The sequence below is a fragment of the Idiotropiscis lumnitzeri genome, chromosome 17 (assembly GCF_059441095.1).
Source record: "Idiotropiscis lumnitzeri isolate Australia: NSW breed Sydney's pygmy pipehorse chromosome 17, RoL_Ilum_1.0, whole genome shotgun sequence".
Lineage (NCBI taxonomy): Eukaryota > Metazoa > Chordata > Actinopteri > Syngnathiformes > Syngnathidae > Idiotropiscis > Idiotropiscis lumnitzeri.
The window spans coordinates 144,424-288,602 of NC_142407.1; positions in this window are offsets into that span (position 1 = coordinate 144,424).

Genomic DNA, 144,179 nt, shown 5'->3' on the forward strand with positions numbered 1-144,179 from the left:
TTTTCCGATTGTTCGATCGCATTTTTGACCCCCGAAACATGCACAAAAACTCACCAAACTTGGCAGTCTCATCGGGCATGACGAAAAATTTGATATTTTAACGTCTAATATGAACAGGAATTGAGTTATGAATTTTTGAAAGTCTGACTTTTGCCCTTTTTTGCATGTTTACAGGGGTCATTCTTTTGCACCCTGATCTAAAGGCTTCATCTGATTGCCTTAAAATTCTGTCTGTAGCATCTGAAGACCTGGCACAAACACTGGGGCTAAAATTTTTTATTTCCGAAATACTATATGACGGGGGCGGGGCATCAAAGTTTTCACTTAAGATTTCCTTCGCCGCAATGGACAAAATGCTTAATAACTCTCCTGCACATGCTGCTAAAAATCCAAAACTTCACATGTACATAAAGAGTCTGTACCTGAAGACATCTATATGTTTATATTCAGTTATACACCTTGCGCCAATCAATATCATTTTTTACATTTTGACGTACTGCACGGTGCCCTTTTAACGAATCTGATTGAAAATTGGCTAGAAAAGACTCAAGACATTGATCTTACTCTATCCCTATTTTTGTGACTTTCCTTCGAAGGGCGTGGCTATTACGGTGCCGCAGAGTCTGATTATTCTCCGTGGCAACAAAAGTTCCTGCAAAATGATTCAGATGATCCATCTTCTCGAAATTTTTCACATTTGAGGATATTCAGGCCCTGAAGACGGCTGCCAACTTATTTTTGATCGCAGTGGTCGCGCCACCAACTGGTTAAAACAAATACAAATTATTTTCGTTTATTTTTTTCTCCGGGCAGGTTAACAAAATCTACCTTACATTTGCTCGGATGAGTGTTTAGGCCTTGAGGATGTCACAATACGTAAGTCTTTCGCCTTCTTCAGAGTGTCACATGATGGTGTCTTGTGGCCCGTCTTTATCAGCTGATGTTCCATGAGGGCGTGACTTACCTGTCACAAGAATGAAGGCAAGTCACGCCCCCCGCTGTCCGTTCACTCCGCCAAAATGCTCCTCCAGGTGGTAGAGAGGATGAAGGCTCCCTTGTCTCTGTTCATGGTTTTTATGCCTCGCTTGCAGATCTCAATGGCCTCTCTGATCCAGCGCTGTTGTTTGTTCTCTTCGGTGCGGATGACCCTGCCCTTCTCCCGGTCCATGATGTGGTTTTCCCTTTTGCAGTGGTCAGTGATTGCTGATTTGTAATGTTCATGTTGTGCTTGTTCTTTTACTGCTCTGATTTTTCATTTTTTTGACAGGTAAGTCACACCCTCATGGAACATCAGCTGATAAAGACGGGTCTCAAGACACCATCATGCGACACTCTGAAGAAGGCGAAAGACTCGCCGAAACATGTCAGGTAAAAAATTAACCTAAAACATAATTGTCTGCTTTTAATGAATCAGTCAAATATCAATAATAAGAAGACAAAATGAACCTAATACAAATAAATGAATGCTTAATAACTCCCCTGCACATGCTCCTAAAAATCCAAACCTTCACCTGTAAATAAAACGTCCCGACCTGAAGACATCTTAATGTTATTATTTTGTTATACACACAGTGCCGCCAAGTGGAATCAAAAATTTGTTTTTATTTTAATTTTCACGTACTGCACGGTGCCCTTTTGACGAATCCGACTGAAAATTAGTCAGAAAAGACTCAAGACAATGATCTTACTCTCTGCCGAATTTTGTGACGTTTTGGCAAAAGGCGTGGCTATTAAGGTGCTGAAAAGTCCGATTGTACTCTGTGGTAACAAAAGCTCCGGCAACATGACTCAGATGATCCTATCTTCTCGAAGTTGTACACATTTGAGGATACTTCAGCCCTGAAGACATCTACCAACTTATTTTACATCGTAGTAGTAGCGCCACCAACTGGTAAAAGCTAATACAAGTTATTTTCTTGGATGTTTTTCTCCGTGCAACTCAACAAGGTCGCCCTCATATATGCTCGGATGACTGTTTCGGCCATGAGGATGTCACAATACGAAATTCCTGATTTTTCGTGAAAAGTTGTGGGAGTGGCATTGCACTGTTCGGCAATAAAACAAAGCTGATTATGAGGTTCTAAATATGAACGACAACTCGTAAAACTTTACACACACATCAGGCCGAGCAAATTTATCAATATTTTATACGTTAGTTGTGCAGCTTTTTTGAAATGGCTCGCCATGGCCCTCGAGAAATGTTAAAAAAAAGCAGCTCTGGTTGAGTGTTTCACCTCGCTTTTTGTAAATTTTATGGAGCACAGTGAACCCTCGGTTATCGCGGTTAATGGGGACCGAGACCACCCGCGAAAACTGAAAATCCGCGAAGTAGCGGCGCACCTTCAAAAATGCTTAAAAAAAATATACAATATATATAATAAATATATATATATATTTATATATATATATATATATATATATATATTATATATATATATATATATATATATATATATATATATATATATATATATATACGGGGAGAGAGAGAGTGAAATTCATGTTATAACAAAAAAACCAAATTATTATTAAAACGTATTATTTTTTTATTCCCCAGCCATTCTTTTAGTATTTATTTAATTACTCCGACTTTTACCTGCTGGTACGCCGTCCGGTGTGCCCTGTGAAATGAAAGGTGGCATTCTTTATTTATTTATTCATTTATTCATTCATAACTGACAGCCTCGCGCTCCGCTCGTGCCCGGGCAGAAGAGGTGCTCCAATTTGGCTTAACTGTGACACACGCCCGCCCTCCTCCCCCGGAGCTTCCATTCGGTTAAACTTAGGGGCCGCTTGGCACCGCCCGTGCCCGGGGAAGGTGCTCCTCTTCGGCTTACTGTGACGCGAGCATGCCCTCCTCCTCCGGAGCTTCCATTCGGTTAAACTTAGGGGCCGCTTGGAACCGCCCGTGCCCGGGGAAGGTGCTCCTCTACAGCTTAACTGCCACGCACGCCGGCCGGAGCTCTGGTACGGTCCGAACCGCGCGAAACGTCGCCACCGATCGTGTCCGAGGGAACGTGCTCTTCTTCGTCCACTCTCCTCTTCGCCCACGCTCTTCTTCGGCGCACGGCGGCCGTCTAACCGCTCCAGCGCCCCGTCGTGCCGCTCGGCGAAACTACAATGCCCCCGAATATTTTTTAGACCCGCGAAGCACTGAACCCGCGAAAGGTGAACCGCGAAGTAGCGAGGGTTCACTGTATGTATAAGACCAAGACCTACAAAAAAGTCTCTTGGAGCAATGAGCTAGGTTTTACAGGAAGTCGGCCATTTTGAATTTACTTAAAAGGGGGCGGGTCACCACAATGGACTTTGTGTAGAAATTATTATTAGGGCCTGAGCAGCGACCGCTGCGAAGTCCCTATTGTTTTTGTAGAAATTATTATTATTATTATTTTTCCGATTGTTCGATCGCATTTTTGACCCCCGAAACATGCACAAAAACTCACCAAACTTGGCAGTCTCATCGGGCATGGCGAAAAATTTGATATTTTAACGTCTAATATGAACAGGAAGTGAGTTATGAATTTTTGAAAGTCCGACTTTTGCCCTTTTTTGCATGTTTACAGGGGTCATTCTTTTGCACCCTGATCCTAAAGGCTTCATCTGATTGCCTTAAAATTCTGTCTGTAGCATCTGAAGACCTGGGACAAACACTGGGGCTAAAATTTTTTGTTTCCGAAATACTATATGACGGGGGCGGGGCTTCAAAGTTTTCACTTAAGATTTCCTTCGCCGCAATGGACAAAATGCTTAATAACTCTCCTGCACATGCTGCTAAAAATCCAAAACTTCACATGTACATAAAGAGTCTGTACCTGAAGACATCTATATGTTTATATTCAGTTATACACCTTGCGCCAATCAATATCATTTTTTACATTTTGACGTACTGCATGGTGCCCTTTTAACGAATCCGATTGAAAATTGGCTAGAAAAGACTCAAGACATTGATCTTACTCTATCCCTATTTTTATGACTTTCCTTCAAAGGGCGTGGCTATTACGGTGCCGCAGAGTCTGATTATTCTCCGTGGCAACAAAAGTTCCTGCAAAATGATTCAGATGATCCATCTTCTGGAAATCTTTCACATTTGAGGATATTCAGGCCCTGAAGACGGCTGCCAACTTATTTTTGATCGCAGTGGTAGCGCCACCAACTGGTTAAAACAAATACAAATTATTTTCGTTGATGTTTTTCTCCGGGCAGGTGAACAAAATCTACCTTATATTTGCTCGGATGAGTGTTTAGGCCTTGAGCATGTCACAATACAAAAGTCTTTCGCCTTCTTCAGAGTGTCACATGATGCTGTCTTGTGACCCGTCTTTATCAGCTGATGTTCCATGAGGGCGTGACTTACCTGTCACAAGAATGAAGGCAAGTCACGCCCCCCGCTGTCCGTTCACTCCGCCAAGATGCTGGTCCAGGTGGTAGAGAGGATGAAGGCTCCCTTGTCTCTGTTCATGGTTTTTATGCCTCGCTTGCAGATCTCAATGGCCTCTCTGATCCAGCGCTGTTGTTTGTTCTCTTCTGTGCGGATGACCCTGCCCTTCTCCCGGTCCATGATGTGGTTTTCCCTTTTGCAGTGGTCAGTGATTGCTGATTTGTAATGTTCATGTTGTGCTTGTTCTTTTACTGCTCTGATTTTTTCATTTTTTTGACAGGTAAGTCACACCCTCATGGAACATCAGCTGATAAAGACGGGTCTCAAGACACCATCATGCGACACTCTGAAGAAGGCGAAAGACTCGCCGAAACATGTCAGGTAAAAAATTAACCTAAAACATAATTGTCTGCTTTTAATGAATCAGTCAAATATCAATAATAAGAAGACAAAATGAACCTAATACAAATAAATGAATGCTTAATAACTCCCCTGCACATGCTCCTAAAAATCCAAACCTTCACCTGTAAATAAAACGTCCCGACCTGAAGACATCTTAATGTTATTATTTTGTTATACACACAGTGCCGCCAAGTGGAATAAAATTTTTTTTTTTATTTTAATTTTCACGTACTGCACGGTGCCCTTTTGACGAATCCGACTGAAAATTAGTCAGAAAAGACTCAAGACAATGATCTTACTCTCTGCCGAATTTTGTGACGTTTTGGCAAAAGGCGTGGCTATTAAGGTGCTGAAAAGTACGATTGTACTCTGTGGCAACAAAAGCTCCGGCAACATGACTCAGATGATCCTATCTTCTCGAAGTTGTACACATTTGAGGATACTTCAGCCCTGAAGACATCTACCAACTTATTTTACATTGTAGTAGTAGCGCCACCAACTGGTAAAAGCTAATACAAGTTATTTTCTTGGATGTTTTTCTCCGTGCAACTCAACAAGGTCGCCCTCATATATGCTCGGATGACTGTTTCGGCCATGAGGATGTCACAATACGAAATTTGTGATTTTTCGTGAAAAGTTGTGGGAGTGGCATTGCACTGTTCGGCAATAAAACAAAGCTGAATATGAGGTTCTAAATATGAACGACAACTCGTAAAACTTTACACACACATCAGGCCGAGCAAATTTATCAATATTTTATACGTTAGTTGTGCAGCTTTTTTGAAATGGCTCGCCATGGCCCTCGAGAAATGTTAAAAAAAAGCAGCTCTGGTTGAGTGTTTCACCTCGCTTTTTGTAAATTTTATGGAGTACAGTGAACCCTCGGTTATCGCGGTTAATGGGGACCGAGACCACCCGCGAAAACTGAAAATCCGCGAAGTAGCGGCGCACCTTCAAAAATGCTTAAAAAAAATATACAATATATACAATAAATATATAAATATATATATATATATATATATATATATATATATATATATATATATATATATACGGGGAGAGAGAGAGTGAAATTCATGTTATAACAAAAAAACCAAATTATTATTAAAACGTATTATTTTTTTATTCCCCAGCCATTCTTTTTGTATTTATTTAATTACTCCGACTTTTACCTGCTGGTACGCCGTCCGGTGTGCCCTGTGAAATGAAAGGTGGCATTCTTTATTTATTTATTCATTTATTCATTCATAACTGACAGCCTCGCGCTCCGCTCGTGCCCGGGCAGAAGAGGTGCTCCAATTTGGCTTAACTGTGACACACGCCCGTCCTCCTCCCCCGGAGATTCCATTCGGTTAAACTTAGGGGCCGCTTGGCACCGCCCGTGCCCGGGGAAGGTGCTCCTCTTCGGCTTACTGTGACGCGAGCATGCCCTCCTCCTCCGGAGCTTCCATTCGGTTAAACTTAGGGGCCGCTTGGAACCGCCCGTGCCCGGGGACGGTGCTCCTCTTCGGCTTACTGTGACGCGAGCATGCCCTCCTCCTCCGGAGCTTCCATTCGGTTAAACTTAGGGGCCGCTTGGCACCGCCCGTGCCCGGGGAAGGTGCTCCTCTACGGCTTAACTGCCACGCACGCTGGCCGGAGCTCTGGTACGGTCCGAACCGCGCGAAACGTCGCCACCGATCGTGTCCGGGGGAACGTGCTCTTCTTCGTCCACTCTCCTCTTCGCCCACGCTCTTCTTCGGCGCACGCCGGCCGTCTAACCGCTCCAGCGCCCCGTCGTGCCGCTCGGCGAAACTACAATGCCCCCGAATATTTTTTAGACCCGCGAAGCACTGAACCCGCGAAAGGTGAACCGCGAAGTAGCGAGGGTTCACTGTATGTATAAGACCAAGACCTACAAAAAAGTCTCTTGGAGCAATGAGCTAGGTTTTACAGGAAGTCGGCCATTTTGAATTTACTTAAAAGGGGGCGGGTCACCACAATGGACTTTGTGTAGAAATTATTATTGGGGCCCGAGCAGCGACCGCGGCGAGGTCCCTATTGTTTTTGTAGAAAATATTATTACTTTTATTATTATTATTATTATTATTATTAGGGCCTGAGCAGCGACCGCTGCGAAGTCCCTATTGTTTTTGTAGAAATTATTATTATTATTATTTTTCCGATTGTTCGATCGCATTTTTGACCCCCGAAACATGCACAAAAACTCACCAAACTTGGCAGTCTCATCGGGCATGGCGAAAAATTTGATATTTTAACGTCTAATATGAACAGGAAGTGAGTTATGAATTTTTGAAAGTCCGACTTTTGCCCTTTTTTGCATGTTTACAGGGGTCATTCTTTTGCACCCTGATCCTAAAGGCTTCATCTGATTGCCTTAAAATTCTGTCTGTAGCATCTGAAGACCTGGGACAAACACTGGGGCTAAAATTGTTTGTTTCCGAAATACTATATGACGGGGGCGGGGCATCAAAGTTTTCACTTAAGATTTCCTTCGCCGCAATGGACAAAATGCTTAATAACTCTCCTGCACATGCTGCTAAAAATCCAAAACTTCACATGTACATAAAGAGTCTGTACCTGAAGACATCTATATGTTTATATTCAGTTATACACCTTGCGCCAATCAATATCATTTTTTACATTTTGACGTACTGCACGGTGCCCTTTTAACGAATCTGATTGAAAATTGGCTAGAAAAGACTCAAGACATTGATCTTACTCTATCCCTATTTTTACGACTTTCCTTCAAAGGGCGTGGCTATTACGGTGCCGCAGAGTCTGATTATTCTCCGTGGCAACAAAAGTTCCTGCAAAATGATTCAGATGATCCATCTTCTGGAAATCTTTCACATTTGAGGATATTCAGGCCCTGAAGACGGCTGCCAACTTATTTTTGATCGCAGTGGTAGTGCCACCAACTGGTTAAAACAAATACAAATAATTTTCGTTGATGTTTTTCTCCGGGCAGGTGAACATAATCTACCTTATATTTGCTCGGATGAGTGTTTAGGCCTTGAGCATGTCACAATACGAAAGTCTTTCGCCTTCTTCAGAGTGTCACATGATGCTGTCTTGTGACCCGTCTTTATCAGCTGATGTTCCATGAGGGCGTGACTTACCTGTCACAAGAATGAAGGCAAGTCACGCCCCCCGCAGTCCGTTCACTCCGCCAAGATGCTGCTCCAGGTGGTAGAGAGGATGAAGGCTCCCTTGTCTCTGTTCATGGTTTTTATGCCTCGCTTGCAGATCTCAATGGCCTCTCTGATCCAGCGCTGTTGTTTGTTCTCTTCTGTGCGGATGACCCTGCCCTTCTCCCGGTCCATGATGTGGTTTTCCCTTTTGCAGTGGTCAAGTGATTGCTGATTTGTAATGTTCATGTTGTGCTTGTTCTTTTACTGCTCTGATTTTTTCATTTTTTTGACAGGTAAGTCACACCCTCATGGAACATCAGCTCAAGACACCATCATGCGACACTCTGAAGAAGGCAAAAGACTCGCCGAAACATGTCAGGTAAAAAATTAACCTAAAACATAATTGTCTGCTTTTAATGAATCAGTCAAATATCAATAATAAGAAGACAAAATGAACCTAATACAAATAAATGAATGCTTAATAACTCCCCTGCACATGCTCCTAAAAATCCAAACCTTCACCTGTAAATAAAACGTCCCGACCTGAAGACATCTTAATGTTATTATTTTGTTATACACACAGTGCCGCCAAGTGGAATCAAAAATTTGTTTTTATTTTAATTTTCACATACTGCACGGTGCCCTTTTGACGAATCCGACTGAAAATGAGTCAGAAAAGATTCAAGACAATGATCTTACTCTCTGCCGAATTTTGTGACGTTTTGGCAAAAGGCGTGGCTATTAAGGTGCTGAAAAGTCCGATTGTACTCTGTGGCAACAAAAGCTCCGGCAACATGACTCAGATGATCCTATCTTCTCGAAGTTGTACACATTTGAGGATACTTCAGCCCTGAAGACATCTACCAACTTATTTTACATCGTAGTAGTAGCGCCACCAACTGGTAAAAGCTAATACAAGTTATTTTCTTGGATGTTTTTCTCCGTGCAACTCAACAAGGTCGCCCTCATATATGCTCGGATGACTGTTTCGGCCATGAGGATGTCACAATACGAAATTCGTCCTTTTTCATGAAAAGTTGTGGGAGTGGCATTGCACTGTTCGGCAATAAAACAAAGCTGATTATGAGGTTCTAAATATGAACGACAACTCGTAAAACTTTACACACACATCAGGCCGAGCAAATTTATCAATATTTTATACGTTAGTTGTGCAGCTTTTTTTAAATGGCTCGCCATGGCCCTCGAGAAATGTTAAAAAAAAAGCAGCTCTGGTTGAGTGTTTCACCTCGCTTTTTGTAAATTTTATGGAGTACAGTGAACCCTCGGTTATCGCGGTTAACGGGGACCGAGACCACCCGCGAAAACTGAAAATCCGCGAAGTAGCGGCGCACCTTCAAAAATGCTTAAAAAAAATAAACAATATATATAATAAATATATATATATATATATATATATATATATATATATATACGGGGAGAGAGAGAGTGAAATTCATGTTATAACAAAAAAACTAAATTATTATTAAAACGTATTATTTTTTTATTCCCCAGCCATTCTTTTAGTATTTATTTAATTACTCCGACTTTTACCTGCTGGTACGCCGTCCGGTGTGCCCTGTGAAATGAAAGGTGGCATTCTTTATTTATTTATTCATTCATAACTGACAGCCTCGCGCTCCGCTCGTGCCCGGGCAGAAGAGGTGCTCCAATTTGGCTTAACTGTGACACACGCCCGCCCTCCTCCCCCGGAGCTTCCATTCGGTTAAACTTAGGGGCCGCTTGGCACCGCCCGTGCCCGGGGAAGGTGCTCCTCTTCGGCTTACTGTGACGCGAGCATGCCCTCCTCCTCCGGAGCTTCCATTCGGTTAAACTTAGGGGCCGCTTGGAACCGCCCGTGCCCGGGGAAGGTGCTCCTCTACGGCTTAACTGCCACGCACGCCGGCCGGAGCTCTGGTACGGTCCGAACCGCGCGAAACGTCGCCACCGATCGTGTCCGGGGGAACGTGCTCTTCTTCGTCCACTCTCCTCTTCGCCCACGCTCTTCTTCGGCGCACGCCGGCCGTCTAACCGCTCCAGCGCCCCGTCGTGCCGCTCGGCGAAACTACAATGCCCCCGAATATTTTTTAGACCCGCGAAGCACTGAACCCGCGAAAGGTGAACCGCGAAGTAGCGAGGGTTCACTGTATGTATAAGACCAAGACCTACAAAAAAGTCTCTTGGAGCAATGAGCTAGGTTTTACAGGAAGTCGGCCATTTTGAATTTACTTAAAAGGGGGCGGGTCACCACAATGGACTTTGTGTAGAAATTATTATTGGGGCCCGAGCAGCGACCGCGGCGAGGTCCCTATTGTTTTTGTAGAAAACATTATTACTTTTATTATTATTATTATTATTATTATTAGGGCCTGAGCAGCGACCGCTGCGAAGTCCCTATTGTTTTTGTAGAAATTATTATTATTATTATTTTTCCGATTGTTCGATCGCATTTTTGACCCCCGAAACATGCACAAAAACTCACCAAACTTGGCAGTCTCATCGGGCATGGCGAAAAATTTGATATTTTCACGTCTAATATGAACAGGAAGTGAGTTATGAATTTTTGAAAGTCCGACTTTTGCCCTTTTTTGCATGTTTACAGGGGTCATTCTTTTGCACCCTGATCCTAAAGGCTTCATCTGATTGCCTTAAAATTCTGTCTGTAGCATCTGAAGACCTGGGACAAACACTGGGGCTAAAATTTTTTGTTTCCGAAATACTATATGACGGGGGCGGGGCTTCAAAGTTTTCACTTAAGATTTCCTTCGCCGCAATGGACAAAATGCTTAATAACTCTCCTGCACATGCTGCTAAAAATCCAAAACTTCACATGTACATAAAGAGTCTGTACCTGAAGACATCTATATGTTTATATTCAGTTATACACCTTGCGCCAATCAATATCATTTTTTACATTTTGACGTACTGCATGGTGCCCTTTTAACGAATCCGATTGAAAATTGGCTAGAAAAGACTCAAGACATTGATCTTACTCTATCCCTATTTTTATGACTTTCCTTCAAAGGGCGTGGCTATTACGGTGCCGCAGAGTCTGATTATTCTCCGTGGCAACAAAAGTTCCTGCAAAATGATTCAGATGATCCATCTTCTGGAAATCTTTCACATTTGAGGATATTCAGGCCCTGAAGACGGCTGCCAACTTATTTTTGATCGCAGTGGTAGCGCCACCAACTGGTTAAAACAAATACAAATTATTTTCGTTGATGTTTTTCTCCGGGCAGGTGAACAAAATCTACCTTATATTTGCTCGGATGAGTGTTTAGGCCTTGAGCATGTCACAATACAAAAGTCTTTCGCCTTCTTCAGAGTGTCACATGATGGTGTCTTGTGACCCGTCTTTATCAGCTGATGTTCCATGAGGGCGTGACTTACCTGTCACAAGAATGAAGGCAAGTCACGCCCCCCGCTGTCCGTTCACTCCGCCAAGATGCTGGTCCAGGTGGTAGAGAGGATGAAGGCTCCCTTGTCTCTGTTCATGGTTTTTATGCCTCGCTTGCAGATCTCAATGGCCTCTCTGATCCAGCGCTGTTGTTTGTTCTCTTCTGTGCGGATGACCCTGCCCTTCTCCCGGTCCATGATGTGGTTTTCCCTTTTGCAGTGGTCAGTGATTGCTGATTTGTAATGTTCATGTTGTGCTTGTTCTTTTACTGCTCTGATTTTTTCATTTTTTTGACAGGTAAGTCACACCCTCATGGAACATCAGCTGATAAAGACGGGTCTCAAGACACCATCATGCGACACTCTGAAGAAGGCAAAAGACTCGCCGAAACATGTCAGGTAAAAAATTAACCTAAAACATAATTGTCTGCTTTTAATGAATCAGTCAAATATCAATAATAAGAAGACAAAATGAACCTAATACAAATAAATGAATGCTTAATAACTCCCCTGCACATGCTCCTAAAAATCCAAACCTTCACCTGTAAATAAAACGTCCCGACCTGAAGACATCTTAATGTTATTATTTTGTTATACACACAGTGCCGCCAAGTGGAATCAAAAATTTTTTTTTATTTTAATTTTCACGTACTGCACGGTGCCCTTTTGACGAATCCGACTGAAAATTAGTCAGAAAAGACTCAAGACAATGATCTTACTCTCTGCCGAATTTTGTGACGTTTTGGCAAAAGGCGTGGCTATTAAGGTGCTGAAAAGTCCGATTGTACTCTGTGGCAACAAAAGCTCCAGCAACATGACTCAGATGATCCTATCTTCTCGAAGTTGTACACATTTGAGGATACTTCAGCCCTGAAGACATCTACCAACTTATTTTACATTGTAGTAGTAGCGCCACCAACTGGTAAAAGCTAATACAAGTTATTTTCTTGGATGTTTTTCTCCGTGCAACTCAACAAGGTCGCCCTCATATATGCTCGGATGACTGTTTCGGCCATGAGGATGTCACAATACGAAATTTGTGATTTTTCGTGAAAAGTTGTGGGAGTGGCATTGCACTGTTCGGCAATAAAACAAAGCTGAATATGAGGTTCTAAATATGAACGACAACTCGTAAAACTTTACACACACATGAGGCCGAGCAAATTTATCAATATTTTATACGTTAGTTGTGCAGCTTTTTTGAAATGGCTCGCCATGGCCCTCGAGAAATGTAAAAAAAAAGCAGCTCTGGTTGAGTGTTTCACCTCGCTTTTTGTAAATTTTATGGAGTACAGTGAACCCTCGGTTATCGCGGTTAATGGGGACCGAGACCACCCGCGAAAACTGAAAATCCGCGAAGTAGCGGCGCACCTTCAAAAATGCTTAAAAAAAATATACAATATATACAATAAATATATAATATATATATATATATATATATATATATATATATATATATATATATATATATATATATATACGGGGAGAGAGAGAGTGAAATTCATGTTATAACAAAAAAAACTAATTATTATTAAAACGTATTATTTTTTTATTCCCCAGCCATTCTTTTTGTATTTATTTAATTACTCCGACTTTTACCTGCTGGTACGCCGTCCGGTGTGCCCTGTGAAATGAAAGGTGGCATTCTTTATTTATTTATTCATTTATTCATTCATAACTGACAGCCTCGCGCTCCGCTCGTGCCCGGGCAGAAGAGGTGCTCCAATTTGGCTTAACTGTGACACACGCCCGTCCTCCTCCCCCGGAGATTCCATTCGGTTAAACTTAGGGGCCGCTTGGCACCGCCCGTGCCCGGGGAAGGTGCTCCTCTTCGGCTTACTGTGACGCGAGCATGCCCTCCTCCTCCGGAGCTTCCATTCGGTTAAACTTAGGGGCCGCTTGGAACCGCCCGTGCCCGGGGACGGTGCTCCTCTTCGGCTTACTGTGACGCGAGCATGCCCTCCTCCTCCGGAGCTTCCATTCGGTTAAACTTAGGGGCCGCTTGGCACCGCCCGTGCCCGGGGAAGGTGCTCCTCTACGGCTTAACTGCCACGCATGCTGGCCGGAGCTCTGGTACGGTCCGAACCGCGCGAAACGTCGCCACCGATCGTGTCCGGGGGAACGTGCTCTTCTTCGTCCACTCTCCTCTTCGCCCACGCTCTTCTTCGGCGCACGCCGGCCGTCTAACCGCTCCAGCGCCCCGTCGTGCCGCTCGGCGAAACTACAATGCCCCCGAATATTTTTTAGACCCGCGAAGCACTGAACCCGCGAAAGGTGAACCGCGAAGTAGCGAGGGTTCACTGTATGTATAAGACCAAGACCTACAAAAAAGTCTCTTGGAGCAATGAGCTAGGTTTTACAGGAAGTCGGCCATTTTGAATTTACTTAAAAGGGGGCGGGTCACCACAATGGACTTTGTGTAGAAATTATTATTGGGGCCCGAGCAGCGACCGCGGCGAGGTCCCTATTGTTTTTGTAGAAAATATTATTACTTTTATTATTATTATTATTATTATTATTAGGGCCTGAGCAGCGACCGCTGCGAAGTCCCTATTGTTTTTGTAGAAATTATTATTATTATTATTTTTCCGATTGTTCGATCGCATTTTTGACCCCCGAAACATGCACAAAAACTCACCAAACTTGGCAGTCTCATCGGGCATGGCGAAAAATTTGATATTTTAACGTCTAATATGAACAGGAAGTGAGTTATGAATTTTTGAAAGTCCGACTTTTGCCCTTTTTTGCATGTTTACAGGGGTCATTCTTTTGCACCCTGATCCTAAAGGCTTCATCTGATTGACTTAAAATTCTGTCTGTAGCATCTGAAGACCTGGGACAAACACTGGGGCTAAAATTTTTTGTTTCCGAAATACTATATGACGGGGGCGAGGCATCAAAGTTTTCACTTAAGATTTCCTTCGCCGCAATGGACAAAATGCTTAATAACTCTCCTGCACATGCTGCTAAAAATCCAAAACTTCACATGTACATAAAGAGTCTGTACCTGAAGACATCTATATGTTTATATTCAGTTATACACCTTGCGCCAATCAATATCATTTTTTACATTTTGACGTACTGCACGGTGCCCTTTTAACGAATCTGATTGAAAATTGGCTAGAAAAGACTCAAGACATTGATCTTACTCTATCCCTATTTTTACGACTTTCCTTCAAAGGGCGTGGCTATTACGGTGCCGCAGAGTCTGATTATTCTCCGTGGCAACAAAAGTTCCTGCAAAATGATTCAGATGATCCATCTTCTGGAAATCTTTCACATTTGAGGATATTCAGGCCCTGAAGACGGCTGCCAACTTATTTTTGATCGCAGTGGTAGTGCCACCAACTGGTTAAAACAAATACAAATTATTTTCGTTGATGTTTTTCTCCGGGCAGGTGAACATAATCTACCTTATATTTGCTCGGATGAGTGTTTAGGCCTTGAGCATGTCACAATACGAAAGTCTTTCGCCTTCTTCAGAGTGTCACATGATGCTGTCTTGTGACCCGTCTTTATCAGCTGATGTTCCATGAGGGCGTGACTTACCTGTCACAAGAATGAAGGCAAGTCACGCCCCCCGCTGTCCGTTCACTCCGCCAAGATGCTGCTCCAGGTGGTAGAGAGGATGAAGGCTCCCTTGTCTCTGTTCATGGTTTTTATGCCTCGCTTGCAGATCTCAATGGCCTCTCTGATCCAGCGCTGTTGTTTGTTCTCTTCTGTGCGGATGACCCTGCCCTTCTCCCGGTCCATGATGTGGTTTTCCCTTTTGCAGTGGTCAGTGATTGCTGATTTGTAATGTTCATGTTGTGCTTGTTCTTTTACTGCTCTGATTTTTTCATTTTTTTGACAGGTAAGTCACACCCTCATGGAACATCAGCTCAAGACACCATCATGCGACACTCTGAAGAAGGCAAAAGACTCGCCGAAACATGTCAGGTAAAAAATTAACCTAAAACATAATTGTCTGCTTTTAATGAATCAGTCAAATATCAATAATAAGAAGACAAAATGAACCTAATACAAATAAATGAATGCTTAATAACTCCCCTGCACATGCTCCTAAAAATCCAAACCTTCACCTGTAAATAAAACGTCCCGACCTGAAGACATCTTAATGTTATTATTTTGTTATACACACAGCGCCGCCAAGTGGAATCAAAAATTTGTTTTTATTTTAATTTTCACGTACTGCACGGTGCCCTTTTGACGAATCCGACTGAAAATTAGTCAGAAAAGACTCAAGACAATGATCTTACTCTCTGCCGAATTTTGTGACGTTTTGGCAAAAGGCGTGGCTATTAAGGTGCTGAAAAGTCCGATTGTACTCTGTGGCAACAAAAGCTCCGGCAACATGACTCAGATGATCCTATCTTCTCGAAGTTGTACACATTTGAGGATACTTCAGCCCTGAAGACATCTACCGACTTATTTTTCATCGTAGTAGTAGCGCCACCAACTGGTAAAAGCTAATACAAGTTATTTTCTTGGATGTTTTTCTCCGTGCAACTCAACAAGGTCGCCCTCATATATGCTCGGATGACTGTTTCGGCCATGAGGATGTCACAATACGAAATTAGTCCTTTTTCGTGAAAAGTTGTGGGAGTGGCATTGCACTGTTCGGCAATAAAACAACGCTGATTATGAGGTTCTAAATATGAACGACAACTCGTGAAACTTTACACACACATCAGGCCGAGCAAAATTTATCAATATTTTATACGTTAGTTGTGCAGCTTTTTTGAAATGGCTCGCCATGGCCCTCGAGAAATGTTCAAAAAAGCAGCCCTGATTGAGTGTTTCACCTCGCTTTTTGTAAATTTTATGGAGTACAGTGAACCCTCGGTTATCGCGGTTAATGGGGACCGAGACCACCCGCGAAAACTGAAAATCCGCGAAGTAGCGGCGCACCTTCAAAAATGCTTAAAAAAAATATACAATATATATAATAATATATATATATATATATATATATATATATATATATATATATATATATATATACGGGGAGAGAGAGAGTGAAATTCATTTTATAACAAAAAAACCAAATTATTATTAAAACGTATTATTTTTTTATTCCCCAGCCATTCTTTTTGTATTTATTTAATTACTCCGACTTTTACCTGCTGGTACGCCGTCCGGTGTGCCCTGTGAAATGAAAGGTGGCATTCTTTATTTATTTATTCATTTATTCATTCATAACTGACAGCCTCGCGCTCCGCTCGTGCCCGGGCGGAAGAGGTGCTCCAATTCGGCTTAACTGTGACACACGCCCGCCCTCCTCCCCCGGAACTTCCATTCGGTTAAACTTAGGGGCCGCTTGGCACCGCCCGTGCCCGGGGAAGGTGCTCCTCTTCGGCTTACTGTGACGCGAGCATGCCCTCCTCCTCCGGAGCTTCCATTCAGTTAAACTTAGGGGCCGCTTGGAACCGCCCGTGCCCGGGGAAGGTGCTCCTCTTCGGCTTACTGTGACGCGAGCATGCCCTCCTCCTCCGGAGCTTCCATTCGGTTAAACTTAGGGGCCGCTTGGAACCGCCCGTGCCCGGGGAAGGTGCTCCTCTTCGGCTTACTGTGACGCGAGCATGCCCTCCTCCTCCGGAGCTTCCATTCGGTTAAACTTAGGGGCCGCTTGGCACCGCCCGTGCCCGGGGAAGGTGCTCCTCTACGGCTTAACTGCCACGCACGCCGGCCGGAGCTCTGGTACGGTCCGAACCGCGCGAAACGTCGCCACCGATCGTGTCCGGGAGAACGTGCTCTTCTTCGTCCACTCTCCTCTTCGCCCACGCTCTTCTTCGGCGCACGCCGGCCGTCTAACCGCTCCAGCGCCCCGTCGTGCCGCTCGGCGAAACTACAATGCCCCCGAATATTTTTTAGACCCGCGAAGCACTGAACCCGCGAAAGGTGAACCGCGAAGTAGCGAGGGTTCACTGTATGTATAAGACCAAGACCTACAAAAAAGTCTCTTGGAGCAATGAGCTAGGTTTTACAGGAAGTCGGCCATTTTGAATTTACTTAAAAGGGGGCGGGTCACCACAATGGACTTTGTGTAGAAATTATTATTGGGGCCCGAGCAGCGACCGCGGCGAGGTCCCTATTGTTTTTGTAGAAAATATTATTACTTTTATTATTATTATTATTATTATTATTAGGGCCTGAGCAGCGACCGCTGCGAAGTCCCTATTGTTTTTGTAGAAATTATTATTATTATTATTTTTCCGATTGTTCGATCGCATTTTTGACCCCCGAAACATGCACAAAAACTCACCAAACTTGGCAGTCTCATCGGGCATGACGAAAAATTTGATATTTTAACGTCTAATATGAACAGGAATTGAGTTATGAATTTTTGAAAGTCTGACTTTTGCCCTTTTTTGCATGTTTACAGGGGTCATTCTTTTGCACCCTGATCTAAAGGCTTCATCTGATTGCCTTAAAATTCTGTCTGTAGCATCTGAAGACCTGGCACAAACACTGGGGCTAAAATTTTTTGTTTCCGAAATACTATATGACGGGGGCGGGGCATCAAAGTTTTCACTTAAGATTTCCTTCGCCGCAATGGACAAAATGCTTAATAACTCTCCTGCACATGCTGCTAAAAATCCAAAACTTCACATGTACATAAAGAGTCTGTACCTGAAGACATCTATATGTTTATATTCAGTTATACACCTTGCGCCAATCAATATCATTTTTTACATTTTGACGTACTGCACGGTGCCCTTTTAACGAATCTGATTGAAAATTGGCTAGAAAAGACTCAAGACATTGATCTTACTCTATCCCTATTTTTGTGACTTTCCTTCGAAGGGCGTGGCTATTACGGTGCCGCAGAGTCTGATTATTCTCCGTGGCAACAAAAGTTCCTGCAAAATGATTCAGATGATCCATCTTCTCGAAATTTTTCACATTTGAGGATATTCAGGCCCTGAAGACGGCTGCCAACTTATTTTTGATCGCAGTGGTCGCGCCACCAACTGGTTAAAACAAATACAAATTATTTTCGTTGATTTTTTTCTCCGGGCAGGTTAACAAAATCTACCTTACATTTGCTCGGATGAGTGTTTAGGCCTTGAGGATGTCACAATACGTAAGTCTTTCGCCTTCTTCAGAGTGTCACATGATGGTGTCTTGTGGCCCGTCTTTATCAGCTGATGTTCCATGAGGGCGTGACTTACCTGTCACAAGAATGAAAGGCAAGTCACGCCCCCCGCTGTCCGTTCACTCCGCCAAAATGCTCCTCCAGGTGGTAGAGAGGATGAAGGCTCCCTTGTCTCTGTTCATGGTTTTTATGCCTCGCTTGCAGATCTCAATGGCCTCTCTGATCCAGCGCTGTTGTTTGTTCTCTTCGGTGCGGATGACCCTGCCCTTCTCCCGGTCCATGATGTGGTTTTCCCTTTTGCAGTGGTCAGTGATTGCTGATTTGTAATGTTCATGTTGTGCTTGTTCTTTTACTGCTCTGATTTTTCATTTTTTTGACAGGTAAGTCACACCCTCATGGAACATCAGCTGATAAAGACGGGTCTCAAGACACCATCATGCGACACTCTGAAGAAGGCGAAAGACTCGCCGAAACATGTCAGGTAAAAAATTAACCTAAAACATAATTGTCTGCTTTTAATGAATCAGTCAAATATCAATAATAAGAAGACAAAATGAACCTAATACAAATAAATGAATGCTTAATAACTCCCCTGCACATGCTCCTAAAAATCCAAACCTTCACCTGTAAATAAAACGTCCCGACCTGAAGACATCTTAATGTTATTATTTTGTTATACACACAGTGCCGCCAAGTGGAATCAAAAATTTGTTTTTATTTTAATTTTCACGTACTGCACGGTGCCCTTTTGACGAATCCGACTGAAAATTAGTCAGAAAAGACTCAAGACAATGATCTTACTCTCTGCCGAATTTTGTGACGTTTTGGCAAAAGGCGTGGCTATTAAGGTGCTGAAAAGTCCGATTGTACTCTGTGGTAACAAAAGCTCCGGCAACATGACTCAGATGATCCTATCTTCTCGAAGTTGTACACATTTGAGGATACTTCAGCCCTGAAGACATCTACCAACTTATTTTACATCGTAGTAGTAGCGCCACCAACTGGTAAAAGCTAATACAAGTTATTTTCTTGGATGTTTTTCTCCGTGCAACTCAACAAGGTCGCCCTCATATATGCTCGGATGACTGTTTCGGCCATGAGGATGTCACAATACGAAATTCCTGATTTTTCGTGAAAAGTTGTGGGAGTGGCATTGCACTGTTCGGCAATAAAACAAAGCTGATTATGAGGTTCTAAATATGAACGACAACTCGTAAAACTTTACACACACATCAGGCCGAGCAAATTTATCAATATTTTATACGTTAGTTGTGCAGCTTTTTTGAAATGGCTCGCCATGGCCCTCGAGAAATGTTAAAAAAAAGCAGCTCTGGTTGAGTGTTTCACCTCGCTTTTTGTAAATTTTATGGAGCACAGTGAACCCTCGGTTATCGCGGTTAATGGGGACCGAGACCATCCGCGAAAACTGAAAATCCGCGAAGTAGCGGCGCACCTTCAAAAATGCTTAAAAAAAATATACAAAATATATAATAAATATATAAATATATATATATATATATATATATATATATATATATATATATATATATACGGGGAGAGAGAGAGTGAAATTCATGTTATAACAAAAAAACCAAATTATTATTAAAACGTATTGTTTTTTTATTCCCCAGCCATTCTTTTTGTATTTATTTAATTACTCCGACTTTTACCTGCTGGTACGCCGTCCGGTGTGCCCTGTGAAATGAAAGGTGGCATTCTTTATTTATTTATTCATTTATTCATTCATAACTGACAGCCTCGCGCTCCGCTCGTGCCCGGGCAGAAGAGGTGCTCCAATTTGGCTTAACTGTGACACACGCCCGTCCTCCTCCCCCGGAGCTTCCATTCGGTTAAACTTAGGGGCCGCTTGGCACCGCCCGTGCCCGGGGAAGGTGCTCCTCTTCGGCTTACTGTGACGCGAGCATGCCCTCCTCCTCCGGAGCTTCCATTCGGTTAAACTTAGGGGCCGCTTGGAACCGCCCGTGCCCGGGGAAGGTGCTCCTCTTCGGCTTACTGTGACGCGAGCATGCCCTCCTCCTCCGGAGCTTCCATTCGGTTAAACGTAGGGGCCGCTTGGCACCGCCCGTGCCCGGGGAAGGTGCTCCTCTACGGCTTAACTGCCACGCACGCTGGCCGGAGCTCTGGTACGGTCCGAACCGCGCGAAACGTCGCCACCGATCGTGTCCGGGGGAACGTGCTCTTCTTCGTCCACTCTCCTCTTCGCCCACGCTCTTCTTCGGCGCACGCCGGCCGTCTAACCGCTCCAGCGCCCCGTCGTGCCGCTCGGCGAAACTACAATGCCCCCGAATATTTTTTAGACCCGCGAAGCACTGAACCCGCGAAAGGTGAACCGCAAAGTAGCGAGGGTTCACTGTATGTATAAGACCAAGACCTACAAAAAAGTCTCTTGGAGCAATGAGCTAGGTTTTACAGGAAGTCGGCCATTTTGAATTTACTTAAAAGGGGGCGGGTCACCACAATGGACTTTGTGTAGAAATTATTATTGGGGCCCGAGCAGCGACCGCGGCGAGGTCCCTATTGTTTTTGTAGAAGATATTATTACTTTTATTATTATTATTATTATTATTATTAGGGCCTGAGCAGCGACCGCTGCGAAGTCCCTATTGTTTTTGTAGAAATTATTATTATTATTATTTTTCCGATTGTTCGATCGCATTTTTGACCCCCGAAACATGCACAAAAACTCACCAAACTTGGCAGTCTCATCGGGCATGGCGAAAAATTTGATATTTTAACGTCTAATATGAACAGGAAGTGAGTTATGAATTTTTGAAAGTCCGACTTTTGCCCTTTTTTGCATGTTTACAGGGGTCATTCTTTTGCACCCTGATCCTAAAGGCTTCATCTGATTGCCTTAAAATTCTGTCTGTAGCATCTGAAGACCTGGCACAAACACTGGGGCTAAAATTTTTTGTTTCCAAAATACTATATGACGGGGGCGGGGCATCAAAGTTGTCACTTAAGATATCCTTCGCCGCAATGGACAAAATGCTTAATAACTCTCCTGCACATGCTGCTAAAAATCCAAAACTTCACATGTACATAAAGAGTCTGTACCTGAAGACATCTATATGTTTATATTCAGTTATACACCTTGCGCCAATCAATATCATTTTTTACATTTTGACGTACTGCACGGTGCCCTTTTAACGAATCTGATTGAAAATTGGCTAGAAAAGACTCAAGACATTGATCTTACTCTATCCCTATTTTTGTGACTTTCCTTCGAAGGGCGTGGCTATTACGGTGCCGCAGAGTCTGATTATTCTCCGTGGCAACAAAAGTTCCTGCAAAATGATTCAGATGATCCATCTTCTCGAAATTTTTCACATTTGAGGATATTCAGGCCCTGAAGACGGCTGCCAACTTATTTTTGATCGCAGTGGTAGCGCCACCAACTGGTTAAAACAAATACAAATTATTTTCGTTGATTTTTTTCTCCGGGCAGGTTAACAAAATCTACCTTACATTTGCTCGGATGAGTGTTTAGGCCTTGAGGATGTCACAATACGAAAGTCTTTCGCCTTCTTCAGAGTGTCACATGATGGTGTCTTGTGGCCCGTCTTTATCAGCTGATGTTCCATGAGGGCGTGACTTACCTGTCACAAGAATGAAGGCAAGTCACGCCCCCCGCTGTCCGTTCACTCCGCCAAAATGCTGCTCCAGGTGGTAGAGAGGATGAAGGCTCCCTTGTCTCTGTTCATGGTTTTTATGCCTCGCTTGCAGATCTCAATGGCCTCTCTGATCCAGCGCTGTTGTTTGTTCTCTTCGGTGCGGATGACCCTGCCCTTCTCCCGGTCCATGATGTGGTTTTCCCTTTTGCAGTGGTCAGTGATTGCTGATTTGTAATGTTCATGTTGTGCTTGTTCTTTTACTGCTCTGATTTTTTCATTTTTTTGACAGGTAAGTCACACCCTCATGGAACATCAGCTCAAGACACCATCATGCGACACTCTGAAGAAGGCAAAAGACTCGCCGAAACATGTCAGGTAAAAAATTAACCTAAAACATAATTGTCTGCTTTTAATGAATCAGTCAAATATCAATAATAAGAAGACAAAATGAACCTAATACAAATAAATGAATGCTTAATAACTCCCCTGCACATGCTCCTAAAAATCCAAACCTTCACCTGTAAATAAAACGTCCCGACCTGAAGACATCTTAATGTTATTATTTTGTTATACACACAGCGCCGCCAAGTGGAATCAAAAATTTGTTTTTATTTTAATTTTCACGTACTGCACGGTGCCCTTTTGACGAATCCGACTGAAAATTAGTCAGAAAAGACTCAAGACAATGATCTTACTCTCTGCCGAATTTTGTGACGTTTTGGCAAAAGGCGTGGCTATTAAGGTGCTGAAAAGTCCGATTGTACTCTGTGGCAACAAAAGCTCCGGCAACATGACTCAGATGATCCTATCTTCTCGAAGTTGTACACATTTGAGGATACTTCAGCCCTGAAGACATCTACCGACTTATTTTTCATCGTAGTAGTAGCGCCACCAACTGGTAAAAGCTAATACAAGTTATTTTCTTGGATGTTTTTCTCCGTGCAACTCAACAAGGTCGCCCTCATATATGCTCGGATGACTGTTTCGGCCATGAGGATGTCACAATACGAAATTAGTCCTTTTTCGTGAAAAGTTGTGGGAGTGGCATTGCACTGTTCGGCAATAAAACAACGCTGATTATGAGGTTCTAAATATGAACGACAACTCGTGAAACTTTACACACACATCAGGCCGAGCAAATTTATCAATATTTTATACGTTAGTTGTGCAGCTTTTTTGAAATGGCTCGCCATGGCCCTCGAGAAATGTTCAAAAAAGCAGCCCTGATTGAGTGTTTCACCTCGCTTTTTGTAAATTTTATGGAGTACAGTGAACCCTCGGTTATCGCGGTTAATGGGGACCGAGACCACCCGCGAAAACTGAAAATCCGCGAAGTAGCGGCGCACCTTCAAAAATGCTTAAAAAAAATATACAATATATATAATAATATATATATATATATATATATATATATATATATACGGGGAGAGAGAGAGTGAAATTCATTTTATAACAAAAAAACCAAATTATTATTAAAACGTATTATTTTTTTATTCCCCAGCCATTCTTTTTGTATTTATTTAATTACTCCGACTTTTACCTGCTGGTACGCCGTCCGGTGTGCCCTGTGAAATGAAAGGTGGCATTCTTTATTTATTTATTCATTTATTCATTCATAACTGACAGCCTCGCGCTCCGCTCGTGCCCGGGCGGAAGAGGTGCTCCAATTCGGCTTAACTGTGACACACGCCCGCCCTCCTCCCCCGGAACTTCCATTCGGTTAAACTTAGGGGCCGCTTGGCACCGCCCGTGCCCGGGGAAGGTGCTCCTCTTCGGCTTACTGTGACGCGAGCATGCCCTCCTCCTCCGGAGCTTCCATTCAGTTAAACTTAGGGGCCGCTTGGAACCGCCCGTGCCCGGGGAAGGTGCTCCTCTTCGGCTTACTGTGACGCGAGCATGCCCTCCTCCTCCGGAGCTTCCATTCGGTTAAACTTAGGGGCCGCTTGGAACCGCCCGTGCCCGGGGAAGGTGCTCCTCTTCGGCTTACTGTGACGCGAGCATGCCCTCCTCCTCCGGAGCTTCCATTCGGTTAAACTTAGGGGCCGCTTGGCACCGCCCGTGCCCGGGGAAGGTGCTCCTCTACGGCTTAACTGCCACGCACGCCGGCCGGAGCTCTGGTACGGTCCGAACCGCGCGAAACGTCGCCACCGATCGTGTCCGGGAGAACGTGCTCTTCTTCGTCCACTCTCCTCTTCGCCCACGCTCTTCTTCGGCGCACGCCGGCCGTCTAACCGCTCCAGCGCCCCGTCGTGCCGCTCGGCGAAACTACAATGCCCCCGAATATTTTTTAGACCCGCGAAGCACTGAACCCGCGAAAGGTGAACCGCGAAGTAGCGAGGGTTCACTGTATGTATAAGACCAAGACCTACAAAAAAGTCTCTTGGAGCAATGAGCTAGGTTTTACAGGAAGTCGGCCATTTTGAATTTACTTAAAAGGGGGCGGGTCACCACAATGGACTTTGTGTAGAAATTATTATTGGGGCCCGAGCAGCGACCGCGGCGAGGTCCCTATTGTTTTTGTAGAAAATATTATTACTTTTATTATTATTATTATTATTATTATTAGGGCCTGAGCAGCGACCGCTGCGAAGTCCCTATTGTTTTTGTAGAAATTATTATTATTATTATTTTTCCGATTGTTCGATCGCATTTTTGACCCCCGAAACATGCACAAAAACTCACCAAACTTGGCAGTCTCATCGGGCATGACGAAAAATTTGATATTTTAACGTCTAATATGAACAGGAATTGAGTTATGAATTTTTGAAAGTCTGACTTTTGCCCTTTTTTGCATGTTTACAGGGGTCATTCTTTTGCACCCTGATCTAAAGGCTTCATCTGATTGCCTTAAAATTCTGTCTGTAGCATCTGAAGACCTGGCACAAACACTGGGGCTAAAATTTTTTGTTTCCGAAATACTATATGACGGGGGCGGGGCATCAAAGTTTTCACTTAAGATTTCCTTCGCCGCAATGGACAAAATGCTTAATAACTCTCCTGCACATGCTGCTAAAAATCCAAAACTTCACATGTACATAAAGAGTCTGTACCTGAAGACATCTATATGTTTATATTCAGTTATACACCTTGCGCCAATCAATATCATTTTTTACATTTTGACGTACTGCACGGTGCCCTTTTAACGAATCTGATTGAAAATTGGCTAGAAAAGACTCAAGACATTGATCTTACTCTATCCCTATTTTTGTGACTTTCCTTCGAAGGGCGTGGCTATTACGGTGCCGCAGAGTCTGATTATTCTCCGTGGCAACAAAAGTTCCTGCAAAATGATTCAGATGATCCATCTTCTCGAAATTTTTCACATTTGAGGATATTCAGGCCCTGAAGACGGCTGCCAACTTATTTTTGATCGCAGTGGTCGCGCCACCAACTGGTTAAAACAAATACAAATTATTTTCGTTGATTTTTTTCTCCGGGCAGGTTAACAAAATCTACCTTACATTTGCTCGGATGAGTGTTTAGGCCTTGAGGATGTCACAATACGAAAGTCTTTCGCCTTCTTCAGAGTGTCACATGATGGTGTCTTGTGGCCCGTCTTTATCAGCTGATGTTCCATGAGGGCGTGACTTACCTGTCACAAGAATGAAGGCAAGTCACGCCCCCCGCTGTCCGTTCACTCCGCCAAAATGCTGCTCCAGGTGGTAGAGAGGATGAAGGCTCCCTTGTCTCTGTTCATGGTTTTTATGCCTCGCTTGCAGATCTCAATGGCCTCTCTGATCCAGCGCTGTTGTTTGTTCTCTTCGGTGCGGATGACCCTGCCCTTCTCCCGGTCCATGATGTGGTTTTCCCTTTTGCAGTGGTCAGTGATTGCTGATTTGTAATGTTCATGTTGTGCTTGTTCTTTGACTGCTCTGATTTTTCATTTTTTTGACAGGTAAGTCACACCCTCATGGAACATCAGCTGATAAAGACGGGTCTCAAGACACCATCATGCGACACTCTGAAGAAGGCGAAAGACTCGCCGAAACATGTCAGGTAAAAAATTTACCTAAAACATAATTGTCTGCTTTTAATGAATCAGTCAAATATCAATAATAAGAAGACAAAATGAACCTAATACAAATAAACGAATGCTTAATAACTCCCCTGCACATGCTCCTAAAAATCCAAACCTTCACCTGTAAATAAAACGTCCCGACCTGAAGACATCTTAATGTTATTATTTTGTTATACACACAGTGCCGCCAAGTGGAATCAAAAATTTGTTTTTATTTTAATTTTCACGTACTGCACGGTGCCCTTTTGACGAATCCGACTGAAAATTAGTCAGAAAAGACTCAAGACAATGATCTTACTCTCTGCCGAATTTTGTGACGTTTTGGCAAAAGGCGTGGCTATTAAGGTGCTGAAAAGTCCGATTGTACTCTGTGGCAACAAAAGCTCCGGCAACATGACTCAGATGATCCTATCTTCTCGAAGTTGTACACATTTGAGGATACCTCAGCCCTGAAGACATCTACCAACTTATTTTACATCGTAGTAGTAGCGCCACCAACTGGTAAAAGCTAATACAAGTTATTTTCTTGGATGTTTTTCTCCGTGCAACTCAACAAGGTCGCCCTCATATATGCTCGGATGACTGTTTCGGCCATGAGGATGTCACAATACGAAATTCGTGATTTTTCGTGAAAAGTTGTGGGAGTGGCATTGCACTGTTCGGCAATAAAACAAAGCTGATTATGAGGTTCTAAATATGAACGACAACTCGTAAAACTTTACACACACATCAGGCCGAGCAAATTTATCAATATTTTATACGTTAGTTGTGCAGCTTTTTTGAAATGGCTCGCCATGGCCCTCGAGAAATGTTAAAAAAAAGCAGCTCTGGTTGAATGTTTCACCTCGCTTTTTGTAAATTTTATGGAGTACAGTGAACTCTCTGTTATCGCGGTTAATGGGGACCGAGACCATCCGCGAAAACTGAAAATCCGCGAAGTAGCGGCGCACCTTCAAAAATGCTTAAAAAAAATATACAATATATATAATAAATATATAAATATATATATATATATATATATATATATATACGGGGAGAGAGAGAGTGAAATTCATGTTATAACAAAAAAAACAAATTATTATTAAAACGTATTATTTTTTTATTCCCCAGCCATTCTTTTTGTATTTATTTAATTACTCCGACTTTTACCTGCTGGTACGCCGTCCGGTGTGCCCTGTGAAATGAAAGGTGGCATTCTTTATTTATTTATTCATTTATTCATTCATAACTGACAGCCTCGCGCTCCGCTCGTGCCCGGGCAGAAGAGGTGCTCCAATTTGGCTTAACTGTGACACACGCCCGTCCTCCTCCCCCGGAGCTTCCATTCGGTTAAACTTAGGGGCCGCTTGGCACCGCCCGTGCCCGGGGAAGGTGCTCCTCTTCGGCTTACTGTGACGCGAGCATGCCCTCCTCCTCCGGAGCTTCCATTCGGTTAAACTTAGGGGCCGCTTGGAACCGCCCGTGCCCGGGGAAGGTGCTCCTCTTCGGCTTACTGTGACGCGAGCATGCCCTCCTCCTCCGGAGCTTCCATTCGGTTAAACGTAGGGGCCGCTTGGCACCGCCCGTGCCCGGGGAAGGTGCTCCTCTACGGCTTAACTGCCACGCACGCTGGCCGGAGCTCTGGTACGGTCCGAACCGCGCGAAACGTCGCCACCGATCGTGTCCGGGGGAACGTGCTCTTCTTCGTCCACTCTCCTCTTCGCCCACGCTCTTCTTCGGCGCACGCCGGCCGTCTAACCGCTCCAGCGCCCCGTCGTGCCGCTCGGCGAAACTACAATGCCCCCGAATATTTTTTAGACCCGCGAAGCACTGAACCCGCGAAAGGTGAACCGCGAAGTAGCGAGGGTTCACTGTATGTATAAGACCAAGACCTACAAAAAAGTCTCTTGGAGCAATGAGCTAGGTTTTACAGGAAGTCGGCCATTTTGAATTTACTGAAAAGGGGGCGGGTCACCACAATGGACTTTGTGTAGAAATTATTATTGGGGCCCGAGCAGCGACCGCGGCGAGGTCCCTATTGTTTTTGTAGAAGATATTATTACTTTTATTATTATTATTATTATTATTATTAGGGTCTGAGCAGCGACCGCTGCGAAGTCCCTATTGTTTTTGTAGAAATTATTATTATTATTATTTTTCCGATTGTTCGATCGCATTTTTGACCCCCGAAACATGCACAAAAACTCACCAAACTTGGCAGTCTCATCGGGCATGGCGAAAAATTTGATATTTTAACGTCTAATATGAACAGGAAGTGAGTTATGAATTTTTGAAAGTCCGACTTTTGCCCTTTTTTGCATGTTTACAGGGGTCATTCTTTTGCACCCTGATCCTAAAGGCTTCATCTGATTGCCTTAAAATTCTGTCTGTAGCATCTGAAGACCTGGCACAAACACTGGGGCTAAAATTTTTTGTTTCCGAAATACTATATGACGGGGGCGAGGCATCAAAGTTTTCACTTAAGATTTCCTTCGCCGCAATGGACAAAATGCTTAATAACTCTCCTGCACATGCTGCTAAAAATCCAAAACTTCACATGTTCATAAAGAGTCTGTACCTGAAGACTTCTATATATTTATATTCATTTATACACCTTGCGCCAATCAATATCATTTTTTACATTTTGACGTACTGCACGGTGCCCTTTTAACGAATCTGATTGAAAATTGGCTAGAAAAGACTCAAGACATTGATCTTACTCTATCCCTATTTTTGTGACTTTCCTTCGAAGGGCGTGGCTATTACGGTGCCGCAGAGTCTGATTATTCTCCGTGGCAACAAAAGTTCCTGCAAAATGATTCAGATGATCCATCTTCTCGAAATTTTTCACATTTGAGGATATTCAGGCCCTGAAGACGGCTGCCAACTTATTTTTGATCGCAGTGGTAGCGCCACCAACTGGTTAAAACAAATACAAATTATTTTCGTTGATTTTTTTCTCCGGGCAGGTTAACAAAATCTACCTTACATTTGCTCGGATGAGTGTTTAGGCCTTGAGGATGTCACAATACGAAAATCTTTCGCCTTCTTCAGAGTGTCACATGATGGTGTCTTGTGGCCCGTCTTTATCAGCTGATGTTCCATGAGGGCGTGACTTACCTGTCACAAGAATGAAGGCAAGTCACGCCCCCCGCTGTCCGTTCACTCCGCCAAAATGCTGCTCCAGGTGGTAGAGAGGATGAAGGCTCCCTTGTCTCTGTTCATGGTTTTTATGCCTCGCTTGCAGATCTCAATGGCCTCTCTGATCCAGCGCTGTTGTTTGTTCTCTTCGGTGCGGATGACCCTGCCCTTCTCCCGGTCCATGATGTGGTTTTCCCTTTTGCAGTGGTCAGTGATTGCTGATTTGTAATGTTCATGTTGTGCTTGTTCTTTGACTGCTCTGATTTTTCATTTTTTTGACAGGTAAGTCACACCCTCATGGAACATCAGCTGATAAAGACGGGTCTCAAGACACCATCATGCGACACTCTGAAGAAGGCGAAAGACTCGCCGAAACATGTCAGGTAAAATATTAACCTAAAACATAATTGTCTGCTTTTAATGAATCAGTCAAATATCAATAATAAGAAGACAAAATGAACCTAATACAAATAAATGAATGCTTAATAACTCCCCTGCACATGCTCCTAAAAATCCAAACCTTCACCTGTAAATAAAACGTCCCGACCTGAAGACATCTTAATGTTATTATTTTGTTATACACACAGTGCCGCCAAGTGGAATCAAAAATTTGTTTTTATTTTAATTTTCACGTACTGCACGGTGCCCTTTTGACGAATCCGACTGAAAATTAGTCAGAAAAGACTCAAGACAATGATCTTACTCTCTGCCGAATTTTGTGACGTTTTGGCAAAAGGCGTGGATATTAAGGTGCTGAAAAGTCCGATTGTACTCTGTGGCAACAAAAGCTCCGGCAACATGACTCAGATGATCCTATCTTCTCGAAGTTGTACACATTTGAGGATACTTCAGCCCTGAAGACATCTACCAACTTATTTTACATCGTAGTAGTAGCGCCACCAACTGGTAAAAGCTAATACAAGTTATTTTCTTGGATGTTTTTCTCCGTGCAACTCAACAAGGTCGCCCTCATATATGCTCGGATGACTGTTTCGGCCATGAGGATGTCACAATACGAAATTCGTGATTTTTCGTGAAAAGTTGTGGGAGTGGCATTGCACTGTTCGGCAATAAAACAAAGCTGATTATGAGGTTCTAAATATGAACGTCAACTCGTAAAACTTTACACACACATCAGGCCGAGCAAATTTATCAATATTTTATACGTTAGTTGTGCAGCTTTTTTGAAATGGCTCGCCATGGCCCTCGAGAAATGTTAAAAAAAAGCAGCTCTGGTTGAGTGTTTCACCTCGCTTTTTGTAAATTTTATGGAGTACAGTGAACCCTCGGTTATCGCCGTTAATGGGGACCGAGACCATCCGCGAAAACTGAAAATCCGCGAAGTAGCGGCGCACCTTCAAAAATGCTTAAAAAAAATATACAATATATATAATAAATATATATATATATATATATATATATATATATATATATATACGGGGAGAGAGAGAGTGAAATTCATGTTATAACAAAAAAAACAAATTATTATTAAAACGTATTATTTTTTTATTCCCCAGCCATTCTTTTTGTATTTATTTAATTACTCCGACTTTTACCTGCTGGTACGCCGTCCGGTGTGCCCTGTGAAATGAAAGGTGGCATTCTTTATTTATTTATTCATTTATTCATTCATAACTGACAGCCTCGCGCTCCGCTCGTGCCCGGGCAGAAGAGGTGCTCCAATTTGGCTTAACTGTGACACACGCCCGTCCTCCTCCCCCGGAGCTTCCATTCGGTTAAACTTAGGGGCCGCTTGGCACCGCCCGTGCCCGGGGAAGGTGCTCCTCTTCGGCTTACTGTGACGCGAGCATGCCCTCCTCCTCCGGAGCTTCCATTCGGTTAAACTTAGGGGCCGCTTGGAACCGCCCGTGCCCGGGGAAGGTGCTCCTCTTCGGCTTAGTGTGACGCGAGCATGCCCTCCTCCTCCGGAGCTTCCATTCGGTTAAACTTAGGGGCCGCTTGGCACCGCCCGTGCCCGGGGAAGGTGCTCCTCTACGACTTAACTGCCACGCACGCTGGCCGGAGCTCTGGTACGGTCCGAACCGCGCGAAACGTCGCCACCGATCGTGTCCGGGGGAACGTGCTCTTCTTCGTCCACTCTCCTCTTCGCCCACGCTCTTCTTCGGCGCACGCCGGCCGTCTAGCCGCTCCAGCGCCCCGTCGTGCCGCTCGGCGAAACTACAATGCCCCCGAATATTTTTTAGACCCGCGAAGCACTGAACCCGCGAAAGGTGAACCGCGAAGTAGCGAGGGTTCACTGTATGTATAAGACCAAGACCTACAAAAAAGTCTCTTGGAGCAATGAGCTAGGTTTTACAGGAAGTCGGCCATTTTGAATTTACTTAAAAGGGGGCGGGTCACCACAATGGACTTTGTGTAGAAATTATTATTGGGGCCCGAGCAGCGACCGCGGCGAGGTCCCTATTGTTTTTGTAGAAAATATTATTACTTTTATTATTATTATTATTATTATTATTAGGGCCTGAGCAGCGACCGCTGCGAAGTCCCTATTGTTTTTGTAGAAATTATTATTATTATTATTTTTCCGATTGTTCGATCGCATTTTTGACCCCCGAAACATGCACAAAAACTCACCAAACTTGGCAGTCTCATCGGGCATGGCGAAAAATTTGATATTTTAACGTCTAATATGAACAGGAAGTGAGTTATGAATTTTTGAAAGTCCGACTTTTTGTCATGACCCGTGTCTGCCACGTCAGTGTTTTTGTTGTTATTTTCTTCCCTCCTTCCTGCCATGTGCCTTTTGTTATTGTTTTCATCACCTCCCTGCCATGTGCCTTTGTTATTGTTTTCGTTCTCACCAGCTACGCACCTGTTCCTAGTCATCATCACGCACCTGTTCCTAGTCATCATCACGCACCTGCTTCCCATCTGCTCCCCTAAGTACCCGGACTATTTAAACCTTCCAGACCGACAACGCAGTGTCGGGTCATTACCCTGTTTGCCTCCTGTTGCCACGTCACCTCGGACTCTCACGACTTGCGCTTCGCTCCCGTTGTTGCACTTGTCTTCGTTCCCTGTCCGCCTGGCTCGTTCCCGTCTCGTGTTTGGTCCTTGTCATCGTCCAGTTAGTCTCGTTCAGTTGCCTGTGTTGTTTCTTTGCCCACGCCCCGTTGTTCGTCCCCACCAAGCTCCACAATAAATCTCCTTAAAGCTTCACCTACCCCTGCTTCCTCGCTTCTTGGGTCCACCTCCTCATCGCCGCAAGGCGACACCTGACAGAATGACCCGACCAAGAAAGAAGGACCCAGCGAGGGGCTCGCGGCGGCGTCATGGACACCGCCGCACGGACCCCCCCCACCAACCCGCCGATCAGCTCAGCGCCACGTCTGCCACGCTCCCCGCTTCCCCAGATTACGAGGACTTGTTCGAAAAGACCGCCTACCTTTTGGACTCCCGCCGCGCTGAGCTGGGGGCACGACTGGCCCAGATAGCGGAGCAGGTGGCCTCGATCGCGGAGAAGGGCGCCGCCGCGGTACCACCCCGGGAGGCTATCATGGAGCTGACAGCTCAGATGGCGGAGCTGGAGGTCAAGATGGTGGAGAGCAGGAGGCTGGCACAGCTGGCCGACCGACAGCTGGCTGAAAGGGGTCCCGCCTCCACGTCATCTGCCGCAACCCACGTCACCTCCACGCCAGCTGCAGCAACCCACGTCACCTCCACGCCAGCTGCAGCAACCCACGTCGCCTCCACGTCAGAAGCAGCAACCCACGTCGCCTCCACGTCAGCTGCAGCAACCCATGCAGCCCCCACGTCAGCTGCACCGACCGTGCAGCCTCCGGTGCCTGCCCCTCACCAGCCTGCCGACCAGCCCCGTACCTCGTCTTCGTTTCACGGTAACGCCCTCGACTTCCCTCCCAACCTTCCTCCCCACTGTACCATTGATTCCGATTCCGACGACAATTTTGATCACCAGGCCAATTCACCCACTCACGCTTTAGTTGATAATGATTTAGCAGAAGTTTTTGAGCACTACGCCCCGCACGTTTTTGTCGACTCGGATCACGAGTACGATGCCGACTACATTTACGCCTTGTTAGACGCTCAGCGCACCCCGGACACAGTTAGTACCAGTCACCTTCTTCCCCCCGAACCATTCCTGACACCCTTTTCGTTCGAGTCTTTCAAGACCACCTCCCACTCCACCTCGCGCGCTTCACGTCCAAAATCTCGGAAGTCACGGTCACGTCGCACACCTCGTTCACCATCGGTTTTAGCACCTGCTCACGTTCCCCTGGCACCCCCTAGCTCACGTTCACCAGCCCCAGTAACCTCGGTCCCTCGTGTTCCCCATTCCCCTAATTCCCTATGGCGGCAGGCTGATAGGGATCAGGGCCCCCGGTTCGGCTGTGCCCGGTCCGACTGCTGCGCCCGGCCCTCTGTCGCCCCCCCGCCAGCTGCTGAGCCCTGCCCCAGCTCCTCTCCAGCCGCAGCGTCCCATCCCGGCTCCTTGCCAGCTGCTGAACCCTGTTCCGGCTCCCCCCCAGCGGTCGAGTCCCGTCCGGGCCCCCCGTCAGCTGCTGAGCACCGTCTCAGCTCCCCGCTAGCTGCTGAGCCCCGCTCCGGCTCCTCCCCAGCTGCCGAGCCCCTTCCCGGCTCGCTGCCAGCTGCTGAACCCCGTTCCGGCTCCCCGCCAGTTGATACGCCCTGTCCCGGTTCACCCCGAGCTGCGGGGGCCCGTTCTGGCCTCCCGAGAGCTGCTGACCCCCGCTCCGGCGCCTCGCCAGCGTTTCAAATCCCTGGTCCGGCGGACCCAGCCCTGCGTCCGCCACCAGTCCCTGTTCCGGCGGAGCACGCCCTGCGTCCGCCACCAGTCCCTGTTCCGGCGGAGCACGCCCTGCGTCCGCCACCAGTCCCTGCTCTGGCGGAGCACGTTCTGTGTCCGCCACAAGTCCCTGTTCTGGCGGAGCATGCCCTGCGTCCGCCACCAGTCCCTGTTCCGGCGGAGCACTCCATGCGTCCGCCCCAAGTCCCTGTTCCGGCGGAGCACGCCATGCCTCCGCCACAAGTCCCTGTTCCGGCGGAGCACTCCATGCGTCCGCTCCAAGTCCCTGTTCCGGCGGAGCACGCCATGCCTCCGCCACCAGTCCCTGTTCTGGCGGAGCACGTCCTGCGTCCGTCACCAGTCCCTGTTCCGGCGGAGCACGCCATGCGTCCGCCACAAGTCTCTATCCCGGCGGAGCACGTTCTGCGTCCGCCCCCAGTCCCTGTTCCGGCGGAGCAGGCCCCGCGTCCGCCACAAGTCCCAGTTCTGGCGGAGCACGCCCTGCGTCCGTCACAAGTCCCTGTTGCAGCGGGGCACGCCCTGCGTCCGCTACCAGTCCCGGTCCCCGCTGCGCCCGGCCCGCCGCAGCTCCAAATCCCTGCTTCGGCGGTGCCAGACGGCCCGCCGCCAACCCAATTCCCTGTCCCGGCGGCGCCCGAGGACACGCCATTGCTTCCCGTCACTGCCTCGGCGGTGCTCGACGATCCGCCGTCGCCCCAAGCTCCTTTTTCGGCGGAACTTGACGATTCGCCGGCGCTCCACGTTCCTGTCCCGGCGGGGTGCGATGACCTGCCGCCGCTCCACGTTCCTGTCTCAGCGGGGTTGGAGGACCAGCCGCCGTGCCACGTTCCGGTCTCGGCGGGGTTCGAGGACCAGCCGCCGCGCCACGTTCCGGTCTCGGCGGGGTTCGAGGACCAGCCGCCGCTCCACGTTCCTGTCTCGGCGGGGTTCGAGGACCAGCCGCCGCTCCACGTTACTGTCCCGGCGGGGTTCGATGACCTGCCGCCACTCCACGTTCCTGTCTCAGCGGGGTTGGAGGACCAGCCGCCGTGCCACGTTCCGGTCTCGGCGGGGTTCGAGGACCAGCCGCCGCTCCACGTTCCTGTCTCGGCGGGGTTCGAGGACCAGCCGCCGCTCCACGTTCCTGTCTCGGCGGGGTTCGAGGACCAGCCGCCGCTCCACGTTCCTGTCCCACGGGCACTCGACGATCATCCGCCGCTCCAAGTTCCCGTCCCGCCGGCGTTCGACGACCAGCCACAGCTCCACGTACCTGCTTCGGCGGGGCTCGACGACCTGCCGCCGCTCCACGTTCCTGTCTCGGCGGGGTTCGACGACCAGCCGCCGCTCCACGTTCCTGACTCGGCGGGGCTGGACGACCAGCCGCCGCTCCACGTTCCGGTCTCGGGTGCGCCCGGACGTCCGCCTGAGTGTTCACGGGTGGACTTGTTGATCGGGCCTCCCGGACGCCCGCCTGAATGGCCCCGTCGGGACTCGCTGGTCTGGCCCCCTGGACATCCGCCAGACTGGCCTAGTTCGCGGGCCTTGGTCCCGCCTCCCGGACGTCCGCCCGAATGGCCCCGTCGGGACTCGCTGGTCTGGCCCCCTGGACATCCGCCAGACCAGCCTAGTTCGCGGGCCTTGGTCCCGCCTCCCGGACGTCCGCCCGAATGGCCCCGTCGGGGCTCGCTGGTCTGGCCCCCTGGACATCCGCCAGACCGGCCTAGTTCGCGGGCCTTGGTCCCACCTACCGGCCCCCTTCCGCCCACCCTCGTTCTTGGACTTGGTTTCATTTTTGACTGTTTTCGTTTGGGACGTCTGGAAGCCGTCCCTTGAGGGGGGGGTACTGTCATGACCCGTGTCTGCCACGTCAGTGTTTTTGTTGTTATTTTCTTCCCTCCTTCCTGCCATGTGCCTTTTGTTATTGTTTTCATCACCTCCCTGCCATGTGCCTTTGTTATTGTTTTCGTTCTCACCAGCTACGCACCTGTTCCTAGTCATCATCACGCACCTGTTCCTAGTCATCATCACGCACCTGCTTCCCATCTGCTCCCCTAAGTACCCGGACTATTTAAACCTTCCAGACCGACAACGCAGTGTCGGGTCATTACCCTGTTTGCCTCCTGTTGCCACGTCACCTCGGACTCTCACGACTTGCGCTTCGCTCCCGTTGTTGCACTTGTCTTCGTTCCCTGTCCGCCTGGCTCGTTCCCGTCTCGTGTTTGGTCCTTGTCATCGTCCAGTTAGTCTCGTTCAGTTGCCTGTGTTGTTTCTTTGCCCACGCCCCGTTGTTCGTCCCCACCAAGCTCCACAATAAATCTCCTTAAAGCTTCACCTACCCCTGCTTCCTCGCTTCTTGGGTCCACCTCCTCATCGCCGCAAGGCGACACCTGACACTTTTGCCCTTTTTTGCATGTTTACAGGGGTCATTCTTTTGCACCCTGACCCTAAAGGCTTCATCTGATTGCCTTAAAATTCTGTCTGTAGCATCTGAAGACCTGGCACAAACACTGGGGCTAAAATTTTTTGTTTCCGAAATACTATATGACGGGGGCGGGGCATCAAAGTTTTCACTTAAGATTTCCTTCGCCGCAATGGACAAAATGCTTAACTCTCCTGCACATGCTGCTAAAAATCCAAAACTTCACATGTACATAAAGAGTCTGTACCTGAAGACATCTATATGTTTATATTCAGTTATACACCTTGCGCCAATCAATATCATTTTTTACATTTTGACGTACTGCACGGTGCCCTTTTAACGAATCTGATTGAAAATTGGCTAGAAAAGACTCAAGACATTGATCTTACTCTATCCCTATTTTTGTGACTTTCCTTCGAAGGGCGTGGCTATTACGGTGCCGCAGAGTCTGATTATTCTCCGTGGCAACAAAAGTTCCTGCAAAATGATTCAGATGATCCATCTTCTCGAAATTTTTCACATTTGAGGATATTCAGGCCCTGAAGACGGCTGCCAACTTATTTTTGATCGCAGTGGTAGCGCCACCAACTGGTTAAAACAAATACAAATCATTTTCGTTGATTTTTTTCTCCGGGCAGGTTAACAAAATCTACCTTACATTTGCTCGGATGAGTGTTTAGGCCTTGAGGATGTCACAATACGAAAGTCTTTCGCCTTCTTCAGAGTGTCACATGATGGTGTCTTGTGGCCCGTCTTTATCAGCTGATGTTCCATGAGGGCGTGACTTACCTGTCACAAGAATGAAGGCAAGTCACGCCCCCCGCTGTCCGTTCACTCCGCCAAAATGCTGCTCCAGGTGGTAGAGAGGATGAAGGCTCCCTTGTCTCTGTTCATGGTTTTTATGCCTCGCTTGCAGATCTCAATGGCCTCTCTGATCCAGCGCTGTTGTTTGTTCTCTTCGGTGCGGATGACCCTGCCCTTCTCCCGGTCCATGATGTGGTTTTCCCTTTTGCAGTGGTCAGTGATTGCTGATTTGTAATGTTCATGTTGTGCTTGTTCTTTTACTGCTCTGATTTTTCATTTTTTTGACAGGTAAGTCACACCCTCATGGAACATCAGCTGATAAAGACGGGTCTCAAGACACCATCATGCGACACTCTGAAGTAGGCGAAAGACTCGCCGAAACATGTCAGGTAAAAAATTAACCTAAAACATAATTGTCTGCTTTTAATGAATCAGTCAAATATCAATAATAAGAAGACAAAATGAACCTAATACAAATAAATGAATGCTTAATAACTCCCCTGCACATGCTCCTAAAAATCCAAACCTTCACCTGTAAATAAAACGTCCCGACCTGAAGACATCTTAATGTTATTATTTTGTTATACACACAGTGCCGCCAAGTGGAATCAAAAATTTGTTTTTATTTTAATTGTCACGTACTGCACGGTGCCCTTTTGACGAATCCGACTGAAAATTAGTCAGAAAAGACTCAAGACAATGATCTTACTCTCTGCCGAATTTTGTGACGTTTTGGCAAAAGGCGTGGCTATTAAGGTGCTGAAAAGTCCGATTGTACTCTGTGGCAACAAAAGCTCCGGCAACATGACTCAGATCATCCTATCTTCTCGAAGTTGTACACATTTGAGGATACTTCAGCCCTGAAGACATCTACCAACTTATTTTATATCGTAGTAGTAGCGCCACCAACTGGTAAAAGCTAATACAAGTTATTTTCTTGGATGTTTTTCTCCGTGCAACTCAACAAGGTCGCCCTCATATATGCTCGGATGACTGTTTCGGCCATGAGGATGTCACAATACGAAATTCGTGATTTTTCGTGAAAAGTTGTGGGAGTGGCATTGCACTGTTCGGCAATAAAACAAAGCTGATTATGAGGTTCTAAATATGAACGACAACTCGTAAAACTTTACACACACATCAGGCCGAGCAAATTTATCAATATTTTATACGTTAGTTGTGCAGCTTTTTTGAAATGGCTCGCCATGGCCCTCGAGAAATGTTAAAAAAAAGCAGCTCTGGTTGAGTGTTTCACCTCGCTTTTTGTAAATTTTATGGAGTACAGTGAACCCTCGGTTATCGCGGTTAATGGGGACCGAGACCACCCGCGAAAACTGAAAATCCGCGAAGTAGCGGCGCACCTTCAAAAATGCTTAAAAAAAATATACAATATATATAATAAATATATATATATATATATATATATATATATATATATATATATATATATATATATATATATACGGGGAGAGAGAGAGAGTGAAATTCATGTTATAACAAAAAAACCAAATTATTATTAAAACGTATTATTTTTTTATTCCCCAGCCATTCTTTTTGTATTTATTTAATTACTCCGACTTTTACCTGCTGGTACGCCGTCCGGTGTGCCCTGTGAAATGAAAGGTGGCATTCTTTATTTATTTATTCATTTATTCATTCATAACTGACAGCCTCGCGCTCCGCTCGTGCCCGGGCAGAAGAGGTGCTCCAATTTGGCTTAACTGTGACACACGCCCGTCCTCCTCCCCCGGAGCTTCCATTCGGTTAAACTTAGGGGCCGCTTGGCACCGCCCGTGCCCGGGGAAGGTGCTCCTCTTCGGCTTACTGTGACGCGAGCATGCCCTCCTCCTCCGGAGCTTCCATTCGGTTAAACTTAGGGGCCGCTTGGAACCGCCCGTGCCCGGGGAAGGTGCTCCTCTTCGGCTTACTGTGACGCGAGCATGCCCTCCTCCTCCGGAGCTTCCATTCGGTTAAACTTAGGGGCCGCTTGGCACCGCCCGTGCCCGGGGAAGGTGCTCCTCTACGGCTTAACTGCCACGCACGCTGGCCGGAGCTCTGGTACGGTCCGAACCGCGCGAAACGTCGCCACCGATCGTGTCCGGGGGAACGTGCTCTTCTTCGTCCACTCTCCTCTTCGCCCACGCTCTTCTTCGGCGCACGCCGGCCGTCTAACCGCTCCAGCGCCCCGTCGTGCCGCTCGGCGAAACTACAATGCCCCCGAATATTTTTTAGACCCGCGAAGCACTGAACCTGCGAAAGGTGAACCGCGAAGTAGCGAGGGTTCACTGTATGTATAAGACCAAGACCTACAAAAAAGTCTCTTGGAGCAATGAGCTAGGTTTTACAGGAAGTCGGCCATTTTGAATTTACTTAAAAGGGGGCGGGTCACCACAATGGACTTTGTGTAGAAATTATTATTGGGGCCCGAGCAGCGACCGCGGCGAGGTCCCTATTGTTTTTGTAGAAAATATTATTACTTTTATTATTATTATTATTATTATTATTAGGGCCTGAGCAGCGACCGCTGCGAAGTCCCTATTGTTTTTGTAGAAATTATTATTATTATTATTTTTCCGATTGTTCGATCGCATTTTTGACCCCCGAAACATGCACAAAAACTCACCAAACCTGGCAGTCTCATCGGGCATGGCGAAAAATTTGATATTTTAACGTCTAATATGAACAGGAAGTGAGTTATGAATTTTTGAAAGTCCGACTTTTGCCCTTTTTTGCATGTTTACAGGGGTCATTCTTTTGCACCCTGATCCTAAAGGCTTCATCTGATTGCCTTAAAATTCTGTCTGTAGCATCTGAAGACCTGGGACAAACACTGGGGCTAAAATTTTTTGTTTCCGAAATACTATATGACGGGGGCGGGGCATCAAAGTTTTCACTTAAGATTTCCTTCGCCGCAATGGACAAAATGCTTAATAACTCTCCTGCACATGCTGCTAAAAATCCAAAACTTCACATGTACATAAAGAGTCTGTACCTGAAGACATCTATATGTTTATATTCAGTTATACACCTTGCGCCAATCAATATCATTTTTTACATTTTGACGTACTGCACGGTGCCCTTTTAACGAATCTGATTGAAAATTGGCTAGAAAAGACTCAAGACATTGATCTTACTCTATCCCTATTTTTGTGACTTTCCTTCGAAGGGCGTGGCTATTACGGTGCCGCAGAGTCTGATTATTCTCCGTGGCAACAAAAGTTCCTGCAAAATGATTCAGATGATCCATCTTCTCGAAATTTTTCACATTTGAGGATATTCAGGCCCTGAAGACGGCTGCCAACTTATTTTTGATCGCAGTGGTAGCGCCACCAACTGGTTAAAACAAATATAAATTATTTTCGTTGATGTTTTTCTCCGGGCATGTTAACAAAATCTACCTTATATTTGCTCGGATGAGTGTTTAGGCCTTGAGCATGTCACAATACGAAAGTCTTTCGCCTTCTTCAGAGTGTCACATGATGGTGTCTTGTGACCCGCCTTTATCAGCTGATGTTCCATGAGGGCGTGACTTACCTGTCACAAGAATGAAGGCAAGTCACGCCCCCCGCTGTCCGTTCACTCCGCCAAGATGCTGGTCCAGGTGGTAGAGAGGATGAAGGCTCCCTTGTCTCTGTTCATGGTTTTTATGCCTCGCTTGCAGATCTCAATGGCCTCTCTGATCCAGCGCTGTTGTTTGTTCTCTTCTGTGCGGATGACCCTGCCCTTCTCCCGGTCCATGATGTGGTTTTCCCTTTTGCAGTGGTCAGTGATTGCTGATTTGTAATGTTCATGTTGTGCTTGTTCTTTTACTGCTCTGATTTTTTTCATTTTTTTGACAGGTAAGTCACACCCTCATGGAACATCAGCTCAAGACACCATCATGCGACACTCTGAAGTAGGCGAAAGACTCGCCGAAACATGTCAGGTAAAAAATTAACCTAAAACATAATTGTCTGCTTTTAATGAATCAGTCAAATATCAATAATAAGAAGACAAAATGAACCTAATACAAATAAATGAATGCTTAATAACTCCCCTGCACATGCTCCTAAAAATCCAAACCTTCACCTGTAAATAAAACGTCCCGACCTGAAGACATCTTAATGTTATTATTTTGTTATACACACAGTGCCGCCAAGTGGAATCAAAAATTTGTTTTTATTTTAATTTTCACGTACTGCACGGTGCCCTTTCGACGAATCCGACTGAAAATTTGTCAGAAAAGACTCAAGACAATGATCTTACTCTCTGCCGAATTTTGTGACGTTTTGGCAAAAGGCGTGGCTATTACGGTGCTGAAAAGTCCGATTGTACTCTGTGGCAACAAAAGCTCCAGCAACATGACTCAGATGATCCTATCTTCTCGAAGTTGCACACATTTGAGGATACTTCAGCCCTGAAGACATCTACCAACTTATTTTTCATCGTAGTAGTAGCGCCCCCAACTGGTAAAAGCTAATACAAGTTATTTTCTTGGATGTTTTTCTCCGTGCAACTCAACAATGTCGCCCTCATATATGCTCGGATGACTGTTTCGGCCATGAGGATGTCACAATACGAAATTCGTCCTTTTTCATGAAAAGTTGTGGGAGTGGCATTGCACTGTTCGGCAATAAAACAAAGCTGATTATGAGGTTCTAAATATGAACGACAACTCGTGAAACTTTACACACACATCAGGCCGAGCAAATTTATCAATATTTTATACGTTAGTTGTGCAGCTTTTTTGAAATGGCTCGCCATGGCCCTCGAGAAATGTTCAAAAAAGCAGCCCTGGTTGAGTGTTTCACCTCGCTTTTTGTAAATTTTATGGAGTACAGTGAACCCTCGGTTATCGCGGTTAATGGGGACCGAGACCACCCGCGAAAACTGAAAATCCGCGAAGTAGCGGCGCACCTTCAAAAATGCTTAAAAAAAATATATAATAAATATATATATATATATATATATATATATATACGGGGGGAGAGAGAGAGAGAGAGAGTGAAATTCATGTTATAACAAAAAAAACAAATTATTATTAAAACTTATTATTTTTTTATTCCCCAACCATTCTTTTTGTATTTATTTAATTACTCCGACTTTTACCTGCTGGTACGCCGTCCGGTGTGCCCTGTGAAATGAAAGGTGGCATTCTTTATTTATTTATTCATTTATTCATTCATAACTGACAGCCTCGCGCTCCGCTTGTGCCCGGCAGAAGAGGTGCTCCAATTCGGCTTAACTGTGACACACGCCCGCCCTCCTCCCCCGGAGCTTCCATTCGGTTAAACTTAGGGGCCGCTTGGCACCGCCCGTGCCCGGGGAAGGTGCTCCTCTTCGGCTTACTGTGACGCGAGCATGCCCTCCTCCTCCGGAGCTTCCATTCGGTTAAACTTAGGGGCCGCTTGGAACCGCCCGTGCCCGGGGAAGGTGCTCCTCTTCGGCTTACTGTGACGCGAGCATGCCCTCCTCCTCCGGAGCTTCCATTCGGTTAAACTCAGGGGCCGCTTGGAACCGCCCGTGCCCGGGGAAGGTGCTCCTCTACGGCTTAACTGCCACGCACGCCGGCCGGAGCTCTGGTACGGTCCGAACCGCGCGAAACGTCGCCACCGATCGTGTCCGGGGGAACGTGCTCTTCTTCGTCCACTCTCCTCTTCGCCCACGCTCTTCTTCGGCGCACGCCGGCCGTCTAACCGCTCCAGCGCCCCGTCGTGCCGCTCGGCGAAACTACAATGCCCCCGAATATTTTTTAGACCCGCGAAGCACTGAACCCGCGAAAGGTGAACCTCGAAGTAGCGAGGGTTCACTGTATGTATAAGACCAAGACCTACAAAAAAGTCTCTTGGAGCAATGAGCTAGGTTTTACAGGAAGTCGGCCATTTTGAATTTACTTAAAAGGGGGCGGGTCTCCACAATGGACTTTGTGTAGAAATTATTATTGGGGCCCGAGCAGCGACCGCGGCGAGGTCCCTATTGTTTTTGTAGAAAATATTATTACTTTTATTATTATTATTATTATTATTATTATTATTATTAGGGCCTGAGCAGCGACCGCTGCGAAGTCCCTATTGTTTTTGTAGAAATTATTATTATTATTATTTTTCCGATTGTTCGATCGCATTTTTGACCCCCGAAACATGCACAAAAACTCACCAAACTTGGCAGTCTCATCGGGCATGGCGAAAAATTTGATATTTTTTAACGTCTAATATGAACAGGAAGTGAGTTATGAATTTTTGAAAGTCCGACTTTTGCCCTTTTTTGCATGTTTACAGGGGTCATTCTTTTGCACCCTGATCCTAAAGGCTTCATCTGATTGCCTTAAAATTCTGTCTGTAGCATCTTAAGACCTGGGACAAACACTGGGACTAAAATTTTTTGTTTCCGAAATACTATATGACGGGGGCGGGGCTTCGAAGTTTTCACTTAAGATTTCCTTCGCCGCAATGGACAAAATGCTTAATAACTCTCCTGCCCGTGCTGCTAAAAATCCAAAACTTCACATGTACATAAAGAGTCGGTACCTGAAGACATCTATATGTTTATATTCAGTTATACACCTTGCGCCAATCAATATAAATGTTTACATTTTGACGTACTGCACGGTGCCCTTTTAACGAATCCGACTGAAAATTGGCTAGAAAAGACTCAAGACATTGATCTTACTCTATCCCTATTTTTATGACTTTCCTTCAAAGGGCGTGGCTATTACGGTGCCGCAGAGTCTGATTATTCTCCGTGGCAACAAAAGTTCCTGCAAAATGATTCAGATGATCCATCTTCTGGAAATCTTTCACATTTGATGATATTCAGGCCCTGAAGACGGCTGCCAACTTATTTTTGATCGCAGTGGTAGCGCCACCAACTGGTTAAAACAAATACAAATTATTTTCGTTGATGTTTTTCTCCGGGCAGGTTAACAAAATCTACCTTATATTTGCTCGGATGAGTGTTTAGGCCTTGAGCATGTCACAATACGAAAGTCTTTCGCCTTCTTCAGAGTGTCACATGATGGTGTCTTGTGACCCGTCTTTATCAGCTGATGTTCCATGAGGGCGTGACTTACCTGTCACAAGAATGAAGGCAAGTCACGCCCCCCGCTGTCCGTTCACTCCGCCAAGATGCTGGTCCAGGTGGTAGAGAGGATGAAGGCTCCCTTGTCTCTGTTCATGGTTTTTATGCCTCGCTTGCAGATCTCAATGGCCTCTCTGATCCAGCGCTGTTGTTTGTTCTCTTCTGTGCGGATGACCCTGCCCTTCTCCCGGTCCATGATGTGGTTTTCCCTTTTGCAGTGGTCAGTGATTGCTGATTTGTAATGTTCATGTTGTGCTTGTTCTTTTACTGCTCTGATTTTTTCATTTTTTTGACAGGTAAGTCACACCCTCATGGAACATCAGCTCAAGACACCATCATGCGACACTCTGAAGAAGGCGAAAGACTCGCCGAAACATGTCAGGTAAAAAATTAACCTAAAACATAATTGTCTGCTTTTAATGAATCAGTCAAATATCAATAATAAGAAGACAAAATGAACCTAATACAAATAAATGAATGCTTAATAACTCCCCTGCACATGCTCCTAAAAATCCAAACCTTCACCTGTAAATAAAACGTCCCGACCTGAAGACATCTTAATGTTATTATTTTGTTATACACACAGTGCCGCCAAGTGGAATCAAAAATTTGTTTTTATTTTAATTTTCACGTACTGCATGGTGCCCTTTTGACGAATCCGACTGAAAATTAGTCAGAAAAGACTTAAGACAATGATCTTACTCTCTGCCGAATTTTGTGACGTTTTGGCAAAAGGCGTGGCTATTAAGGTGCTGAAAAGTCCGATTGTACTCTGTGGCAACAAAAGCTCCGGCAACATGACTCAGATGATCCTATCTTCTCGAAGTTGTACACATTTGAGGATACTTCAGCCCTGAAGACATCTACCAACTTATTTTACATCGTAGTAGTAGCGCCACCAACTGGTAAAAGCTAATACAAGTTATTTTCTTGGATGTTTTTCTCCGTGCAACTCAACAAGGTCGCCCTCATATATGCTCGGATGACTGTTTCGGCCATGAGGATGTCACAATACGAAATTCGTGATTTTTCGTGAAAAGTTGTGGGAGTGGCATTGCACTGTTCAGCAATAAAACAAAGCTGATTATGAGGTTCTAAATATGAACGACAACTCGTAAAACTTTACACACACATCAGGCCGAGCAAATTTATCAATATTTTATACGTTAGTTGTGCAGCTTTTTTGAAATGGCTCGCCATGGCCCTCGAGAAATGTTAAAAAAAAAGCAGCTCTGGTTGAGTGTTTCACCTCGCTTTTTGTAAATTTTATGGAGTACAGTGAACCCTCGGTTATCGCGGTTAATGGGGACCGAGACCACCCGCGAAAACTGAAAATCCGCGAAGTAGCGGCGCACCTTCAAAAATGCTTAAAAAAAATATACAATATATATAATAAATATATAAATATATATATATATATATATATATATATATATATATATATATACGGGGAGAGAGAGAGTGAAATTCATGTTATAACAAAAAAAACAAATTATTATTAAAACGTATTATTTTTTTATTCCCCAGCCATTCTTTTTGTATTTATTTAATTACTCCGACTTTTACCTGCTGGTACGCCGTCCGGTGTGCCCTGTGAAATGAAAGGTGGCATTCTTTATTTATTTATTCATTTATACATTCATAACTGACAGCCTCGCGCTCCGCTCGTGCCCGGGCAGAAGAGGTGCTCCAATTTGGCTTAACTGTGACACACGCCCGTCCTCCTCCCCCGGAGCTTCCATTCGGTTAAACTTAGTGGCCGCTTGGCACCGCCCGTGCCCGGGGAAGGTGCTCCTCTTCGGCTTACTGTGACGCGAGCATGCCCTCCTCCTCCGGAGCTTCCATTCGGTTAAACTTAGGGGCCGCTTGGAACCGCCCGTGCCCGGGGAAGGTGCTCCTCTTCGGCTTACTGTGACGCGAGCATGCCCTCCTCCTCCGGAGCTTTCATTCGGTTAAACTTAGGGGCCGCTTGGCACTGCCCGTGCCCGGGGAAGGTGCTCCTCTACGGCTTAACTGCCACGCACGCTGGCCGGAGCTCTGGTACGGTCCGAACCGCGCGAAACGTCGCCACCGATCGTGTCCGGGGGAACGTGCTCTTCTTCGTCCACTCTCCTCTTCGCCCACGCTCTTCTTCGGCGCACGCCGGCCGTCTAACCGCTCCAGCGCCCCGTCGTGCCGCTCGGCGAAACTACAATGCGCCCGAATATTTTTTAGACCCGCGAAGCACTGAACCCGCGAAAGGTGAACCGCGAAGTAGCGAGGGTTCACTGTATGTATAAGACCAAGACCTACAAAAAAGTCTCTTGGAGCAATGAGCTAGGTTTTACAGGAAGTCGGCCATTTTGAATTTACTTAAAAGGGGGCGGGTCACCACAATGGACTTTGTGTAGAAATTATTATTGGGGCCCGAGCAGCGACCGCGGCGAGGTCCCTATTGTTTTTGTAGAAAATATTATTACTTTTATTATTATTATTATTATTATTATTAGGGCCTGAGCAGCGACCGCTGCGAAGTCCCTATTGTTTTTGTTGAAATTATTATTATTATTATTTTTCCGATTGTTCGATCGCATTTTTGACCCCTGAAACATGCACAAAAACTCACCAAACTTGGCAGTCTCATCGGGCATGGCGAAAAATTTGATATTTTAACGTCTAATATGAACAGGAAGTGAGTTATGAATTTTTGAAAGTCCGACTTTTGCCCTTTTTTGCATGTTTACAGGGGTCATTCTTTTGCACCCTGATCCTAAAGGCTTCATCTGATTGCCTTAAAATTCTGTTTGTAGCATCTGAAGACCTGGCACAAACACTGGGGCTAAAATTTTTTGTTTCCGAAATACTATATGACGGGGGCGGGGCATCAAAGTTTTCACTTAAGATTTCCTTCGCCGCAATGGACAAAATGCTTAATAACTCTCCTGCACATGCTGCTAAAAATCCAAAACTTCACATGTACATAAAGAGTCTGTACCTGAAGACATCTATATGTTTATATTCAGTTATACACCTTGCGCCAATCAATATCATTTTTTACATTTTGACGTACTGCACGGTGCCCTTTTAACGAATCTGATTGAAAATTGGCTAGAAAAGACTCAAGACATTGATCTTACTCTATCCCTATTTTTGTGACTTTCCTTCGAAGGGCGTGGCTATTACGGTGCCGCAGAGTCTGATTATTCTCCGTGGCAACAAAAGTTCCTGCAAAATGATTCAGATGATCCATCTTCTCGAAATTTTTCACATTTGAGGATATTCAGGCCCTGAAGACGGCTGCCAACTTATTTTTGATCGCAGTGGTAGCGCCACCAACTGGTTAAAACAAATACAAATCATTTTCGTTGATTTTTTTCTCCGGGCAGGTTAACAAAATCTACCTTACATTTGCTCGGATGAGTGTTTAGGCCTTGAGGATGTCACAATACGAAAGTCTTTCGCCTTCTTCAGAGTGTCACATGATGGTGTCTTGTGGCCCGTCTTTATCAGCTGATGTTCCATGAGGGCGTGACTTACCTGTCACAAGAATGAAGGCAAGTCACGCCCCCCGCTGTCCGTTCACTCCGCCAAAATGCTGCTCCAGGTGGTAGAGAGGATGAAGGCTCCCTTGTCTCTGTTCATGGTTTTTATGCCTCGCTTGCAGATCTCAATGGCCTCTCTGATCCAGCGCTGTTGTTTGTTCTCTTCGGTGCGGATGACCCTGCCCTTCTCCCGGTCCATGATGTGGTTTTCCCTTTTGCAGTGGTCAGTGATTGCTGATTTGTAATGTTCATGTTGTGCTTGTTCTTTTACTGCTCTGATTTTTCATTTTTTTGACAGGTAAGTCACACCCTCATGGAACATCAGCTGATAAAGACGGGTCTCAAGACACCATCATGCGACACTCTGAAGAAGGCGAAAGACTCGCCGAAACATGTCAGGTAAAAAATTAACCTAAAACATAATTGTCTGCTTTTAATGAATCAGTCAAATATCAATAATAAGAAGACAAAATGAACCTAATACAAATAAATGAATGCTTAATAACTCCCCTGCACATGCTCCTAAAAATCCAAACCTTCACCTGTAAATAAAACGTCCCGACCTGAAGACATCTTAATGTTATTATTTTGTTATACACACAGTGCCGCCAAGTGGAATCAAAAATTTGTTTTTATTTTAATTTTCACGTACTGCACGGTGCCCTTTTGACGAATCCGACTGAAAATTAGTCAGAAAAGACTCAAGACAATGATCTTACTCTCTGCCGAATTTTGTGACGTTTTGGCAAAAGGCGTGGCTATTAAGGTGCTGAAAAGTCCGATTGTACTCTGTGGCAACAAAAGCTCCGGCAACATGACTCAGATCATCCTATCTTCTCGAAGTTGTACACATTTGAGGATACTTCATCCCTGAAGACATCTACCAACTTATTTTATATCGTAGTAGTAGCGCCACCAACTGGTAAAAGCTAATACAAGTTATTTTCTTGGATGTTTTTCTCCGTGCAACTCAACAAGGTCGCCCTCATATATGCTCGGATGACTGTTTCGGCCATGAGGATGTCACAATACGAAATTCGTGATTTTTCGTGAAAAGTTGTGGGAGTGGCATTGCACTGTTCAGCAATAAAACAAAGCTGATTATGAGGTTCTAAATATGAACGACAACTCGTAAAACTTTACACACACATCAGGCCGAGCAAATTTATCAATATTTTATACGTTAGTTGTGCAGCTTTTTTGAAATGGCTCGCCATGGCCCTCGAGAAATGTTAAAAAAAAGCAGCTCTGGTTGAGTGTTTCACCTCGCTTTTTGTAAATTTTATGGGGTACAGTGAACCCTCGGTTATCGCGGTTAATGGGGACCGAGACCACCCGCGAAAACTGAAAATCCGCGAAGTAGCGGCGCACCTTCAAAAATGCTTAAAAAAAAATATACAATATATATAATAAATATATATATATATATATATATATATATATATATATATATATATACGGGGAGAGAGAGAGTGAAATTCATGTTATAACAAAAAAACCAAATTATTATTAAAACGTATTATTTTTTTATTCCCCAGCCATTCTTTTTGTATTTATTTAATTACTCCGACTTTTACCTGCTGGTACGCCGTCCGGTGTGCCCTGTGAAATGAAAGGTGGCATTCTTTATTTATTTATTCATTTATACATTCATAACTGACAGCCTCGCGCTCCGCTCGTGCCCGGGCAGAAGAGGTGCTCCAATTTGGCTTAACTGTGACACACGCCCGTCCTCCTCCCCCGGAGCTTCCATTCGGTTAAACTTAGGGGCCGCTTGGCACCGCCCGTGCCCGGGGAAGGTGCTCCTCTTCGGCTTACTGTGACGCGAGCATGCCCTCCTCCTCCGGAGCTTCCATTCGGTTAAACTTAGGGGCCGCTTGGAACCGCCCGTGCCCGGGGAAGGTGCTCCTCTTCGGCTTACTGTGACGCGAGCATGCCCTCCTCCTCCGGAGCTTCCATTCGGTTAAACTTAGGGGCCGCTTGGCACTGCCCGTGCCCGGGGAAGGTGCTCCTCTACGGCTTAACTGCCACGCACGCTGGCCGGAGCTCTGGTACGGTCCGAACCGCGCGAAACGTCGCCACCGATCGTGTCCGGGGGAACGTGCTCTTCTTCGTCCACTCTCCTCTTCGCCCACGCTCTTCTTCGGCGCACGCCGGCCGTCTAACCGCTCCAGCGCCCCGTCGTGCCGCTCGGCGAAACTACAATGCGCCCGAATATTTTTTCGACCCGCGAAGCACTGAACCCGCGAAAGGTGAACCGCGAAGTAGCGAGGGTTCACTGTATGTATAAGACCAAGACCTACAAAAAAGTCTCTTGGAGCAATGAGCTAGGTTTTACAGGAAGTCGGCCATTTTGAATTTACTTAAAAGGGGGCGGGTCACCACAATGGACTTTGTGTAGAAATTATTATTGGGGCCCGAGCAGCGACCGCGGCGAGGTCCCTATTGTTTTTGTAGAAAATATTATTACTTTTATTATTATTATTATTATTATTATTAGGGCCTGAGCAGCGACCGCTGCGAAGTCCCTATTGTTTTTGTTGAAATTATTATTATTATTATTTTTCCGATTGTTCGATCGCATTTTTGACCCCTGAAACATGCACAAAAACTCACCAAACTTGGCAGTCTCATCGGGCATGGCGAAAAATTTGATATTTTAACGTCTAATATGAACAGGAAGTGAGTTATGAATTTTTGAAAGTCCGACTTTTGCCCTTTTTTGCATGTTTACAGGGGTCATTCTTTTGCACCCTGATCCTAAAGGCTTCATCTGATTGCCTTAAAATTCTGTCTGTAGCATCTGAAGACCTGGCACAAACACTGGGGCTAAAGTTTTTTGTTTCCGAAATACTATATGACGGGGGCGGGGCATCAAAGTTTTCACTTAAGATTTCCTTCGCCGCAATGGACAAAATGCTTAATAACTCTCCTGCACATGCTGCTAAAAATCCAAAACTTCACATGTACATAAAGAGTCTGTACCTGAAGACATCTATATGTTTATATTCAGTTATACACCTTGCGCCAATCAATATCATTTTTTACATTTTGACGTACTGCACGGTGCCCTTTTAACGAATCTGATTGAAAATTGGCTAGAAAAGACTCAAGACATTGATCTTACTCTATCCCTATTTTTGTGACTTTCCTTCGAAGGGCGTGGCTATTACGGTGCCGCAGAGTCTGATTATTCTCCGTGGCAACAAAAGTTCCTGCAAAATGATTCAGATGATCCATCTTCTCGAAATTTTTCACATTTGAGGATATTCAGGCCCTGAAGACGGCTGCCAACTTATTTTTGATCGCAGTGGTAGCGCCACCAACTGGTTAAAACAAATACAAATCATTTTCGTTGATTTTTTTCTCCGGGCAGGTTAACAAAATCTACCTTACATTTGCTCGGATGAGTGTTTAGGCCTTGAGGATGTCACAATACGAAAGTCTTTCGCCTTCTTCAGAGTGTCACATGATGGTGTCTTGTGGCCCGTCTTTATCAGCTGATGTTCCATGAGGGCGTGACTTACCTGTCACAAGAATGAAGGCAAGTCACGCCCCCCGCTGTCCGTTCACTCCGCCAAAATGCTGCTCCAGGTGGTAGAGAGGATGAAGGCTCCCTTGTCTCTGTTCATGGTTTTTATGCCTCGCTTGCAGATCTCAATGGCCTCTCTGATCCAGCGCTGTTGTTTGTTCTCTTCGGTGCGGATGACCCTGCCCTTCTCCCGGTCCATGATGTGGTTTTCCCTTTTGCAGTGGTCAGTGATTGCTGATTTGTAATGTTCATGTTGTGCTTGTTCTTTTACTGCTCTGATTTTTCATTTTTTTGACAGGTAAGTCACACCCTCATGGAACATCAGCTGATAAAGACGGGTCTCAAGACACCATCATGCGACACTCTGAAGAAGGCGAAAGACTCGCCGAAACATGTCAGGTAAAAAATTAACCTAAAACATAATTGTCTGCTTTTAATGAATCAGTCAAATATCAATAATAAGAAGACAAAATGAACCTAATACAAATAAATGAATGCTTAATAACTCCCCTGCACATGCTCCTAAAAATCCAAACCTTCACCTGTAAATAAAACGTCCCGACCTGAAGACATCTTAATGTTATTATTTTGTTATACACACAGTGCCGCCAAGTGGAATCAAAAATTTGTTTTTATTTTAATTGTCACGTACTGCACGGTGCCCTTTCGACGAATCCGACTGAAAATTAGTCAGAAAAGACTCAAGACAATGATCTTACTCTCTGCCGAATTTTGTGACGTTTTGGCAAAAGGCGTGGCTATTACGGTGCTGAAAAGTCCGATTGTACTCTGTGGCAACAAAAGCTCCAGCAACATGACTCAGATGATCCTATCTTCTCGAAGTTGCACACATTTGAGGATACTTCAGCCCTGAAGACATCTACCAACTTATTTTTCATCGTAGTAGTAGCGCCCCCAACTGGTAAAAGCTAATACAAGTTATTTTCTTGGATGTTTTTCTCCGTGCAACTCAACAATGTCGCCCTCATATATGCTCGGATGACTGTTTCGGCCATGAGGATGTCACAATACGAAATTCGTCCTTTTTCATGAAAAGTTGTGGGAGTGGCATTGCACTGTTCGGCAATAAAACAAAGCTGATTATGAGGTTCTAAATATGAACGACAACTCGTGAAACTTTACACACACATCAGGCCGAGCAAATTTATCAATATTTTATACGTTAGTTGTGCAGCTTTTTTGAAATGGCTCGCCATGGCCCTCGAGAAATGTTCAAAAAAGCAGCCCTGGTTGAGTGTTTCACCTCGCTTTTTGTAAATTTTATGGAGTACAGTGAACCCTCGGTTATCGCGGTTAATGGGGACCGAGACCACCCGCGAAAACTGAAAATCCGCGAAGTAGCGGCGCACCTTCAAAAATGCTTAAAAAAAATATATAATAAATATATAAATATATATATATATATATATATATATATATATATATATATATATATATATATATATATATACGGGGGGAGAGAGAGAGAGAGAGAGTGAAATTCATGTTATAACAAAAAAAACAAATTATTATTAAAACTTATTATTTTTTTATTCCCCAACCATTCTTTTTGTATTTATTTAATTACTCCGACTTTTACCTGCTGGTACGCCGTCCGGTGTGCCCTGTGAAATGAAAGGTGGCATTCTTTATTTATTTATTCATTTATTCATTCATAACTGACAGCCTCGCGCTCCGCTTGTGCCCGGCAGAAGAGGTGCTCCAATTCGGCTTAACTGTGACACACGCCCGCCCTCCTCCCCCGGAGCTTCCATTCGGTTAAACTTAGGGGCCGCTTGGCACCGCCCGTGCCCGGGGAAGGTGCTCCTCTTCGGCTTACTGTGACGCGAGCATGCCCTCCTCCTCCGGAGCTTCCATTCGGTTAAACTTAGGGGCCGCTTGGAACCGCCCGTGCCCGGGGAAGGTGCTCCTCTTCGGCTTACTGTGACGCGAGCATGCCCTCCTCCTCCGGAGCTTCCATTCGGTTAAACTCAGGGGCCGCTTGGAACCGCCCGTGCCCGGGGAAGGTGCTCCTCTACGGCTTAACTGCCACGCACGCCGGCCGGAGCTCTGGTACGGTCCGAACCGCGCGAAACGTCGCCACCGATCGTGTCCGGGGGAACGTGCTCTTCTTCGTCCACTCTCCTCTTCGCCCACGCTCTTCTTCGGCGCACGCCGGCCGTCTAACCGCTCCAGCGCCCCGTCGTGCCGCTCGGCGAAACTACAATGCCCCCGAATATTTTTTAGACCCGCGAAGCACTGAACCCGCGAAAGGTGAACCTCGAAGTAGCGAGGGTTCACTGTATGTATAAGACCAAGACCTACAAAAAAGTCTCTTGGAGCAATGAGCTAGGTTTTACAGGAAGTCGGCCATTTTGAATTTACTTAAAAGGGGGCGGGTCTCCACAATGGACTTTGTGTAGAAATTATTATTGGGGCCCGAGCAGCGACCGCGGCGAGGTCCCTATTGTTTTTGTAGAAAATATTATTACTTTTATTATTATTATTATTATTATTATTATTATTATTAGGGCCTGAGCAGCGACCGCTGCGAAGTCCCTATTGTTTTTGTAGAAATTATTATTATTATTATTTTTCCGATTGTTCGATCGCATTTTTGACCCCCGAAACATGCACAAAAACTCACCAAACTTGGCAGTCTCATCGGGCATGGCGAAAAATTTGATATTTTTTAACGTCTAATATGAACAGGAAGTGAGTTATGAATTTTTGAAAGTCCGACTTTTGCCCTTTTTTGCATGTTTACAGGGGTCATTCTTTTGCACCCTGATCCTAAAGGCTTCATCTGATTGCCTTAAAATTCTGTCTGTAGCATCTTAAGACCTGGGACAAACACTGGGACTAAAATTTTTTGTTTCCGAAATACTATATGACGGGGGCGGGGCTTCGAAGTTTTCACTTAAGATTTCCTTCGCCGCAATGGACAAAATGCTTAATAACTCTCCTGCCCGTGCTGCTAAAAATCCAAAACTTCACATGTACATAAAGAGTCGGTACCTGAAGACATCTATATGTTTATATTCAGTTATACACCTTGCGCCAATCAATATAAATGTTTACATTTTGACGTACTGCATGGTGCCCTTTTAACGAATCCGACTGAAAATTGGCTAGAAAAGACTCAAGACATTGATCTTACTCTATCCCTATTTTTATGACTTTCCTTCAAAGGGCGTGGCTATTACGGTGCCGCAGAGTCTGATTATTCTCCGTGGCAACAAAAGTTCCTGCAAAATGATTCAGATGATCCATCTTCTGGAAATCTTTCACATTTGATGATATTCAGGCCCTGAAGACGGCTGCCAACTTATTTTTGATCGCAGTGGTAGCGCCACCAACTGGTTAAAACAAATACAAATTATTTTCGTTGATGTTTTTCTCCGGGCAGGTTAACAAAATCTACCTTATATTTGCTCGGATGAGTGTTTAGGCCTTGAGCATGTCACAATACGAAAGTCTTTCGCCTTCTTCAGAGTGTCACATGATGGTGTCTTGTGACCCGTCTTTATCAGCTGATGTTCCATGAGGGCGTGACTTACCTGTCACAAGAATGAAGGCAAGTCACGCCCCCCGCTGTCCGTTCACTCCGCCAAGATGCTGGTCCAGGTGGTAGAGAGGATGAAGGCTCCCTTGTCTCTGTTCATGGTTTTTATGCCTCGCTTGCAGATCTCAATGGCCTCTCTGATCCAGCGCTGTTGTTTGTTCTCTTCTGTGCGGATGACCCTGCCCTTCTCCCGGTCCATGATGTGGTTTTCCCTTTTGCAGTGGTCAGTGATTGCTGATTTGTAATGTTCATGTTGTGCTTGTTCTTTTACTGCTCTGATTTTTTCATTTTTTTGACAGGTAAGTCACACCCTCATGGAACATCAGCTCAAGACACCATCATGCGACACTCTGAAGAAGGCGAAAGACTCGCCGAAACATGTCAGGTAAAAAATTAACCTAAAACATAATTGTCTGCTTTTAATGAATCAGTCAAATATCAATAATAAGAAGACAAAATGAACCTAATACAAATAAATGAATGCTTAATAACTCCCCTGCACATGCTCCTAAAAATCCAAACCTTCACCTGTAAATAAAACGTCCCGACCTGAAGACATCTTAATGTTATTATTTTGTTATACACACAGTGCCGCCAAGTGGAATCAAAAATTTGTTTTTATTTTAATTTTCACGTACTGCATGGTGCCCTTTTGACGAATCCGACTGAAAATTAGTCAGAAAAGACTTAAGACAATGATCTTACTCTCTGCCGAATTTTGTGACGTTTTGGCAAAAGGCGTGGCTATTAAGGTGCTGAAAAGTCCGATTGTACTCTGTGGCAACAAAAGCTCCGGCAACATGACTCAGATGATCCTATCTTCTCGAAGTTGTACACATTTGAGGATACTTCAGCCCTGAAGACATCTACCAACTTATTTTACATCGTAGTAGTAGCGCCACCAACTGGTAAAAGCTAATACAAGTTATTTTCTTGGATGTTTTTCTCCGTGCAACTCAACAAGGTCGCCCTCATATATGCTCGGATGACTGTTTCGGCCATGAGGATGTCACAATACGAAATTCGTGATTTTTCGTGAAAAGTTGTGGGAGTGGCATTGCACTGTTCAGCAATAAAACAAAGCTGATTATGAGGTTCTAAATATGAACGACAACTCGTAAAACTTTACACACACATCAGGCCGAGCAAATTTATCAATATTTTATACGTTAGTTGTGCAGCTTTTTTGAAATGGCTCGCCATGGCCCTCGAGAAATGTTAAAAAAAAAGCAGCTCTGGTTGAGTGTTTCACCTCGCTTTTTGTAAATTTTATGGAGTACAGTGAACCCTCGGTTATCGCGGTTAATGGGGACCGAGACCACCCGCGAAAACTGAAAATCCGCGAAGTAGCGGCGCACCTTCAAAAATGCTTAAAAAAAATATACAATATATATAATAAATATATAAATATATATATATATATATATATATATATATATATATATATATATATACGGGGAGAGAGAGAGTGAAATTCATGTTATAACAAAAAAAACAAATTATTATTAAAACGTATTATTTTTTTATTCCCCAGCCATTCTTTTTGTATTTATTTAATTACTCCGACTTTTACCTGCTGGTACGCCGTCCGGTGTGCCCTGTGAAATGAAAGGTGGCATTCTTTATTTATTTATTCATTTATACATTCATAACTGACAGCCTCGCGCTCCGCTCGTGCCCGGGCAGAAGAGGTGCTCCAATTTGGCTTAACTGTGACACACGCCCGTCCTCCTCCCCCGGAGCTTCCATTCGGTTAAACTTAGGGGCCGCTTGGCACCGCCCGTGCCCGGGGAAGGTGCTCCTCTTCGGCTTACTGTGACGCGAGCATGCCCTCCTCCTCCGGAGCTTCCATTCGGTTAAACTTAGGGGCCGCTTGGAACCGCCCGTGCCCGGGGAAGGTGCTCCTCTTCGGCTTACTGTGACGCGAGCATGCCCTCCTCCTCCGGAGCTTTCATTCGGTTAAACTTAGGGGCCGCTTGGCACTGCCCGTGCCCGGGGAAGGTGCTCCTCTACGGCTTAACTGCCACGCACGCTGGCCGGAGCTCTGGTACGGTCCGAACCGCGCGAAACGTCGCCACCGATCGTGTCCGGGGGAACGTGCTCTTCTTCGTCCACTCTCCTCTTCGCCCACGCTCTTCTTCGGCGCACGCCGGCCGTCTAACCGCTCCCGCGCCCCGTCGTGCCGCTCGGCGAAACTACAATGCGCCCGAATATTTTTTAGACCCGCGAAGCACTGAACCCGCGAAAGGTGAACCGCGAAGTAGCGAGGGTTCACTGTATGTATAAGACCAAGACCTACAAAAAAGTCTCTTGGAGCAATGAGCTAGGTTTTACAGGAAGTCGGCCATTTTGAATTTACTTAAAAGGGGGCGGGTCACCACAATGGACTTTGTGTAGAAATTATTATTGGGGCCCGAGCAGCGACCGCGGCGAGGTCCCTATTGTTTTTGTAGAAAATATTATTACTTTTATTATTATTATTATTATTATTATTAGGGCCTGAGCAGCGACCGCTGCGAAGTCCCTATTGTTTTTGTTGAAATTATTATTATTATTATTTTTCCGATTGTTCGATCGCATTTTTGACCCCTGAAACATGCACAAAAACTCACCAAACTTGGCAGTCTCATCGGGCATGGCGAAAAATTTGATATTTTAACGTCTAATATGAACAGGAAGTGAGTTATGAATTTTTGAAAGTCCGACTTTTGCCCTTTTTTGCATGTTTACAGGGGTCATTCTTTTGCACCCTGATCCTAAAGGCTTCATCTGATTGCCTTAAAATTCTGTCTGTAGCATCTGAAGACCTGGCACAAACACTGGGGCTAAAATTTTTTGTTTCCGAAATACTATATGACGGGGGCGGGGCATCAAAGTTTTCACTTAAGATTTCCTTCGCCGCAATGGACAAAATGCTTAATAACTCTCCTGCACATGCTGCTAAAAATCCAAAACTTCACATGTACATAAAGAGTCTGTACCTGAAGACATCTATATGTTTATATTCAGTTATACACCTTGCGCCAATCAATATCATTTTTTACATTTTGACGTACTGCACGGTGCCCTTTTAACGAATCTGATTGAAAATTGGCTAGAAAAGACTCAAGACATTGATCTTACTCTATCCCTATTTTTGTGACTTTCCTTCGAAGGGCGTGGCTATTACGGTGCCGCAGAGTCTGATTATTCTCCGTGGCAACAAAAGTTCCTGCAAAATGATTCAGATGATCCATCTTCTCGAAATTTTTCACATTTGAGGATATTCAGGCCCTGAAGACGGCTGCCAACTTATTTTTGATCGCAGTGGTAGCGCCACCAACTGGTTAAAACAAATACAAATCATTTTCGTTGATTTTTTTCTCCGGGCAGGTTAACAAAATCTACCTTACATTTGCTCGGATGAGTGTTTAGGCCTTGAGGATGTCACAATACGAAAGTCTTTCGCCTTCTTCAGAGTGTCACATGATGGTGTCTTGTGGCCCGTCTTTATCAGCTGATGTTCCATGAGGGCGTGACTTACCTGTCACAAGAATGAAGGCAAGTCACGCCCCCCGCTGTCCGTTCACTCCGCCAAAATGCTGCTCCAGGTGGTAGAGAGGATGAAGGCTCCCTTGTCTCTGTTCATGGTTTTTATGCCTCGCTTGCAGATCTCAATGGCCTCTCTGATCCAGCGCTGTTGTTTGTTCTCTTCGGTGCGGATGACCCTGCCCTTCTCCCGGTCCATGATGTGGTTTTCCCTTTTGCAGTGGTCAGTGATTGCTGATTTGTAATGTTCATGTTGTGCTTGTTCTTTTACTGCTCTGATTTTTCATTTTTTTGACAGGTAAGTCACACCCTCATGGAACATCAGCTGATAAAGACGGGTCTCAAGACACCATCATGCGACACTCTGAAGAAGGCGAAAGACTCGCCGAAACATGTCAGGTAAAAAATTAACCTAAAACATAATTGTCTGCTTTTAATGAATCAGTCAAATATCAATAATAAGAAGACAAAATGAACCTAATACAAATAAATGAATGCTTAATAACTCCCCTGCACATGCTCCTAAAAATCCAAACCTTCACCTGTAAATAAAACGTCCCGACCTGAAGACATCTTAATGTTATTATTTTGTTATACACACAGTGCCGCCAAGTGGAATCAAAAATTTGTTTTTATTTTAATTTTCACGTACTGCACGGTGCCCTTTTGACGAATCCGACTGAAAATTAGTCAGAAAAGACTCAAGACAATGATCTTACTCTCTGCCGAATTTTGTGACGTTTTGGCAAAAGGCGTGGCTATTAAGGTGCTGAAAAGTCCGATTGTACTCTGTGGCAACAAAAGCTCCGGCAACATGACTCAGATCATCCTATCTTCTCGAAGTTGTACACATTTGAGGATACTTCAGCCCTGAAGACATCTACCAACTTATTTTATATCGTAGTAGTAGCGCCACCAACTGGTAAAAGCTAATACAAGTTATTTTCTTGGATGTTTTTCTCCGTGCAACTCAACAAGGTCGCCCTCATATATGCTCGGATGACTGTTTCGGCCATGAGGATGTCACAATACGAAATTCGTGATTTTTCGTGAAAAGTTGTGGGAGTGGCATTGCACTGTTCGGCAATAAAACAAAGCTGATTATGAGGTTCTAAATATGAACGACAACTCGTAAAACTTTACACACACATCAAGCCGAGCAAATTTATCAATATTTTATACGTTAGTTGTGCAGCTTTTTTGAAATGGCTCGCCATGGCCCTCGAGAAATGTTAAAAAAAAGCAGCTCTGGTTGAGTGTTTCACCTCGCTTTTTGTAAATTTTATGGAGTACAGTGAACCCTCGGTTATCGCGGTTAATGGGGACCGAGACCACCCGCGAAAACTGAAAATCCGCGAAGTAGCGGCGCACCTTCAAAAATGCTTAAAAAAAATATACAATATATATAATAAATATATATATATATATATATATATATATATATATATATATATATATATACGGGGAGAGAGAGAGTGAAATTCATGTTATAACAAAAAAAACAAATTATTATTAAAACGTATTATTTTTTTATTCCCCAGCCATTCTTTTTGTATTTATTTAATTACTCCGACTTTTACCTGCTGGTACGCCGTCCGGTGTGCCCTGTGAAATGAAAGGTGGCATTCTTTATTTATTTATTCATTTATACATTCATAACTGACAGCCTCGCGCTCCGCTCGTGCCCGGGCAGAAGAGGTGCTCCAATTTGGCTTAACTGTGACACACGCCCGTCCTCCTCCCCCGGAGCTTCCATTCGGTTAAACTTAGGGGCCGCTTGGCACCGCCCGTGCCCGGGGAAGGTGCTCCTCTTCGGCTTACTGTGACGCGAGCATGCCCTCCTCCTCCGGAGCTTCCATTCGGTTAAACTTAGGGGCCGCTTGGAACCGCCCGTGCCCGGGGAAGGTGCTCCTCTTCGGCTTACTGTGACGCGAGCATGCCCTCCTCCTCCGGAGCTTCCATTCGGTTAAACTTAGGGGCCGCTTGGCACTGCCCGTGCCCGGGGAAGGTGCTCCTCTACGGCTTAACTGCCACGCACGCTGGCCGGAGCTCTGGTACGGTCCGAACCGCGCGAAACGTCGCCACCGATCGTGTCCGGGGGAACGTGCTCTTCTTCGTCCACTCTCCTCTTCGCCCACGCTCTTCTTCGGCGCACGCCGGCCGTCTAACCGCTCCAGCGCCCCGTCGTGCCGCTCGGCGAAACTACAATGCGCCCGAATATTTTTTCGACCCGCGAAGCACTGAACCCGCGAAAGGTGAACCGCGAAGTAGCGAGGGTTCACTGTATGTATAAGACCAAGACCTACAAAAAAGTCTCTTGGAGCAATGAGCTAGGTTTTACAGGAAGTCGGCCATTTTGAATTTACTTAAAAGGGGGCGGGTCACCACAATGGACTTTGTGTAGAAATTATTATTGGGGCCCGAGCAGCGACCGCGGCGAGGTCCCTATTGTTTTTGTAGAAAATATTATTACTTTTATTATTATTATTATTATTATTATTAGGGCCTGAGCAGCGACCGCTGCGAAGTCCCTATTGTTTTTGTTGAAATTATTATTATTATTATTTTTCCGATTGTTCGATCGCATTTTTGACCCCTGAAACATGCACAAAAACTCACCAAACTTGGCAGTCTCATCGGGCATGGCGAAAAATTTGATATTTTAACGTCTAATATGAACAGGAAGTGAGTTATGAATTTTTGAAAGTCCGACTTTTGCCCTTTTTTGCATGTTTACAGGGGTCATTCTTTTGCACCCTGATCCTAAAGGCTTCATCTGATTGCCTTAAAATTCTGTCTGTAGCATCTGAAGACCTGGCACAAACACTGGGGCTAAAGTTTTTTGTTTCCGAAATACTATATGACGGGGGCGGGGCATCAAAGTTTTCACTTAAGATTTCCTTCGCCGCAATGGACAAAATGCTTAATAACTCTCCTGCACATGCTGCTAAAAATCCAAAACTTCACATGTACATAAAGAGTCTGTACCTGAAGACATCTATATGTTTATATTCAGTTATACACCTTGCGCCAATCAATATCATTTTTTACATTTTGACGTACTGCACGGTGCCCTTTTAACGAATCTGATTGAAAATTGGCTAGAAAAGACTCAAGACATTGATCTTACTCTATCCCTATTTTTGTGACTTTCCTTCGAAGGGCGTGGCTATTACGGTGCCGCAGAGTCTGATTATTCTCCGTGGCAACAAAAGTTCCTGCAAAATGATTCAGATGATCCATCTTCTCGAAATTTTTCACATTTGAGGATATTCAGGCCCTGAAGACGGCTGCCAACTTATTTTTGATCGCAGTGGTAGCGCCACCAACTGGTTAAAACAAATACAAATCATTTTCGTTGATTTTTTTCTCCGGGCAGGTTAACAAAATCTACCTTACATTTGCTCGGATGAGTGTTTAGGCCTTGAGGATGTCACAATACGAAAGTCTTTCGCCTTCTTCAGAGTGTCACATGATGGTGTCTTGTGGCCCGTCTTTATCAGCTGATGTTCCATGAGGGCGTGACTTACCTGTCACAAGAATGAAGGCAAGTCACGCCCCCCGCTGTCCGTTCACTCCGCCAAAATGCTGCTCCAGGTGGTAGAGAGGATGAAGGCTCCCTTGTCTCTGTTCATGGTTTTTATGCCTCGCTTGCAGATCTCAATGGCCTCTCTGATCCAGCGCTGTTGTTTGTTCTCTTCGGTGCGGATGACCCTGCCCTTCTCCCGGTCCATGATGTGGTTTTCCCTTTTGCAGTGGTCAGTGATTGCTGATTTGTAATGTTCATGTTGTGCTTGTTCTTTTACTGCTCTGATTTTTCATTTTTTTGACAGGTAAGTCACACCCTCATGGAACATCAGCTGATAAAGACGGGTCTCAAGACACCATCATGCGACACTCTGAAGTAGGCGAAAGACTCGCCGAAACATGTCAGGTAAAAAATTAACCTAAAACATAATTGTCTGCTTTTAATGAATCAGTCAAATATCAATAATAAGAAGACAAAATGAACCTAATACAAATAAATGAATGCTTAATAACTCCCCTGCACATGCTCCTAAAAATCCAAACCTTCACCTGTAAATAAAACGTCCCGACCTGAAGACATCTTAATGTTATTATTTTGTTATACACACAGTGCCGCCAAGTGGAATCAAAAATTTGTTTTTATTTTAATTGTCACGTACTGCACGGTGCCCTTTTGACGAATCCGACTGAAAATTAGTCAGAAAAGACTCAAGACAATGATCTTACTCTCTGCCGAATTTTGTGACGTTTTGGCAAAAGGCGTGGCTATTAAGGTGCTGAAAAGTCCGATTGTACTCTGTGGCAACAAAAGCTCCGGCAACATGACTCAGATCATCCTATCTTCTCGAAGTTGTACACATTTGAGGATACTTCAGCCCTGAAGACATCTACCAACTTATTTTATATCGTAGTAGTAGCGCCACCAACTGGTAAAAGCTAATACAAGTTATTTTCTTGGATGTTTTTCTCCGTGCAACTCAACAAGGTCGCCCTCATATATGCTCGGATGACTGTTTCGGCCATGAGGATGTCACAATACGAAATTCGTGATTTTTCGTGAAAAGTTGTGGGAGTGGCATTGCACTGTTCGGCAATAAAACAAAGCTGATTATGAGGTTCTAAATATGAACGACAACTCGTAAAACTTTACACACACATCAGGCCGAGCAAATTTATCAATATTTTATACGTTAGTTGTGCAGCTTTTTTGAAATGGCTCGCCATGGCCCTCGAGAAATGTTAAAAAAAAGCAGCTCTGGTTGAGTGTTTCACCTCGCTTTTTGTAAATTTTATGGAGTACAGTGAACCCTCGGTTATCGCGGTTAATGGGGACCGAGACCACCCGCGAAAACTGAAAATCCGCGAAGTAGCGGCGCACCTTCAAAAATGCTTAAAAAAAATATACAATATATATAATAAATATATATATATATATATATATATATATATATATATATATATATATATATATATATATATATATATATATATATATATATATATATATATATATATATATATATATATATATATATATATATATATATATATATACGGGGAGAGAGAGAGTGAAATTCATGTTATAACAAAAAAACCAAATTATTATTAAAACGTATTATTTTTTTATTCCCCAGCCATTCTTTTTGTATTTATTTAATTACTCCGACTTTTACCTGCTGGTACGCCGTCCGGTGTGCCCTGTGAAATGAAAGGTGGCATTCTTTATTTATTTATTCATTTATTCATTCATAACTGACAGCCTCGCGCTCCGCTCGTGCCCGGGCAGAAGAGGTGCTCCAATTTGGCTTAACTGTGACACACGCCCGTCCTCCTCCCCCGGAGCTTCCATTCGGTTAAACTTAGGGGCCGCTTGGCACCGCCCGTGCCCGGGGAAGGTGCTCCTCTTCGGCTTACTGTGACGCGAGCATGCCCTCCTCCTCCGGAGCTTCCATTCGGTTAAACTTAGGGGCCGCTTGGAACCGCCCGTGCCCGGGGAAGGTGCTCCTCTTCGGCTTACTGTGACGCGAGCATGCCCTCCTCCTCCGGAGCTTCCATTCGGTTAAACTTAGGGGCCGCTTGGCACCGCCCGTGCCCGGGGAAGGTGCTCCTCTACGGCTTAACTGCCACGCACGCTGGCCGGAGCTCTGGTACGGTCCGAACCGCGCGAAACGTCGCCACCGATCGTGTCCGGGGGAACGTGCTCTTCTTCGTCCACTCTCCTCTTCGCCCACGCTCTTCTTCGGCGCACGCCGGCCGTCTAACCGCTCCAGCGCCCCGTCGTGCCGCTCGGCGAAACTACAATGCCCCCGAATATTTTTTAGACCCGCGAAGCACTGAACCTGCGAAAGGTGAACCGCGAAGTAGCGAGGGTTCACTGTATGTATAAGACCAAGACCTACAAAAAAGTCTCTTGGAGCAATGAGCTAGGTTTTACAGGAAGTCGGCCATTTTGAATTTACTTAAAAGGGGGCGGGTCACCACAATGGACTTTGTGTAGAAATTATTATTGGGGCCCGAGCAGCGACCGCGGCGAGGTCCCTATTGTTTTTGTAGAAAATATTATTACTTTTATTATTATTATTATTATTATTATTAGGGCCTGAGCAGCGACCGCTGCGAAGTCCCTATTGTTTTTGTAGAAATTATTATTATTATTATTTTTCCGATTGTTCGATCGCATTTTTGACCCCCGAAACATGCACAAAAACTCACCAAACCTGGCAGTCTCATCGGGCATGGCGAAAAATTTGATATTTTAACGTCTAATATGAACAGGAAGTGAGTTATGAATTTTTGAAAGTCCGACTTTTGCCCTTTTTTGCATGTTTACAGGGGTCATTCTTTTGCACCCTGATCCTAAAGGCTTCATCTGATTGCCTTAAAATTCTGTCTGTAGCATCTGAAGACCTGGGACAAACACTGGGGCTAAAATTTTTTGTTTCCGAAATACTATATGACGGGGGCGGGGCATCAAAGTTTTCACTTAAGATTTCCTTCGCCGCAATGGACAAAATGCTTAATAACTCTCCTGCACATGCTGCTAAAAATCCAAAACTTCACATGTACATAAAGAGTCTGTACCTGAAGACATCTATATGTTTATATTCAGTTATACACCTTGCGCCAATCAATATCATTTTTTACATTTTGACGTACTGCACGGTGCCCTTTTAACGAATCTGATTGAAAATTGGCTAGAAAAGACTCAAGACATTGATCTTACTCTATCCCTATTTTTGTGACTTTCCTTCGAAGGGCGTGGCTATTACGGTGCCGCAGAGTCTGATTATTCTCCGTGGCAACAAAAGTTCCTGCAAAATGATTCAGATGATCCATCTTCTCGAAATTTTTCACATTTGAGGATATTCAGGCCCTGAAGACGGCTGCCAACTTATTTTTGATCGCAGTGGTAGCGCCACCAACTGGTTAAAACAAATATAAATTATTTTCGTTGATGTTTTTCTCCGGGCATGTTAACAAAATCTACCTTATATTTGCTCGGATGAGTGTTTAGGCCTTGAGCATGTCACAATACGAAAGTCTTTCGCCTTCTTCAGAGTGTCACATGATGGTGTCTTGTGACCCGCCTTTATCAGCTGATGTTCCATGAGGGCGTGACTTACCTGTCACAAGAATGAAGGCAAGTCACGCCCCCCGCTGTCCGTTCACTCCGCCAAGATGCTGGTCCAGGTGGTAGAGAGGATGAAGGCTCCCTTGTCTCTGTTCATGGTTTTTATGCCTCGCTTGCAGATCTCAATGGCCTCTCTGATCCAGCGCTGTTGTTTGTTCTCTTCTGTGCGGATGACCCTGCCCTTCTCCCGGTCCATGATGTGGTTTTCCCTTTTGCAGTGGTCAGTGATTGCTGATTTGTAATGTTCATGTTGTGCTTGTTCTTTTACTGCTCTGATTTTTTTCATTTTTTTGACAGGTAAGTCACACCCTCATGGAACATCAGCTCAAGACACCATCATGCGACACTCTGAAGTAGGCGAAAGACTCGCCGAAACATGTCAGGTAAAAAATTAACCTAAAACATAATTGTCTGCTTTTAATGAATCAGTCAAATATCAATAATAAGAAGACAAAATGAACCTAATACAAATAAATGAATGCTTAATAACTCCCCTGCGCATGCTCCTAAAAATCCAAACCTTCACCTGTAAATAAAACGTCCCGACCTGAAGACATCTTAATGTTATTATTTTGTTATACACACAGTGCCGCCAAGTGGAATCAAAAATTTGTTTTTATTTTAATTGTCACGTACTGCACGGTGCCCTTTCGACGAATCCGACTGAAAATTAGTCAGAAAAGACTCAAGACAATGATCTTACTCTCTGCCGAATTTTGTGACGTTTTGGCAAAAGGCGTGGCTATTACGGTGCTGAAAAGTCCGATTGTACTCTGTGGCAACAAAAGCTCCAGCAACATGACTCAGATGATCCTATCTTCTCGAAGTTGCACACATTTGAGGATACTTCAGCCCTGAAGACATCTACCAACTTATTTTTCATCGTAGTAGTAGCGCCCCCAACTGGTAAAAGCTAATACAAGTTATTTTCTTGGATGTTTTTCTCCGTGCAACTCAACAATGTCGCCCTCATATATGCTCGGATGACTGTTTCGGCCATGAGGATGTCACAATACGAAATTCGTCCTTTTTCATGAAAAGTTGTGGGAGTGGCATTGCACTGTTCGGCAATAAAACAAAGCTGATTATGAGGTTCTAAATATGAACGACAACTCGTGAAACTTTACACACACATCAGGCCGAGCAAATTTATCAATATTTTATACGTTAGTTGTGCAGCTTTTTTGAAATGGCTCGCCATGGCCCTCGAGAAATGTTCAAAAAAGCAGCCCTGGTTGAGTGTTTCACCTCGCTTTTTGTAAATTTTATGGAGTACAGTGAACCCTCGGTTATCGCGGTTAATGGGGACCGAGACCACCCGCGAAAACTGAAAATCCGCGAAGTAGCGGCGCACCTTCAAAAATGCTTAAAAAAAATATATAATAAATATATAAATATATATATATATATATATATATATATATATATATATATACGGGGGGAGAGAGAGAGAGAGAGAGTGAAATTCATGTTATAACAAAAAAAACAAATTATTATTAAAACTTATTATTTTTTTATTCCCCAACCATTCTTTTTGTATTTATTTAATTACTCCGACTTTTACCTGCTGGTACGCCGTCCGGTGTGCCCTGTGAAATGAAAGGTGGCATTCTTTATTTATTTATTCATTTATTCATTCAGAACTGACAGCCTCGCGCTCCGCTTGTGCCCGGCAGAAGAGGTGCTCCAATTCGGCTTAACTGTGACACACGCCCGCCCTCCTCCCCCGGAGCTTCCATTCGGTTAAACTTAGGGGCCGCTTGGCACCGCCCGTGCCCGGGGAAGGTGCTCCTCTTCGGCTTACTGTGACGCGAGCATGCCCTCCTCCTCCGGAGCTTCCATTCGGTTAAACTTAGGGGCCGCTTGGAACCGCCCGTGCCCGGGGAAGGTGCTCCTCTTCGGCTTACTGTGACGCGAGCATGCCCTCCTCCTCCGGAGCTTCCATTCGGTTAAACTCAGGGGCCGCTTGGAACCGCCCGTGCCCGGGGAAGGTGCTCCTCTACGGCTTAACTGCCACGCACGCCGGCCGGAGCTCTGGTACGGTCCGAACCGCGCGAAACGTCGCCACCGATCGTGTCCGGGGGAACGTGCTCTTCTTCGTCCACTCTCCTCTTCGCCCACGCTCTTCTTCGGCGCACGCCGGCCGTCTAACCGCTCCAGCGCCCCGTCGTGCCGCTCGGCGAAACTACAATGCCCCCGAATATTTTTTAGACCCGCGAAGCACTGAACCCGCGAAAGGTGAACCTCGAAGTAGCGAGGGTTCACTGTATGTATAAGACCAAGACCTACAAAAAAGTCTCTTGGAGCAATGAGCTAGGTTTTACAGGAAGTCGGCCATTTTGAATTTACTTAAAAGGGGGCGGGTCTCCACAATGGACTTTGTGTAGAAATTATTATTGGGGCCCGAGCAGCGACCGCGGCGAGGTCCCTATTGTTTTTGTAGAAAATATTATTACTTTTATTATTATTATTATTATTATTATTATTATTATTATTAGGGCCTGAGCAGCGACCGCTGCGAAGTCCCTATTGTTTTTGTAGAAATTATTATTATTATTATTTTTCCGATTGTTCGATCGCATTTTTGACCCCCGAAACATGCACAAAAACTCACCAAACTTGGCAGTCTCATCGGGCATGGCGAAAAATTTGATATTTTAACGTCTAATATGAACAGGAAGTGAGTTATGAATTTTTGAAAGACTTTTGCCCTTTTTTGCATGTTTACAGGGGTCATTCTTTTGCACCCTGATCCTAAAGGCTTCATCTGATTGCCTTAAAATTCTGTCTGTAGCATCTGAAGACCTGCACAAACACTGGGGCTAAAATTTTTTGTTTCCGAAATACTATATGACGGGGGCGGGGCATCAAAGTTTTCACTTAAGATTTCCTTCGCCGCAATGGACAAAATGCTTAATAACTCTCCTGCACATGCTGCTAAAAATCCAAAACTTCACATGTACATAAAGAGTCTGTACCTGAAGACATCTATATGTTTATATTCAGTTATACACCTTGCGCCAATCAATATCATTTTTTACATTTTGACGTACTGCACGGTGCCCTTTTAACGAATCTGATTGAAAATTGGCTAGAAAAGACTCAAGACATTGATCTTACTCTATCCCTATTTTTGTGACTTTCCTTCGAAGGGGCGTGGCTATTACGGTGCCGCAGAGTCTGATTATTCTCCGTGGCAACAAAAGTTCCTGCAAAATGATTCAGATGATCCATCTTCTCGAAATTTTTCACATTTGAGGATATTCAGGCCCTGAAGACGGCTGCCAACTTATTTTTGATCGCAGTGGTAGCGCCACCAACTGGTTAAAACAAATACAAATCATTTTCGTTGATTTTTTTCTCCGGGCAGGTTAACAAAATCTACCTTACATTTGCTCGGATGAGTGTTTAGGCCTTGAGGATGTCACAATACGAAAGTCTTTCGCCTTCTTCAGAGTGTCACATGATGGTGTCTTGTGGCCCGTCTTTATCAGCTGATGTTCCATGAGGGCGTGACTTACCTGTCACAAGAATGAAGGCAAGTCACGCCCCCCGCTGTCCGTTCACTCCGCCAAAATGCTGCTCCAGGTGGTAGAGAGGATGAAGGCTCCCTTGTCTCTGTTCATGGTTTTTATGCCTCGCTTGCAGATCTCAATGGCCTCTCTGATCCAGCGCTGTTGTTTGTTCTCTTCGGTGCGGATGACCCTGCCCTTCTCCCGGTCCATGATGTGGTTTTCCCTTTTGCAGTGGTCAGTGATTGCTGATTTGTAATGTTCATGTTGTGCTTGTTCTTTTACTGCTCTGATTTTTCATTTTTTTGACAGGTAAGTCACACCCTCATGGAACATCAGCTGATAAAGACGGGTCTCAAGACACCATCATGCGACACTCTGAAGAAGGCGAAAGACTCGCCGAAACATGTCAGGTAAAAAATTAACCTAAAACATAATTGTCTGCTTTTAATGAATCAGTCAAAATATCAATAATAAGAAGACAAAATGAACCTAATACAAATAAATGAATGCTTAATAACTCCCCTGCACATGCTCCTAAAAATCCCAAACCTTCACCTGTAAATAAAACGTCCCGACCTGAAGACATCTTAATGTTATTATTTTGTTATACACACAGTGCCGCCAAGTGGAATCAAAAATTTGTTTTTATTTTAATTTTTCACGTACTGCACGGTGCCCCTTTTGACGAATCCGACTGAAAATTAGTCAGAAAAGACTCAAGACAATGATCTTACTCTCTGCCGAATTTTGTGACGTTTTGGCAAAAGGCGTGGCTATTAAGGTGCTGAAAAGTCCGATTGTACTCTGTGGCAACAAAAGCTCCGGCAACATGACTCAGATCATCCTATCTTCTCGAAGTTGTACACATTTGAGGATACTTCAGCCCTGAAGACATCTACCAACTTATTTTATATCGTAGTAGTAGCGCCACCAACTGGTAAAAGCTAATACAAGTTATTTTCTTGGATGTTTTTCTCCGTGCAACTCAACAAGGTCGCCCTCATATATGCTCGGATGACTGTTTCGGCCATGAGGATGTCACAATACGAAATTCGTGATTTTTCGTGAAAAGTTGTGGGAGTGGCATTGCACTGTTCGGCAATAAAACAAAGCTGATTATGAGGTTCTAAATATGAACGACAACTCGTAAAACTTTACACACACATCAGGCCGAGCAAATTTATCAATATTTTATACGTTAGTTGTGCAGCTTTTTTGAAATGGCTCGCCATGGCCCTCGAGAAATGTTAAAAAAAAGCAGCTCTGGTTGAGTGTTTCACCTCGCTTTTTGTAAATTTTATGGAGTACAGTGAACCCTCGGTTATCGCGGTTAATGGGGACCGAGACCACCCGCGAAAACTGAAAATCCGCGAAGTAGCGGCGCACCTTCAAAAATGCTTAAAAAAAATATACAATATATATAATAAATATATATATATATATATATATATATATATATATATATATACGGGGAGAGAGAGAGTGAAATTCATGTTATAACAAAAAAACCAAATTATTATTAAAACGTATTATTTTTTTATTCCCCAGCCATTCTTTTTGTATTTATTTAATTACTCCGACTTTTACCTGCTGGTACGCCGTCCGGTGTGCCCTGTGAAATGAAAGGTGGCATTCTTTATTTATTTATTCATTTATACATTCATAACTGACAGCCTCGCGCTCCGCTCGTGCCCGGGCAGAAGAGGTGCTCCAATTTGGCTTAACTGTGACACACGCCCGTCCTCCTCCCCCGGAGCTTCCATTCGGTTAAACTTAGGGGCCGCTTGGCACCGCCCGTGCCCGGGGAAGGTGCTCCTCTTCGGCTTACTGTGACGCGAGCATGCCCTCCTCCTCCGGAGCTTCCATTCGGTTAAACTTAGGGGCCGCTTGGAACCGCCCGTGCCCGGGGAAGGTGCTCCTCTTCGGCTTACTGTGACGCGAGCATGCCCTCCTCCTCCGGAGCTTCCATTCGGTTAAACTTAGGGGCCGCTTGGCACTGCCCGTGCCCGGGGAAGGTGCTCCTCTACGGCTTAACTGCCACGCACGCTGGCCGGAGCTCTGGTACGGTCCGAACCGCGCGAAACGTCGCCACCGATCGTGTCCGGGGGAACGTGCTCTTCTTCGTCCACTCTCCTCTTCGCCCACGCTCTTCTTCGGCGCACGCCGGCCGTCTAACCGCTCCAGCGCCCCGTCGTGCCGCTCGGCGAAACTACAATGCGCCCGAATATTTTTTCGACCCGCGAAGCACTGAACCCGCGAAAGGTGAACCGCGAAGTAGCGAGGGTTCACTGTATGTATAAGACCAAGACCTACAAAAAAGTCTCTTGGAGCAATGAGCTAGGTTTTACAGGAAGTCGGCCATTTTGAATTTACTTAAAAGGGGGCGGGTCACCACAATGGACTTTGTGTAGAAATTATTATTGGGGCCCGAGCAGCGACCGCGGCGAGGTCCCTATTGTTTTTGTAGAAAATATTATTACTTTTATTATTATTATTATTATTATTATTAGGGCCTGAGCAGCGACCGCTGCGAAGTCCCTATTGTTTTTGTTGAAATTATTATTATTATTATTTTTCCGATTGTTCGATCGCATTTTTGACCCCTGAAACATGCACAAAAACTCACCAAACTTGGCAGTCTCATCGGGCATGGCGAAAAATTTGATATTTTAACGTCTAATATGAACAGGAAGTGAGTTATGAATTTTTGAAAGTCCGACTTTTGCCCTTTTTTGCATGTTTACAGGGGTCATTCTTTTGCACCCTGATCCTAAAGGCTTCATCTGATTGCCTTAAAATTCTGTCTGTAGCATCTGAAGACCTGGCACAAACACTGGGGCTAAAGTTTTTTGTTTCCGAAATACTATATGACGGGGGCGGGGCATCAAAGTTTTCACTTAAGATTTCCTTCGCCGCAATGGACAAAATGCTTAATAACTCTCCTGCACATGCTGCTAAAAATCCAAAACTTCACATGTACATAAAGAGTCTGTACCTGAAGACATCTATATGTTTATATTCAGTTATACACCTTGCGCCAATCAATATCATTTTTTACATTTTGACGTACTGCACGGTGCCCTTTTAACGAATCTGATTGAAAATTGGCTAGAAAAGACTCAAGACATTGATCTTACTCTATCCCTATTTTTGTGACTTTCCTTCGAAGGGCGTGGCTATTACGGTGCCGCAGAGTCTGATTATTCTCCGTGGCAACAAAAGTTCCTGCAAAATGATTCAGATGATCCATCTTCTCGAAATTTTTCACATTTGAGGATATTCAGGCCCTGAAGACGGCTGCCAACTTATTTTTGATCGCAGTGGTAGCGCCACCAACTGGTTAAAACAAATACAAATCATTTTCGTTGATTTTTTTCTCCGGGCAGGTTAACAAAATCTACCTTACATTTGCTCGGATGAGTGTTTAGGCCTTGAGGATGTCACAATACGAAAGTCTTTCGCCTTCTTCAGAGTGTCACATGATGGTGTCTTGTGGCCCGTCTTTATCAGCTGATGTTCCATGAGGGCGTGACTTACCTGTCACAAGAATGAAGGCAAGTCACGCCCCCCGCTGTCCGTTCACTCCGCCAAAATGCTGCTCCAGGTGGTAGAGAGGATGAAGGCTCCCTTGTCTCTGTTCATGGTTTTTATGCCTCGCTTGCAGATCTCAATGGCCTCTCTGATCCAGCGCTGTTGTTTGTTCTCTTCGGTGCGGATGACCCTGCCCTTCTCCCGGTCCATGATGTGGTTTTCCCTTTTGCAGTGGTCAGTGATTGCTGATTTGTAATGTTCATGTTGTGCTTGTTCTTTTACTGCTCTGATTTTTCATTTTTTTGACAGGTAAGTCACACCCTCATGGAACATCAGCTGATAAAGACGGGTCTCAAGACACCATCATGCGACACTCTGAAGTAGGCGAAAGACTCGCCGAAACATGTCAGGTAAAAAATTAACCTAAAACATAATTGTCTGCTTTTAATGAATCAGTCAAATATCAATAATAAGAAGACAAAATGAACCTAATACAAATAAATGAATGCTTAATAACTCCCCTGCACATGCTCCTAAAAATCCAAACCTTCACCTGTAAATAAAACGTCCCGACCTGAAGACATCTTAATGTTATTATTTTGTTATACACACAGTGCCGCCAAGTGGAATCAAAAATTTGTTTTTATTTTAATTGTCACGTACTGCACGGTGCCCTTTTGACGAATCCGACTGAAAATTAGTCAGAAAAGACTCAAGACAATGATCTTACTCTCTGCCGAATTTTGTGACGTTTTGGCAAAAGGCGTGGCTATTAAGGTGCTGAAAAGTCCGATTGTACTCTGTGGCAACAAAAGCTCCGGCAACATGACTCAGATGATCCTATCTTCTCGAAGTTGTACACATTTGAGGATACTTCAGCCCTGAAGACATCTACCAACTTATTTTATATCGTAGTAGTAGCGCCACCAACTGGTAAAAGCTAATACAAGTTATTTTCTTGGATGTTTTTCTCCGTGCAACTCAACAAGGTCGCCCTCATATATGCTCGGATGACTGTTTCGGCCATGAGGATGTCACAATACGAAATTCGTGATTTTTCGTGAAAAGTTGTGGGAGTGGCATTGCACTGTTCGGCAATAAAACAAAGCTGATTATGAGGTTCTAAATATGAACGACAACTCGTAAAACTTTACACACACATCAGGCCGAGCAAATTTATCAATATTTTATACGTTAGTTGTGCAGCTTTTTTGAAATGGCTCGCCATGGCCCTCGAGAAATGTTAAAAAAAAGCAGCTCTGGTTGAGTGTTTCACCTCGCTTTTTGTAAATTTTATGGAGTACAGTGAACCCTCGGTTATCGCGGTTAATGGGGACCGAGACCACCCGCGAAAACTGAAAATCCGCGAAGTAGCGGCGCACCTTCAAAAATGCTTAAAAAAAATATACAATATATATAATAAATATATATATATATATATATATATATATATATATATATATATATATATATATATATATATATATATATATACGGGGAGAGAGAGAGTGAAATTCATGTTATAACAAAAAAACCAAATTATTATTAAAACGTATTATTTTTTTATTCCCCAGCCATTCTTTTTGTATTTATTTAATTACTCCGACTTTTACCTGCTGGTACGCCGTCCGGTGTGCCCTGTGAAATGAAAGGTGGCATTCTTTATTTATTTATTCATTTATTCATTCATAACTGACAGCCTCGCGCTCCGCTCGTGCCCGGGCAGAAGAGGTGCTCCAATTTGGCTTAACTGTGACACACGCCCGTCCTCCTCCCCCGGAGCTTCCATTCGGTTAAACTTAGGGGCCGCTTGGCACCGCCCGTGCCCGGGGAAGGTGCTCCTCTTCGGCTTACTGTGACGCGAGCATGCCCTCCTCCTCCGGAGCTTCCATTCGGTTAAACTTAGGGGCCGCTTGGAACCGCCCGTGCCCGGGGAAGGTGCTCCTCTTCGGCTTACTGTGACGCGAGCATGCCCTCCTCCTCCGGAGCTTCCATTCGGTTAAACTTAGGGGCCGCTTGGCACCGCCCGTGCCCGGGGAAGGTGCTCCTCTACGGCTTAACTGCCACGCACGCTGGCCGGAGCTCTGGTACGGTCCGAACCGCGCGAAACGTCGCCACCGATCGTGTCCGGGGGAACGTGCTCTTCTTCGTCCACTCTCCTCTTCGCCCACGCTCTTCTTCGGCGCACGCCGGCCGTCTAACCGCTCCAGCGCCCCGTCGTGCCGCTCGGCGAAACTACAATGCCCCCGAATATTTTTTAGACCCGCGAAGCACTGAACCTGCGAAAGGTGAACCGCGAAGTAGCGAGGGTTCACTGTATGTATAAGACCAAGACCTACAAAAAAGTCTCTTGGAGCAATGAGCTAGGTTTTACAGGAAGTCGGCCATTTTGAATTTACTTAAAAGGGGGCGGGTCACCACAATGGACTTTGTGTAGAAATTATTATTGGGGCCCGAGCAGCGACCGCGGCGAGGTCCCTATTGTTTTTGTAGAAAATATTATTACTTTTATTATTATTATTATTATTATTATTAGGGCCTGAGCAGCGACCGCTGCGAAGTCCCTATTGTTTTTGTAGAAATTATTATTATTATTATTTTTCCGATTGTTCGATCGCATTTTTGACCCCCGAAATATGCACAAAAACTCACCAAACCTGGCAGTCTCATCGGGCATGGCGAAAAATTTGATATTTTAACGTCTAATATGAACAGGAAGTGAGTTATGAATTTTTGAAAGTCCGACTTTTGCCCTTTTTTGCATGTTTACAGGGGTCATTCTTTTGCACCCTGATCCTAAAGGCTTCATCTGATTGCCTTAAAATTCTGTCTGTAGCATCTGAAGACCTGGGACAAACACTGGGGCTAAAATTTTTTGTTTCCGAAATACTATATGACGGGGGCGGGGCATCAAAGTTTTCACTTAAGATTTCCTTCGCCGCAATGGACAAAATGCTTAATAACTCTCCTGCACATGCTGCTAAAAATCCAAAACTTCACATGTACATAAAGAGTCTGTACCTGAAGACATCTATATGTTTATATTCAGTTATACACCTTGCGCCAATCAATATCATTTTTTACATTTTGACGTACTGCACGGTGCCCTTTTAACGAATCTGATTGAAAATTGGCTAGAAAAGACTCAAGACATTGATCTTACTCTATCCCTATTTTTGTGACTTTCCTTCGAAGGGCGTGGCTATTACGGTGCCGCAGAGTCTGATTATTCTCCGTGGCAACAAAAGTTCCTGCAAAATGATTCAGATGATCCATCTTCTCGAAATTTTTCACATTTGAGGATATTCAGGCCCTGAAGACGGCTGCCAACTTATTTTTGATCGCAGTGGTAGCGCCACCAACTGGTTAAAACAAATATAAATTATTTTCGTTGATGTTTTTCTCCGGGCATGTTAACAAAATCTACCTTATATTTGCTCGGATGAGTGTTTAGGCCTTGAGCATGTCACAATACGAAAGTCTTTCGCCTTCTTCAGAGTGTCACATGATGGTGTCTTGTGACCCGCCTTTATCAGCTGATGTTCCATGAGGGCGTGACTTACCTGTCACAAGAATGAAGGCAAGTCACGCCCCCCGCTGTCCGTTCACTCCGCCAAGATGCTGGTCCAGGTGGTAGAGAGGATGAAGGCTCCCTTGTCTCTGTTCATGGTTTTTATGCCTCGCTTGCAGATCTCAATGGCCTCTCTGATCCAGCGCTGTTGTTTGTTCTCTTCTGTGCGGATGACCCTGCCCTTCTCCCGGTCCATGATGTGGTTTTCCCTTTTGCAGTGGTCAGTGATTGCTGATTTGTAATGTTCATGTTGTGCTTGTTCTTTTACTGCTCTGATTTTTTTCATTTTTTTGACAGGTAAGTCACACCCTCATGGAACATCAGCTCAAGACACCATCATGCGACACTCTGAAGTAGGCGAAAGACTCGCCGAAACATGTCAGGTAAAAAATTAACCTAAAACATAATTGTCTGCTTTTAATGAATCAGTCAAATATCAATAATAAGAAGACAAAATGAACCTAATACAAATAAATGAATGCTTAATAACTCCCCTGCACATGCTCCTAAAAATCCAAACCTTCACCTGTAAATAAAACGTCCCGACCTGAAGACATCTTAATGTTATTATTTTGTTATACACACAGTGCCGCCAAGTGGAATCAAAAATTTGTTTTTATTTTAATTGTCACGTACTGCACGGTGCCCTTTCGACGAATCCGACTGAAAATTAGTCAGAAAAGACTCAAGACAATGATCTTACTCTCTGCCGAATTTTGTGACGTTTTGGCAAAAGGCGTGGCTATTACGGTGCTGAAAAGTCCGATTGTACTCTGTGGCAACAAAAGCTCCAGCAACATGACTCAGATGATCCTATCTTCTCGAAGTTGCACACATTTGAGGATACTTCAGCCCTGAAGACATCTACCAACTTATTTTTCATCGTAGTAGTAGCGCCCCCAACTGGTAAAAGCTAATACAAGTTATTTTCTTGGATGTTTTTCTCCGTGCAACTCAACAATGTCGCCCTCATATATGCTCGGATGACTGTTTCGGCCATGAGGATGTCACAATACGAAATTCGTCCTTTTTCATGAAAAGTTGTGGGAGTGGCATTGCACTGTTCGGCAATAAAACAAAGCTGATTATGAGGTTCTAAATATGAACGACAACTCGTGAAACTTTACACACACATCAGGCCGAGCAAATTTATCAATATTTTATACGTTAGTTGTGCAGCTTTTTTGAAATGGCTCGCCATGGCCCTCGAGAAATGTTCAAAAAAGCAGCCCTGGTTGAGTGTTTCACCTCGCTTTTTGTAAATTTTATGGAGTACAGTGAACCCTCGGTTATCGCGGTTAATGGGGACCGAGACCACCCGCGAAAACTGAAAATCCGCGAAGTAGCGGCGCACCTTCAAAAATGCTTAAAAAAAATATATAATAAATATATAATATATATATATATATATATATATATATATATATATATATATATATATATATACGGGGGGAGAGAGAGAGAGAGAGAGTGAAATTCATGTTATAACAAAAAAAACAAATTATTATTAAAACTTATTATTTTTTTATTCCCCAACCATTCTTTTTGTATTTATTTAATTACTCCGACTTTTACCTGCTGGTACGCCGTCCGGTGTGCCCTGTGAAATGAAAGGTGGCATTCTTTATTTATTTATTCATTTATTCATTCATAACTGACAGCCTCGCGCTCCGCTTGTGCCCGGCAGAAGAGGTGCTCCAATTCGGCTTAACTGTGACACACGCCCGCCCTCCTCCCCCGGAGCTTCCATTCGGTTAAACTTAGGGGCCGCTTGGCACCGCCCGTGCCCGGGGAAGGTGCTCCTCTTCGGCTTACTGTGACGCGAGCATGCCCTCCTCCTCCGGAGCTTCCATTCGGTTAAACTTAGGGGCCGCTTGGAACCGCCCGTGCCCGGGGAAGGTGCTCCTCTTCGGCTTACTGTGACGCGAGCATGCCCTCCTCCTCCGGAGCTTCCATTCGGTTAAACTCAGGGGCCGCTTGGAACCGCCCGTGCCCGGGGAAGGTGCTCCTCTACGGCTTAACTGCCACGCACGCCGGCCGGAGCTCTGGTACGGTCCGAACCGCGCGAAACGTCGCCACCGATCGTGTCCGGGGGAACGTGCTCTTCTTCGTCCACTCTCCTCTTCGCCCACGCTCTTCTTCGGCGCACGCCGGCCGTCTAACCGCTCCAGCGCCCCGTCGTGCCGCTCGGCGAAACTACAATGCCCCCGAATATTTTTTAGACCCGCGAAGCACTGAACCCGCGAAAGGTGAACCTCGAAGTAGCGAGGGTTCACTGTATGTATAAGACCAAGACCTACAAAAAAGTCTCTTGGAGCAATGAGCTAGGTTTTACAGGAAGTCGGCCATTTTGAATTTACTTAAAAGGGGGCGGGTCTCCACAATGGACTTTGTGTAGAAATTATTATTGGGGCCCGAGCAGCGACCGCGGCGAGGTCCCTATTGTTTTTGTAGAAAATATTATTACTTTTATTATTATTATTATTATTATTATTATTATTATTAGGGCCTGAGCAGCGACCGCTGCGAAGTCCCTATTGTTTTTGTAGAAATTATTATTATTATTATTTTTCCGATTGTTCGATCGCATTTTTGACCCCCGAAACATGCACAAAAACTCACCAAACTTGGCAGTCTCATCGGGCATGGCGAAAAATTTGATATTTTTTAACGTCTAATATGAACAGGAAGTGAGTTATGAATTTTTGAAAGTCCGACTTTTGCCCTTTTTTGCATGTTTACAGGGGTCATTCTTTTGCACCCTGATCCTAAAGGCTTCATCTGATTGCCTTAAAGTTCTGTCTGGAGCATCTTAAGACCTGGGACAAACACTGGGGCTAAAATTTTTTGTTTCCGAAATACTATATGACGGGGGCGGGGCTTCAAAGTTTTCACTTAAGATTTCCTTCGCCGCAATGGACAAAATGCTTAATAACTCTCCTGCCCGTGCTGCTAAAAATCCAAAACTTCACATGTACATAAAGAGTCGGTACCTGAAGACATCTATATGTTTATATTCAGTTATACACCTTGCGCCAATCAATATAAATGTTTACATTTTGACGTACTGCACGGTGCCCTTTTAACGAATCCGACTGAAAATTGGCTAGAAAAGACTCAAGACATTGATCTTACTCTATCCCTATTTTTATGACTTTCCTTCAAAGGCAAGTGGCTATTACGGTGCCGCAGAGTCTGATTATTCTCCGTGGCAACAAAAGTTCCTGCAAAATGATTCAGATGATCCATCTTCTGGAAATCTTTCACATTTGAGGATATTCAGGCCCTGAAGACGGCTGCCAACTTATTTTTGATCGCAGTGGTAGCGCCACCAACTGGTTAAAACAAATACAAATTATTTTCGTTGATGTTTTTCTCCGGGCAGGTTAACAAAATCTACCTTATATTTGCTCGGATGAGTGTTTAGGCCTTGAGCATGTCACAATACGAAAGTCTTTCGCCTTCTTCAGAGTGTCACATGATGGTGTCTTGTGACCCGTCTTTATCAGCTGATGTTCCATGAGGGCGTGACTTACCTGTCACAAGAATGAAGGCAAGTCACGCCCCCCGCTGTCCGTTCACTCCGCCAAGATGCTGGTCCAGGTGGTAGAGAGGATGAAGGCTCCCTTGTCTCTGTTCATGGTTTTTATGCCTCGCTTGCAGATCTCAATGGCCTCTCTGATCCAGCGCTGTTGTTTGTTCTCTTCTGTGCGGATGACCCTGCCCTTCTCCCGGTCCATGATGTGGTTTTCCCTTTTGCAGTGGTCAGTGATTGCTGATTTGTAATGTTCATGTTGTGCTTGTTCTTTTACTGCTCTGATTTTTTCATTTTTTTGACAGGTAAGTCACACCCTCATGGAACATCAGCTCAAGACACCATCATGCGACACTCTGAAGAAGGCGAAAGACTCGCCGAAACATGTCAGGTAATAAATTAACCTAAAACATAATTGTCTGCTTTTAATGAATCAGTCAAATATCAATAATAAGAAGACAAAATGAACCTAATACAAATAAATGAATGCTTAATAACTCCCCTGCACATGCTCCTAAAAATCCAAACCTTCACCTGTAAATAAAACGTCCCGACCTGAAGACATCTTAATGTTATTATTTTGTTATACACACAGTGCCGCCAAGTGGAATCAAAAATTTGTTTTTATTTTAATTTTCACGTACTGCATGGTGCCCTTTTGACGAATCCGACTGAAAATTAGTCAGAAAAGACTTAAGACAATGATCTTACTCTCTGCCGAATTTTGTGACGTTTTGGCAAAAGGCGTGGCTATTAAGGTGCTGAAAAGTCCGATTGTACTCTGTGGCAACAAAAGCTCCGGCAACATGACTCAGATGATCCTATCTTCTCGAAGTTGTACACATTTGAGGATACTTCAGCCCTGAAGACATCTACCAACTTATTTTACATCGTAGTAGTAGAGCCACCAACTGGTAAAAGCTAATACAAGTTATTTTCTTGGATGTTTTTCTCCGTGCAACTCAACAAGGTCGCCCTCATATATGCTCGGATGACTGTTTCGGCCATGAGGATGTCACAATACGAAATTCGTGATTTTTCGTGAAAAGTTGTGGGAGTGGCATTGCACTGTTCAGCAATAAAACAAAGCTGATTATGAGGTTCTAAATATGAACGACAACTCGTAAAACTTTACACACACATCAGGCCGAGCAAATTTATCAATATTTTATACGTTAGTTGTGCAGCTTTTTTGAAATGGCTCGCCATGGCCCTCGAGAAATGTTAAAAAAAAAAGCAGCTCTGGTTGAGTGTTTCACCTCGCTTTTTGTAAATTTTATGGAGTACAGTGAACCCTCGGTTATCGCGGTTAATGGGGACCGAGACCACCCGCGAAAACTGAAAATCCGCGAAGTAGCGGCGCACCTTCAAAAATGCTTAAAAAAAATATACAATATATATAATAAATATATAAATATATATATATATATATATATATATATATATATATATACGGGGAGAGAGAGAGTGAAATTCATGTTATAACAAAAAAAACAAATTATTATTAAAACGTATTATTTTTTTATTCCCCAGCCATTCTTTTTGTATTTATTTAATTACTCCGACTTTTACCTGCTGGTACGCCGTCCGGTGTGCCCTGTGAAATGAAAGGTGGCATTCTTTATTTATTTATTCATTTATACATTCATAACTGACAGCCTCGCGCTCCGCTCGTGCCCGGGCAGAAGAGGTGCTCCAATTTGGCTTAACTGTGACACACGCCCGTCCTCCTCCCCCGGAGCTTCCATTCGGTTAAACTTAGGGGCCGCTTGGCACCGCCCGTGCCCGGGGAAGGTGCTCCTCTTCGGCTTACTGTGACGCGAGCATGCCCTCCTCCTCCGGAGCTTCCATTCGGTTAAACTTAGGGGCCGCTTGGAACCGCCCGTGCCCGGGGAAGGTGCTCCTCTTCGGCTTACTGTGACGCGAGCATGCCCTCCTCCTCCGGAGCTTTCATTCGGTTAAACTTAGGGGCCGCTTGGCACTGCCCGTGCCCGGGGAAGGTGCTCCTCTACGGCTTAACTGCCACGCACGCTGGCCGGAGCTCTGGTACGGTCCGAACCGCGCGAAACGTCGCCACCGATCGTGTCCGGGGGAACGTGCTCTTCTTCGTCCACTCTCCTCTTCGCCCACGCTCTTCTTCGGCGCACGCCGGCCGTCTAACCGCTCCAGCGCCCCGTCGTGCCGCTCGGCGAAACTACAATGCGCCCGAATATTTTTTAGACCCGCGAAGCACTGAACCCGCGAAAGGTGAACCGCGAAGTAGCGAGGGTTCACTGTATGTATAAGACCAAGACCTACAAAAAAGTCTCTTGGAGCAATGAGCTAGGTTTTACAGGAAGTCGGCCATTTTGAATTTACTTAAAAGGGGGCGGGTCACCACAATGGACTTTGTGTAGAAATTATTATTGGGGCCCGAGCAGCGACCGCGGCGAGGTCCCTATTGTTTTTGTAGAAAATATTATTACTTTAATTATTATTATTATTATTATTATTAGGGCCTGAGCAGCGACCGCTGCGAAGTCCCTATTGTTTTTGTTGAAATTATTATTATTATTATTTTTCCGATTGTTCGATCGCATTTTTGACCCCTGAAACATGCACAAAAACTCACCAAACTTGGCAGTCTCATCGGGCATGGCGAAAAATTTGATATTTTAACGTCTAATATGAACAGGAAGTGAGTTATGAATTTTTGAAAGTCCGACTTTTGCCCTTTTTTGCATGTTTACAGGGGTCATTCTTTTGCACCCTGATCCTAAAGGCTTCATCTGATTGCCTTAAAATTCTGTCTGTAGCATCTGAAGACCTGGCACAAACACTGGGGCTAAAATTTTTTGTTTCCGAAATACTATATGACGGGGGCGGGGCATCAAAGTTTTCACTTAAGATTTCCTTCGCCGCAATGGACAAAATGCTTAATAACTCTCCTGCACATGCTGCTAAAAATCCAAAACTTCACATGTACATAAAGAGTCTGTACCTGAAGACATCTATATGTTTATATTCAGTTATACACCTTGCGCCAATCAATATCATTTTTTACATTTTGACGTACTGCACGGTGCCCTTTTAACGAATCTGATTGAAAATTGGCTAGAAAAGACTCAAGACATTGATCTTACTCTATCCCTATTTTTGTGACTTTCCTTCGAAGGGCGTGGCTATTACGGTGCCGCAGAGTCTGATTATTCTCCGTGGCAACAAAAGTTCCTGCAAAATGATTCAGATGATCCATCTTCTCGAAATTTTTCACATTTGAGGATATTCAGGCCCTGAAGACGGCTGCCAACTTATTTTTGATCGCAGTGGTAGCGCCACCAACTGGTTAAAACAAATACAAATCATTTTCGTTGATTTTTTTCTCCGGGCAGGTTAACAAAATCTACCTTACATTTGCTCGGATGAGTGTTTAGGCCTTGAGGATGTCACAATACGAAAGTCTTTCGCCTTCTTCAGAGTGTCACATGATGGTGTCTTGTGGCCCGTCTTTATCAGCTGATGTTCCATGAGGGCGTGACTTACCTGTCACAAGAATGAAGGCAAGTCACGCCCCCCGCTGTCCGTTCACTCCGCCAAAATGCTGCTCCAGGTGGTAGAGAGGATGAAGGCTCCCTTGTCTCTGTTCATGGTTTTTATGCCTCGCTTGCAGATCTCAATGGCCTCTCTGATCCAGCGCTGTTGTTTGTTCTCTTCGGTGCGGATGACCCTGCCCTTCTCCCGGTCCATGATGTGGTTTTCCCTTTTGCAGTGGTCAGTGATTGCTGATTTGTAATGTTCATGTTGTGCTTGTTCTTTTACTGCTCTGATTTTTCATTTTTTTGACAGGTAAGTCACACCCTCATGGAACATCAGCTGATAAAGACGGGTCTCAAGACACCATCATGCGACACTCTGAAGAAGGCGAAAGACTCGCCGAAACATGTCAGGTAAAAAATTAACCTAAAACATAATTGTCTGCTTTTAATGAATCAGTCAAATATCAATAATAAGAAGACAAAATGAACCTAATACAAATAAATGAATGCTTAATAACTCCCCTGCACATGCTCCTAAAAATCCAAACCTTCACCTGTAAATAAAACGTCCCGACCTGAAGACATCTTAATGTTATTATTTTGTTATACACACAGTGCCGCCAAGTGGAATCAAAAATTTGTTTTTATTTTAATTTTCACGTACTGCACGGTGCCCTTTTGACGAATCCGACTGAAAATTAGTCAGAAAAGACTCAAGACAATGATCTTACTCTCTGCCGAATTTTGTGACGTTTTGGCAAAAGGCGTGGCTATTAAGGTGCTGAAAAGTCCGATTGTACTCTGTGGCAACAAAAGCTCCGGCAACATGACTCAGATCATCCTATCTTCTCGAAGTTGTACACATTTGAGGATACTTCAGCCCTGAAGACATCTACCAACTTATTTTATATCGTAGTAGTAGCGCCACCAACTGGTAAAAGCTAATACAAGTTATTTTCTTGGATGTTTTTCTCCGTGCAACTCAACAAGGTCGCCCTCATATATGCTCGGATGACTGTTTCGGCCATGAGGATGTCACAATACGAAATTCGTGATTTTTCGTGAAAAGTTGTGGGAGTGGCATTGCACTGTTCGGCAATAAAACAAAGCTGATTATGAGGTTCTAAATATGAACGACAACTCGTAAAACTTTACACACACATCAGGCCGAGCAAATTTATCAATATTTTATACGTTAGTTGTGCAGCTTTTTTGAAATGGCTCGCCATGGCCCTCGAGAAATGTTAAAAAAAAGCAGCTCTGGTTGAGTGTTTCACCTCGCTTTTTGTAAATTTTATGGAGTACAGTGAACCCTCGGTTATCGCGGTTAATGGGGACCGAGACCACCCGCGAAAACTGAAAATCCGCGAAGTAGCGGCGCACCTTCAAAAATGCTTAAAAAAAATATACAATATATATAATAAATATATATATATATATATATATATATATATATATATATATATATATATACGGGGAGAGAGAGAGTGAAATTCATGTTATAACAAAAAAACCAAATTATTATTAAAACGTATTATTTTTTTATTCCCCAGCCATTCTTTTTGTATTTATTTAATTACTCCGACTTTTACCTGCTGGTACGCCGTCCGGTGTGCCCTGTGAAATGAAAGGTGGCATTCTTTATTTATTTATTCATTTATTCATTCATAACTGACAGCCTCGCGCTCCGCTCGTGCCCGGGCAGAAGAGGTGCTCCAATTTGGCTTAACTGTGACACACGCCCGTCCTCCTCCCCCGGAGCTTCCATTCGGTTAAACTTAGGGGCCGCTTGGCACCGCCCGTGCCCGGGGAAGGTGCTCCTCTTCGGCTTACTGTGACGCGAGCATGCCCTCCTCCTCCGGAGCTTCCATTCGGTTAAACTTAGGGGCCGCTTGGAACCGCCCGTGCCCGGGGAAGGTGCTCCTCTTCGGCTTACTGTGACGCGAGCATGCCCTCCTCCTCCGGAGCTTCCATTCGGTTAAACTTAGGGGCCGCTTGGCACCGCCCGTGCCCGGGGAAGGTGCTCCTCTACGGCTTAACTGCCACGCACGCTGGCCGGAGCTCTGGTACGGTCCGAACCGCGCGAAACGTCGCCACCGATCGTGTCCGGGGGAACGTGCTCTTCTTCGTCCACTCTCCTCTTCGCCCACGCTCTTCTTCGGCGCACGCCGGCCGTCTAACCGCTCCAGCGCCCCGTCGTGCCGCTCGGCGAAACTACAATGCCCCCGAATATTTTTTAGACCCGCGAAGCACTGAACCTGCGAAAGGTGAACCGCGAAGTAGCGAGGGTTCACTGTATGTATAAGACCAAGACCTACAAAAAAGTCTCTTGGAGCAATGAGCTAGGTTTTACAGGAAGTCGGCCATTTTGAATTTACTTAAAAGGGGGCGGGTCACCACAATGGACTTTGTGTAGAAATTATTATTGGGGCCCGAGCAGCGACCGCGGCGAGGTCCCTATTGTTTTTGTAGAAAATATTATTACTTTTATTATTATTATTATTATTATTATTAGGGCCTGAGCAGCGACCGCTGCGAAGTCCCTATTGTTTTTGTAGAAATTATTATTATTATTATTTTTCCGATTGTTCGATCGCATTTTTGACCCCCGAAACATGCACAAAAACTCACCAAACCTGGCAGTCTCATCGGGCATGGCGAAAAATTTGATATTTTAACGTCTAATATGAACAGGAAGTGAGTTATGAATTTTTGAAAGTCCGACTTTTGCCCTTTTTTGCATGTTTACAGGGGTCATTCTTTTGCACCCTGATCCTAAAGGCTTCATCTGATTGCCTTAAAATTCTGTCTGTAGCATCTGAAGACCTGGGACAAACACTGGGGCTAAAATTTTTTGTTTCCGAAATACTATATGACGGGGGCGGGGCATCAAAGTTTTCACTTAAGATTTCCTTCGCCGCAATGGACAAAATGCTTAATAACTCTCCTGCACATGCTGCTAAAAATCCAAAACTTCACATGTACATAAAGAGTCTGTACCTGAAGACATCTATATGTTTATATTCAGTTATACACCTTGCGCCAATCAATATCATTTTTTACATTTTGACGTACTGCACGGTGCCCTTTTAACGAATCTGATTGAAAATTGGCTAGAAAAGACTCAAGACATTGATCTTACTCTATCCCTATTTTTGTGACTTTCCTTCGAAGGGCGTGGCTATTACGGTGCCGCAGAGTCTGATTATTCTCCGTGGCAACAAAAGTTCCTGCAAAATGATTCAGATGATCCATCTTCTCGAAATTTTTCACATTTGAGGATATTCAGGCCCTGAAGACGGCTGCCAACTTATTTTTGATCGCAGTGGTAGCGCCACCAACTGGTTAAAACAAATATAAATTATTTTCGTTGATGTTTTTCTCCGGGCATGTTAACAAAATCTACCTTATATTTGCTCGGATGAGTGTTTAGGCCTTGAGCATGTCACAATACGAAAGTCTTTCGCCTTCTTCAGAGTGTCACATGATGGTGTCTTGTGACCCGCCTTTATCAGCTGATGTTCCATGAGGGCGTGACTTACCTGTCACAAGAATGAAGGCAAGTCACGCCCCCCGCTGTCCGTTCACTCCGCCAAGATGCTGGTCCAGGTGGTAGAGAGGATGAAGGCTCCCTTGTCTCTGTTCATGGTTTTTATGCCTCGCTTGCAGATCTCAATGGCCTCTCTGATCCAGCGCTGTTGTTTGTTCTCTTCTGTGCGGATGACCCTGCCCTTCTCCCGGTCCATGATGTGGTTTTCCCTTTTGCAGTGGTCAGTGATTGCTGATTTGTAATGTTCATGTTGTGCTTGTTCTTTTACTGCTCTGATTTTTTTCATTTTTTTGACAGGTAAGTCACACCCTCATGGAACATCAGCTCAAGACACCATCATGCGACACTCTGAAGTAGGCGAAAGACTCGCCGAAACATGTCAGGTAAAAAATTAACCTAAAACATAATTGTCTGCTTTTAATGAATCAGTCAAATATCAATAATAAGAAGACAAAATGAACCTAATACAAATAAATGAATGCTTAATAACTCCCCTGCACATGCTCCTAAAAATCCAAACCTTCACCTGTAAATAAAACGTCCCGACCTGAAGACATCTTAATGTTATTATTTTGTTATACACACAGTGCCGCCAAGTGGAATCAAAAATTTGTTTTTATTTTAATTGTCACGTACTGCACGGTGCCCTTTCGACGAATCCGACTGAAAATTAGTCAGAAAAGACTCAAGACAATGATCTTACTCTCTGCCGAATTTTGTGACGTTTTGGCAAAAGGCGTGGCTATTACGGTGCTGAAAAGTCCGATTGTACTCTGTGGCAACAAAAGCTCCAGCAACATGACTCAGATGATCCTATCTTCTCGAAGTTGCACACATTTGAGGATACTTCAGCCCTGAAGACATCTACCAACTTATTTTTCATCGTAGTAGTAGCGCCCCCAACTGGTAAAAGCTAATACAAGTTATTTTCTTGGATGTTTTTCTCCGTGCAACTCAACAATGTCGCCCTCATATATGCTCGGATGACTGTTTCGGCCATGAGGATGTCACAATACGAAATTCGTCCTTTTTCATGAAAAGTTGTGGGAGTGGCATTGCACTGTTCGGCAATAAAACAAAGCTGATTATGAGGTTCTAAATATGAACGACAACTCGTGAAACTTTACACACACATCAGGCCGAGCAAATTTATCAATATTTTATACGTTAGTTGTGCAGCTTTTTTGAAATGGCTCGCCATGGCCCTCGAGAAATGTTCAAAAAAGCAGCCCTGGTTGAGTGTTTCACCTCGCTTTTTGTAAATTTTATGGAGTACAGTGAACCCTCGGTTATCGCGGTTAATGGGGACCGAGACCACCCGCGAAAACTGAAAATCCGCGAAGTAGCGGCGCACCTTCAAAAATGCTTAAAAAAAATATATAATAAATATATAAATATATATATATATATATATATATATATATATATATATATATATATATATATACGGGGGGAGAGAGAGAGAGAGAGAGTGAAATTCATGTTATAACAAAAAAAACAAATTATTATTAAAACTTATTATTTTTTTATTCCCCAACCATTCTTTTTGTATTTATTTAATTACTCCGACTTTTACCTGCTGGTACGCCGTCCGGTGTGCCCTGTGAAATGAAAGGTGGCATTCTTTATTTATTTATTCATTTATTCATTCATAACTGACAGCCTCGCGCTCCGCTTGTGCCCGGCAGAAGAGGTGCTCCAATTCGGCTTAACTGTGACACACGCCCGCCCTCCTCCCCCGGAGCTTCCATTCGGTTAAACTTAGGGGCCGCTTGGCACCGCCCGTGCCCGGGGAAGGTGCTCCTCTTCGGCTTACTGTGACGCGAGCATGCCCTCCTCCTCCGGAGCTTCCATTCGGTTAAACTTAGGGGCCGCTTGGAACCGCCCGTGCCCGGGGAAGGTGCTCCTCTTCGGCTTACTGTGACGCGAGCATGCCCTCCTCCTCCGGAGCTTCCATTCGGTTAAACTCAGGGGCCGCTTGGAACCGCCCGTGCCCGGGGAAGGTGCTCCTCTACGGCTTAACTGCCACGCACGCCGGCCGGAGCTCTGGTACGGTCCGAACCGCGCGAAACGTCGCCACCGATCGTGTCCGGGGGAACGTGCTCTTCTTCGTCCACTCTCCTCTTCGCCCACGCTCTTCTTCGGCGCACGCCGGCCGTCTAACCGCTCCAGCGCCCCGTCGTGCCGCTCGGCGAAACTACAATGCCCCCGAATATTTTTTAGACCCGCGAAGCACTGAACCCGCGAAAGGTGAACCTCGAAGTAGCGAGGGTTCACTGTATGTATAAGACCAAGACCTACAAAAAAGTCTCTTGGAGCAATGAGCTAGGTTTTACAGGAAGTCGGCCATTTTGAATTTACTTAAAAGGGGGCGGGTCTCCACAATGGACTTTGTGTAGAAATTATTATTGGGGCCCGAGCAGCGACCGCGGCGAGGTCCCTATTGTTTTTGTAGAAAATATTATTACTTTTATTATTATTATTATTATTATTATTATTATTATTAGGGCCTGAGCAGCGACCGCTGCGAAGTCCCTATTGTTTTTGTAGAAATTATTATTATTATTATTTTTCCGATTGTTCGATCGCATTTTTGACCCCCGAAACATGCACAAAAACTCACCAAACTTGGCAGTCTCATCGGGCATGGCGAAAAATTTGATATTTTTTAACGTCTAATATGAACAGGAAGTGAGTTATGAATTTTTGAAAGTCCGACTTTTGCCCTTTTTTGCATGTTTACAGGGGTCATTCTTTTGCACCCTGATCCTAAAGGCTTCATCTGATTGCCTTAAAGTTCTGTCTGGAGCATCTTAAGACCTGGGACAAACACTGGGGCTAAAATTTTTTGTTTCCGAAATACTATATGACGGGGGCGGGGCTTCAAAGTTTTCACTTAAGATTTCCTTCGCCGCAATGGACAAAATGCTTAATAACTCTCCTGCCCGTGCTGCTAAAAATCCAAAACTTCACATGTACATAAAGAGTCGGTACCTGAAGACATCTATATGTTTATATTCAGTTATACACCTTGCGCCAATCAATATAAATGTTTACATTTTGACGTACTGCACGGTGCCCTTTTAACGAATCCGACTGAAAATTGGCTAGAAAAGACTCAAGACATTGATCTTACTCTATCCCTATTTCTATGACTTTCCTTCAAAGGGCGTGGCTATTACGGTGCCGCAGAGTCTGATTATTCTCCGTGGCAACAAAAGTTCCTGCAAAATGATTCAGATGATCCATCTTCTGGAAATCTTTCACATTTGAGGATATTCAGGCCCTGAAGACGGCTGCCAACTTATTTTTGATCGCAGTGGTAGCGCCACCAACTGGTTAAAACAAATACAAATTATTTTCGTTGATGTTTTTCTCCGGGCAGGTTAACAAAATCTACCTTATATTTGCTCGGATGAGTGTTTAGGCCTTGAGCATGTCACAATACGAAAGTCTTTCGCCTTCTTCAGAGTGTCACATGATGGTGTCTTGTGACCCGTCTTTATCAGCTGATGTTCCATGAGGGCGTGACTTACCTGTCACAAGAATGAAGGCAAGTCACGCCCCCCGCTGTCCGTTCACTCCGCCAAGATGCTGGTCCAGGTGGTAGAGAGGATGAAGGCTCCCTTGTCTCTGTTCATGGTTTTTATGCCTCGCTTGCAGATCTCAATGGCCTCTCTGATCCAGCGCTGTTGTTTGTTCTCTTCTGTGCGGATGACCCTGCCCTTCTCCCGGTCCATGATGTGGTTTTCCCTTTTGCAGTGGTCAGTGATTGCTGATTTGTAATGTTCATGTTGTGCTTGTTCTTTTACTGCTCTGATTTTTTCATTTTTTTGACAGGTAAGTCACACCCTCATGGAACATCAGCTCAAGACACCATCATGCGACACTCTGAAGAAGGCGAAAGACTCGCCGAAACATGTCAGGTAAAAAATTAACCTAAAACATAATTGTCTGCTTTTAATGAATCAGTCAAATATCAATAATAAGAAGACAAAATGAACCTAATACAAATAAATGAATGCTTAATAACTCCCCTGCACATGCTCCTAAAAATCCAAACCTTCACCTGTAAATAAAACGTCCCGACCTGAAGACATCTTAATGTTATTATTTTGTTATACACACAGTGCCGCCAAGTGGAATCAAAAATTTGTTTTTATTTTAATTTTCACGTACTGCATGGTGCCCTTTTGACGAATCCGACTGAAAATTAGTCAGAAAAGACTTAAGACAATGATCTTACTCTCTGCCGAATTTTGTGACGTTTTGGCAAAAGGCGTGGCTATTAAGGTGCTGAAAAGTCCGATTGTACTCTGTGGCAACAAAAGCTCCGGCAACATGACTCAGATGATCCTATCTTCTCGAAGTTGTACACATTTGAGGATACTTCAGCCCTGAAGACATCTACCAACTTATTTTACATCGTAGTAGTAGCGCCACCAACTGGTAAAAGCTAATACAAGTTATTTTCTTGGATGTTTTTCTCCGTGCAACTCAACAAGGTCGCCCTCATATATGCTCGGATGACTGTTTCGGCCATGAGGATGTCACAATACGAAATTCGTGATTTTTCGTGAAAAGTTGTGGGAGTGGCATTGCACTGTTCAGCAATAAAACAAAGCTGATTATGAGGTTCTAAATATGAACGACAACTCGTAAAACTTTACACACACATCAGGCCGAGCAAATTTATCAATATTTTATACGTTAGTTGTGCAGCTTTTTTGAAATGGCTCGCCATGGCCCTCGAGAAATGTTAAAAAAAAGCAGCTCTGGTTGAGTGTTTCACCTCGCTTTTTGTAAATTTTATGGAGTACAGTGAACCCTCGGTTATCGCGGTTAATGGGGACCGAGACCACCCGCGAAAACTGAAAATCCGCGAAGTAGCGGCGCACCTTCAAAAATGCTTAAAAAAAATATACAATATATATAATAAATATATAAATATATATATATATATATATATATATATATATATACGGGGAGAGAGAGAGTGAAATTCATGTTATAACAAAAAAACCAAATTATTATTAAAACGTATTATTTTTTTATTCCCCAGCCATTCTTTTTGTATTTATTTAATTACTCCGACTTTTACCTGCTGGTACGCCGTCCGGTGTGCCCTGTGAAATGAAAGGTGGCATTCTTTATTTATTTATTCATTTATTCATTCATAACTGACAGCCTCGCGCTCCGCTCGTGCCCGGGCAGAAGAGGTGCTCCAATTTGGCTTAACTGTGACACACGCCCGTCCTCCTCCCCCGGAGCTTCCATTCGGTTAAACTTAGGGGCCGCTTGGCACCGCCCGTGCCCGGGGAAGGTGCTCCTCTTCGGCTTACTGTGACGCGAGCATGCCCTCCTCCTCCGGAGCTTCCATTCGGTTAAACTTAGGGGCCGCTTGGAACCGCCCGTGCCCGGGGAAGGTGCTCCTCTTCGGCTTACTGTGACGCGAGCATGCCCTCCTCCTCCGGAGCTTCCATTCGGTTAAACTTAGGGGCCGCTTGGCACTGCCCGTGCCCGGGGAAGGTGCTCCTCTACGGCTTAACTGCCACGCACGCTGGCCGGAGCTCTGGTACGGTCCGAACCGCGCGAAACGTCGCCACCGATCGTGTCCGGGGGAACGTGCTCTTCTTCGTCCACTCTCCTCTTCGCCCACGCTCTTCTTCGGCGCACGCCGGCCGTCTAACCGCTCCAGCGCCCCGTCGTGCCGCTCGGCGAAACTACAATGCCCCCGAATATTTTTTAGACCCGCGAAGCACTGAACCCGCGAAAGGTGAACCGCGAAGTAGCGAGGGTTCACTGTATGTATAAGACCAAGACCTACAAAAAAGTCTCTTGGAGCAATGAGCTAGGTTTTACAGGAAGTCGGCCATTTTGAATTTACTGAAAAGGGGGCGGGTCACCACAATGGACTTTGTGTAGAAATTATTATTGGGGCCCGAGCAGCGACCGCGGCGAGGTCCCTATTGTTTTTGTAGAAGATATTATTACTTTTATTATTATTATTATTATTATTATTAGGGTCTGAGCAGCGACCGCTGCGAAGTCCCTATTGTTTTTGTAGAAATTATTATTATTATTATTTTTCCGATTGTTCGATCGCATTTTTGACCCCCGAAACATGCACAAAAACTCACCAAACTTGGCAGTCTCATCGGGCATGGCGAAAAATTTGATATTTTAACGTCTAATATGAACAGGAAGTGAGTTATGAATTTTTGAAAGTCCGACTTTTGCCCTTTTTTGCATGTTTACAGGGGTCATTCTTTTGCACCCTGATCCTAAAGGCTTCATCTGATTGCCTTAAAATTCTGTCTGTAGCATCTGAAGACCTGGCACAAACACTGGGGCTAAAATTTTTTGTTTCCGAAATACTATATGACGGGGGCGGGGCATCAAAGTTTTCACTTAAGATTTCCTTCGCCGCAATGGACAAAATGCTTAATAACTCTCCTGCACATGCTGCTAAAAATCCAAAACTTCACATGTACATAAAGAGTCTGTACCTGAAGACATCTATATGTTTATATTCAGTTATACACCTTGCGCCAATCAATATCATTTTTTACATTTTGACGTACTGCACGGTGCCCTTTTAACGAATCTGATTGAAAATTGGCTAGAAAAGACTCAAGACATTGATCTTACTCTATCCCTATTTTTGTGACTTTCCTTCGAAGGGCGTGGCTATTACGGTGCCGCAGAGTCTGATTATTCTCCGTGGCAACAAAAGTTCCTGCAAAATGATTCAGATGATCCATCTTCTCGAAATTTTTCACATTTGAGGATATTCAGGCCCTGAAGACGGCTGCCAACTTATTTTTGATCGCAGTGGTAGCGCCACCAACTGGTTAAAACAAATACAAATCATTTTCGTTGATTTTTTTCTCCGGGCAGGTTAACAAAATCTACCTTACATTTGCTCGGATGAGTGTTTAGGCCTTGAGGATGTCACAATACGAAAGTCTTTCGCCTTCTTCAGAGTGTCACATGATGGTGTCTTGTGGCCCGTCTTTATCAGCTGATGTTCCATGAGGGCGTGACTTACCTGTCACAAGAATGAAGGCAAGTCACGCCCCCCGCTGTCCGTTCACTCCGCCAAAATGCTGCTCCAGGTGGTAGAGAGGATGAAGGCTCCCTTGTCTCTGTTCATGGTTTTTATGCCTCGCTTGCAGATCTCAATGGCCTCTCTGATCCAGCGCTGTTGTTTGTTCTCTTCGGTGCGGATGACCCTGCCCTTCTCCCGGTCCATGATGTGGTTTTCCCTTTTGCAGTGGTCAGTGATTGCTGATTTGTAATGTTCATGTTGTGCTTGTTCTTTTACTGCTCTGATTTTTTCATTTTTTTGACAGGTAAGTCACACCCTCATGGAACATCAGCTCAAGACACCATCATGCGACACTCTGAAGAAGGCGAAAGACTCGCCGAAACATGTCAGGTAAAAAATTAACCTAAAACATAATTGTCTGCTTTTAATGAATCAGTCAAATATCAATAATAAGAAGACAAAATGAACCTAATACAAATAAATGAATGCTTAATAACTCCCCTGCACATGCTCCTAAAAATCCAAACCTTCACCTGTAAATAAAACGTCCCGACCTGAAGACATCTTAATGTTATTATTTTGTTATACACACAGTGCCGCCAAGTGGAATCAAAAATTTGTTTTTATTTTAATTGTCACGTACTGCACGGTGCCCTTTTGACGAATCCGACTGAAAATTAGTCAGAAAAGACTCAAGACAATGATCTTACTCTCTGCCGAATTTTGTGACGTTTTGGCAAAAGGCGTGGCTATTAAGGTGCTGAAAAGTCCGATTGTACTCTGTGGCAACAAAAGCTCCGGCAACATGACTCAGATCATCCTATCTTCTCGAAGTTGTACACATTTGAGGATACTTCAGCCCTGAAGACATCTACCAACTTATTTTATATCGTAGTAGTAGCGCCACCAACTGGTAAAAGCTAATACAAGTTATTTTCTTGGATGTTTTTCTCCGTGCAACTCAACAAGGTCGCCCTCATATATGCTCGGATGACTGTTTCGGCCATGAGGATGTCACAATACGAAATTCGTGATTTTTCGTGAAAAGTTGTGGGAGTGGCATTGCACTGTTCGGCAATAAAACAAAGCTGATTATGAGGTTCTAAATATGAACGACAACTCGTAAAACTTTACACACACATCAGGCCGAGCAAATTTATCAATATTTTATACGTTAGTTGTGCAGCTTTTTTGAAATGGCTCGCCATGGCCCTCGAGAAATGTTAAAAAAAAGCAGCTCTGGTTGAGTGTTTCACCTCGCTTTTTGTAAATTTTATGGAGTACAGTGAACCCTCGGTTATTGCGGTTAATGGGGACCGAGACCACCCGCGAAAACTGAAAATCCGCGAAGTAGCGGCGCACCTTCAAAAATGCTTAAAAAAAATATACAATATATATAATAAATATATAAATATATATATATATATATATATATATATATATATATATATATATATATATATATATATACGGGGAGAGAGAGAGTGAAATTCATGTTATAACAAAAAAAACAAATTATTATTAAAACGTATTATTTTTTTATTCCCCAGCCATTCTTTTTGTATTTATTTAATTACTCCGACTTTTACCTGCTGGTACGCCGTCCGGTGTGCCCTGTGAAATGAAAGGTGGCATTCTTTATTTATTTATTCATTTATACATTCATAACTGACAGCCTCGCGCTCCGCTCGTGCCCGGGCAGAAGAGGTGCTCCAATTTGGCTTAACTGTGACACACGCCCGTCCTCCTCCCCCGGAGCTTCCATTCGGTTAAACTTAGGGGCCGCTTGGCACCGCCCGTGCCCGGGGAAGGTGCTCCTCTTCGGCTTACTGTGACGCGAGCATGCCCTCCTCCTCCGGAGCTTCCATTCGGTTAAACTTAGGGGCCGCTTGGAACCGCCCGTGCCCGGGGAAGGTGCTCCTCTTCGGCTTACTGTGACGCGAGCATGCCCTCCTCCTCCGGAGCTTTCATTCGGTTAAACTTAGGGGCCGCTTGGCACTGCCCGTGCCCGGGGAAGGTGCTCCTCTACGGCTTAACTGCCACGCACGCTGGCCGGAGCTCTGGTACGGTCCGAACCGCGCGAAACGTCGCCACCGATCGTGTCCGGGGGAACGTGCTCTTCTTCGTCCACTCTCCTCTTCGCCCACGCTCTTCTTCGGCGCACGCCGGCCGTCTAACCGCTCCAGCGCCCCGTCGTGCCGCTCGGCGAAACTACAATGCCCCCGAATATTTTTTAGACCCGCGAAGCACTGAACCCGCGAAAGGTGAACCGCGAAGTAGCGAGGGTTCACTGTATGTATAAGACCAAGACCTACAAAAAAGTCTCTTGGAGCAATGAGCTAGGTTTTACAGGAAGTCGGCCATTTTGAATTTACTTAAAAGGGGGCGGGTCACCACAATGGACTTTGTGTAGAAATTATTATTGGGGCCCGAGCAGCGACCGCGGCGAGGTCCCTATTGTTTTTGTAGAAAATATTATTACTTTTATTATTATTATTATTATTATTATTAGGGCCTGAGCAGCGACCGCTGCGAAGTCCCTATTGTTTTTGTTGAAATTATTATTATTATTATTTTTCCGATTGTTCGATCGCATTTTTGACCCCTGAAACATGCACAAAAACTCACCAAACTTGGCAGTCTCATCGGGCATGGCGAAAAATTTAATATTTTAACGTCTAATATGAACAGGAAGTGAGTTATGAATTTTTGAAAGTCCGACTTTTGCCCTTTTTTGCATGTTTACAGGGGTCATTCTTTTGCACCCTGATCCTAAAGGCTTCATCTGATTGCCTTAAAATTCTGTCTGTAGCATCTGAAGACCTGGCACAAACACTGGGGCTAAAATTTTTTGTTTCCGAAATACTATATGACGGGGGCGGGGCATCAAAGTTTTCACTTAAGATTTCCTTCGCCGCAATGGACAAAATGCTTAATAACTCTCCTGCACATGCTGCTAAAAATCCAAAACTTCACATGTACATAAAGAGTCTGTACCTGAAGACATCTATATGTTTATATTCAGTTATACACCTTGCGCCAATCAATATCATTTTTTACATTTTGACGTACTGCACGGTGCCCTTTTAACGAATCTGATTGAAAATTGGCTAGAAAAGACTCAAGACATTGATCTTACTCTATCCCTATTTTTGTGACTTTCCTTCGAAGGGCGTGGCTATTACGGTGCCGCAGAGTCTGATTATTCTCCGTGGCAACAAAAGTTCCTGCAAAATGATTCAGATGATCCATCTTCTCGAAATTTTTCACATTTGAGGATATTCAGGCCCTGAAGACGGCTGCCAACTTATTTTTGATCGCAGTGGTAGCGCCACCAACTGGTTAAAACAAATACAAATCATTTTCGTTGATTTTTTTCTCCGGGCAGGTTAACAAAATCTACCTTACATTTGCTCGGATGAGTGTTTAGGCCTTGAGGATGTCACAATACGAAAGTCTTTCGCCTTCTTCAGAGTGTCACATGATGGTGTCTTGTGGCCCGTCTTTATCAGCTGATGTTCCATGAGGGCGTGACTTACCTGTCACAAGAATGAAGGCAAGTCACGCCCCCCGCTGTCCGTTCACTCCGCCAAAATGCTGCTCCAGGTGGTAGAGAGGATGAAGGCTCCCTTGTCTCTGTTCATGGTTTTTATGCCTCGCTTGCAGATCTCAATGGCCTCTCTGATCCAGCGCTGTTGTTTGTTCTCTTCGGTGCGGATGACCCTGCCCTTCTCCCGGTCCATGATGTGGTTTTCCCTTTTGCAGTGGTCAGTGATTGCTGATTTGTAATGTTCATGTTGTGCTTGTTCTTTTACTGCTCTGATTTTTCATTTTTTTGACAGGTAAGTCACACCCTCATGGAACATCAGCTGATAAAGACGGGTCTCAAGACACCATCATGCGACACTCTGAAGAAGGCGAAAGACTCGCCGAAACATGTCAGGTAAAAAATTAACCTAAAACATAATTGTCTGCTTTTAATGAATCAGTCAAATATCAATAATAAGAAGACAAAATGAACCTAATACAAATAAATGAATGCTTAATAACTCCCCTGCACATGCTCCTAAAAATCCAAACCTTCACCTGTAAATAAAACGTCCCGACCTGAAGACATCTTAATGTTATTATTTTGTTATACACACAGTGCCGCCAAGTGGAATCAAAAATTTGTTTTTATTTTAATTTTCACGTACTGCACGGTGCCCTTTTGACGAATCCGACTGAAAATTAGTCAGAAAAGACTCAAGACAATGATCTTACTCTCTGCCGAATTTTGTGACGTTTTGGCAAAAGGCGTGGCTATTAAGGTGCTGAAAAGTCCGATTGTACTCTGTGGCAACAAAAGCTCCGGCAACATGACTCAGATCATCCTATCTTCTCGAAGTTGTACACATTTGAGGATACTTCAGCCCTGAAGACATCTACCAACTTATTTTATATCGTAGTAGTAGCGCCACCAACTGGTAAAAGCTAATACAAGTTATTTTCTTGGATGTTTTTCTCCGTGCAACTCAACAAGGTCGCCCTCATATATGCTCGGATGACTGTTTCGGCCATGAGGATGTCACAATACGAAATTCGTGATTTTTCGTGAAAAGTTGTGGGAGTGGCATTGCACTGTTCGGCAATAAAACAAAGCTGATTATGAGGTTCTAAATATGAACGACAACTCGTAAAACTTTACACACACATCAGGCCGAGCAAATTTATCAATATTTTATACGTTAGTTGTGCAGCTTTTTTGAAATGGCTCGCCATGGCCCTCGAGAAATGTTAAAAAAAAGCAGCTCTGGTTGAGTGTTTCACCTCGCTTTTTGTAAATTTTATGGAGTACAGTGAACCCTCGGTTATCGCGGTTAATGGGGACCGAGACCACCCGCGAAAACTGAAAATCCGCGAAGTAGCGGCGCACCTTCAAAAATGCTTAAAAAAAATATACAATATATATAATAAATATATATATATATATATATATATATATATATATATATATATATATATACGGGGAGAGAGAGAGTGAAATTCATGTTATAACAAAAAAAACAAATTATTATTAAAACGTATTATTTTTTTATTCCCCAGCCATTCTTTTTGTATTTATTTAATTACTCCGACTTTTACCTGCTGGTACGCCGTCCGGTGTGCCCTGTGAAATGAAAGGTGGCATTCTTTATTTATTTATTCATTTATACATTCATAACTGACAGCCTCGCGCTCCGCTCGTGCCCGGGCAGAAGAGGTGCTCCAATTTGGCTTAACTGTGACACACGCCCGTCCTCCTCCCCCGGAGCTTCCATTCGGTTAAACTTAGGGGCCGCTTGGCACCGCCCGTGCCCGGGGAAGGTGCTCCTCTTCGGCTTACTGTGACGCGAGCATGCCCTCCTCCTCCGGAGCTTCCATTCGGTTAAACTTAGGGGCCGCTTGGAACCGCCCGTGCCCGGGGAAGGTGCTCCTCTTCGGCTTACTGTGACGCGAGCATGCCCTCCTCCTCCGGAGCTTCCATTCGGTTAAACTTAGGGGCCGCTTGGCACTGCCCGTGCCCGGGGAAGGTGCTCCTCTACGGCTTAACTGCCACGCACGCTGGCCGGAGCTCTGGTACGGTCCGAACCGCGCGAAACGTCGCCACCGATCGTGTCCGGGGGAACGTGCTCTTCTTCGTCCACTCTCCTCTTCGCCCACGCTCTTCTTCGGCGCACGCCGGCCGTCTAACCGCTCCAGCGCCCCGTCGTGCCGCTCGGCAAAACTACAATGCGCCCGAATATTTTTTCGACCCGCGAAGCACTGAACCCGCGAAAGGTGAACCGCGAAGTAGCGAGGGTTCACTGTATGTATAAGACCAAGACCTACAAAAAAGTCTCTTGGAGCAATGAGCTAGGTTTTACAGGAAGTCGGCCATTTTGAATTTACTTAAAAGGGGGCGGGTCACCACAATGGACTTTGTGTAGAAATTATTATTGGGGCCCGAGCAGCGACCGCGGCGAGGCCCCTATTGTTTTTGTAGAAAATATTATTACTTTTATTATTATTATTATTATTATTATTAGGGCCTGAGCAGCGACCGCTGCGAAGTCCCTATTGTTTTTGTTGAAATTATTATTATTATTATTTTTCCGATTGTTCGATCGCATTTTTGACCCCTGAAACATGCACAAAAACTCACCAAACTTGGCAGTCTCATCGGGCATGGCGAAAAATTTGATATTTTAACGTCTAATATGAACAGGAAGTGAGTTATGAATTTTTGAAAGTCCGACTTTTGCCCTTTTTTGCATGTTTACAGGGGTCATTCTTTTGCACCCTGATCCTAAAGGCTTCATCTGATTGCCTTAAAATTCTGTCTGTAGCATCTGAAGACCTGGCACAAACACTGGGGCTAAAGTTTTTTGTTTCCGAAATACTATATGACGGGGGCGGGGCATCAAAGTTTTCACTTAAGATTTCCTTCGCCGCAATGGACAAAATGCTTAATAACTCTCCTGCACATGCTGCTAAAAATCCAAAACTTCACATGTACATATAGAGTCTGTACCTGAAGACATCTATATGTTTATATTCAGTTATACACCTTGCGCCAATCAATATCATTTTTTACATTTTGACGTACTGCACGGTGCCCTTTTAACGAATCTGATTGAAAATTGGCTAGAAAAGACTCAAGACATTGATCTTACTCTATCCCTATTTTTGTGACTTTCCTTCGAAGGGCGTGGCTATTACGGTGCCGCAGAGTCTGATTATTCTCCGTGGCAACAAAAGTTCCTGCAAAATGATTCAGATGATCCATCTTCTCGAAATTTTTCACATTTGAGGATATTCAGGCCCTGAAGACGGCTGCCAACTTATTTTTGATCGCAGTGGTAGCGCCACCAACTGGTTAAAACCAATACAAATCATTTTCGTTGATTTTTTTCTCCGGGCAGGTTAACAAAATCTACCTTACATTTGCTCGGATGAGTGTTTAGGCCTTGAGGATGTCACAATACGAAAGTCTTTCGCCTTCTTCAGAGTGTCACATGATGGTGTCTTGTGGCCCGTCTTTATCAGCTGATGTTCCATGAGGGCGTGACTTACCTGTCACAAGAATGAAGGCAAGTCACGCCCCCCGCTGTCCGTTCACTCCGCCAAAATGCTGCTCCAGGTGGTAGAGAGGATGAAGGCTCCCTTGTCTCTGTTCATGGTTTTTATGCCTCGCTTGCAGATCTCAATGGCCTCTCTGATCCAGCGCTGTTGTTTGTTCTCTTCGGTGCGGATGACCCTGCCCTTCTCCCGGTCCATGATGTGGTTTTCCCTTTTGCAGTGGTCAGTGATTGCTGATTTGTAATGTTCATGTTGTGCTTGTTCTTTTACTGCTCTGATTTTTCATTTTTTTGACAGGTAAGTCACACCCTCATGGAACATCAGCTGATAAAGACGGGTCTCAAGACACCATCATGCGACACTCTGAAGAAGGCGAAAGACTCGCCGAAACATGTCAGGTAAAAAATTAACCTAAAACATAATTGTCTGCTTTTAATGAATCAGTCAAATATCAATAATAAGAAGACAAAATGAACCTAATACAAATAAATGAATGCTTAATAACTCCCCTGCACATGCTCCTAAAAATCCAAACCTTCACCTGTAAATAAAACGTCCCGACCTGAAGACATCTTAATGTTATTATTTTGTTATACACACAGTGCCGCCAAGTGGAATCAAAAATTTGTTTTTATTTTAATTTTCACGTACTGCACGGTGCCCTTTTGACGAATCCGACTGAAAATTAGTCAGAAAAGACTCAAGACAATGATCTTACTCTCTGCCGAATTTTGTGACGTTTTGGCAAAAGGCGTGGCTATTAAGGTGCTGAAAAGTCCGATTGTACTCTGTGGCAACAAAAGCTCCGGCAACATGACTCAGATCATCCTATCTTCTCGAAGTTGTACACATTTGAGGATACTTCAGCCCTGAAGACATCTACCAACTTATTTTATATCGTAGTAGTAGCGCCACCAACTGGTAAAAGCTAATACAAGTTATTTTCTTGGATGTTTTTCTCCGTGCAACTCAACAAGGTCGCCCTCATATATGCTCGGATGACTGTTTCGGCCATGAGGATGTCACAATACGAAATTCGTGATTTTTCGTGAAAAGTTGTGGGAGTGGCATTGCACTGTTCGGCAATAAAACAAAGCTGATTATGAGGTTCTAAATATGAACGACAACTCGTAAAACTTTACACACACATCAGGCCGAGCAAATTTATCAATATTTTATACGTTAGTTGTGCAGCTTTTTTGAAATGGCTCGCCATGGCCCTCGAGAAATGTTAAAAAAAAGCAGCTCTGGTTGAGTGTTTCACCTCGCTTTTTGTAAATTTTATGGAGTACAGTGAACCCTCGGTTATCGCGGTTAATGGGGACCGAGACCACCCGCGAAAACTGAAAATCCGCGAAGTAGCGGCGCACCTTCAAAAATGCTTAAAAAAAATATACAATATATATAATAAATATAAATATATATATATATATATATATATATATATATATATATATATATATATATATATATATATATATATATATATATATATATATATATATATATACGGGGAGAGAGAGAGTGAAATTCATGTTATAACAAAAAAACCAAATTATTATTAAAACGTATTATTTTTTTATTCCCCAGCCATTCTTTTTGTATTTATTTAATTACTCCGACTTTTACCTGCTGGTACGCCGTCCGGTGTGCCCTGTGAAATGAAAGGTGGCATTCTTTATTTATTTATTCATTTATTCATTCATAACTGACAGCCTCGCGCTCCGCTCGTGCCCGGGCAGAAGAGGTGCTCCAATTTGGCTTAACTGTGACACACGCCCGTCCTCCTCCGTCCGGAGCTTCCATTCGGTTAAACTTAGGGGCCGCTTGGCACCGCCCGTGCCCGGGGAAGGTGCTCCTCTTCGGCTTACTGTGACGCGAGCATGCCCTCCTCCTCCGGAGCTTCCATTCGGTTAAACTTAGGGGCCGCTTGGAACCGCCCGTGCCCGGGGAAGGTGCTCCTCTTCGGCTTACTGTGACGCGAGCATGCCCTCCTCCTCCGGAGCTTCCATTCGGTTAAACTTAGGGGCCGCTTGGCACCGCCCGTGCCCGGGGAAGGTGCTCCTCTACGGCTTAACTGCCACGCACGCTGGCCGGAGCTCTGGTACGGTCCGAACCGCGCGAAACGTCGCCACCGATCGTGTCCGGGGGAACGTGCTCTTCTTCGTCCACTCTCCTCTTCGCCCACGCTCTTCTTCGGCGCACGCCGGCCGTCTAACCGCTCCAGCGCCCCGTCGTGCCGCTCGGCGAAACTACAATGCCCCCGAATATTTTTTAGACCCGCGAAGCACTGAACCTGCGAAAGGTGAACCGCGAAGTAGCGAGGGTTCACTGTATGTATAAGACCAAGACCTACAAAAAAGTCTCTTGGAGCAATGAGCTAGGTTTTACAGGAAGTCGGCCATTTTGAATTTACTTAAAAGGGGGCGGGTCACCACAATGGACTTTGTGTAGAAATTATTATTGGGGCCCGAGCAGCGACCGCGGCGAGGTCCCTATTGTTTTTGTAGAAAATATTATTACTTTTATTATTATTATTATTATTATTATTAGGGCCTGAGCAGCGACCGCTGCGAAGTCCCTATTGTTTTTGTAGAAATTATTATTATTATTTTTCCGATTGTTCGATCGCATTTTTGACCCCCGAAACATGCACAAAAACTCACCAAACCTGGCAGTCTCATCGGGCATGGCGAAAAATTTGATATTTTAACGTCTAATATGAACAGGAAGTGAGTTATGAATTTTTGAAAGTCCGACTTTTGCCCTTTTTTGCATGTTTACAGGGGTCATTCTTTTGCACCCTGATCCTAAAGGCTTCATCTGATTGCCTTAAAATTCTGTCTGTAGCATCTGAAGACCTGGGACAAACACTGGGGCTAAAATTTTTTGTTTCCGAAATACTATATGACGGGGGCGGGGCATCAAAGTTTTCACTTAAGATTTCCTTCGCCGCAATGGACAAAATGCTTAATAACTCTCCTGCACATGCTGCTAAAAATCCAAAACTTCACATGTACATAAAGAGTCTGTACCTGAAGACATCTATATGTTTATATTCAGTTATACACCTTGCGCCAATCAATATCATTTTTTACATTTTGACGTACTGCACGGTGCCCTTGTAACGAATCTGATTGAAAATTGGCTAGAAAAGACTCAAGACATTGATCTTACTCTATCCCTATTTTTGTGACTTTCCTTCGAAGGGCGTGGCTATTACGGTGCCGCAGAGTCTGATTATTCTCCGTGGCAACAAAAGTTCCTGCAAAATGATTCAGATGATCCATCTTCTCGAAATTTTTCACATTTGAGGATATTCAGGCCCTGAAGACGGCTGCCAACTTATTTTTGATCGCAGTGGTAGCGCCACCAACTGGTTAAAACAAATATAAATTATTTTCGTTGATGTTTTTCTCCGGGCATGTTAACAAAATCTACCTTATATTTGCTCGGATGAGTGTTTAGGCCTTGAGCATGTCACAATACGAAAGTCTTTCGCCTTCTTCAGAGTGTCACATGATGGTGTCTTGTGACCCGCCTTTATCAGCTGATGTTCCATGAGGGCGTGACTTACCTGTCACAAGAATGAAGGCAAGTCACGCCCCCCGCTGTCCGTTCACTCCGCCAAGATGCTGGTCCAGGTGGTAGAGAGGATGAAGGCTCCCTTGTCTCTGTTCATGGTTTTTATGCCTCGCTTGCAGATCTCAATGGCCTCTCTGATCCAGCGCTGTTGTTTGTTCTCTTCTGTGCGGATGACCCTGCCCTTCTCCCGGTCCATGATGTGGTTTTCCCTTTTGCAGTGGTCAGTGATTGCTGATTTGTAATGTTCATATTGTGCTTGTTCTTTTACTGCTCTGATTTTTTTCATTTTTTTGACAGGTAAGTCACACCCTCATGGAACATCAGCTCAAGACACCATCATGCGACACTCTGAAGTAGGCGAAAGACTCGCCGAAACATGTCAGGTAAAAAATTAACCTAAAACATAATTGTCTGCTTTTAATGAATCAGTCAAATATCAATAATAAGAAGACAAAATGAACCTAATACAAATAAATGAATGCTTAATAACTCCCCTGCACATGCTCCTAAAAATCCAAACCTTCACCTGTAAATAAAACGTCCCGACCTGAAGACATCTTAATGTTATTATTTTGTTATACACACAGTGCCGCCAAGTGGAATCAAAAATTTGTTTTTATTTTAATTGTCACGTACTGCACGGTGCCCTTTCGACGAATCCGACTGAAAATTAGTCAGAAAAGACTCAAGACAATGATCTTACTCTCTGCCGAATTTTGTGACGTTTTGGCAAAAGGCGTGGCTATTACGGTGCTGAAAAGTCCGATTGTACTCTGTGGCAACAAAAGCTCCAGCAACATGACTCAGATGATCCTATCTTCTCGAAGTTGCACACATTTGAGGATACTTCAGCCCTGAAGACATCTACCAACTTATTTTTCATCGTAGTAGTAGCGCCCCCAACTGGTAAAAGCTAATACAAGTTATTTTCTTGGATGTTTTTCTCCGTGCAACTCAACAAGGTCGCCCTCATATATGCTCGGATGACTGTTTCGGCCATGAGGATGTCACAATACGAAATTCGTCCTTTTTCATGAAAAGTTGTGGGAGTGGCATTGCACTGTTCGGCAATAAAACAAAGCTGATTATGAGGTTCTAAATATGAACGACAACTCGTGAAACTTTACACACACATCAGGCCGAGCAAATTTATCAATATTTTATACGTTAGTTGTGCAGCTTTTTTGAAATGGCTCGCCATGGCCCTCGAGAAATGTTCAAAAAAGCAGCCCTGGTTGAGTGTTTCACCTCGCTTTTTGTAAATTTTATGGAGTACAGTGAACCCTCGGTTATCGCGGTTAATGGGGACCGAGACCACCCGCGAAAACTGAAAATCCGCGAAGTAGCGGCGCACCTTCAAAAATGCTTAAAAAAAATATATAATAAATATATAAATATATATATATATATATATATATATATATATATATATATATATATATATATACGGGGGGAGAGAGAGAGAGAGAGAGTGAAATTCATGTTATAACAAAAAAAACAAATTATTATTAAAACTTATTATTTTTTTATTCCCCAACCATTCTTTTTGTATTTATTTAATTACTCCGACTTTTACCTGCTGGTACGCCGTCCGGTGTGCCCTGTGAAATGAAAGGTGGCATTCTTTATTTATTTATTCATTTATTCATTCATAACTGACAGCCTCGCGCTCCGCTTGTGCCCGGCAGAAGAGGTGCTCCAATTCGGCTTAACTGTGACACACGCCCGCCCTCCTCCCCCGGAGCTTCCATTCGGTTAAACTTAGGGGCCGCTTGGCACCGCCCGTGCCCGGGGAAGGTGCTCCTCTTCGGCTTACTGTGACGCGAGCATGCCCGCCTCCTCCGGAGCTTCCATTCGGTTAAACTTAGGGGCCGCTTGGAACCGCCCGTGCCCGGGGAAGGTGCTCCTCTTTGGCTTACTGTGACGCGAGCATGCCCTCCTCCTCCGGAGCTTCCATTCGGTTAAACTTAGGGGCCGCTTGGCACCGCCCGTGCCCGGGGAAGGTACTCCTCTACGGCTTAACTGCCACGCACGCCGGCCGGAGCTCTGGTACGGTCCGAACCGCGCGAAACGTCGCCACCGATCGTGTCCGGGGGAACGTGCTCTTCTTCGTCCACTCTCCTCTTCGCCCACGCTCTTCTTCGGCGCACGCCGGCCGTCTAACCGCTCCAGCGCCCCGTCGTGCCGCTCGGCGAAACTACAATGCCCCCGAATATTTTTTAGACCCGCGAAGCACTGAACCTGCGAAAGGTGAACCGCGAAGTAGCGAGGGTTCACTGTATGTATAAGACCAAGACCTACAAAAAAGTCTCTTGGAGCAATGAGCTAGGTTTTACAGGAAGTCGGCCATTTTGAATTTACTTAAAAGGGGGCGGGTCACCACAATGGACTTTGTGTAGAAATTATTATTGGGGCCCGAGCAGCGACCGCGGCGAGGTCCCTATTGTTTTTGTAGAAAATATTATTACTTTTATTATTATTATTATTATTATTATTAGGGCCTGAGCAGCGACCGCTGCGAAGTCCCTATTGTTTTTGTAGAAATTATTATTATTATTTTTCCGATTGTTCGATCGCATTTTTGACCCCCGAAACATGCACAAAAACTCACCAAACCTGGCAGTCTCATCGGGCATGGCGAAAAATTTGATATTTTAACGTCTAATATGAACAGGAAGTGAGTTATGAATTTTTGAAAGTCCGACTTTTGCCCTTTTTTGCATGTTTACAGGGGTCATTCTTTTGCACCCTGATCCTAAAGGCTTCATCTGATTGCCTTAAAATTCTGTCTGTAGCATCTGAAGACCTGGGACAAACACTGGGGCTAAAATTTTTTGTTTCCGAAATACTATATGACGGGGGCGGGGCATCAAAGTTTTCACTTAAGATTTCCTTCGCCGCAATGGACAAAATGCTTAATAACTCTCCTGCACATGCTGCTAAAAATCCAAAACTTCACATGTACATAAAGAGTCTGTACCTGAAGACATCTATATGTTTATATTCAGTTATACACCTTGCGCCAATCAATATCATTTTTTACATTTTGACGTACTGCACGGTGCCCTTGTAACGAATCTGATTGAAAATTGGCTAGAAAAGACTCAAGACATTGATCTTACTCTATCCCTATTTTTGTGACTTTCCTTCGAAGGGCGTGGCTATTACGGTGCCGCAGAGTCTGATTATTCTCCGTGGCAACAAAAGTTCCTGCAAAATGATTCAGATGATCCATCTTCTCGAAATTTTTCACATTTGAGGATATTCAGGCCCTGAAGACGGCTGCCAACTTATTTTTGATCGCAGTGGTAGCGCCACCAACTGGTTAAAACAAATATAAATTATTTTCGTTGATGTTTTTCTCCGGGCATGTTAACAAAATCTACCTTATATTTGCTCGGATGAGTGTTTAGGCCTTGAGCATGTCACAATACGAAAGTCTTTCGCCTTCTTCAGAGTGTCACATGATGGTGTCTTGTGACCCGCCTTTATCAGCTGATGTTCCATGAGGGCGTGACTTACCTGTCACAAGAATGAAGGCAAGTCACGCCCCCCGCTGTCCGTTCACTCCGCCAAGATGCTGGTCCAGGTGGTAGAGAGGATGAAGGCTCCCTTGTCTCTGTTCATGGTTTTTATGCCTCGCTTGCAGATCTCAATGGCCTCTCTGATCCAGCGCTGTTGTTTGTTCTCTTCTGTGCGGATGACCCTGCCCTTCTCCCGGTCCATGATGTGGTTTTCCCTTTTGCAGTGGTCAGTGATTGCTGATTTGTAATGTTCATGTTGTGCTTGTTCTTTTACTGCTCTGATTTTTTTCATTTTTTTGACAGGTAAGTCACACCCTCATGGAACATCAGCTCAAGACACCATCATGCGACACTCTGAAGTAGGCGAAAGACTCGCCGAAACATGTCAGGTAAAAAATTAACCTAAAACATAATTGTCTGCTTTTAATGAATCAGTCAAATATCAATAATAAGAAGACAAAATGAACCTAATACAAATAAATGAATGCTTAATAACTCCCCTGCACATGCTCCTAAAAATCCAAACCTTCACCTGTAAATAAAACGTCCCGACCTGAAGACATCTTAATGTTATTATTTTGTTATACACACAGTGCCGCCAAGTGGAATCAAAAATTTGTTTTTATTTTAATTGTCACGTACTGCACGGTGCCCTTTCGACGAATCCGACTGAAAATTAGTCAGAAAAGACTCAAGACAATGATCTTACTCTCTGCCGAATTTTGTGACGTTTTGGCAAAAGGCGTGGCTATTACGGTGCTGAAAAGTCCGATTGTACTCTGTGGCAACAAAAGCTCCAGCAACATGACTCAGATGATCCTATCTTCTCGAAGTTGCACACATTTGAGGATACTTCAGCCCTGAAGACATCTACCAACTTATTTTTCATCGTAGTAGTAGCGCCCCCAACTGGTAAAAGCTAATACAAGTTATTTTCTTGGATGTTTTTCTCCGTGCAACTCAACAAGGTCGCCCTCATATATGCTCGGATGACTGTTTCGGCCATGAGGATGTCACAATACGAAATTCGTCCTTTTTCATGAAAAGTTGTGGGAGTGGCATTGCACTGTTCGGCAATAAAACAAAGCTGATTATGAGGTTCTAAATATGAACGACAACTCGTGAAACTTTACACACACATCAGGCCGAGCAAATTTATCAATATTTTATACGTTAGTTGTGCAGCTTTTTTGAAATGGCTCGCCATGGCCCTCGAGAAATGTTCAAAAAAGCAGCCCTGGTTGAGTGTTTCACCTCGCTTTTTGTAAATTTTATGGAGTACAGTGAACCCTCGGTTATCGCGGTTAATGGGGACCGAGACCACCCGCGAAAACTGAAAATCCGCGAAGTAGCGGCGCACCTTCAAAAATGCTTAAAAAAAATATATAATAAATATATAATATATATATATATATATATATATATATATATATATATATATATATATATATATATATATATACGGGGGGAGAGAGAGAGAGAGAGAGTGAAATTCATGTTATAACAAAAAAAACAAATTATTCTTAAAACTTATTATTTTTTTATTCCCCAACCATTCTTTTTGTATTTATTTAATTACTCCGACTTTTACCTGCTGGTACGCCGTCCGGTGTGCCCTGTGAAATGAAAGGTGGCATTCTTTATTTATTTATTCATTTATTCATTCATAACTGACAGCCTCGCGCTCCGCTTGTGCCCGGCAGAAGAGGTGCTCCAATTCGGCTTAACTGTTACACACGCCCGCCCTCCTCCCCCGGAGCTTCCATTCGGTTAAACTTAGGGGCCGCTTGGCACCGCCCGTGCCCGGGGAAGGTGCTCCTCTTCGGCTTACTGTGACGCGAGCATGCCCTCCTCCTCCGGAGCTTCCATTCGGTTAAACTCAGGGGCCGCTTGGAACCGCCCGTGCCCGGGGAAGGTGCTCCTCTACGGCTTAACTGCCACGCACGCCGGCCGGAGCTCTGGTACGGTCCGAACCGCGCGAAACGTCGCCACCGATCGTGTCCGGGGGAACGTGCTCTTCTTCGTCCACTCTCCTCTTCGCCCACGCTCTTCTTCGGCGCACGCCGGCCGTCTAACCGCTCCAGCGCCCCGTCGTGCCGCTCGGCGAAACTACAATGCCCCCGAATATTTTTTAGACCCGCGAAGCACTGAACCCGCGAAAGGTGAACCTCGAAGTAGCGAGGGTTCACTGTATGTATAAGACCAAGACCTACAAAAAAGTCTCTTGGAGCAATGAGCTAGGTTTTACAGGAAGTCGGCCATTTTGAATTTACTTAAAAGGGGGCGGGTCTCCACAATGGACTTTGTGTAGAAATTATTATTGGGGCCCGAGCAGCGACCGCGGCGAGGTCCCTATTGTTTTTGTAGAAAATATTATTACTTTTATTATTATTATTATTATTATTATTATTAGGGCCTGAGCAGCGACCGCTGCGAAGTCCCTATTGTTTTTGTAGAAATTATTATTATTATTATTTTTCCGATTGTTCGATCGCATTTTTGACCCCCGAAACATGCACAAAAACTCACCAAACTTGGCAGTCTCATCGGGCATGGCGAAAAATTTGATATTTTTTAACGTCTAATATGAACAGGAAGTGAGTTATGAATTTTTGAAAGTCCGACTTTTGCCCTTTTTTGCATGTTTACAGGGGTCATTCTTTTGCACCCTGATCCTAAAGGCTTCATCTGATTGCCTTAAAGTTCTGTCTGGAGCATCTTAAGACCTGGGACAAACACTGGGGCTAAAATTTTTTGTTTCCGAAATACTATATGACGGGGGCGGGGCTTCAAAGTTTTCACTTAAGATTTCCTTCGCCGCAATGGACAAAATGCTTAATAACTCTCCTGCCCGTGCTGCTAAAAATCCAAAACTTCACATGTACATAAAGAGTCGGTACCTGAAGACATCTATATGTTTATATTCAGTTATACACCTTGCGCCAATCAATATAAATGTTTACATTTTGACGTACTGCACGGTGCCCTTTTAACGAATCCGACTGAAAATTGGCTAGAAAAGACTCAAGACATTGATCTTACTCTATCCCTATTTCTATGACTTTCCTTCAAAGGGCGTGGCTATTACGGTGCCGCAGAGTCTGATTATTCTCCGTGGCAACAAAAGTTCCTGCAAAATGATTCAGATGATCCATCTTCTCGAAATTTTTCACATTTGAGGATATTCAGGCCCTGAAGACGGCTGCCAACTTATTTTTGATCGCAGTGGTAGCGCCACCAACTGGTTAAAACAAATACAAATCATTTTCGTTGATTTTTTTCTCCGGGCAGGTTAACAAAATCTACCTTACATTTGCTCGGATGAGTGTTTAGGCCTTGAGGATGTCACAATACGAAAGTCTTTCGCCTTCTTCAGAGTGTCACATGATGGTGTCTTGTGGCCCGTCTTTATCAGCTGATGTTCCATGAGGGCGTGACTTACCTGTCACAAGAATGAAGGCAAGTCACGCCCCCCGCTGTCCGTTCACTCCGCCAAAATGCTGCTCCAGGTGGTAGAGAGGATGAAGGCTCCCTTGTCTCTGTTCATGGTTTTTATGCCTCGCTTGCAGATCTCAATGGCCTCTCTGATCCAGCGCTGTTGTTTGTTCTCTTCGGTGCGGATGACCCTGCCCTTCTCCCGGTCCATGATGTGGTTTTCCCTTTTGCAGTGGTCAGTGATTGCTGATTTGTAATGTTCATGTTGTGCTTGTTCTTTTACTGCTCTGATTTTTCATTTTTTTGACAGGTAAGTCACACCCTCATGGAACATCAGCTGATAAAGACGGGTCTCAAGACACCATCATGCGACACTCTGAAGAAGGCGAAAGACTCGCCGAAACATGTCAGGTAAAAAATTAACCTAAAACATAATTGTCTGCTTTTAATGAATCAGTCAAATATCAATAATAAGAAGACAAAATGAACCTAATACAAATAAATGAATGCTTAATAACTCCCCTGCACATGCTCCTAAAAATCCAAACCTTCACCTGTAAATAAAACGTCCCGACCTGAAGACATCTTAATGTTATTATTTTGTTATACACACAGTGCCGCCAAGTGGAATCAAAAATTTGTTTTTATTTTAATTTTCACGTACTGCACGGTGCCCTTTTGACGAATCCGACTGAAAATTAGTCAGAAAAGACTCAAGACAATGACCTTACTCTCTGCCGAATTTTGTGACGTTTTGGCAAAAGGCGTGGCTATTAAGGTGCTGAAAAGTCCGATTGTACTCTGTGGCAACAAAAGCTCCGGCAACATGACTCAGATCATCCTATCTTCTCGAAGTTGTACACATTTGAGGATACTTCAGCCCTGAAGACATCTACCAACTTATTTTATATCGTAGTAGTAGCGCCACCAACTGGTAAAAGCTAATACAAGTTATTTTCTTGGATGTTTTTCTCCGTGCAACTCAACAAGGTCGCCCTCATATATGCTCGGATGACTGTTTCGGCCATGAGGATGTCACAATACGAAATTCGTGATTTTTCGTGAAAAGTTGTGGGAGTGGCATTGCACTGTTCGGCAATAAAACAAAGCTGATTATGAGGTTCTAAATATGAACGACAACTCGTAAAACTTTACACACACATCAGGCCGAGCAAATTTATCAATATTTTATACGTTAGTTGTGCAGCTTTTTTGAAATGGCTCGCCATGGCCCTCGAGAAATGTTAAAAAAAGCAGCTCTGGTTGAGTGTTTCACCTCGCTTTTTGTAAATTTTATGGAGTACAGTGAACCCTCGGTTATCGCGGTTAACGGGGACCGAGACCACCCGCGAAAACTGAAAATCCGCGAAGTAGCGGCGCACCTTCAAAAATGCTTAAAAAAAATAAACAGGTCACTGCTCGGGCCCTAATAATAATAATAATAATAATTTCCACAAAAACAATGGGGACCTCGTAGCGGTCGCTGCTCGGGCCCTAATAATAATTTCTACAAAAACAATAGGGACCTCGCCGCGGTCGCTGCTCGGGCCCCAATAATAATTTCTACACAAAGTCCATTGTGGTGACCCGCCCCCTTTTAAGTAAATTCAAAATGGCCGACTTCCTGTAAAACCTAGCTCATTGCTCCAAGAGTCTTTTTTGTAGGTCTTGGTCTTATACATACAGTGAACCCTCGCTACTTTCGCGGGTTCAGTGCTTCGCGGGTCTAAAAAATATTCGGGGGCATTGTAGTTTCGCCGAGCGGCACGACGGGGCGCTGGAGCGGTTAGACGGCCGGCGTGCGCCAAAGAAGAGCGTGGGCGAAGAGGAGAGTGGACGAAGAAGAGCACGTTCCCCCGGACACGATCGGTGGCGACGTTTCGCGCGGTTCGGACAGTACCAGAGCTCCGGCCGGCGTGCGTGGCAGTTAAGCCGTAGAGGAGCACCTTCCCCGGGCACGGGCGGTGCCAAGCGGCCCCTAAGTTTAACCGAATGGAAGCTCCGGAGGAGGAGGGCATGCTCGCGTCACAGTAAGCCGAAGAGGAGCACCTTCCCCGGGCACCGGCGGTTCCAAGCGGCCCCTAAGTTTAACCGAATGGAAGCTCCGGAGGAGGAGGGCATGCTCGCGTCACAGTAAGCCGAAGAGGAGCACCTTCCCCGGCCACGGGCGGTTCCAAGCGGCCCCTAAGTTTAACCGAATGGAAGCTCCGGAGGAGGAGGGCATGCTCGCGTCACAGTAAGCCGAAGAGGAGCACCTTCCCCGGGCACGGGCGGTGCCAAGCGGCCCCTAAGTTTAACCGAATGGAAGCTCCGGGGGAGGAGGGTGGGCGTGTGTCACAGTTAAGCCGAATTGGAGCACCTCTTCCGCCCGGGCACGAGCGGAGCGCGAAGCTGTCAGTTATGAATGAATAAATGAATAAATAAATAAATAAATAAAGAATGGCACCTTTCATTTCACAGGGCACACCAGACGGCGTACCAGCAGGTAAAAGTCTGAGTAATTAAATAAATACAAAAAGAATGGCTGGGGAATAAAAAAATAATACGTTTTAATAATAATTTGGTTTTTTTGTTATAACATCAATTTCACTCTCTCTCTCTCTCCCCGTATATATATATATATATATTTATATATTTATTATATATATTGTATTTTTTTTTAAGCATTTTTGAAGGTGCGCCGCTACTTCGCGGATTTTCAGTTTTCGCGGGTGGTCTCGGTCCCCATTAACCGCGATAACCGAGGGTTCACTGTACTCCATAAAATTTACAAAAAGCGAGGTGAAACACTCAACCAGGGCTGCTTTTTTTAACATTTCTCGAGGGCCATGGCGAGCCATTTCAAAATAGCTGCACAACTAACATATAAAATATTGATAAATTTGCTCTGCCTGATGTGTGTGTAAAGTTTCACGAGTTGTCGTTCATATTTAGAACCTCATAATCAGCGTTGTTTTATTGCCGAACAGTGCAATGCCACTCCCACAACTTTTCACGAAAAAGGATGAATTTCGTATTGTGACATCCTCATGGCCGAAACAGTCATCCGAGCATATATGAGGGCGACCTTGTTGAGTTGCACGGAGAAAAACATCCAAAAAAATAACTTGTATTAGCTTTTACCAGTTGGTGGCGCTACTACTACGATGAAAAATAAGTTGGTGGATGTCTTCAGGGCTGAAGTATCCTCAAATGTGTACAACTTCGAGAAGATAGTATCATCTGAGTAATGTTGCCGGAGCTTTTGTTGCCACAGAGTACAATCGGACTTTTCAGCACCGTAATAGCCACGCCTTTTGCCAAAACGTCACAAAATTCGGCAGAGAGTAAGTGAGTCTTTTCTGACTAATTTTCAGTCGGATTCGTCAAAAGGGCACCGTGCAGTACGTGAAAATTAAAATAAAAACAAATTTTTGATTCCACTTGGCGGCGCTGTGTGTATAACAAAATAATAACATTAAGATGTCTTCAGGTCGGGACGTTTTATTTACAGGTGAAGGTTTGGATTTTTAGGAGCATGTCCAGGGGAGTTATTAAGCATTCATTTATTTGTATTAGGTTCATTTTGTCTTCTTATTATTGATATTTGACTGATTCATTAAAAGCAGACAATTATGTTTTAGGTTAATTTTTTACCTGACATGTTTCGGCGAGTCTTTCGCCTTCTTCAGAGTGTCGCATGATGGTGTCTTGAGACCCGTCTTTATCAGTTGATGTTCCATGAGGGTGTGACTTACCTGTCAAAAAAATTAAAAAATCAGAGCAGTAAAAGAACAAGCACAACATGAACATTACAAATCAGCAATCACTGACCACTGCAAAAGGGAAAACCACATCATGGACTGGGAGAAGGGCAGGGTCATCCGCACCGGAGAGAACAAACTACAGCGCTGGATCAAAGAAGCAATTGAGATCTGCAAGCGAGGCATAAAAACCATGAACAGAGACAAGGGAGCCTTCATCCTCTCTACCACCTGGAGCAGCATCTTGGCGGAGTGAACGGACAGCGGGGGGCGTGACTTGCCTTCATTCTTGTGACAGGTAAGGCACGCCTTCATGGAACATCAGCTGATTAAGACTGGTCACAAGACACCATCACAGGGTTCGAAGTTAACTTTAAAAACTGCTTCCCCACAGGGCAAGTGCCACTAAAATTTGCCTTGCCCGAGTGGCCAAATTACTTGCCCAACTTGGGCAAGTGACAATTCTTTTTCTCTTGCCCTGAGTGACTTTTTGTATGACAAAGTGTCTAATTACAAATTGCATGAATTTTTTGTTCGGACAGTTCCCGCCTAGAAAGAATTAAAAATACGTTACAATCATAAGTGTTGCTTATATAAAAATGTATCATGTATTAACACATTAATTAGGTGTCTGCTGACCCAGGATTATGTTATTGTTATGTTATGTTATATATCAATGAGAATGTGGAATGACACTGAACGATGGAAGGTGGAAGGATGTGGAAAGATCGTGAATGACATTGAATGATTTGGAATGACACTGAAAGATTTTGAATAATACTGAATGACACTGAATGAAGTAAAACTCTCTGGGAATGGGCCAATTCAAGATAGCTGCCGCACTGTGGGGGAGGCTTTGGTACCAAATTTGGAAAGAGACCCAAACGGTTGGGTCCATTTTATATCAGTGTGGGGGTGAAACGTTGGTCTCTGCGGAGCTGTCTGAATATTGGAGAAGTGAGAAGACAAAGTAAAACAGAACAATTAAAATCACTCTTCAAATACATATTGTTTGGTAAGCAGAGCATGATTTACAGCTCACCATTTTATTGCATGCACCAAGCATGTTATACATTTTTCTGTCCACGGGATGGCGTAGTCAAGAAAAATGAAGCATCTCGAAGCCCATTCGTGTGTGAAGTATTTCCCTGCAGGGCTTGGCTGCTTTATGGGGCTTCATTTTGCCATCACTAGTTTTAGATAGTTTTAATTTTTGAAAGAGCATTTTCATTTTACAGTGAACCCTCGCTACTTCGCGGTTCACCTTTCGCGGGTTCAGTGCTTCGCGGGTCTAAAAAATATTCGGGGGCATTGTAGTTTCGCCGAGCGGCACGACGGGGCGCTGGAGCTGTTAGACGGCCGGCATGCGCCGAAGAAGAGCGTGGGCGAAGAGGAGAGTGGACGAAGAAGAGCACGTTCCCCCGGGCACGATTTGGGGCGACGTTTCGCGCGGTTCGGACCGTACCAGAGCTCCGGCCAGCGTGCGTGGCAGTTAAGCCGAAGAGGAACAACTTCCGCCCGGGCACTAGCGGGGCGACATTTCGCTCTGTTCGGGAGCGTACGAGAGCTCCGGAGGAGGCCGGCCGGCGTGCGTGGCAGTTAAGCCGAAGAGGAGCACCTTCCCCGGGCACGGGCGGTGTCAAGCGGCCCCTAAGTTTAACCGAATGGAAGCTCCGGAGGAGGAGGGCATGCTCGCGTCACAGTTAAGCCGAAGAGAAGCACCTTCCCCGGGCACGGGCGGGGCGAAATGAAACCGAGTTCAACCGAACGGAGACACGCTTCGGGGGAGCAGGTCCGGCGTGCATGACAATTAAGCCGAAGAGGAGCACCTCTTCCGCCCGAGCACGAGCGGAGCGCGAGGCTGTCAGTTATGAATGAATAAATGAATAAAAAAAATAAATGAAGAATGCCACCTTTCATTTCACAGGGCACACCGGACGGCGTACCAGCAGGTAAAGGTCGAAGTAATTAAAAAAATACAAAAAGAAGTAATTGAATAAATACAAAAATAATGGCTGGGGAATAAAAAAATAATAAGTTTTAATAATATTTTTTTTTTTTTGTTATAGCATGAATTTCACTCTCTCTCTCTCTACCCGTGTATATATATATATATATATACATATATATATATATATATACATATTTATTATTTTTTTTTTTTAAGCATTTTTGAAGGTGCACCACTACTTCGCACTTTTTTTTTTGAAGCATTTTTGAAGGTGCGCCGCTACTTCGCGGATTTTCAGTTTTCGCGGGTGGTCTCGGTCCCCATTAACCGCGATAACCGAGGGTTCACTGTATTTTTTTCATTATCGAATTTTATTTTTTTCTATTCAAGTTTTGAGTTCATTTTCGTTTACTAAAATAACCTTGGGCTGCAACTACTATCACAGCAACGGCTCATTATATTTTGGCTGCTAAATATGCCAATTTGTCAGAGAGAAGACCGTGACAAAGAATGGCCCAATCGCAATAAACACTCTACACCATACGTTCCTCGTTGACGTGTACATGGGGTGTTGCAGAGCACAGGTTCCAAGCGTACCGATATTGCAAAATTGGGACAATGCGTGTGACGACACCAACTTCCGCCTCCTATGTCATCGAGCTTGGCGGCACGTTATCATTATGTATTTATTTGTAACAATTTTGACGTTGAGAGTGATATTAAAACTTAAGTAATGTGGTAGTTAAGAAAAAACCCTGGCTTGGGACCCACCGGAACAAGCTATAGCTTCATTTGTACTATTTGAGGCGCTCTCACAATCTGCGGCGCATGCACACAAGGTCGCTAAGTACGCTAGCTGCACTCGGACAAAACACGTAGGTGACTTTAAAAGAGTGACCGAAATTGCACACATGCAACTGTTTATCATAATGTCATAATTTGATATGTACATTTGAAGAGAATTTTTTTCAGCATGGGCACAAGAATTCCACCGAACATCGCCAGTTCAATGGGATTTTGGTTAAGTCCGCAAATAATTGTGGACAATATACTTTGGCTGCGCGCTCGAATAATTTTACTCGTATATACTTCAATGAGGGTGTAGTGTGGGTATCGGGATCTTTAACACGCCCTAACACGAAGCTGACTCTCCAACCGCCACAGCCTTTTAATGACGAAATTATAAAATAAACAAAAACACTGTTCAACAACATAAAATAAAATAAAAAATCACATCATACTTACATTTATAAACTTTAATCCTCAAGAACATTATTCTCAGGTTGACCGAAAGACGAGGACACGGGAGCGCCTCGGGCATGTTCTTCTTCCTTGTGTAGGCGAATGACGTTTTAAGGTGCTTGTCCGCCACCTGCTGTGCTGAACTATGTATTAAATAAGAAAAGCAAATTGTTGAATGTTTTTTCCCCAATGAAGACTGAATTGTAAAATACCCGGAAATGGCTTTTCTGTTTTATTGTGCATTTAAAAAAAATTCAGATTGTCCTTTTTTGTTGAGATAATTGTTGAATATTGAAATTGCACATGTAACTGGTAATTTAGTTTTAGATATTATTTGAACCAGTGGAGGGCCATGCATTTCACACCTGGGCCTTCAATGAAGTCCTACTTCGTCCTACTTGAATAAATCCCCCTCATAATACCATAATTTATGACACCACGGGTGGACAAACAATATACAGAAAAGCACTTAGACAGCACTGACCGAGTGTTGGACGATATAGCTTCTCTTGAAAGGTCCGTGTTGAAAATGGCCTCGCAAGTGAATCTTCAATTTCTAAAGATAAAGATGTCTTTTAATTGTCCCATAACGGGGACATTTGCAGTGTTACAGCAGCAAAGATATACATCACACAGTGGCACCGACGTAATGTAGCCGTTAATGTATAACATTGGCAGCAGGCATTCATAAAAAGCATGCAAATATACACAGTATATACGTATATACACAGATCCCCATGTATATACACACTTACAGCCCACAACATATACAAGTGTAAGGAAACACTCCTAATGCCTGTCTATGGTTCAGAGGGGAAATAAATAAAAACGCTGCAATGATAAAAAAAAATACTGAATGATTGAAAATACTGCAATGATAAAAATACTGCAAGAATAAAAGTACTGTACCCAGCCAACATGTCCAACTGGGCCCCAAATGGGGTAAATGCGGGATTCCTGGGTACCAAGTGGGAATGGGCTAGAAGTGGGCAATGGTACAGGGTTCCATGTGGGCGCCATCTGGGATTGGTGGGCATGGGCTTAAACTGGGCAAATGTTGTGGGTGCAATACGGGTTGTGTATGGGCTAAGTGGGCATGGGTTAGAACTGGTAAAGATAAAGATAAAGATGTCCTTTATTAGTCCCACAATGGGGAAATTTGAGGTGTTACAGCAGCAAAGATATAGCTCACACAGAGTCGGCGGCGTAATGTAGCCGTTAATGTATAACATTAGCAGCAGACATTCATAAAAAGCATGCAAATATACACAGTATAAACGTATCTAAGTGTAAGGAAACACTCCTAATGTCTGTCCATTATACAGAGGGGAAAATGCTGTAATGATAAAAACTACTGAATCTACTACTGAAACCATTTATAGGTCCTATTTGGGTTATGTGTGGGCTAAGTGGGCATGGGTTAGAACTGGTCAACCATGTGAGGGTCTCATATGGGCTGTATATGGGCCAAGTGGGCATGGGTTAGAGCTGGTCAACCATGTCTGGGTCCTATTTGGGTTATGTGTGGGCTAAGTGGGCATGGGTTAGAAGTGGTCACCATTTATCGGTCCTGTTTGGGTTATGTGTGGGATAAGTGGGCATAGGTTAGAGCTGGTCAACCATGTCTGGGTCCTGTATGGGTTATAGATGAGCTAAGCGGGCATGGGTTTGAAAATTTGTTCTGGAGCCTTTTTGATATTTAATGCATGCTATGCTAATAGTAACCACCCGAAGACTATTCTCAGTAGAACTATTCAATGGATGCCAAAACGATAGAGACATGGCCATGGAGCCTATGCTGCGAGATTGTGAAAGGACTAAAATAAGTGTAGGATTTTTGAGGACCAGAAGTCAGCTTTTATTAGGTTTGACATTGATTTAACTTATGGAACAATGCAAATTATGGTCGGGTTGTTGTTGGACTTTTTCCGCTTTTGACTAAGGGACGGGTGTTTTTATTTTCTGGGACTCTTTAGAACAAGCGGCACGGTGGCGGACTGGTTAGCAAGTCCGCATCACAGTACAGAAGTGCAAGGTTCTCCCTATGCCTGCTAGGGTTTTCGCCGGTTTCCTCCCACTTTCCAAAAACATTCATGATAGGTTGATTGGTCACTGGTCCAAGGTCTGAGTGTGAGAGCGGATGGTTGCTTGTCTCTGTGTGCCCTGCGATTGACTGGCAACCAGTTCAGGGTGTACCCTGTCGACTGCCCGAAGACAGCTGGGATAGGCTCCAGCACTCCCGGGGACCCTTGTGAGGACAAGAAGCAGTACAGAGGATTGATTGATTTATTAAAATTAAAATTAAATTCATGTATTTATCTATGCTAAATTTAACAACGCTGGACGTTATATTTTGTGAATTTACATGTACCCCCAACTGTGACATTTTATAATATTCCAGACAGCTAAGATTGTCATCTATGAACTATTTGACAAGGCAGGTCCAGCATTGTCAGCCACATCCAACAGTCAACACAGTTACTTTTTTTTTAATAAACAAAATCAACATTATTAATTAATGTTATTTTATTAATTCTGTATGCTGTGAAAGATCTTTATTCAAAGTATATTTGAAGTTATTTCTACCTTATTGCTTGATTTTTGTAGATTCAAGTTGGAGTTGTCAAAATTACAGATTCTTTTGAAGGCAGCATATTCAAACTGTGAGAAAAGGAGCGAATGCAAGCTACGCGGTCTTTGAGGTGCGGCAGAAGAGCTGAAAGCACGGTGAGTCCCGAACGATAATTGAATTAATTAATTAATCTTGGGTAAATGTCTGGCTCTCATTTTTTAGACTTACTTTACAATGTGTTTTGTAATTTTTCAAGGTTGCCTGTGTTGGAAAACTGCTTGGTGCGTTAGCTAAAACACAGTATGCTAAAATGATAAGTGACGAGAACACAGAGGGTATATCAACAACGTACGTACTCGAATTATTTTGGGGAAAACTTAAGTACATTATAATCACCCTTTTAATAATACTGATAAGCGTTGTGTGTTTTATTTATTTTTATGAGGACCTTTACAACGAGCTACATATTGTTAGCATTGGGCCTACGACGCTAAACACAGTGTCCCTCGATCTCTCTCCAAAATTCTCCAAAAGACTTAAGCTTTCACTCAAATTAATACAATCTACTCCACTAGCTCATTTAAGGCTTTTTTGTGATGTGTTTGATTTGGGTAAGTAAAGCAAAACATATTAACTGTTGAATGTTGCCTGTTATTTAAATAATAGAAATTCAAGATGAAAGTTGAACAGATATTGAAATGCTAGATTGGCTCATTCAGAATCATGCCACAATGTGCTTTGTATGTTTTGTGTGTGGGTTTATCAAGCTCTAATTCAATGCAGTGTCCAAAACGAGCGCGCATAATTGTTGGATGAATGTTGGTTAATAGAGTCAGATAATAGTTAAAATTCCAACAGTTGAACAGATGTTGAAATGCTAGATTGGCTCATTCAGAATCATGCCACAATGTGCTTTGTATGTTTTGTGTGTAGGCTTATCAAGCTCTAATTCAATGCAGTGTTGAGCTGCATTTGAGAGGAACTACGTAAGTAACTAATGTGGAAAAATTGTGACTTCTTTGTGTACTTTTATTTTGAATATTCAAATTTTGTGGGTAAAGGTTAGAGAAAATAAGTTAAAAATGAGAGCTGTACAGGTATTTAAGTTTTTGGTTTGTAAAATACCCGAATGTGGGTTTCAGCAGGTGAGGCAATGATTGGACAGAGCAAAAGCTATGCTCCAAAATAGAAGTGATTACACCTTCACTAGACTAACCTGCAGCTAATTACATAATTATAAAATTAACACTTTAACCTGGCTTCCCCATCACAGATGTATTCTTTTAAATGCAAAGCTCTTTGTTCTAGCTTTTGTTGTTAAATGACATTCATGCCCAAGTGTCTATGCATCCATTGCAGGGATGTTTTCTCAAGTGACGAGTCTGAAGCCTGTGATGACGAAGTACCATCTACACCTCCCCATGGATTGTCACAGAGAAAAAGCTTCCTAACCAAGAGAGGCGCTGCAGAAGGTCCTTGAGTACGTCCAACGTGTTGAGTCTGTGAGTCTACTGCAGGATCTAATGCAGGTATGAAAATGATGAAATTTTAATGTATTATCTTCAAAATTATAAATAATTATTTAATTTTTTTGAAATATAAAATTAGGTACCCTAAACCCAAGTAGGAACCCCAGTCCCAGTACATTCCTGATTCTGGAGCTACAGAGATCAAACCATCCTACTGTATCACTAAATAGCCCCACCTCTAAAACCCTGATTCGGAAGGCCGAGTTGAAAGACTTCAGAGTTCAAGATGGTCAACTGCAACTATGATAAGCCGAATGTGTTCACCCCAAGTCGGAAACTGAGAAAAAGACTCAATTTTCACATGATTTCAGTCCCTTCTATATTTAAAAGAATGTATTGGGGCTCTAAAAATGTGAAATATTTTTACAAGTATTTCTTTTACTACTCATAGGCAGTTTCATAATAATAGTACAATTTGGCATCGTGTATTGTTTTTTGGTTCCATTCAAAATGCACAAGACGTATAGACATATTTTGTTTGTGGATCGCTGCAGCATCACACGAGCGCACAGAGACAAACGTGGCAGCAACTTAAAACAATTAAAATATCGAATCGAAATCGAGAACTGAAAATCAAAAATCGAATCGGGGCTTGAGTGAATCGTTACCTCCCTAATCATAATCATTTTGGTAGAATGTTGGGCTCTTGCCCTTTGAGTGTATATGGCGTTACCGAAGCTGTTCACTTAATCGACAATTCCTTTCCTGTGACGTTTATCATACCCAGTTTAACTGCCAAAATATTTTTAAGTGTGTGATGATTATCTGGATCGAGTGACACCCATGTTATAATGGTTGCAGGTATTGGTGGATTGGACGATAGTGTCAGAACAATGATGGCGTTCATCATGACAAATCCTCTGTCTCTGAAGTACAATCTCTTTGGACATCGTAGCAAGAACAAGCGCCGAGACCTGCCTTTTTCTGATGTTCTATACGGTAATATATTTTTTATTTTTTATTTTTTTTAAGGGATTGTGGTGTGAAGACATTTCAGCATGTCCCATAAGGTTTCACAATCATTAAATAGCTTTACTAAGTTGGCTTCTTGTCTTTTTTGTTTTAGGAGCACTGAAAAGGAATGGAGCCACAAAGGACATCAACGAGAAGGACACAGGCAACCCTGTCCAAGTGGTTCATGGGAGCTTGTGATCAAGGTGGGAATAGGGCAGTTCGAGCTCGGAGATCTCAAGGCAACTGTCAGGTTTAAAACGTCCTGACGCCATTTTTAGACTGAAGGTGGCATAAATCCAGACCAAACCAGTTAGAGTTTTGTTTTTGACCATTCGCGAATGGGAGAGGAAGTCAGGAGGTGAAGCAGGCGTCTTGCCAGTTCAATCTCGCGCACTCTCTCTCACTCTCTACCACCCGTTCGGTCTTTTATCAGCAACCTAAGCAGACAATGGAGGTCTGTCTGAAATTCTAGCAGGCAGGCAGGAAGCAATCAACCACAGTAGTCAGTCAGGAATTCGAAACTAAAGTGTGTGCGTGTGTTCCAGTTGTGCGCGTGTGTGCTAAAGCAATAATGTGAGTGTCTGTGTGTGTGTGCGCAATTATAACTGATACAAATAGTGTATAAAAACATGATTAGAAATACACAAACTATTTACATATCCTCATCCCATCTCACATTCCCCCGTTTGTGGGTTTAAATCATGTCCTTACGGCTTTAAGACAGATCATCATAATGAAATCATACAACAGTGTGGTCATCCGTGGAGGGGCGAAAACCCTCAGTAGGGACAAAATTCCCCTCCTCCCTTCCGGCGTGGAACGAGATTCTCATGGTATGTTGGTCACTTGGGAATAAAACATAAAAAAACTTCAATATACCTAGTGAAAAATAACAAAACTGTCTCCACGCAGAGCTTGTCTCCACGCAGAGCTTGTCTCTGCGGCGACTTGATGGAGGCCCTTGCCTCGTTGTAGGAGGGGACAGCCGTCTTTACCTCCCGGATCTTCGTGTGTGGTGTATGTGTGTGCATGTGTGGGGGCAGGGGCAAAAGGGTCCATGTGTTATTTAGGTTTCAGTGTCCAGTTCGAGTTTGTCATTGTCCAGTTCGAATTCGTCATTCTCAACATCAATCAGGTTGTAATGGTACATTTGGGCAACAAACATGCAGTTAATAATCATCTTTGTCATAAGAATAATGCAACATGAACAGACTACACATAACAAAAATGAAAACCATAATTATCCCGATATATTGTCTTTCAAATTCTTCGTAGTGGTCATAACATCAATAATTGTTTCATTTTATTAAAAATGTAAATGCAGTAATGTTCTCCAATCAAGGCTAAAATTCTTTATGTACGTCATTAATTTCCAAACAATATCTAATCTTTTTGTTCTGTGGCTTCAACATTCGTATCTGTGGCTGGTTGTGCGGTTCCGATGTGCGTGTGCTCCGATATTGTGACTCAGGTGGGCTCCTGTTCGAGGGATTCGCGTTGCTCGGCCTTTAGCTGGAAACCGGAGAAGCTTGTACTGCAACTGGTGGATCCAGCTGCCACGCCCCGCGACCTTTGCTGCCGTCGGGGTCACTGCAATCATCTGGCGAGGGCCATCTCAGCATTCACTTGTCCCAACGAAGTCGTTTCAGCACCTTGAAGAAGAGTTGGTCTCCCACACGGACGTGATTTCTCTGTGGATCAGAACACACTGGCCAGTAATTGCGTCTTTTTTTTTTTTTTTTTTTTTTTTTTGGGCAAAACATGTTTCCCATGTGTACTGGGACTGATGTGCCAGTCGCTGGTGGTTCTGATGAACCTGAGAGTCGATAGGGGATAGTGTCCTAACTTCGGCTGGCACTATCCTCATTGCTGTGATTGAAACACAGTCTGGTCATTGTCTCCTTTTTTTCCCTCATATTCTTGATAAGTCTGCCCTTAACAGTCCCATTAGTGCGTTCCACAAGTCCTGCAGACTGTATGCACAATGACGCTTTGAGTCAATTTTGCAACAACTGTCCCACTTGTTACAACATCATTCACAAAATGCATAATTTTCACTTCAAATCACTTCTTGAAATTCCAAATGTCAGGATAATTTGTGTTAGGTTGAAGATGTATTTTATCCCATATTTTACTCTATTAGTATTGCAAAAGAATTGTTCCACAGCGTGACCCATGTTTGACCATATGGATGAGAAGACTTCACAGAGAAGCGGATGCCTGAAGACTGGATCAACGTCTGCAACATCAAAGGAGGTGTGCTGAGACACACCTCTGAAACAAAAGGACTGAGACTTTAGTACCAGAGCACTAAAAGGGCATATCTGCCTTTTCAATCAGTGGATGACTGCCATTGATGTCTGTCTTTCCTCTTGTGTCTGAGATGTTTACATGTTCCTGCTGGTGCTCCCCCCTTCATCTCTTAGTGCAAATACATTGTATTGTTAGGGACTTCCCTAATAAAATAGAGGGCTCGGCGGAGTGTGCTCCAGAACGAATTTGGAGATGTAACTGAGCACAGCTCTGTTCGTTCTCCTCGCGAGTAAAAGATCAACTCTTGTCTTCCTTCCATTCATTTAGCCTATGTTCAGTGAATGCTTAGGTGATTGAACCTGACAATTTGATTACACAACACTTTTTCCAACTGTTTTAGCATCAACATATGTTGTCGGAAACAACTTAATCCATTTTGAAAACATATGAATTACAACCAAACAATATTGCATCTCAAACAAATAACACTGTCTAAAAAAAAGTTTTTTGTTGAAAAGTCTGTATGTGGGAACAATTTCATATCATACTACCCCTCTCTTGACTCATGGTTATGCTCGTGTGTCACTCTTATTACTTTTCCAATCAATGAATTAGGCAGCCAGGATTTGCCATCTGCCAATTTGCTGATCCTGTCCTCAGCAATGTTTGCACCTTTGTTCTCCCAATTTGTGCGTTCAATTACTGGTACCTTTTTCCCTGGCGTGGGATCAAATTGTCAAGTTGATTTTCTGCGTGTGTGTGCGTGTGGGGGTGTGTTCATTTTCCCTTTTAGCTGCGCTGTGTCGATATAAAGGCGAGGCAGTTTCCAATTGTAATTGTGTCATTTTCTGTTAAGTGAATTTTGCGTTCACAAATAACTATTTTAGACGTGCTTTATGCACAACTTTTCTTTTCCTGTTGTGGTTTTTAAAGCCCAATGTCGACAGAACGCATGAACATTTATCTTGACTGTCAGTCCACATTGTAACCATACAACTCATACAAGATGGGAAACCCCAAATTTTAATTAGCTCACACCCGCCTACGCTCTTCCTGCTTATCCTAACAATCTCTTATCCGTTGGTATCACAATGTTAGTACTCCCATCGCATAAAAGTCAGTTTGATTTCAGGCTGCGACCTTGGTTCTCAAACACTTTTACTTCTTATCAGTCTGGAATGCGCACCTGGTCTGTGTTACAAGTCTGAGTTCCTCCAGTCGGGAGGAAGGTCAAGTCGCGGTTTGGTGATAATTTGGACGGCTCCACAGTCGTGTGGCGCCTCCTAGATGATGCGGGGAAAAAATGACGCTGGGCTGAAATGCACCGCAACTTATCAGTATAATGTGTCCCTGTGACAATTAGGCCGGCGTGCAATGTGAATGTGGTGGGAAAAGAATGTAATTTTTTGATTCCTTAAAGCAGCAGTGAAAGCTCTTAATCACACTCTAAGTGGTTCTCTGCCACGAAATCCAAATTGTTGTGACTAAATATGCAAATGAATTCATTTTGCCCTGGTTCCTGCAGTAACCCAGGCTAATGAAGTCATTTTTTGCAGTCACTGTTTTGCTCAAATGGCTTATAATAATTTGGTAGTGCGTTAAGATGCTTTGTCGATACAATCTTGTAGTGTATCTTCACAAGTTCCAACATACACAACCCATTCCATGGCCATGACGATACTGTTTTAAAGATTACCAAGGCTTGTTGGACCTTTCTCTGCCACATAAATTACAGCCCTGAGAGGCACTGGGCCTCAACTTTATCTATGAAGGGTCAGGGATTTAATGGGGGTCACCGAGGCGTCCCAAGGAAAGTTTTTACAGAAAAGTGGTCTGGCAATATCTTTTCTCTTTCTTATCACTGACAATGCGCCCCTTTAAAGTTTTGACGTTTGTTTGAATTCGCCCGTGCTTATTAATTCTATTGAAGTCCAATTTTGTCAGTGTATCACGGCCTAATGAGTAAAACGCATGTTGATGTAGAACTCCTTCTACACACACTTTTATGTTTGACTTTTTACGTCACGTGATCCTCCATTGCTACCACAACTCGTCCTGAAAAGTTAATGTTTTGTAACAAGACTTACTGCTTCCTCCTTTCTTTCTTTTCTTTTTCCTTCCTTCTGCCCAACACGTTCATGCTTTCTGTGCATAATTTAGAATTTTCTTTTCCATTTTACAAGTTGGCCAATTTAAATTAGGTTGTTTTATTTGAAAAGCCTGTAATTCTCTTTTTTTTCCCCTTTTCACCTAATCACAAATTTCTTATCACAAAAATGAACATGTTAATTCTATTTTATTTCCTATTTTTCCAATCTTGTGACTCATTTCACTTCAACCAGTTCTACCTTAAAGTGGACAAGTACACATCAATGTTTTTTGTAGTTTCTATTTTCTTCTCTGCTTTAATGAAAATTATAGCCCTTCTAGCCAAATTTTTCCTATGTCATTTCTATCTCTGCATTTCATTCCATTTCTGGCCTACCTTAATACTAAAACAAAAATGCTCTTTCAAAAATTAAAACTATCTAAAACTAGTGATGGCAAAATGAAGCCCCATAAAGCAGCCAAGCCCTGCAGGGAAATACTTCACACACGAATGGGCTTCGAGATGCTTCATTTTTCTTGACTACGCCATCCCATGGACAGAAAAATGTATAACATGCTTGGTGCATGCAATAAAATGGTGAGCTGTAAATCATGCTCTGCCCACCAAACAATATGTATTTGAAGAGTGATTTTAATTGTTCTGTTTTACTTTGTCTTCTAACTTCTCCAATATTCAGACAGCTCCGCCGAGACCAACGTTTCACCCCCACACTGATATAAAATGGACCCAACCGTTTGGGTCTCTTTCCAAATTTGGTACCAAAGCCTCCCCCACAGTGCGGCAGCTATCTTGAATTGGCCCGTTCCCAGAAAGTTTTACTTCATTCAGTGTCATTCAGTATTATTCAAAATCTTTCAGTGTCATTCCAAATCATTCAATGTCATTCACAATCTTTCCACATCCTTCCACCTTCCATCGTTCAGTGTCATTCCACATTCTCTTTCATATATAACATAACATAACAATAACATAATCCTGGGTCAGCAGACACCTAATTAATGTGTTAATACATGATACATTTTTCTATAAGCAACCCTTATGATTGTAACGTATTTTTAATTCTTTCTAGGCGGGAACTGTCCGAACAAAAAATTCATGCAATTTGTAATTAGACACTTTGTCATACAAAAAGTCACTCAGGGCAAGAGAAAAAAAATTGTCACTTGCCCAAGTTGGGCAAGTAATTTGGCCACTCGGGCAAGGCAAATTTTAGTGGCACTTGCCCTATGGGCAAGCAGTTTTTAAAGTTAACTTCGAACCCTGTGATGGTGTCTTGTGACCTGTCTTTATCAGCTGATGTTCCATGAAGGCGTGCCTTACCTGTCACAAGAATGAAGGCAAGTCACGCCCCCCGCTGTCCATTCACTCCGCCAAGACGCTGCTCCAGGTGGTAGAGAGGATGAAGGCTCCCTTGTCTCTGTTCATGGTTTTTATGCCTCGCTTGCAGATCTCAATGGCCTCTCTGATCCAGCGCTGTAGTTTGTTCTCTTCTGTGCGGATGACCCTGCCCTTCTCCCGGTCCATGATGTGGTTTTCCCTTTTGCAGTGGTCAGTGATTGCTGATTTGTAATGTTCATGTTGTGCTTGTTCTTTTACTGCTCTGATTTTTTAATTTTTTTGACAGGTAAGTCACACCCTCATGGAACATCAGCTGATAAAGACTGGTCTCAAGACACCATCATGCGACACTCTGAAGAAGGCGAAAGACTCGCCGAAACATGTCAGGTAAAAAATTAACCTAAAACATAAATGTCTGCTTTTAATGAATCAGTCAAATATCAATAATAAGAAGACAAAATGAACCTAATACAAATAAATGAATGCTTAATAACTCCCCTGCACATGCTCCTAAAAATCCAAACCTTCACCTGTAAATAAAACGTCCCGACCTGAAGACATCTTAATGTTATTATTTTGTTTTACACACAGCGCCGCCAAGTGGAATCAAAAATTTGTTTTTATTTTAATTTTCACGTACTGCACGGTGCCCTTCTGACGAATCCGACTGAAAATTAGTCAGAAAAGACTCAAGACAATGATCTTACTCTCTGCCGAATTTTGTGACGTTTTGGCAAAAGGCGTGGCTATTACGGTGCTGAAAAGTCCGATTGTACTTTGTGACAACAAAAGCTCCGGCAACATGACTCAGATGATCCTATCTTCTCGAAGTTGTACACATTTGAGGATACTTCAGCCCTGAAGACTTCTACCAACTTATTTTTCATCGTAGTAGTAGCGCCACCAACTGGTAAAAGCTAATACAAGTTATTTTCTTGGATGTTTTTCTCCGTGCAACTCAACAAGGTCGCCCTCATATATGCTCGGATTACTGTTTCGGCCATGAGGATGTCACAATACGAAATTCGTCCTTTTTCGTGAAAGGTTGTGGGAGTGGCATTGCACTGTTCGGCAATAAAACAACGCTGATTATGAGGTTGTAAATATGAACGACAACTCGTGAAACTTTACACACACATCAGGCCGAGCAAATTTATAAATATATATATATATATATATATATATATATATATATATATATATATACGGGGAGAGAGAGAGTGAAATTCATGTTACAACAAAAAAAAACAAATTATTATTAAAACATATTATTTTTTAATTCCCCAGCCATTCTTTTTGTATTTATTTAATTACTCCGACTTTTACCTGCTGGTACGCCGTCCGGTGTGCCCTGTGAAATGAAAGGTGGCATTCTTTATTTATTTATTCATTTATTCATTCATAACTGACAGCCTCGCGCTCCGCTCGTGCCCGGGCGGAAGAGGTGCTCCAATTCGGCTTAACTGTGACACACGCCCGCCCTCCTCCCCCGGAACTTCCATTCGGTTAAACTTAGGGGCCGCTTGGCACCGCCCGTGCCCGGGGAAGGTGCTCCTCTTCGGCTTACTGTGACGCGAGCATGCCCTCCTCCTCCGGAGCTTCCATTCAGTTAAACTTAGGGGCCGCTTGAAACCGCCCGTGCCCGGGGAAGGTGCTCCTCTTCGGCTTACTGTGACGCGAGCATCCCCTCCTCCTCCGGAGCTTCCATTCGGTTAAACTTAGGGGCCGCTTGGAACCGCCCGTGCCCGTGGAAGGTGCTCCTCTTCGGCTTACTGTGACGCGAGCATGCCCTCCTCCTCCGGAGCTTCCATTCGGTTAACCTTAGGGGCCGCTTGGAACCGCCCGTGCCCGGGGAAGGTGCTCCTCTTCGGCTTACTGTGACGCGAGCATGCCCTCCTCCTCCGGAGCTTCCATTCGGTTAAACTTAGGGGCCGCTTGGCACCGCCCGTGCCCGGGGAAGGTGTTCCTCTACGGCTTAACTGCCACGCACGCCGGCCGGAGCTCTGGTACGGTTCAAACCGCGCGAAACGTCGCCACCGATCGTGTCCGGGGGAACGTGCTCTTCTTCGTCCACTCTCCTCTTCGCCCACGCTGTTCTTCGGCGCACGCCGGCCGTCTAACTGCTCCAGCGCCCCGTCGTGCCGCTCGGCGAAACTACAATGCCCCCGAATATTTTTTAGACCCGCGAAGCACTGAACCCGCGAAAGGTGAACCGCGAAGTAGCGAGGGTTCACTGTATGTATAAGACCAAGACCTACAAAAAAGTCTCTTGGAGCAATGAGCTAGGTTTTACAGGAAGTCGGCCATTTTTAATTTACTTAAAAGGGGGCGGGTCACCACAATGGACTTTGTGTAGAAATTATTATTGGGGCCCGAGCAGCGACGGCGGCGAGGTCCCTATTGTTTTTGAAGAAATTATTATTAGGGCCTGAGCAGCGACCGCTACGAGGTCCCCATTGTTTTTGTGGAAATTATTATTATTTTTATTATTATTATTAGGGCCCGAGCAGTGACCGCTGCGAGGTCCCTATTGTTTTTCTAGAAATTGTTATTAGGGCCCGAGCTGCGACGGCTGCGAGGTCCCTATTGTTTTTGTAGAAAATATTATTACTTTTATTATTAATAATATTATTATTATTATTATTATTAGGGCCTGAGCAGCGACCGCTGCGAAGTCCCTATTGTTTTTGTAGAAATTATTATTATTATTATTTTTCCGATTGTTCGATCGCATTTTTGACCCCCGAAACATGCACAAAAACTCACCAAACTTGGCAGTCTCATCGGGCATGGCGAAAAATTTGATATTTTAACGTCTAATATGAACAGGAAGTGAGTTATGAATTTTTGAAAGTCCGACTTTTGCCCTTTTTTGCATGTTTACAGGGGTCATTCTTTTGCACCCTGATCCTAAAGGCTTCATCTGATTGCCTTAAAATTCTGTCTGTAGCATCTGAAGACCTGGGACAAACACTGGGGCTAAAATTTTTTGTTTCCGAAATACTATATGACAGGGGCGGGGCTTCAAAGTTTTCACTTAAGATTTCCTTCGCCGCAATGGACAAAATGCTTAATAACTCTCCTGCACATGCTGCTAAAAATCCAAAACTTCACATGTACATAAAGAGTCTGTACCTGAAGACATCTATATGTTTATATTCAGTTATACACCTTGCGCCAATCAATATCATTTTTTACATTTTGACGTACTGCACGGTGCCCTTTTAACGAATCTGATTGAAAATTGGCTAGAAAAGACTCAAGACATTGATCTTACTCTATCCCTATTTTTGTGACTTTCCTTCGAAGGGCGTGGCTATTACGGTGCCGCAGAGTCTGATTATTCTCCGTGGCAACAAAAGTTCCTGCAAAATGATTCAGATGATCCATCTTCTCGAAATTTTTCACATTTGAGGATATTCAGGCCCTGAAGACGGCTGCCAACTTATTTTTTATCGCAGTGGTAGCGCCACCAACTGGTTAAAACAAATACAAATTATTTTCGTTGATGTTTTTCTCCGGGCAGGTTAACAAAATCTACCTTATATTTGCTCGGATGAGTGTTTAGGCCTTGAGCATGTCACAATACGAAAGTCTTTCGCCTTCTTCAGAGTGTCACATGATGGTGCCTTGTGACCCGTCTTTATCAGCTGATGTTCCATGAGGGCGTGACTTACCTGTCACAAGAATGAAGGCAAGTCACGCCCCCCGCTGTCCGTTCACTCTGCCAAGATGCTGGTCCAGGTGGTAGAGAGGATGAAGGCTCCCTTGTCTCTGTTCATGGTTTTTATGCCTCGCTTGCAGATCTCAATGGCCTCTCTGATCCAGCGCTGTTGTTTGTTCTCTTCTGTGCGGATGACCCTGCCCTTCTCCCGGTATGATGTGGTTTTCCCTTTTGCAGTGGTCAGTGATTGCTGATTTGTAATGTTCATGTTGTGCTTGTTCTTTTACTGCTCTGATTTTTTAATTTTTTTGACAGGTAAGTCACACCCTCATGGAACATCAGCTCAAGACACCATCATGCGACACTCTGAAGAAGGCGAAAGACTCGCCGAAACATGTCAGGTAAAAAATTATCCTAAAACATAATTGTCTGCTTTTAATGAATCAGTCAAATATCAATAATAAGAAGACAAAATGAACCTAATACAAATAAATGAATGCTTAATAACTCCCCTGCACATGCTCCTAAAAATCCAAACCTTCACCTGTAAATAAAACGTCCTGACCTGAAGACATCTTAATGTTATTATTTTGTTATACACACAGTGCCGCCAAGTGGAATCAAAAAAAATTTTTTATTTTAATTTTCACGTACTGCACGGTGCCCTTTTGACGAATCCGACTGAAAATTAGTCAGAAAAGACTCTAGACAATTATCTTACTCTCTGCCGAATTTTGTGACGTTTTGGCAAAAGGCATGGCTATTACGGTGCTGAAAAGTCCGATTGTACTCTGTGGCAACAAAAGCTCCAGCAACATGACTCAGATGATCCTATCTTCTCGAAGTTGCACACATTTGAGGATACTTAAGCCCTGAAGACATCTACCAACTTATTTTTCATCGTAGTAGTAGCGCCACCAACTGCTTATAGCTAATACAAGTTATTTTCTTGGATGTTTTTCTCCGTGCAACTCAACAAGGTCGCCCTCATATATGCTCGGATGACTGTTTCGGGCCATGAGGATGTCATAATACGAAATTTGTCCTTTTTCATGAAAAGTTGTGGGAGTGCCATTGCACTGTTCGGCAATAAAACAACGCTGATTATGAGGTTCTAAATATGAACAACAACTCGTGAAACTTTACACACACATCAGGCCGAGCAAATTTATCAATATTTTATACGTTAGTTGTGCAGCTTTTTTGAAATGGCTCACCATGGCCCTCGAGAAATGTTAAAAAAAGCAGCCCTGGTTGAGTGTTTCACCTCGCTTTTTGTAAATTTTATGGAGTACAGTGAACCCTCGGTTATCGCGGTTAATGGGGACCGAGACCACCCGCGAAAACTGAAAATCCGCGAAGTAGCGGCGCACCTTCAAAAATGCTTAAAAAAAATATACAATATATATAATAAATATATATATATATATATATATATATATATATATATACGGGGGGAGAGAGAGAGAGAGAGAGTGAAATTCATGTTATAACAAAAAAAACAAATTATTATTAAAACGTATTATTTTTTTATTCCCCAGCCATTCTTTTTGTATTTATTTAATTACTCCGACTTTTACCTGCTGGTACGCCGTCCGGTGTGCCCTGTGAAATGAAAGGTGGCATTCTTTATTTATTTATTCATTTATTCATTCATAACTGACAGCCTCGCGCTCCGCTCGTGCCCGGCAGAAGAGGTGCTCCAATTCGGCTTAACTGTGACACACGCCCGCCCTCCTCCCCCGGAGCTTCCATTCGGTTAAACTTAGGGGCCGCTTGGCACCGCCCGTGCCCGGGGAAGGTGCTCCTCTTCGGCTTACTGTGACGCAAGCATGCCCTCCTCCTCCGGAGCTTCCATTCGGTTAAACTTAGGGGCCGCTTGGAACCGCCCGTGCCCGGGGAAGGTGCTCCTCTTCGGCTTACTGTGACGCGAGCATGTCCTCCTCCTCCGGAGCTTCCATTCGGTTAAACTCAGGGGCCGCTTGGAACCGCCCGTGCCCGGGGAAGGTGCTCCTCTACGGCTTAACTGCCACGCACGCCGGCCGGAGCTCTGGTACGGTCCGAACCGCGCGAAACGTCGCCACCGATCGTGTCCGGGGGAACGTGCTCTTCTTCGTCCACTCTCCTCTTCGCCCACGCTCTTCTTCGGCGCACGCCGGCCGTCTAACCGCTCCAGCGCCCCGTCGTGCCGCTCGGCGAAACTACAATGCCCCCGAATATTTTTTAGACCCGCGAAGCACTGAACCCGCGAAAGGTGAACCTCGAAGTAGCGAGGGTTCACTGTATGTATAAGACCAAGACCTACAAAAAAGTCTCTTGGAGCAATGAGCTAGGTTTTACAGGAAGTCGGCCATTTTGAATTTACTTAAAAGGGGGCGGGTCTCCACAATGGACTTTGTGTAGAAATTATTATTGGGGCCCGAGCAGCGACCGCGGCGAGGTCCCTATTGTTTTTGTAGAAAATATTATTACTTTTATTATTATTATTATTATTATTATTATTATTAGGGCCTGAGCAGCGACCGCTAAGAAGTCCCTATTGTTTTTGTAGAAATTATTATTATTATTATTTTTCCGATTGTTCGATCGCATTTTTGACCCCCGAAACATGCACAAAAACTCACCAAACTTGGCAGTCTCATCGGGCATGGCGAAAAATTTGATATTTTTTAACGTCTAATATGAACAGGAAGTGAGTTATGAATTTTTGAAAGTCCTACTTTTGCCCTTTTTTGCATGTTTACAGGGGTCATTCTTTTGCACCCTGATCCTAAAGGCTTCATCTGATTGCCTTAAAGTTCTGTCTGGAGCATCTTAAGACCTGGGACAAACACTGGGGCTAAAATTTTTTGTTTCCGAAATACTATATGACGGGGGCGGGGCTTCAAAGTTTTCACTTAAGATTTCCTTCGCCGCAATGGACAAAATGCTTAATAACTCTCCTGCACGTGATGCTAAAAATCCAAAACTTCACATGTACATAAAGAGTCGGTACCTGAAGACATCTATATGTTTATATTCAGTTATACACCTTGCGCCAATCAATATAAATCTTTACATTTTGACGTACTGCACGGTGCCCTTTTAACGAATCCGACTGAAAATTGGCTAGAAAAGACTCAAGACATTGATCTTACTCTATCCCTATTTTTATGACTTTCCTTCAAAGGGCGTGGCTATTACGGTGCCGCAGAGTCTGATTATTCTCCGTGGCAACACAAGTTCCTGCAAAATGATTCAGATGATCCATCTTCTGGAAATCTTTCACATTTGAGGATATTCAGGCCCTGAAGACGGCTGCCAACTTATTTTTGATCGCAGTGGTAGCGCCACCAACTGGTTAAAACAAATACAAATTATTTTCGTTGATGTTTTTCTCCGGGCAGGTTAACAAAATCTACCTTATATTTGCTCGGATGAGTGTTTAGGCCTTGAGCATGTCACAATACGAAAGTCTTTCGCCTTCTTCAGAGTGTCACATGATGGTGTCTTGTGACCCGTCTTTATCAGCTGATGTTCCATGAGGGCGTGACTTACCTGTCACAAGAATGAAGGCAAGTCACGCCCCCCGCTGTCCGTTCACTCCGCCAAGATGCTGGTCCAGGTGGTAGAGAGGATGAAGGCTCCCTTGTCTCTGTTCATGGTTTTTATGCCTCGCTTGCAGATCTCAATGGCCTCTCTGATCCAGCGCTGTTGTTTGTTCTCTTCTGTGCGGATGACCCTGCCCTTCTCCCGGTCGATGATGTGGTTTTCCCTTTTGCAGTGGTCAGTGATTGCTGATTTGTAATGTTCATGTTGTGCTTGTTCTTTTACTGCTCTGATTTTTTCATTTTTTTGACAGGTAAGTCACACCCTCATGGAACATCAGCTCAAGACACCATCATGCGACACTCTGAAGAAGGCGAAAGACTCGCCGAAACATGTCAGGTAAAAAATTAACCTAAAACATAATTGTCTGCTTTTAATGAATTAGTCAAATATCAATAATAAGAAGACAAAATGAACCTAATACAAATAAAGGAATGCTTAATAACTCCCCTGCACATGCTCCTAAAAATCCAAACCTTCACCTGTAAATAAAACGTCCCGACCTGAAGACATCTTAATGTTATTATTTTGTTATACACACAGTGCCGCCAAGTGGAATCAAAAATTTGTTTTTATTTTAATTTTCACGTACTGCACGGTGCCCTTTTGACGAATCCGACTGAAAATTAGTCAGAAAAGACTCAAGACAATGATCTTACTCTCTGCCGAATTTTGTGACGTTTTGGCAAAAGGCGTGGCTATTAAGGTGCTGAAAAGTCCGATTGTACTCTGTGGCAACAAAAGCTCCGGCAACATGACTCAGATGATCCTATCTTCTCGAAGTTGTACACATTTGAGGATACTTCAGCCCTGAAGACATCTACCAACTTATTTTACATCGTAGTAGTAGCGCCACCAACTGGTAAAAGCTAATACAAGTTATTTTCTTGGATGTTTTTCTCCGTGCAACTCAACAAGGTCGCCCTCATATATGCTCGGATGACTGTTTCGGCCATGAGGATGTCACAATACGAAATTCGTGATTTTTCGTGAAAAGTTGTGGAGTGGCATTGCACTGTTCGGCAATAAAACAAAGCTGATTATGAGGTTCTAAATATGAACGACAACTCGTAAAACTTTACACACACATCAGGCCGAGCAAATTTATCAATATTTTATACGTTAGTTGTGCAGCTTTTTTGAAATGGCTCGCCATGGCCCTCGAGAAATGTTAAAAAAAAGCAGCTCTGGTTGAGTGTTTCACCTCGCTTTTTGTAAATTTTATGGAGTACAGTGAACCCTCGGTTATCGCGGTTAATGGGGACCGAGACCACCCGCGAAAACTGAAAATCCGCGAAGTAGCGGCGCACCTTCAAAAATGCAAAAAAAAAATATACAATATATATAATAAATATATAAATATATATATATATATATATATATATATATATATATATATATATATATATATATATATATATATACGGGGGGAGAGAGAGAGAGAGAGAGAGTGAAATTCATGTTATAACAAAAAAACCAAATTATTATTAAAACGTATTATTTTTTTATTCCCCAGCCATTCTTTTTGTATTTATTTAATTACTCCGACTTTTACCTGCTGGTACGCCGTCCGGTGTGCCCTGTGAAATGAAAGGTGGCATTCTTTATTTATTTATTCATTTATTCATTCATAACTGACAGCCTCGCGCTCCGCTCGTGCCCGGGCAGAAGAGGTGCTCCATTTTGGCTTAACTGTGACACACGCCCGCCCTCCTCCCCCGGAGCTTCCATTCGGTTAAACTTAGGGGCCGCTTGGCACCGCCCGTGCCCGGGGAAGGTGCTCCTCTTCGGCTTACTGTGACGCGAGCATGCCCTCCTCCTGCGGAGCTTCCATTCGGTTAAACTTAGGGGCCGCTTGGAACCGCCCGTGCCCGGGGAAGGTGCTCCTCTTCGGCTTACTGTGACGCGAGCATGCCCTCCTCCTCCGGAGCTTCCATTCGGTTAAACTTAGGGGCCGCTTGGCACCGCCCGTGCCCGGGGAAGGTGCTCCTCTACGGCTTAACTGCCACGCACGCCGGCCGGAGCTCTGGTACGGTCCGAACCGCGCGAAACGTCGCCACCGATCGTGTCCGGGGGAACGTGCTCTTCTTCGTCCACTCTCCTCTTCGCCCACGCTCTTCTTCGGCGCACGCCGGCCGTCTAACCGCTCCAGCGCCCCGTCGTGCCGCTCGGCGAAACTACAATGCCCCCGAATATTTTTTATACCCGCGAAGCACTGAACCCGCGAAAGGTGAACCGCGAAGTAGCGAGGGTTCACTGTATGTATAAGACCAAGACCTACAAAAAAGTCTCTTGGAGCAATGAGCTAGGTTTTACAGGAAGTCGGCCATTTTGAATTTACTTAAAAGGGGGCGGGTCACCACAATGGACTTTGTGTAGAAATTATTATTGGGGCCCGAGCAGCGACCGCGGCGAGGTCCCTATTGTTTTTGTAGAAAATATTATTACTTTTATTATTATTATTATTATTATTATTAGGGCCTGAGCAGCGACCGCTGCGAAGTCCCTATTGTTTTTGTAGAAATTATTATTATTATTATTTTTCCGATTGTTCGATCGCATTTTTGACCCCCGAAACATGCACAAAAACTCACCAAACTTGGCAGTCTCATCGGGCATGGCGAAAAATTTGATATTTTAACGTCTAATATGAACAGGAAGTGAGTTATGAATTTTTGAAAGTCCGACTTTTGCCCTTTTTTGCATGTTTACAGGGGTCATTCTTTTGCACCCTGATCCTAAAGGCTTCATCTGATTGCCTTAAAATTCTGTCTGTAGCATCTGAAGACCTGGGACAAACACTGGGGCTAAAATTTTTTGTTTCCGAAATACTATATGACGGGGGCGGGGCTTCAAAGTTTTCACTTAAGATTTCCTTCGCCGCAATGGACAAAATGCTTAATAACTCTCCTGCACATGCTGCTAAAAATCCAAAACTTCACATGTACATAAAGAGTCTGTACCTGAAGACATCTATATGTTTATATTCAGTTATACACCTTGCGCCAATCAATATCATTTTTTACATTTTGACGTACTGCACGGTGCCCTTTTAACGAATCTGATTGAAAATTGGCTAGAAAAGACTCAAGACATTGATCTTACTCTATCCCTATTTTTGTGACTTTCCTTCGAAGGGCGTGGCTATTACGGTGCCGCAGAGTCTGATTATTCTCCGTGGCAACAAAAGTTCCTGCAAAATGATTCAGATGATCCATCTTCTCGAAATTTTTCACATTTGAGGATATTCAGGCCCTGAAGACGGCTGCCAACTTATTTTTGATCGCAGTGGTAGCGCCACCAACTGGTTAAAACAAATACAAATTATTTTCGTTGATGTTTTTCTCCGGGCAGGTTAACAAAATCTACCTTATATTTGCTCGGATGAGTGTTTAGGCCTTGAGCATGTCACAATACGAAAGTCTTTCGCCTTCTTCAGAGTGTCACATGATGGTGCCTTGTGACCCGTCTTTATCAGATGATGTTCCATGAGGGCGTGACTTACCTGTCACAAGAATGAAGGCAAGTCACGCCCCCCGCTGTCCGTTCACTCCGCCAAGATGCTGGTCCAGGTGGTAGAGAGGATGAAGGCTCCCTTGTCTCTGTTCATGGTTTTTATGCCTCGCTTGCAGATCTCAATGGCCTCTCTGATCCAGCGCTGTTGTTTGTTCTCTTCTGTGCGGATGACCCTGCCCTTCTCCCGGTCCATGATGTGGTTTTCCCTTTTGCAGTGGTCAGTGATTGCTGATTTGTAATGTTCATGTTGTGCTTGTTCTTTTACTGCTCTGATTTTTTTCATTTTTTTGACAGGTAAGTCACACCCTCATGGAACATCAGCTCAAGACACCATCATGCGACACTCTGAAGAAGGCGAAAGACTCGCCGAAACATGTCAGTGAAAAAATTAACCTAAAACATAATTGTCTGCTTTTAATGAATCAGTCAAATATCAATAATAAGAAGACAAAATGAACCTAATACAAATAAATGAATGCTTAATAACTCCCCTGCACATGCTCCTAAAAATCCAAACCTTCACCTGTAAATAAAACGTCCCGACCTGAAGACATCTTAATGTTATTATTTTGTTATACACACAGTGCCGCCAAGTGGAATCAAAAATTTGTTTTTATTTTAATTTTCACGTACTGCACGGTGCCCTTTTGACGAATCCGACTGAAAATTAGTCAGAAAAGACTCAAGACAATGATCTTACTCTCTGCCGAATTTTGTGACGTTTTGGCAAAAGGCGTGGCTATTACGGTGCTGAAAAGTCCGATTGTACTCTGTGGCAACAAAAGCTCCGGCAACATGACTCAGATGATCCTATCTTCTCGAAGTTGTACACATTTGAGGATACTTCAGCCCTGAAGACATCTACCGACTTATTTTTCATCGTAGTAGTAGCGCCACCAACTGGTAAAAGCTAATACAAGTTATTTTCTTGGATGTTTTTCTCCGTGCAACTCAACAAGGTTGCCCTCATATATGCTCGGATGACTGTTTCGGCCATGAGGATGTCACAATACGAAATTTGTCCTTTTTCGTGAAAAGTTTTGGGAGTGGCATTGCACTGTTCGGCAATAAAACAACGCTGATTATGAGGTTCTAAATATGAACGACAACTCGTGAAACTTAACACACACATCAGGCCGAGCAAATTTATCAATATTTTATACGTTAGTTGTGCAGCTTTTTTTAAATGGCTCGCCATGGCCCTCGAGAAATGTTAAAAAAAAAGCAGCCCTGATTGAGTGTTTCACCTCGCTTTTTGTAAATTTTATGGAGTACAGTGAACCCTCGGTTATCGCGGTTAATGGGGACCGAGACCACCCGCGAAAACTGAAAATCCGCGAAGTAGCGGCGCACCTTCAAAAATGCTTAAAAAAAATATACAATGTATATAATAAATATATATATATATATATATATATATATACGGGGAGAGAGAGAGTGAAATTCATTTTATAACAAAAAAACCAAATTATTATTAAAACGTATTATTTTTTTATTCCCCAGCCATTCTTTTTGTATTTATTTAATTACTCCGACTTTTACCTGCTGGTACGCCGTCCGGTGTGCCCTGTGAAATGAAAGGTGGCATTCTTTATTTATTTATTCATTTATTCATTCATAACTGACAGCCTCGCGCTCCGCTCGTGCCCGGGCAGAAGAGGTGCTCCAATTCGGCTTAACTGTGACACACGCCCGCCCTCCTCCCCCGGAGCTTCCATTCGGTTAAACTTAGGGGCCGCTTGGCACCGCCGTGCCCGGGGAAGGTGCTACTCTTCGGCTTACTGTGACGCGAGCATGCCCTCCTCCTCCGGAGCTTCCATTCGGTTAAACTTAGGGGCCGCTTGGAACCGCCCGTGCCCGGGGAAGGTGCTCCTCTTCGGCTTACTGTGACGCGAGCATGCCCGCCTCCTCCGGAGCTTCCATTCGGTTAAACTCAGGGGCCGCTTGGAACCGCCCGTGCCCGGGGAAGGTGCTCCTCTTCGGCTTACTGTGACGCGAACATGCCCTCCTCCTCCGGAGCTTCCATTCGGTTAAACTTAGGGGCCGCTTGGCACCGCCCGTGCCCGGGGAAGGTGCTCCTCTATGGCTTAACTGCCACGCACGCCGGCCGGAGCTCTGGTACGGTCCGAACCGCGCGAAACGTCGCCACCGATCGTGTCCGGGGGAACGTGCTCTTCTTCGTCCACTCTCCTCTTCGCCCACGCTCTTCTTCGGCGCACGCCGGCCGTCTAACCGCTCCAGCGCCCCGTCGTGCCGCTCGGCGAAACTACAATGCCCCCGAATATTTTTTAGACCCGCGAAGCACTGAACCCGCGAAAGGTGAACCGCGAAGTAGCGAGGGTTCACTGTATGTATAAGACCAAGACCTACAAAAAAGTCTCTTGGAGCAATGAGCTAGGTTTTACAGGAAGTCGGCCATTTTGAATTTACTTAAAAGGGGGCGGGTCACCACAATGGACTTTGTGTAGAAATTATTATTGGGGCCCGAGCAGCGACCGCGGCGAGGTCCCTATTGTTTTTGTAGAAAATATTATTACTTTTATTATTATTATTATTATTATTATTATTAGGGCCTGAGCAGCGACCGCTGCGAAGTCCCTATTGTTTTTGTAGGAATTATTATTATTATTATTTTTCCGATTGTTCGATCGCATTTTTGACCCCCGAAACATGCACAAAAACTCACCAAACTTGGCAGTCTCATCGGGCATGGCGAAAAATTTGATATTTTTTAACGTCTAATATGAACAGGAAGTGAGTTATGAATTTTTGAAAGTCCGACTTTTGCCCTTTTTTGCATGTTTACAGGGGTCATTCTTTTGCACCCTGATCCTAAAGGCTTCATCTGATTGCCTTAAAGTTCTGTCTGGAGCATCTTAAGACCTGGGACAAACACTGGGGCTAAAATTTTTTGTTTCCGAAATACTATATGACGGGGGCGGGGCTTCAAAGTTTTCACTTAAGATTTCCTTCGCCGCAATGGACAAAATGCTTAATAACTCTCCTGCACGTGCTGCTAAAAATCCAAAACTTCACATGTACATAAAGAGTCGGTACCTGAAGACATCTATATGTTTATATTCAGTTATACACCTTGCGCCAATCAATATAAATCTTTACATTTTGACGTACTGCACGGTGCCCTTTTAACGAATCCGATTGAAAATTGGCTAGAAAAGACTCAAGACATTGATCTTACTCTATCCCTATTTTTATGACTTTCCTTCAAAGGGCGTGGCTATTACGGTGCCGCAGAGTCTGATTATTCTCCGTGGCAACAAAAGTTCCTGCAAAATGATTCAGATGATCCATCTTCTGGAAATCTTTCACATTTGAGGATATTCAGGCCCTGAAGACGGCTGCCAACTTAATTTTGATCGCAGTGGTAGCGCCACCAACTGGTTAAAACAAATACAAATTATTTTCGTTGATGTTTTTCTCCGGGCAGGTTAACAAAATCTACCTTATATTTGCTCGGATGAGTGTTTAGACCTTGAGGATGTCACAATACGAAAGTCTTTCGCCTTCTTCAGAGTGTCACATGATGGTGTCTTGTGACCCGTCTTTATCCGCTGATGTTCCATGAGGGCGTGACTTACCTGTCACGAGAATGAAGGCAAGTCACGCCCCCCGCTGTCCGTTCACTCCGCCAAGATGCTGGTCCAGGTGGTAGAGAGGATGAAGGCTCCCTTGTCTCTGTTCATGGTTTTTATGCCTCGCTTGCAGATCTCAATGGCCTCTCTGATCCAGCGCTGTTGTTTGTTCTCTTCTGTGCGGATGACCCTGCCCTTCTCCCGGTCCATGATGTGGTTTTCCCTTTTGCAGTGGTCAGTGATTGCTGATTTGTAATGTTCATGTTGTGCTTGTTCTTTTACTGCTCTGATTTTTTCATTTTTTTGACAGGTAAGTCACACCCTCATGGAACATCAGCTGATAAAGACGGGTCTCAAGACACCATCATGCGACACTCTGAAGAAGGCAAAAGACTCGCCGAAACATGTCAGGTAAAAAATTAACCTCAAACATAATTGTCTGCTTTTAATGAATCAGTCAAATATCAATAATAAGAAGACAAAATGAACCTAATACAAATAAATGAATGCTTAATAACTCCCCTGCACATGCTCCTAAAAATCCAAACCTTCACCTGTAAATAAAACGTCCCGACCTGAAGACATCTTAATGTTATTATTTTGTTATACACACAGCGCCGCCAAGTGGAATCAAAAATTTGTTTTTATTTTAATTTTCACGTACTGCACGGTGCCCTTT